Source organism: Populus nigra, chromosome 8 (genome assembly GCF_951802175.1).
Source record: "Populus nigra chromosome 8, ddPopNigr1.1, whole genome shotgun sequence".
NCBI lineage: Eukaryota > Viridiplantae > Streptophyta > Magnoliopsida > Malpighiales > Salicaceae > Populus > Populus nigra.
The window spans coordinates 15,319,370-15,443,445 of NC_084859.1; the positions used below are offsets into that span (position 1 = coordinate 15,319,370).

Genomic DNA, 124,076 nt, shown 5'->3' on the forward strand with positions numbered 1-124,076 from the left:
ATATATATATATTACCTTCAACTGTAAGGATTCGTGGGATGAATCGGTTCTACAAAGACCCCGCATAATCTTACAAGATTGTCATCTTAGCAATGCTATTAGCTAGCCTGCCGAAGTGAGTGTTGCTTCTACAATTTATGAACTTCATTGCTAGATGATTGAATTGAGAGCGTTTCAAGCATGCATGGACCGAACCCAACTGTTCCCAGCCCTTATGGTTTCTTGTAATCACGTATTTACTTAACAATCATATTTTTTATTTATTATTGGAATGGGGTTTTTACCGTAGAAAATAAAAGAAAAGTCACATAAAATGGGAAAAATGAATTAATTATTTTCTTAATATCGGCTGTCAATACTATGGCATCTCATTAAGAAGTCGCGATAAAACTCCAACTCAATATATCTTAATGTGAATGAATTATTACTTATGTAATCACATAAGAACTTAACCCGCCTTCTTTGAAGCAGGAGGAGTAGAAACTTGAGCAACACCTACTCCGCTAATCATGCCTGTGCCCCCCTTATTCCTCCCCTACACTCCGACTCTCGGGGGACAATATGGATCCATCCACACGTGGTTCCACATATATCTTCACATGCACTTTCAAATTTCTGGCCCCCGTTTTATAAATGCTCACGAACGAGACACACGCCAGAAACTCGTGCTAGCGGTTTATGTCTGTTTTTTTCTAGTCTCGGATCACATAGGCAGGCAAAAAGTTTGACCATAGTCTTTTCTTTTCTATGTTTCATATTTTTTTGCTGGCTTGAAATGAAATATTGCGGTGTGAAGCTTTTTGTGTTCCACTTGGGAGTTTCTACAAACATGTGTGATTTATCCGCGCATAAATATATCCAATTAATTATGCAATAAAAAATAATATAATGGGATACGTACGTCCTCCAGTGCTCTTTAAATAAATAGAATCAAATTTAGCTCGCAATTAAAGTAATTTGAAATGATATCGAGTACTGTAAAAAAAATATACATACATTAATATTCTATAAATTAAGAAAATAAATAAATACTTGGTTATGAAGAAATTTCTAGTAGTTTTTGGATATATAGAATGAAACGTTATTGACAACTATCCGATCGGATGGTTAATGCACAACAAGTACTGCGGTATATTGGCAAAGCCACTACACTACATTAATCGAAGATACCTTTCATGTACATAATTACAGATAAACCCAAAAAAAAAAAACACGACTTAATTTTGAATACAAAAGCTAGATAATCACCAAACAGCAATCAAACAATATACAACTTGACAAGCCCTTGATTTGGTAATGGAAAATATTTCTGTTTGGAAGCATAGAGGTGGTAAGAGAATATATTTAGAAGTTGTTTGGAAGTGTGACTGTGATTATTTTTTAAAAATTATTTTTGATATTAGCACATTAAAATGATGTGAAAATATCAAAAAAATATTAATTTAAAATAAAAAAATTAATTTTTTTAAAATATTTTTAAAATATAAAAACAAATTGGTATAATAGATGCACGGCTTTGATATACAGAGGATGCGTCAACAATTTGCATAGCACGAGGGTGGCTACTAATACGGGTCTTCCAGTGAGATTCTCATGCATGGTCCAAATATACGAATGTGACCACTTGGATCGTAGTTGTTTTTCTTTCTTACACTTTCAGTTGAATTTCACTTTTGTTCCCGTCAAAGCTCATAGAATAGAATTCGCACGTGGAGGGTTGAAACTTTCACATTTGTTATCTGCACACGCCAATGAAGGAAGATCTTAAACTTGGGAGAGTGTGAATTACAAGGTTGTTTATGCCGATAATCACATGTTATCCCCCTGCACTTTATTCGGTCAAATCATACTTCTGTTTTTTTAATTTAATATGAATATTTGAGTCAGCTTTTATATTTTTTAACTAAAAAAATTAATTTAATGAAATATAAAGTAGAAGCTATATATACACTCTTGAAGTTTCTGTCAGATCAGTCTGTCATTATTATTTTTAGGGTCAAGATTGAACACCATAATTATTATTTGGCAGTGATTTGTTCAAACAAGAGTTAGGTTTTGAAAGTTTTGCATGTTTGGTCGGCGTCCTCTTAAGTTTCTTCCATTGAAAAAAAAAGTAAAGTAATTGATGGCACCAAATTGCGAACATGAGGAACGTGAAAAATTCAATTGACATTCAAATGGAGGCAAAACATGTAAAGCTGAAAAAACATGTTGTCCGCTCCTCCTACATACGACTCTAGAAGAAGCTTGTTGCTCATTGAATTCGAATTTTGCTCACTGTCAGTTTATCAATTAAAAATATTTTTTAACAAGGAATATATAACTTGAATTATTAAATTATAAGTAAAATATTTTAACTAATTATATATTCACAATTCTAATCAAGTAGTAAATATTTTTAATGATTTGCAATCTAATTACACAGAAATTATCATGTTTCAAACTTGTAAACAAATTATAAAGATCAAAGTAAAACTGGATAAATAGAAAATTCATAATTTTGAGAATTAGCTTTCACAAGTCATATAATTTTTTAGTCTATCAGACAAGTTCTTTATCCCCCACAAGTTTTTTCTTGTGAAGGAAAATAACTTAAAAATTCCAAATTAAATCTTATTTATCGTATGACCCCATCCATAAACATACACATATATGTCTGGAAGGATGAGAAAATGAAGTAAAATAAAAACTAATCTGTATGATTCTTGAAAAATAGTAGAAGAAAAGGAAAAAAAACTCTCAAACCCTAAAAAATACAATAATTTAATAAGCAAATCAAAACACAAACAATTTAACAGTAACATGACAGCATGAATCTTTGTAAATCCCAAGATAAAACAAATAATAACCAATCAAAATTGAGAATCTAAACCCAAAGACTAGTTTTAAATCTAGTAAGCAACTAACTTTCTCCATCTTTTACATCTAAAAAACTACAACAGTTAAAATAATTCAATGCGAGTACCATGTTAAATATGCATAACCCTATGATAAAAGCTGCAATTAACCCATCCTTAAAAAGACATATATCGCTTCGCAAGCAACATCATCCTGAAAAAATTCTAACAAGTGATTTATTGTTTTTAAAATAGCAATTCATCTACACCCATTAACTTACACACACAATCTAAACTCTATAACTAAATGCTTCAACAACTAATTGAAGATAGACATTGCTAGAAGAATGAAGTTACGACCAAGGCAAAAAATAAAAGGCAATGACAAAAATACAAACCTAGCAAAGAAAAGCTTCCAAAGATGAAACAACCAAGAGGAAGAAATAATAACAGCAAGATAACATCAAAGAACCGACATCAAATTAAAAGAAAACAAAACTTAGCAAATGAAAAGCAAAATGAAAAGCAAGGAAGAAAGGTTTGTCAAAACCAAGAGGAAGAATAATGACAAGAAACTAAATGGATTTTTTAGTTTTTTCAAACTTGTAAAATCAATCCGAGTTTGACCTAATTTTATAAGTTTGACTTGATTTTACTGGTTTTTAATTTTTTAACTTGATTTTACATGTTATATATATATATATATATATATATATATATATTAACTTATAAAATTATATGATTTTACTAATCAATTTTAATAAGAATATTTACTGTCATTATTGACTTTTGGCATCTTCAGAAAAAATGTTAATGATAACTTGTCATGAGCCTCATGTCTGATCCGTATGTTAAATATGGGCTTTTAAATAGTATTAGGCAAGAAAAATCCCACACTGTACACACAAAGACATCTTGGTGGCAACAAAGGCCAATAAACATTATGTATAACACTAGCAATATGAGCCCATCCATCGGATGACCATTCCGACTAGCGGAAGACCCTTTTTTTACCCAAACCAACAAGGGGGTGAGCTGGGCCCGGTTTACATGCCTCCACCCTCTAAAGTCTAACCACACCCGTCCCCTCTCTAACCTGATTACAATATATTTCTATAAAAAATAAAAAAAAAATTAATTTAATATCAGTATATTAAAATCATTTCTAAACAAGTTGAACGGTAAGAACAAATACAACTTTAATATTGTTTATTTTATTTTTTATGCACATTATAAAATTGTAAAGTTTATTATACATGAACATATTAAAAATAAAAACCTGACTCCGTCCCGCACTCGCCAGCGACTCCAACCAAGGTGATTTATATAATACGAGACCCGAATCCCATGCAATCTGAATGGGTGCTCGGGAAGGCAAAACACTAATAAGCTGACCAATTGCTACCATATCCAGCATAAAAAAACAATCTTCAGATAAACTTGCACCAAAGGGAAATATTTGTACGAGACACCGATGATATCAGCTGAGAGGACACAGTGGTTTATTTGTGTAGCAGTATATAACAATGCCAATGAAGTACAATTTCCCTATCCAAAACAGTATACATTTCAAGACATTCACTTCACTTCTTCATGAGAAGAACCACTGTGTGTGCCGCTATACTTCTATTCTCACCAAGGCTATCGACTTTTTCATGAGTTTTTGCTTTCAAATTTACAACAGAGGGGTCTGCTCCTAGCAGCTCAGACAAATTGGCCCTGATAGACTCCTTGTGTGGGCTCAGTTTTGGCCTTTGAAGAATCAAGGTAGCATCCAAGTTTCCAATCTCGTAACCTGCCTCGTGCATAAGTCTCACCTGAAAGCATAGGATAAGATTTGGTTATTACAGACAAACTGCTTAGAGGACCTCACATTACGATTTCCCAGGTTTCAGAAAGGTAGATGAAATCATTTTCAGATATAAACGTAATGGACGATGGTTTCCAGGATAGATTATCCTGCCAGGTTGTCATCCAGATATGTATATAAAAAGATTCCTTGATGTCAGTACTCACAAGTCATAATCTCACATCTAAATGTAAACGCCAGTACACCACTCCAGTCGAGAACATCCCACCCAACGATTTCAGTTGTTTATCACAGTAGTTAATGTTCAAGAATACCACAAGAGAGTAACTATAAGAAGTTTGATCGTCAAAAGCTTGTTCCAAAACCTCTTTAGGCTACATTTAACTGTCACGGATGCGAATGGGGAAGTGATAGATGGCACAAAGATTGAAGGAAAGAATAGCTTACCTACCAAAGAGATTGAAGGGGCAGCATATTAGAGACTTGGATAGTGAAACTGTTATAGTTTTAACTAGCTTTGGTAAGAAAGGTGGTTATGCAGTTGAGTCAAAACAGCTAGAAGGTCACAATTTTAACAACTCTACAAGGATCAACTCCCATCACTGACATAATTCATTGAGGAACAACATTGATATTCTCATCTTTCCTCTCCAAAATTTCTCTTTGTATCCTAAATTCGCAAATTTGTTTCTGCAAGTCCTAGGAATATGCATCACCAAGACATTATGCATGTTTGAAGGTAGGATTGCCAAGAAAACACATGGGACAATGGATACATCGCACAAATAGATGAGTTAAAAAACACATGCCAATGCATAATTTTTGCAGGAATAATACAAGTAAAACCTTTTCTGCAGTGACAAACATTTTATATGGAGAATTTAACGGTGACAGGCTACTGTGGGGTGGTGCCATTAGCACGACACCAAGTTTTAATATCACTCTACTTCTCTCTAGATCTATCTTTCTCTCTTAATAATAGTGGAGTGCTATCAACACTTTCCTGCAGTGCTAAAGGCCCCACCCGCTTCTTTAGGGGTGTATACATCATATAGACAGCGTCACTTTTATCTTTTTCAGGACATACATATCATGCAAAGGTAATTTCCTATGACGAATCCTTGCCCGCCCTCCCCTGAACTCCCAAGTCAAACCAGAAACAGCTGAAGTTGTTCCAGGCACGGGTTTCATTTCATCGGCATCAATCAGGAAGCATAGAGATTTTAGAGCACCATTAGAATAACTTCTTTGTAGATTATATACTATACCTTTAAATGCCAATTCATGCAAGGGAAGTAAAGCAGTTAGAAAATCACGTTGCTTAATTTAGGGTAACTCCAATTCAACTCGAACATGTGTCTGCTATTGCCTATGAAAGTGTAGATATTCTTTGTTTCTTTCATAGCAATAGAATCTTTCTTACCCTCAACTTGAAGTAAGCAAATCTGATTTATTTATTGTGTTCATAGCAGAACAAATTCCTCAAAGCATCTTGACTAGCACATCTGAACCTGTGAGTGATTTGCTACTCCTAAATGAGCGAACACAGTTGAATCTATACTAAGTATTGACAATGAATACACGTAAACATTAAGAATACACAAACGAATTTAAGAAACAACCAAGAACCCATAAAATTCTTACTAATAGTCATGACTAGTATATAAAAACTCACAGCTTCTTTGATAAAAACAGATGAAGGTGCTCCTTTCCATTTAGGATCAGAATCAGGGAATATCTGCCCAATATCAGGGAGGCCCAGTGCACCCAATATTGCATCCACAACACAATGAAGTAACACATCCCCTGCAAGCAATTCAATGAAACTACTTAAACAAAATCATATCCCAATTGGTTCCCATAAAAAAAATAACCCCAAAAGGATGATCAGAGCCCGAATCTTTTTAAATCCCAAAACTCTAAGTTCGAACTCAAGTATTCAATTGATATGGAATCAATAGAAAAAAAATAAAAAACATCGAGAATCAATCAAAATGTTACCATCAGAGTGAGCTTCACATCCTCTATCATGTGGCACATCAATCCCACCTATAATCAAAGGGTACCCAGGTTCCAGCCTATGGAGATCAAACCCATGACCCACCCTAAAAGGCAAAGTCCTGGATGCTTTGCTAGAAGTTGCAGATCCCTCTACTTGTGTCGCAGTAGTACTCGCAGCTGAAATTGAAAGTCCGGTTCTTTTTTGAATTGGTAGAGTGAACTTGACATGGCTAGTGGTGTAAGTACCAGGTTGTAACGAAAGAGAGACACTTTTGTTGTTGTGGGCTTTGGTCGCTATTATAGAATATGAAGTATACAGGTTTGTGGCCATGGCCATTGTGATTTTGTTTTGCAGAAGAAAAACGGGTTCTTTTTGTGACTGTTGTTCTGTGTGAAGAGTGTTTTGTGGTGTTCAAGCCGGTAGGTTTGTTTTGTTTGGTAATGGAGATTTGGCAGAGTACAATGTTTTATAAGCTGATGGTACAAGCTCGTGAAAGATGGTGGACGAACCAAACTGAATTTATGGGGGCCTTGTAGATGCTTGGGGGTAAACAGGATCAAAATTTTGACTTGTGTAGGAAACACCTTTTGTAACCAAACTAAATTTGTGGCCCGCGCTGCAGCAAGCAAATATTTTCATTTATTAGGTTAAAAAAAACATTCAGACGAGGCAATCTTGTCTCAAAAAAGTAAACAAACATAACTCATGGTATGGATTCAACTGGGAAAAAAATGGTATAATTTAATTAAAAAAAACGTGTCAAAACAATAAATGGATCAATTTGGTTAAAAATTTATGGAACCTAAAACAAATAGTTATCAAAATAAAAAAGATGAGGAAGCAATGATTTCAGCCAGTCAAATAAAAAAACTAAAACTAAAAATAAAAATGGTTGAAGTCAACCTTAATAAGCATGTTAAATATTCAACTCATGTAATAAAATTAAGATAAGCCAAAAAAAAAAACTTAAATTCCAACTCAAAACAAATATAGCTTAGAGTAATAAATTTGAAAAAAAATCAATTTTAAAAAATAAAAAAAAAATAACAAGTCAAGAAAACCAACTAAACTCTACGACCTAAATCATATGGATGAAACAACTTCATAGAAAACAAATAAAAAAAAAGATAGAACTTAAAAAATATTAAATTAAAAAACAATCCTAAAAATAAATTGAATTGACTTATGCTAACTCATCAAATCCACAATTTAAGTGATGAGATTGTGATAAATAAATACAAAGGAAACTAAAGAAGATCATGAAGTCTAATATCAAAAAACTTTAACCTTGAATGATAGAACTGAAAAATAAAATTAATTCTCAATCAATATAATATTGGAAGATGAAATAAAAAAAATATCAATTTAAAAAATATGTCAAACTAGATTCAACAAAAAATAATAAATAAAAAGAACTCGGATAACACAAGTTATTTTTAAAATTATAATTTTTTTTATAGAAATTAAACAAATAAAAATAACAAAATCTAGTTTTTAATTAAATAAATAATGACAAATGAAATTGACACGAGTTTAAAAAAATAAAAATATTTGTTCAAACCTTATAAACCTAGAAATAGGTGATGTATACCATCACCAAGGAATATGGTAGATGATTGAATATAAAAATAAATATAAATATAAATATAAATTTTTTTTGTTAAATGATTTTAATTTTAAGGACATAATTTTGGTCAGGTAAAATTATGAAGATCATTTTGAGAATATGGACTTCAAAAAAAACGAAATTCTTGTCCCCATGAAAATTTTACAACCAGTCCGATTCAACATTCTTTTTTATTTTTTAAGCTTAAAGAATAAATAAACAACAAATCGCCCCTTTTTTTAGCTCAAAAAATATGTGGCGGAAAATTATTTGCAAATAAAAGAAAAAAAAATCCCCAACACAATTTATCCAAGAAAAAGAGGGGAAAATAAAAAGAAAAAGAAAACGTCGACGTTTCCTCGACGGCCAAATGAAATAAACGCTTACGTGTACTGAATACAACCGCCAAGACAAAAGAAAATCACACACGTAAGATCAGTAGAGCCTAAATCCGCTAACACATCATCGAAATCCTAACCACTAAATCCCTCGCATCCCCACCGAACACAACACTCTCTAAATCCACCAGATAATTCCCCTACCCCTTCTCTAGGGTTTTTGACCTGCCTATCCCTCTCCAAATTTATCCTTCTTCCACTCCTCGAAACGACTGCACCTCCAAATCGACGAGAAAACAAAGAAGAAGGAGAAGAAAAGGCGGCAAAGATGGCCGCACCTGAAGCCCCTCTCCGTTACGTCGGTATCGTTAGGGAATCCCCTGCTTTCCGCCTCATGAAACAAATGGTAGATTCCCCCCATCTCCCTGATATATTTATTCGTTTCACTTCTTAATGGCGTGTTTGTTGATTTTTTTTCAGGGATGGGAAGAAGGAGAGGGGTTAGGGAAAGATAAACAGGGGATCAAGGGTTATGTTAGAGTAAAAAACAAACAGGACACTACAGGTGTTGGAGTAGAGAAGCCTAATAACTGGGCATTTGATACCACCCAATTTGATAGCATCCTTAAAAGACTGAAAGTGGTCTGTTTTTGCCTTAATTGTTCAACCGTGTTTGCATAATATTTGCCATCATGGATTTTGATTCTCTTTTTCTTTTTTTGTGTTTGTTTGACAGCAAGCTGTGCAAAGTAATGATGAAGGTATGATCGTACTATAATGAAATTTGATTCGACTAGTATTGGAATTACTATTTAATTGTCTTTAGTTTTTCTGCGTCCAACAGAGGTTGTGAAGGAGAACAGCAGTGAAGAAAAAACTGAGACTGATGCAACTAATGATGCTAAGGAACAAGTTGTCAAGGCTACTCGAGCACGGGGAAGGTTAGTGGTGGTGTGTGGTGCCATAGTTATCTTTGAAGAAGTTCAATTTTATTGCATATTGGTTTGGGTTAATGTAAAGAAGAATTAGTTTACGGAATACTAATCAGCATCAGCATTGTTTATCAGATATCATAAAAGAGAGAGGGGGAAGCTTGTCAATGCATATTCTTCAAAGGATCTCTCAGGAATTCTTGTAAGTCTTAAAACTTGGAAACTCAATGTTTGTCCAATGGTTAAAGCATGAACTTTGAGTTTGCATCATCGCTATATGTGGGATTTGTTGCAGAATCTAGACTTATAATTGATATGCTGAAGACTACACATGTTATTGGGTATTTAAAATACAATATACCAATGGAGGAAAGCTCATTTTGAAATATTCAATTTCTGATAGATTCTTGTTCCATTGGTCCCCATGCTTTTGTTTGATCTATGTTGTGAGTTTAGTATTCAAATAGAATTTTATCTTTCATCATTAGTAATCTAGTAATATTTGTCCCAGGTAAAAAAATCAGAAGAGTTACCTCAGACAGATTCAAATCCAGACAATGAGTTGGAGTCTGAATCTGCACTTGAGAGTCAAATATGGTATCTTGGAGGTAAAATACAAGTATATGGAGACAACAGGTGTCTTTTCTGATAAATGGCATGTCTTGGGATTTTTTTCTATGAACTTTTACTTATTCATTCATGTGTTTTGTGCATTTATGCAGTCTTTCAGGAATTGATGATTTTATAGTCTGTGTTATTTCCCCTTAACTCTTAGCTTTTAGTGCCCTGGGCTTTTGACAAGGCAGTTCAATGTGATTTTATACCAAGGATTCAGGTCTGCATGATAAGCTTCTCTATGTGCTTGTCGAGATAATGATGATGACAATTTGAATCATGTTTCATATAGCTGGGAAACATATGCTGATTACATTCTGTTGAACTTATCCAAAAAGAGTAGTTACTGCAACAAATTTATCATTCAACACCATTGGCAGGTGTTTTAACTTTTTTAATTTTAGCTCATTTATTTCAGATAATCTGGGGGAGTGAAATCATTTGAATCCAAGGGTCTTCTCGGCCATTCTTTGTCATGTTCCTCATAAACCTTATTTGATCATCTCCGGCACAGATTTCTCTACATAAATATGCAATTTGTGCTGTATCTGTAGATCCTTGTGCTTTTTATGAGATGCTATATTTCACATTGGTTTTCCTTCAGCTGCTGATTGGAAAACATTGATTGCTTAGAATAACTTTAGCTCACTGTGACAGGAAGCAAGGTTGAAGATCTTCCTCCAGATTGGTGGGGTTTTAAACATGGGTTTGTATCTGGTGGTTTACTTGGAGCAAAGCCTGCCAAAAAGAAATCAACCAGAACTGCTGATACTCACAATCGTAATGAAAGGGCCATGTTCTTTGAAGAAGATCAAGAGAATCTCTACAAACTTGTCCAAGTATGTGTCCTTTTTTGGAACTTTTTTTCCTTGAATACTATTCTTTGGGCTATGTTTTCTTTGAATTTTTGTAATCCCTTGAGTTATGAAATTATTAATATGGAATATCTGGTCCAGTCTCTTAACCTATGCCGATTACATATCTCATGGAAATTCCTGAATGGAGCAGGATAAAAGTTGTACAGGAACATGACTGATAAACTGAATGTGCCTTTTGAATTATCTTTTTTCAAGGGCTGTGTTTGGAGTGTCGGGTATTTACATGACAGGGGAGTCATTGATTGCATTTTCCTACTGTTTTAGGACAAAGCTACATCTGGAAAGCAAGGGTTGGGTATTAAGGATCGGCCAAAGAAAATAGCTGGTGTTCGCTTTCAGGGGAAAAAGACCACCTTTGACAACAGTGATGATGAGGATTCTGCAGCTGATGATGATGACTCTGATGCTGACGACAAATGTTCTGCTGATTTTCCCTCAGCAAAACAAAATTGTGATGGCATTCTGGAAATGGAAAATGTTGAAGCAAAAATTGTTGACAAGGATTCTGTTGATTTCTGTTCATCAGGAAAACGTAAACGTGAGGACACTCCCAAAATGCAGGAACTTAATGAACAAAAAGTGAAGTTGAAAAGCCTGTGTAAAAGGCTCCTGCACCAGGTGCGGCACCTAACATTGCTAGCTGTTGTAAGCAAATGATAGTTTATGTCCCTAATTAATTAAACTATCCAGGTGCCGGGAGAGTCATTAAAGCTTAAAAAGCTGAAAAGTCTGGTTGAAGAACACTCACCTGCTGTTTTTTCAAACTTCACTTCCAGGAGAGATGCTGTTGCTTACTTGAAGCAAAAGGTATGTGCATCTAGCTACCATTCAACAATTTGCAGCCAACAATTTTGTAGTAATAATTATCAGAAAGATATGGCAGCTTTTTCTCTCCTTTTATCCCTGCTTTTTGATCTTCAGCCAGCACCTTTCATGCTCCTTAGTGACCTTGCACGTACTATTCTGATCTGACACTTTTTCCTGTGGTGGTTGCAGCTGGAAGGTTGCAAGAAGTTCTCCGTTGAGGGAAAGAGAGTGAGTCTAACATCCAGGAGAAGCTGAAATTGTTTGTTAGGAAATTGAGATGCCTGTAGTTCTGTATATTGCGGCTGAGACTGGTTTTGAATCTGATTCACACACCATGATTGTTGGATTCATTTTAGTAAAGCTGGAATTTTGCTGGTATCTACGCTCAATTTTATCCTCGATTAAGAGTGTAAAATTCATTAAAATAGTGTTGACGTTTGGATGAGAGTTGTATCACAGAATAATTTCTTAGAACAATTTTGTTATTAAAAAGTCATGGAAGTTGTTTTGAAGTAATCTATCATTTTAACCTGCTATTTACTTACATTTGTTATTCTTGTGTTTTTTTGGCCAATATGACTATTGCCATGGTTATCACCACCATGTTTTATCCTTTGAAAAGATAAATGCTTGGATTTGGGATCAGTAACTGGCAGTTGACTATCCTTCCAATGTCGGCAGTGAACAGTGCTTTTTTTAGAACTAGTTGGACGCCGGGTTTCTGCTTTATTGTCCACTTATTGACGGGCATTTAATGGGCTTTCTTGATGGGCAGGGAGTAGAAGTCAATGGGCTTGCTTTTGAATTCCCGGGTGGCCCAAACTTTAACTATTTACTCGTGGGTCCTGCGCAAGGATCACGGCTGCAAAATGGTTGTCCGAGAATCACCCGCAGACCGCAAAAGTGCCATGCTTACGTGAAGGAAAAATTCTAGCACAATTTTTAAATTAGAACAATCAATTTGGAGAATCATGGCACTTCTAATTTACAAAGAGATTCTTGCATGATCAGCTTAGATAGCCACTCCCAAAATATTTTTATAGTATTCGTTATTTATTATTTATCTTCCAATTATTCAGAATAAAAATAAAAAGAATAATAATTGATAATTAAGTGCTACTACTGTTTAAGAGAGTATATAGGTATGTAGGTAGCTAATAGCTAATAGCTATTTGGTCTTTGGTCAAATGTCGGTTGTGAATCATGCATGAATTTTAATTTTGTTCCCTGCTGGTCTAACCTACCATTTGATTGAAAGATTTTCCCCCGTCAATTTTTTGTTCCAACTTTGAATCTCCATTCATGATTTACTCTGGAGTTATTCTTTTCAACTAGCACATGCCAATTTATTTATTTATTTATTTTAGAAACAAGCACATTCAAAAAATTAGAAAGGAGACAATGAAATAAGAAAGAAAGAGGGGAATGGCTGCAAATAGTAGTAATGTTAGGGGAGTGGAAGATTAGGTGGGTGAGGGAAAAGAGGATGAAGTAGAAGAGAAATGGAAAAAAAACACAGAAGACTTTTAAATGTAAGGTTTGCACTGTTCAAAACAACACAAACAAACCACATAGATTATGTTGTTAGGAACAGCACAATCTATAAATTGCTTTGTTTATATATATATATATATATATATATATATATATATATATGTTAGTTTAAAAAAAACCCTATTTACTCTTGACATGCTATAATAATTCAAACTATTAATTCAAGAGATTAGCCTTAATGATAAACGGATTGTACCATCTATTGGAATCATACCTTAAATTGGGTTAGAAAAAAAGTTTTATAATTATTTTTGAATGTTAATAAACTATCATTTCTATTGTATCAAAAGTGATGTAATTTGTTCAGATATGTGAAAATTGACATGATAAAAGTGTAAAACCAAAAACTCATGTCCAATTATTTTTGTAAAAAAATAAATGGTTTTTTTATAATAAGAAGTAATTTTCATGATATCGAATGACTTTTCTCGGTTTGTAGTTTTAGAATGTGAAATTAAATAATTCTACCAAGCAAGTTATAATTGAAATAAGAAAAAGAAGGGAGAAGAAAAAATAATGTAACATCATGCTAAAATAATGATCACAATGGAATTATCATTGAAGTAATAATCTTTTCTCAAATAGCCTTCCTAAAATCAATTTCACCCACTCTTGCTCCAATTTCTTTCCTTTGTTTTTTTTTCATGGGTACATGACATTTGTCAAATTACAACTAACATAAGGAGTTCGTAGCCATGCACATGTGAATGAACTTATTTTTAGAAAGTTCCTTGACATGTTTCTTAAGCGCATATATCATTTAAATCTGGGTACGAAAAACCTTAACTCAAGAGAATTTACAAAATTCCAGCCAATAAGAAACAGGGCCTCAGCTCATTTTCAAATCATATACTAAATGCATTATATTAGGAAAAATAAACGCTCTTTTCCCAGCGTTTATGTTTGAATGCAAACCTAACTACTGAGACATCAAATTCTGACGTTAGCGCATTTAGTCATTTTCAATTTCATTAGTTACTTCCCGAGCTTGGAAGTCACAACCTATCCGCGTGGGACAGCTCCCAATTGCCACAACCGGCAAGAGCTTTCAATCTTTTCAATTCCTGCTACTTGCTAGTTGCCTGCCTACACACGTACAGCCACACTCTATAGTCTATTCTTTATAGGTAAAAGAAGCTAGGGGAAAAGAAAAAACAAGAAGGGCAAACTACAATTATGTCCCTCCCCTATTGATTGCACCAATGTTGCACTCAACCTAGGAAAACTGTGCCCATCCTTTCTCTCCATCGATGGGATGATATCTGCCTTGTCAAATTACACGTCGTTTTCTTCTTTTCTAATTGCCAATTTTAGTTGCGCTAGCTCCTTTTAGTGCCACCTTCGTTATCTTTATAATGCAACTACATTATTATAGAAACAATCTCCTTGAAACTTTCATTTCTCTTCAACACACATCCACTGGGAATAGTCTTTAGCATGCAAGATACCACCAAGTACTCGAAAGTGAAAAGTTTGTGACATAGAAATGGGAGAGAGTGAAGTGTTTGGGAGAACGCGGTGCAAACTGTATTTTAAAAAAATTTTATTTTTTTTTATTAAAATTTAATATGGTTTGTATGTTTTGGATCGTTTTGATGTGCTGATATAAAAAATAATTTTTAAAAAATAAAAAAAATCATTAGCATGCATTTCAGCACGAAAAATTATTTAAAAAACAACTGCTACCATACTGCCAAACATAATTTGTTGTGTGATCTAAAAGGAAAAACCAACGTCTAATTAATAAAGAGGAGATCGGCACATACAATCTTGATAGGTTGAATCCAGATTCCAAGAGGTAATGTTAGTGTAGTTAGTGTGGGAGGGACCTAATTGAGACCTACCTAATAGGTGGAGGTCGTATTAGTAGTTCTCCCAAAACAAAAGCTAATTGATGAACAGGGACAAGAAGCATATTCTTATGTGTTGAGATGAGATCACTGTAGTGGCCTTTGTGGACCTGATATCTTATTTTTTTAGTTTCCCTAGAATCTACGCAATGCATGTAAAGATCCATCCCTTGCTTGTTTTTCCATTGCCGTATTGCTTCCCGTTGGATGGAAACTACCTATTTGTTGTAGGTGCTACAAATTTCTTGCAAGTTGCTTGCTGGCGACCACCGACTCCTTTCTCTCTTTGACCACCGATTGAACTTTTTTCCTCTTACAAAATATTTGGCAAAAACTGGGTACTTAATTTGGAGGAACGAGCTAGCGACTCAGTACTGAGACCGCGCAGGTCCCCCTTTGTGTTTCTATACTCGTTTTCTGCCTGGTTGAATGGGCGGAGCACATGCATTAGACTAGGCCGGAAGTATCAAAGTCAAAATTCTGAATCTTACAGATAATAAAAGATTAGGAGATAAAATGAAGGCTGACCAATATACAGAAAATAGATAAAGAACAAGCTCTATCGCACGAAAGTAAGAAAACTATGGAAAGCTAAATATATACATGAAAATTGAAATTATCGGGAGTTTTACACAGAAGAGACAACCCCCTCCTTTTTGGGTTACACAACCGGATTAATGAATGCATGCTAGCTAGGGTACTGGATATACGATTGAGAATTTATAGGATGAGTAAATTAAACACTAGCACTATGTATATTTCAAGATAGATCTGTCCCAATTAATGAAATCCTTAATAAATAAAATAAATTAAACAAGTGGCCGGAGTGGCAGTTCGGAGAGTTTGGCTATACCCTATATATATTGGCTATACCCTATATATATAAGTAGAGAGGTCTAATAATATAGAGGTGACCCCTAATTCCTTAAGGCGTGCAGGAAGGGAAGGGGACCGTTTATGGCTCTCATGGCTCACCAACATCCCAGTAGCTCGAACTATAACAATCACTAGAGGATTTCCACCCCTGCCAGACGATCGCGACGCCTAGGTTTATCATTTCTGAACTTCTCTTGTAATAATAACAAGAGACACAGTTGCAAATAATTAATATGTAGTACAATTTAGCATATATACAATATATTAATTAAAAAAAAACCCCACAACCATGTGGTTGTGTTCTTTGTTTCGATTATATTTAATTTCATATATTTTTTATATATTAAAAGGAATAAAGAATTTGAATTCTAGATTCTAGCTACTTCTGTGATTCTTATATAATGAAAGAGATTAATGCTGCTACCATGTATAAAATATGAAACCTTGAGCTTTATTTTACTAAGAAAACTAATAATCAAAACACTAGACTAACATGTGTTTATGCAATTCTAAACTCAATAAAAAGAAAAAGCTGAAAAAAGGTTCCTAATTACACCAACTAAGAGAATATATACTGTGGAGGCCAAATTAAACTCACTGGAAAGCCTACAAAAAATCGAGCTCTCCAAACAACAAGCAATACTCATTAAGTAAGTTCTGTACCTTAAGAGATATATTCAGGGGCAGGACTCAGACTTGAGTTTTACCTTCGCTTATCCATCCAATTTAAAGCAGAAATTAACTCCCATTAAAATTAATACACCCAATAATGCAGTCCGGTATAAGATGACATGGCCGACGAACGAGTCTCAGCAAGTCGGCTTTATCCAAGGGAACGTATAAAATCCAAATTATTGGTCCATAATTTATCGTATACGTTTTTGACTTTGTAAAAAAGTCAACTCAATGGAAATGCAGTAATAGCAGCAAAAAAAAAAATCCAGTCTAGCTAAATGGAGAAGCCTGAGACTTTCTAAGTAGGCGCCACTCTCCTTTAATATATATACAGCCTGCCTGGAATATATCCTTTCACAGGTTTCCATCTCTCAAATTTTATATCTACTCCAACCACAAAGTCAGCTCCTCTCCTTCTTCTTCTGTTTTAGCCGATAAATGATGAGTGAATTTGTTTGCATGGAGGACAGCTGGGATCTGCACGCTGTGGTAAGGTCAGGAAGCAGTACCAATTATGAAGATTTTGCCAACATCACGAACAAACCACCTTCCTTTTTTGCTCCCTTGAGTTTTTATCAAGATGAGCTCTTAAATTTCCAAGAAACCCCAACAGATTTTGATGGACTAGATGGCCTTTACAAGCCCCTTTACCCTTTGTTGCACCAGACCTTTAATTCCCCACAAAGCAATATCCTTAGTACCAGTATCAGCACCACATCCATATCTGTTCCAAAAGAAGTTAAAGAGAGACAAAAGGTGCAGGAAAAGAAGCCTGTTTCTCCTGAATCTGCTACTTTTGCAAATACTGTTGATGCTACAAGTGCGACCAAATCAAAAAGGAGGTCAGTAAATTTATTCATAATTTCAATTAATACAGTTTCTTTTAATTTAGATTTCCTCGACTGGTATTGATGCAGCTGAGATTAATTGATGTTAATCTTCAGGAAGAATCAGCACAAAAAAGTGGTTCAACACGTGAAAGAAGATGGTCTCTCATCTGATATGTGGGCTTGGCGCAAATATGGGCAGAAACCCATCAAGGGATCCCCATATCCAAGGTAAAAGAAAACTCTATTTGTTTGTCTATTCTGAGTTTTCTATTTGTCTGTGGTCAAGCAAGGCTATAGAATCTAAAAAATTCTACCCCTTTCGTACAAGCTACAGCGTGGGTAGCCTGGAAATGGTGCAAATAGTTGCTGCACCACATTTATTGAAGATTTATTTTTAATTATTTAATGGCACTCTAACATTTGCTTTCACGAACAACAAACAGGAGCTACTACAGATGCAGCAGTCTAAAGGGATGTTTGGCAAGAAAGCAAATGGAAAGAAGCCGTACAGATCCATCAACATTTATCATAACCTACACAGCTGAGCACAGCCATGCCCATCCTACTCGAAGAAGCTCCCTCGCCGGTAGCACCCGAATCAAGCCATCTATGCCTAAAGAAGCCACTAAGAATATTGAGCCCAATATGCCAACAATAAAAGACGAACTTTCGCCGAATTTTGATGGGGTTCTCTCCCCAACAACCCCTTCAGTGACTTCCATTGAAGATGAATTGGTGCAAAATGTGTGTATTAAAAATGAAGAATTATTAGATCAAGGACAGGTTTTGGACGAAATTGCCATGCCAGATATATTATTCAGTGACGAATTATTTCCGAGTATAGAGGATTTGGAAGGGCTTCTTCTGGATGAATTTGCAGATCGTCGATCATCCAATATACCCACAACTAGCTCTTAATTAATTGTGGCCGCGCACTATACTAGTTAACTCAAGGAGAAGCTGCGCCAGAAATTAATGAGCTTATATAGGATTAAATTTTCTTTTTCTCCTTGTTTTTTGTTGTAATTTAAGTTTTGTATATTCGAATCTATCTTGAAATAGAAGATTTCAAGATATATCAGGAATGAGTATGTTAGGGTTTTAGAGAACAATGTTTCTGTATCTGAAACAATAATGGGCTCAACGTTCACCTGTTCTTGATCAACTGCTGCAAACATGATATTCTGTCATTATCTTTTGCTCTTCTTCTTTTGTTTTTTTCCTTTACCAGGAAAGAGAAGGACTGAGATCACAGCATCTCCTATCTTCAACGAGTTATTTTGTTATGAGCAACTTGGATTTTCCGAGAATTTTCTAATGCAAGTGTGCCACTATATCACTTACCGTCCATCATCTATCTAACTGTGATGGAAAATGACATTAATTAATCACTTTGCTGGATAAGCTTAACTGTATATGGACCCAGCACCATGTTAATTTCGCCGTATTTAGCATATAATAGTTGTTTTTTAAAATTATTTTTTAAATCAATATATTAAAATTATTCAAAAAAAATTAAATTATATATATATATATGGTAAGTAATGGAAGAGGAGAGAGGAAGTTTTAATTGATTGCTTACAAAAATGTCTAAAAAATCAACTCTCATGCTTTTAATATTTGGACCGTACACGACGTTGTATACTTGGTAGACAATCTTTGAGTTGGATCAAAGGGCTGGTACGTAACTTGAAAATCTAAAAAGCTGGAGGACTTGGTCAGTGAGGTGGAAGTAGATCGAACCACATGGTAGTTCTTACATGTTCTCCTCCAGATGGTCCTAGATTAATTAGATGCAATGTACCTAGTTTGAAATAGGACTAGTAGACCTTCCATGTTCTTAAATATTCTCAGTTTTTTTTTTCTTGGAAAAATGCCCTTATTTTTTAAATCCAAGCTAGAAATATGTTATTTATATGTTTCAATGAACCACTCGTTCAGTACACACGTAATTATTTGCTTCTAATTTCATTTAGGTTTATACTAGTTACATGACCCGCGCGATGTCACGGGTCAATTTATTTACATAAAAAATATCAAAAAAAACTAAAATTTAAAAGTATTAGGTTTTTTTGTAAAATTATACTCAAGAGTCTTAAGTTTAGTTCCAACGCCTGACCCAGGAATAATATTTATAATATTAATAATAACATTAAACTTGCATGACCCAAGTTTAAGTGGATCTGACTGCAATACCAGACCCAATAGTTTTGGATGTGGGTCTAGCTGCAAGATCATGCCATAAAAGTGTGATAATTAAATAGATTAATTAAAAAAAACCAACATAAAGAAAAAAAACTAAAGAAAAAAAAGAAAAAAATCTGAATTAACTGGGTTAACCCTTCAAACCAGGTTAACCCGTCAAACTTTGGATTCGTGTTGTGAAAGTTTGATAACTAAATAGAAAAAAATATTTGACGGGTTAACATGGAATTAACCGGGCTAATCCGTCAAACCAGGTTAACCCATTAAACTCGGGGTCCGTGTCATGAAAGTTTGATAACTAAATAGAAAAAAAAAATTGAACATTAATAAACTAAATTAAACAAAAAAATTAATTAAAAAGGAAAAAAAAACAAACAAAAAAGCATAAGTCTTTTCACTGTGGACTGTACTGTGCAGTCCACAATCAAAGGTATAAAAACGGCAAAAAAGCAAAAAGAAAAAAAAAAGAAAAACTAAAAGCATCGGTCGATAACTAAATAGAAAAAAAATTTAATATTGATGAACTAAATTAAAAAAATTAAATAAAAAGAAAAAAAACTTATAAGATGAAAAAAACTAATGAAGAAAAAGAAAAAAAAATCTAAATTAACTGGCTAACCCGTCAAACCTGAGAACCGTGTTATGAAAGTCTGATAACTAAATAGAAAAACATTTAATATCAACAAACTAAATAATAAAAAAATTAATTAAAAAAAGAGAGAAGGCATCAGCCTTTTCATCGTGAACTGCACTGTGCAGCCCACCATGAAAGGCATAAAAAAAAAAGAAAAAAAGAAAAAGCTAAAGGCATACAATATTAAAAGATGAAATCGGAAAAAAAAAAATCTGAATCAACTGGGTTAGCCAGCCAAATCAGGTTAACCCGTCAAACCTGAGATTCGTGTCATGAAAGTGTGATAACTAAATAGAAAAAAGATTTAACATCAATGAAATAAATTTTAAAAAAGGATTAATTAAAAATAAAAAAAACAAACAAAAAACCAACAGGAAGAAAAAAATTAATGAAGAAAAATAAAAAAATCTGAATTAACTGAGTTAACATTTCAAACCAGGTTAACCCGTCAAACCTGAGATTCGCGTCATGAAAGTTTGATAACTAAATAGAAAAAAAAATTGACAGGTTAACCCAGAATTAACTGAGTTAACCCGTTAAGCCCGAGATACGTGTCATGAAAATTTGATAATTAAATAGAAAGAAATTTAACATTAACAAACTAAACTAAATTAAAAAATTAATTAAAAAAAAGTAAAAAAAAATCCGGTTAACTCATCAAACCAGTTTAACCCGTCAAGCCCGGGATTCGTATCATGAAAGTCTGATAACTAAATAAAAAAAAAACATTAACAAACTAAATTAAACAAAAAAAATTCATTAAAAGAAAAAAACACAAAAAAAGCAAAAAAAAAAACTATAAAAGCATAAAAAAATACAATTTTTTTTTTAAAAAATAGTACAGCGTTTCACTGTGGACTGTGTGGACTGCACCGTGAAACACTGAACAATTTTAATATATGTTATAATAATATAATAATATAATTATAATTATAATTATTCGTCCACCAAGTGTTTCCCTCACTTACATTCTCTGATGTAGAAGGGCCAAGGCTTGATGTATTTGTTCATTCACCATGAGTTTTTGCTCTTCAAGAACCAAAACACAGAGGGCAGAAGAGACAGGAGACAAAGTTGAAAAAATAAACGTGGTGGACATCCATCAACTCTTTTGAAGAAACCAAAGTTAAGAAAAATAGAAGAGATGAGAGTTAAAACAACACGTGAAAAAACCTACAAAAAAAAAATTTTAAACGAAAAACACTATTAGAATTCACAGTAAAAATAGAGTAAATATACAGTGTTTTCTTGAACTATTTTAGTTTTTTTAATTAACATCTTCGGGTCCCTTAGGTAAACAAAAATGTATTCATTCAAGGGCTTAATTTACGCCATTTTCATATATTTTTTACATTTTTCATTTTTATTTTCTTTTCTTTACATTACTCTGTGACTTAATTGGTATTATAGAATATTTTTCTATGAAAAAAAAAATTGCAGGAACAACTGCGATAAAATCTGCATTTAAATCCAGACACTTCAGATCAAGATGTAGCCAACAAAAGTCCAATTCAATGCTGAAGTTCTTACGAATTCTTCAGCAAGAAAATTGTTTTAATTATTTTTTAATGAACTTGAGAAGACTTTCAAGTGTTTATACGCGGTTTTCAATTTTTTGCTTCTCTCTCCTTCTATGTAGCCTTAGATTTTGCTAGCTTCTTTGACTATTTATAGCCATGCCAAATGCAAGTAATAATTACAAAAGAGTCGTTTCAATCTGAACAAAACCACTCCTCGGAATCAATGCACTTACAAATGACTCCACATCACTCTTAAAACTTGTCCAAATCCTTCTTCCCACCATAGAATTCAATTAACAGTGCCTCTTTTATTTTTTTTTATTTTAGTCACTTAACTTTATTGGTTTTTTTATTTAATCCATCCATTTAATGTGATGTTTTTTATATTTTCTTTTATCTTTTCATGTTCTAGGTGTTTGATAAATTTTTAAATTCAAATTAGAGGTTCATTTGATGACATAAAATTTAAATTTTTAGTACTAAAAATAATTAAGAAATGAAGGACAAAAAAAAAATTATCAGGGCATTATCCCTTTTTATGTTAAAAACATCATTTTCATCCCAATAGTCTTCATTTAGATTTTTTTAGTCCCTTCAATTTTAGACTTTCACTCTTAGGTTTGAAACTTCATTTGTTTTATATTGTAGCCCTTGAGTTCTGAAAAAAGAGAAAGAAAATCGTTGAAAAAATAGAAGAGGAGGGAGAAAGTGATCAATTGATCACATTTCAATAATAAAAAAATCAATTTTGATATCAATAAGTTACTCCTGACAAGAGTAACACTATTTAGGTATTTATAAACTTTTATTTTTTTTTTAAAAAGTAGATTAGAGCAAAAGAAGAATTTTTTATTCAATTTAATTTCATTTCGTATGTTTTGACATGTTTAGAGGTGTTTAGGTGTTTTGAGATTGAAAATTAGTTTATTAAGATTTTTAGGATGTTTATTAGGTATTTTTAAATAAAAATAAATTGAAAATAAGTTTTTTAATAAAACAAAAACAAAAACATGACTATTAGGCCACCTTGGTCAAAATCTAAACCAACAAGCAAAAATTTTTTTGAATTAAAAATGAAAATGTTAAAAACATATCATCCACCCTAAGACAAAAATAAAAATAAAATAAAAATAAAGAGGGTATACACATGTCCATGACTTTGAAGTCACCCTGCTTGATCTCCTAGATACATGTGCTTGACCTTAGTTTGTATTTTTTTTCAAATTTTTTTTAAAAAAAGTTTAATTGAAACATGTTATAAATTAATTACTTAACATGGTATTTTAATTATTTTTCAATCTTTCTATCATTTTTCAATACTATTATAGGTTCTTATGTTACTGTTAACAATTGCCTTTCTAATTATAATATACCTAATATGTAAAAATAAAAAAATAATGTGCTCGTGATTATTCAATAAGAATAATTTTTTATTATTTTTAGTATATTATTGTCATAATTTTATCAGTTTTTTTCTTTACTTTCACATACAAAATATTAAGATATTATTTTAATATTATTTTTATTAAAACTTGCTTTATAAATCATGATAACAGTGCTTCCAATTAAAAAAAATATGATTTCATTAAATAAATAAATAAATTTATTAATAAAAAAATAAAGTTTAGATTAAGAAAATATTTTTTTTAATTTTGAATGATTGAAATTTTTAACAATTACCTTTTATTAAAAAAAGTTCCATGAATAAAAAAAATATGTTATATTCAAATAAAAACCATGAATAAAAAAAGAATAATTATTTTAATAAAATTTAATTTTTACGAGAGACAATGTGTCATTTGTCACACAGTAGGCAATATACCATATATTTATTTTTGTAAGAATTAGACAAGCAACATGTTGTTTGTCCTATTAAAAAGAAGCATGAAGTTTTGGCTTTCTTTATTTTTAATTTTTTTTTATGTCTAAGGGTAAATGAAACATCATTGGCCCTTTTATTTAAAAATAAAAATAAATTAGACCATACATTATCTGTCTTTTATTTTTTAAAAATAAAATATACGGTGCCCCATTTGCTAATTCGGACTTCATTCATGGGAGAGGTGGCTGAAAAAAAAAAAACCATTTTGCCTTACTGATCGTGATTGATAAGATGATCTATACTTGTCTGCCAAATCAAACAGCTGTATGACATTCTTAACGAGTCAGCCAAAAAGTTTAATTTCAGAAAGAAAACATTTTAGCCCCTTTAAAATAATGGCAAGTGTGTTTGCCATACATTAGCAGGTTTGTCATGAGAGAGAGCAGAGCAGAGCTTCCCCTCCATTTTACTCTCTGGTTGGAAGGCAATTTCCCAGAACGTTGCCCTTCAAAAATAGGATTGATCTGCTAAGGGAATCTCCATAGTTAGTAGCCGCGAAGCATTCTTCTTCATTTTCCATGGCAACTGGCAAGCACATCTTGACTAGCCAAGACAAGACCCCAGACAACTCCAATATGCCTCATAACTTTGTGACTATCTAATTTAGATCACTCCATGGTGTTTGTAGAGCCATTTTACTAGAAATATGTCATATGAATGGTTATTAAATGTTCTTGCAAGTTATTTTGTTAGGTAATTGTCAAAATGGTGTGGGTTCGTCAATGGCATAAAAGAGCTTGAGAGGCTATACAGGTTTTTGTGAAGGGAGGAGTTGAATCACAAAGATCATACGATTATGATGCTTAAATGTTCATGAAAAAAAGAGGTCTTTTTGTTTTTGATTTACTGGGCTCAATGCTTCTGGGGCTATACAATAAGGATAGTCCTTATCTAGCTCTAAAGGCACCCAAATTCATCCCAGGATTTGAACTCGGAAGTTGAACTTGAAACCCCTAATTGGAGATTCTCTGTATTAATAACGAGTCTGCCTCCGAGGGGACGATAAATCTTTTGTTGAGATTCATCTAGATTATACCATTTCTCTGCATTCAAACTTGATAAATTTGAAAGAAGCTTTGCCCACTTAAATCCATTGGATACCGGAAAAAAGAAGAAATAAACTTGTTCTGTTCTTATTCTCCGCTGACTCTTGCAAGCATTAAGAGCAAATTGATGCAAACCGCACTTGGTATCTGTAGCGATCCTAGTTAGATTAGAATTTTTCAATTTACTACTCAGTAAGATTTATTCTTTGAAGTCACATATTTTAAATTTAAATTTGAACATGGTAAATTTTTTTTCTATCTAAATAGAATTCTACGCTGTAAAAAAATCATGAAAAAACTTAGTTATGATTTCCATGAAGTCATTAAAACCCCGAGCTACCTCGAATTTGCCAAGAAATTTTCTTCTATTTTTTTCAATTAGATATTGTGAGTCAATTCCTTTTTATTCAATAAAATTTGCTATTATTATCACCAGGATAATTCATGTTTGTTATAATTTGTATCAGAGTCTGGCAAGCCATGTATCTTGAAAGCCGAATGGTGCAATTAATGGAGACGGTCGCTAGTATGAAACAGCATCAAATTTTGAAAGAAATAGCTAAACAATTACATAACATGTCAGGGAGGTTAGATCAGTTTGTTAAAATTCAAGGGAAAAAGGCAGCGAAGTTAGACTTTCACAAGTTTAACTGGGAGGATCCAGAAGGTCTAGACTTGTTGCATACACAGGGACAAAGAGGGCTAGTAATGATTGGTGGATTGATGATGGTGAGTCGCAAGCAGGTGCCCCAGCTTATGAAATTGCACAAGTAATAGAGGAACAATTCCTATTGCAGCTGTGCAGTGTAGCTACAACCAGTGCTTCCATTGAAAGGCGGTTCCAAAATTCAAGAGTCTAGGAGAATAAACCATTTGATAATCCTCTATCCAATGATGGCCAAGTAGTGGTGGATGGTGATTACACCAGCTGTAACCAAACTGAACTTCAACAAGGAAATGACAATGAAGTCACCCATTATCAGCCTAATCCAACAGCTAAAAACATCCCTGTCAATAAGCAGGTTGATTCTTGGTCTTCATTCAGTGATGCAGGTGAAGATTAACATGTGGATGAGCTGATGTTAGCTCAACTAATTTATCTGAGTAGTACAATAAATGGTCTTGACAACATGGGAATTGGAGATGGTGATGACATTACAATTCCACAACCATTGATTTCCTCGCCAGATGACTCGCCTACGGGAAATGCTGGAAAATCAACCTTTGCACGTGCTACTAGTGGGTTTGGACTGCGCTTGTCTCCTAAATCCCCTGCGGCAGATGATATTCTTGAAGGAACTTCATCAACTTCACAATCTGGTATATTTGGAAAACTTACTAAGAGGTTAGTTAATACTTCTAAAAATACAGTGAAGGCATTATAGGTCAAAACTCGGCATGCTGTCTCTCAAAACAAGCGAAGATATCAGGAAGGAGGTTTTGATTTGGATATAACATATACCAGTGAGAATATAATTTCAATGGGATTTCCTGCTGATGATATGAGCTCTGGTTTTATTGGATATGTGGAGGGGTTCTATCACAACCACGTGGAAGAAGTGACCAAGTTTTTTCTAGACCCATCACAAGGACAAGTATAAAGTGTACAATCTTTTTTCTGAAAGGTTGTATGATGCATCATTGTTTGAAGGAAAGGTAGCTAGTTTTCCATTTGATGACCATATTTGCCCCTAACGCAACTAATATATCCTTTTGTCGAAGTGCTTATTTATGGTTAAAGGAGGATATGAAGAACGTTGTGGTTATGCACTGTAAGGCTGGAATGGCAAGGACAGGGCTGATGATTTCTAGCCTTATTATGCACTTAAAGTTATTCCCTACTGCGGAGGAGTCTATTGACTACTATAACCAGAACAAATGTTATATCAAATGTGTTAAAAGAAGCAGATACTCTGAATGTCAATCGATATAGGTATGAGGATACGTATGGTGGTATAACTTCTCAGTTTTGTGACTAGGAATCTGGTGAAGATAGTAATTGGAGAACCGAAGACCAAATGCATCAAGTGGAAACTTCCATAGAAATTGCCCGAAACATGCAGTTTGTTAATGGAATGTAGAGGTTGGAACTCAAGCTCGAGTCAGTTTCTGTCCTTGATTATCGATCAATCTTGCAAACTCAAGTGAAGTCATACATGAGGGCACACTTGGAGGACCTACATGAAAAGGATGCCACAGGGATGTTCGAAGCTGCGAATAGAGTCTTGAATCAACTTTTGATAGAAATGGATGGCATGGCAGCAAAGAAAACTGTTTTTATCATTGGAACAACAAATATGCCAGACATTATTAACCCAGAATTGCCTAGTCTTAGGTGTCTAGACCAGTTGATTTATATACCTTTTCCTGACAAGGCTTCCCATCTTCAAATATTTAAAGCATGTTGGCCGAAGCCACGTGCTCCTAAGAATGTTGACTTGATAGTTCGTGCACAATATACTCGAGTTTTTATTGGTGCTAATATCACTGAAATTTGTCTACGTGCCCGCAAATATACCACTTACTAGGAGAAAATATAGAAGAACAGCTAAAGAGAACCTACCCTGACTTTGAGGGCAAGGTTTTTTTAATTGGGGTGAAATTATAGGGATCCTAGTCAAATTATAGGGGCAAGATTTAGATTTAGTCCTTTTAAATTTTAAATTATCATACTATAATATTTTAAATTTAAATTTAAATATATTTAAATTTCTTTACTTAAAAAAATAGAATTTTAAGTTAAAGAAAAAATCATAAAAATACTTGGTTAAGACTTTCATTAAATCATATAACAGACTTTCATGCTCGAGCTACCTCAAATTAGATAAAAAAATTTCATCAGTTGTTCGAATCTCAAAAATGGATCTTAAATTCTAATCCCAACAAAAACATGTCAAACTCGGATTCTTCAAGCTATGTCCAGCAAAATTCCTGGCAAAGTAAATCCTGAAAATGAATTCTTTTAGTTATAGTGATACAGGAGTGTTTCTCTTTGTCCAAGTTTTCTATTTTCAAGATCCCTATACAAAAGCCCTAAAGCAAAATTGAATTTGTAAATGACTGCAAAATTAATCCCCGTTGCTACTCTCTGACCCCACCATAACTACATAACAGTTATGAATTTTGCCTGGATATGTACCTACTTTTAGGAAACAGTGAAACAAGTGTCTATTTGGGTGTAGATTCAACCCACAATTAAACTGTTGATATTCTGGGAAGCGAGAACTGCGCATGAAAGGCTTGAAACATTATAAGAAGCCCTGGAAAATCATTTTCCTTCTTGAGAAAGAAGTCCTAAATTGTTCTGTCCATCTACAGAAGCACTTTCCTTCTTGACTCTTGAGACTAACTGACGCGGGACTGTGGCACAGAGCAGATTTTATAGCAAATCCTTCTCAAAGCTTTGTCCATAAGAACGTGCATCATTCAATAACTCTCCTTTCAAGTGAATAAGATGTTTGCGAAGATATGACAGTAATGCTTACAGTGGGAAAGTTCCCAACTCCTGGCCATGCCTTGAAAGAAGCACCTTACGTTCACTGACCCATTGTAGTCGGTAAGAGAGGTCCAGATTATGAATCAACATTTTTAAACTATCAGCATAAGTTGAATCCCGAGCTTTCTCCTGCAGGAAACAAAAAAAGGACATCACAAAAGTGTAGAAGCCTCAGTTATATAACGTCTTTCTTAGTTGTGCTAATAGAGGAATCCTTTTGGTTTACACTAATCTATCTTACAAAAGATAAAGTCGTCCACCAAAGCAAGTTAAGGCGATTCAACAAAAATATAATTTTAACCACCCGAGGTTGCACGTATTGACTAGCTATAAGGAAAATCACCTGCATATTGACCTGGCTATCATGCCCCAATATGTTTGCCATTATGCTAGACCTAGAAGAATTGGGTGAAAATCCTTCCCATGGAGGAACAAATATGACTTTGGTGCACTGGACAGGAGCCAAGTTTCGACTAAGTTTCTCCCACCACACAGATCCCAGGGACCACCATCTTATCATCAAACCATGCTCAGAAAATGCAACCAGCCCCTGCATGTAAAATGACAAATTCAGATAATGGCAGGAAAACACTCAAACAACCAACAAATTGTTATTTTCATCTTTCATTAACCAATCGGACCAATAATTTAAGAGGGTGCACACCTCCAAACTACTCAGGATCTTGCCAAATAGGTAACATTGATAAGTTTTGTAACCAACAAGATTGCAGCCTATACTTTTACCATTACCCCATGGATAACTGAAGGTGTTAATTTTTTTCTGAAGATGTTCTGTATGTCCATTAGATCTGTGCATACTAAGCCTGACTTGAAAATAAAATGACTCTTTTACATAAAGTGGAAGAAAAATATATATACTTAAGTTCTTCATTCAAAATATATACTTTCTGAACTCACATGGAGTCATTATTTATATACTATGTTCATGATTCAAACCAAATCTTTTAATCCGTGCTGATTGCGGAGTCTAAGCCAGAATTAGCTGGCTAGTACAAGATTAAAAATTCTCTTTGAGGCCTATGAACAAAATACAATTACCTCTCCATCAGGGGCAAAGCTCAAAGCTGAAATTACAGTGGTCACTGCCATTTCTGATGTTCTTGACAGCAAATTTGGAAGGCCAGGAGGTCCACTTGCATCCAAGACTTTTATTTTTGTCACACTAACATTAGAAAACAAAGATAGACTAAGTATCCCCACAAATAAAAGTATGTATCAAGCTAGAGGTGTCAAAGAAAAGTACAAAGACAACTCCAGCAGCACATTCCAAAAAAAATACATAAAGCAGGAATGGCAAAAGTTTACAACTCTCTCCAATACTCATATTCTCCGAATGACAGTATAATTAATCATTCAAATGTAAGCAATTAGTACTGTAAGCACTGAGTGATTTCTCTATGTAATCTGGTCAGCCATTTATGTTGATGGACATCTTTGAAACTAAATGGAAGCTCCAAATTTTCATGGAGTTATGAACACTCTGCATTTCGTCGGGATCTCAATAGCTAAAAGGATAGGTAGGATCAGTGTAGAACTTAGTTTACAATCTTTCCAAAAAGAGAAAATAGGAAAAAGAATGCTAGTATGCTGGTTTTGTGGAATAGTTATACAGAGAAGGACAAGCAAACACTAGGGCTGTAGACTTTAGTTCAGAAGAGCAAGGGTTCCTATGCCAATGGGCACTTTGGACCAAGGTAATCAATCATGGAGGCAGATTGAATGGTACACACAGCTATTTGAAAATCGCCATGGTCATTCACCTTGTATTGTGACTATTATATGAGCCATCTAGCTGACCACGTAAACCCAACTAAGAAAAGGATATCATATAACCACTGAGGCCAAAAGAGCTGCGACCTTAAGTCAAGTGATGGCCATCATGGCCTCCCTTGGGTCATATGATCTGTGAAAAGGAGAAATCTTAGATCCAGACTTAGCAAACTTCACTCCTAGGATGAACATGATTCAGTAAACCAAACATGGATAAGCATGAGAATTGTTCAGCAGACCCCACCCCCAAAGTCCCAAAAATATAATACATTAAGAGTTAATTACCTCAACCACTCTTTGTTTTGGATAGTATTACAGTTTGCACCTTGGATTTTGAAAATTTATTGTTTCCGCCCTAAGACCACCTAATTTCTTGGCAGAGATTTTTAAAAATCCAAAAAAAAATATCATGTTTTTTTTTTAAAAGCTAAAATATGTACCATATAGTTTCAATTATTGGCAATTCTCTCTTTCTCAAATACCAAACACTGAAAACTCTTAATCAAACATTTTTTAGCAAGTGCTCGAAGAAATCAAGGCGGGTATGTCTATAAATTCCCTTTTTTGGAAGAAAAGATTGTGTTTTTTCGAAACACATATAGTGGTAGTTGGATAAGTATTGTCTATTCCAGGTATTTACCATCTTCCCAGGGGTTATTTCAATGATGGGCATACTAATCAAAAGCCAACTAAATTTCTAACTAACAGATTTTTAATGGAAGGTAGAAAGTGAAATTGCTAGAAAAATAGAGGATGGAAAGTGTAAGGTTTTGAAAAACCACGATGCAAAGCGTAATGTTGCTCAAAACATAGGATGGTGGGGGTACTTACTCATAATAAAGAAATTCTTTTGAATCTAAAACCCATACCGCCCATACCTTTGCATGTCATAAACTGAAATGGTAGCAGTATTAATCTCTCCAATTGCATCCCCAACAGCCAATCTGGTAGATGTGTCATTCAGGGCTACCATAGGAAATGCCCGTACCATTTCCTTTAATGCTGTCATTGAACTTCGAAGACAAGTTTTACGCATGATTGAGTTGCCAGGATCTATAGTGTGTAAAATGAAGCTAACCACCTGCAGATCTGTCCAAACGTTACATGAAGATCCATAATATGAAGCATATAGTCTGAATTATTGTACATGATTGTCTTCTCGAAATGTAATTGACCCTACTAACCTTATTGAGATACTGAGACAACTGCCGTGGCGAACCACGCATAACCCTTATAAGAGTTGTGAGGGATACCAGATGAACAGGTGAATCAGATGCAGTGGACCAAATTTGGCTCTCAATGACATTTAAAAACCCCGGTATATCAGCCATAGCTAAATTTGGAAGAAGAATCCCAACCAAAGTCTCTCGAATGGAAGATGGTACAGGAGGATGATGCCCAGCTGTGTTGGCAGATTGACCGCTTACACACTCTATCTGGAAGAATGTGTCCCCAATGAGGTGAGATATTTCAGAATTAATGCATGCCTTCCATGTACTCTCCATACCTTCTGATAGAAGCTCTGCTGCAGTGGAACTGTATGTTTCATTCATGGCCATGACCAACTTTACTAAAGGATGAGCAACCAATGTGGCAAGGCTTGGTTTGACAAGGCTAGGGTACCACATAGCCAATGCAGCTGCAACAATGATGTGAGATGTCATTGCATCTTGACTTGTCCCCCCAACACACGATATCCAGTCTTGCATTTCGTATGATTCTAGCCAATCAAGTATTTTGAATCTTTCTGCTTCGGTATTTCCTTGTTTTTCCAGTGACTTGTCAGGAGATTCTGCAGCTAGAGAGATTGCTTGTGGTTCAGGTGACATATCAGATGACAAACCATTTGTAGATGTCCCAACTACTTTTGAAACCTGACCTTCATTTTCTCCAATTTCACTCAAAGATCTCACAAGTTCTCTGTTAGCATTTGCTTTTTTATCACATAGAGGGATTGGGATAGCCCGTGAAGCAGCACAGTGGAATAAAGTGCGCGCAGCCATGCGTACATGTTCACTTTCATCTTGCCAAAAACTCACCAGAAGCTGTTTTCAAAAAACAGAGACTTCATCTAAAAAAAACGATCAGACGATAAAAGAAGGAATTTTTCAAGCACAATTCCAGCAGTGCAAGTTTCAGGACTGATATAATTGTCAAGATGCTTCAGGGGAAAAAAGATGACCTGGAGTAAAGGTGGCTTTATATCTGGAATCTTGTCGGCAAGGCTTCGAGTGTAAAATGCTGCCAAGGCACTGAAAATAATATCTATTAGATCAAAACTACCAAGCATTGACAGCAAAATGTGCATGGGTTTTTTGAAAATTAAGAAACAAGAAAGCTAATTTGATCTGTAAAACTAGGAATTTGCAGATCATGGTACTATTCCTGCAAAGTAGATATTAGTGTCTGCAGGAAAACAAACATGCAGTGTCATAGAATGCCACATGCAAGAATGAACACCTACCATGCAATATAGGTTTTCTCTGAAGGTCCCCCACGCCAGACCAACATAGAAAAGTATATAATCTTATATTTAAAATATTATGTCAAGGAAAATAAAACCAAGAAGCTAAATATTATCCCAATGTCATTTATTGGCAGCCTAATATTATAAACGCATAGCTATAACAAGAAGAACAATCTCAGACCAACTTCAGAATTTATGAAGATAAAGGCGGTTCACACACCTTGGCATAAACCATTCAAATTTACGTATCTCATTAACAGCTATTTCCATATCCACATTTTGATTCGTTGCACAATCCTATACATAATCCTTATAAAATAACGGATATTAGCTTTAACTCAGAAAACCACAACAACTGTAATCCTCGACAGCTTACAAGTTTTGTAGCATAAACTTAGAATTGGGTGACAGAATTAGACTAGTATCATACAGTGCTTCTGTGGGGGAACCATCACAATACCTGCTGGCTGGTGAACTGCAGTGAGAGAAGCTAATCATTCGTTGGGCAATGGACAGCATCGTAAGCGACCTCATTGCACAGAACTCCGATGATGATTTCCAGAGCTAAAAGGTTATTATCAAGGTCTCAATGAAAGTTGAAATAAGCCAAATAAGAAAACAGATCCCAATATTTAACAGGTTCATCCAAAAGTACCTCAAGAATAGAACTCAAACCAGGAAACGTCAGTGTCAAAGACCCCTTGTCACCTTGCAAACCAGAAGCTATAATCAAATTCTCTGGCCGATTTAGCTTCATTTCTGTTACTAGCAATTTATCAAGCTCGATATCCAGATCCCACAGATGCAAAAATGACAAGCTAAATCGAAGAAAATATTCTTCTTGTGACCTAATGCACTCATGCTCTTCAACTGTATCAGTTGAGGTCCCATTCTTATCAGAACCATCATCAAAGTTCATATCATGGGTTCTTGGGTTGCTAGTTCCCCGTTCCTTAAGCTTAACACCACCATTAGCTGCAGGCTCATGTTTCTGACAAGAAAACATCAAGGATGCAAGGTCAAAACTCAGGGCTGCAATTCCAGGGAACGGGCAAGTGCACCCAATGGCATGCTTGTTCATTTGTAGAAAAGATGGCGTGGATGGAAATATTCCTTTCTTGACCTGTCCTTGGGAAGTAGTGGGTTCCATTGTGATTTTCATGCTTGACGTCATTCTTGGTGAGCTGACCTTCTCTGATAGCTTTGAGTGAGATTGAGAGAAGTTTCCATCTTCAAGTATTGGAAGAAGCAACGAGGACACTGAAGTGTTTCCATTCAATATTGAACCAGATAAAGAATTCACACTGATTCCTTTACAAAAATGATCCAGCATTGAGTGAGAGGCTGTTCCACAAAGGACCCGCTCTCGGGCACCTGTTTTTACATCCCAAATGTATAAAGTATCAGAGGTGTCAGATAATCCTGAATGGCTCCAGCAAAGACATGCAATGTAACCTCTTGCACCATCCCACACAACCTTTTCAGGATAGCTTGGGTGTCCTGGAAACATTCTCTCTACACGCAAAGTTTCAAGAGAAGCAAGAGCAACACATGAATCCTCACCAACAGAGAGAAAGCAATCACCCCAAGGACGTTCTGTCCATGCTGAGGGAAAGATTATTTGGCGCACTGAAGCTACATGTTGTCGCATCACTGTAATGAGGTTTCCAGTGTCGAGATCCCAGATGCGAATTGTGCAGTCCATGCTTCCAGAAACTAAAACATGACTGAAACTCCATCCTTTGGCAGCACCCATCATCCGATGTGCTGCCAAACAAAGCACAGCACCTGTGTGCCCTGAAAAGCATTGCCTGGAAACAGGTGGTTCTACATCATGACTTGGACTTTCACCATGACAATCTGGTCCAAGAAGCATATCAAATCGGACAACTTCTATTTCACCACTAAAGAAGCCATACACAACAGCATAAGGAACAAAATGGTTTTCAGAAATAACCATGGAAGAGGATACAGCTAGTCCATTGCGCACAAAACTAAAACTTTCATCATCTGCATGTTTATTATTTCCAGTTCTTGCTTTTCGAAAAGAGCTTTGCAAAGAAGTAGTCCTCATTTTCCTGCCACCCTGGCTATTGATTTCATGGAGGCTAGAGCTTGAGATCCATTCAGCCAAAAAATCACTTTCACCAAGCATTTTGCATTGTCGGGATGACTTTCCATGGATATTATTCTTTTGACATAGAGACCAGATTGTGACATGGGGTTTCCACCGTAAAGGCTCTTCATCATCATAGCAAACAGATTCGATTCGAAGAAGATAATTTTTCAACTGAATGAAAGAAAATAACAATCTCACATCAGCAGGACAAGAAGAAGGAATCTCGCAGAGCGTTTCAGATTTAAATACATTATTCAAATACGATACAATATATACAATAGCAGAACCTCTTCTATTCCACACAGCAAAATGTCCCAAGAAATTATCATACTGTGCATTCTGCATTTCACCAGTATCACCAATTTCAAGAAACATGCCCCCCAAAACATGTGAATGATTAGAATGTTCCTCAACGCAAAGGATATCCTCGGCAAAAGAAATCTCTCCAATTGAGGCGTCGCTGGACAATATCCTAAATATGCAACGAGTTTTCAACACTAGAGCGATAAGGTCCCCGCGGGTTGCAATTGACACAACCTGTCCTCCTTCACTCAACTTATTTCCCCAATTAACCACTTCCAACTGAGAACTCTTACTCGAGCCACTCCCATCATCACCACCTGCATTCGACTCTTTCAAAATCGGAACCAATTCCACCCTACCAGACGAATCAGCCATAAAAACAGATTGCTTCTCTCCATCCTCACCCAACAAGACTATATCCATAAAATCCAATCGCCCAATTGATAAATTTCCATGAAAAACAGTCTGTACAATAGTAAGACCATGCGTATCAACAATCACAACGGTAGTCTTTGAATGTTTCCCATGCTTACGATCTTTATCCACCGAAGCCTCGCCCCCTTCAAAAGAATCAATTGAACGAGGATCTGAAAAATGAGCATGCGCATCAATAAAACAACACCCTATACACACATATCGCGGACTCGTAGGCAATGTCCGAACAATACACGGGCTTCCAACCCAAGGGGGAAGTTTCCTTCTAAGCCGGCAATGTCCACTTCCTCTACTCCAAACACACAACACACCATCGGTACACGCACTAATTAACGCACCATAACTTCCATCACCATCACTCGAACATTCCGTTTTCGTATCATCTCCCGGAACCACCATGGGACAACAGATGCTAAGACCAGCTATCGGTGCAGCATGGCCACAAAGCATCGCAACCGGTTTAATTTCCTATCAAATCAATGATAACCTCGATTAGTAACAATTGCAGTGATAATCATGAAAAATGATTAAAACAATCATTAAGCTAAGTTAGCTTGGAAGAAGGAAGGACAAGTCAATTAGGATAATTGGAGAGGGAGAGAGGGAGAGCTAGCTGATGTGAGTTACCGAGTTGGTATCGGAAGAGGAGAGGTTCCACCAGAGAATGGAGCCATCGGATCCACCAGTGTAGAGAGTTGGTGGGTGGTTAAGTGCGGCGGAGGCGGTGACTTTGTGAGATGGAGGTGTGTCTGGCCATATACACGCCACGGATCGGCACTTCATGGACTGTTTAGTTCAGGCGTGCATATGAGTGAGTCAGTAACCGAGTTTCTTTGGCAGTGGGAGAGACGTGGAAGGGGAAGTTGTTTGCGTTTCGTTTGGAGTTGGAAAGCGGAGAGGTGTTTAGGCTTTGAATTAAAGGGCTTGTTTTTAGTATTTAAAATCCCAAAACGGGCCCATCATTATGTTGAGATGCATACAGTAACAGTGTAGTGCTAAGCCACGCCGCGGCCTGAATAATTATTTTTCTAATATAAAATATTCAGTTAATAATAACTCCTTCGACACCTAAACTTGCAATAGTTTTTCCCTCTCTCATCCACGATATAAATATAAAATTAAAATAATCTCATATAAAAAATAAAAAAAAATACAAAATAATAGCCTATAATTTAAATAATAATTTTTATATTTTTTAAATTTTATTTTTAACATAGCATATTAAAACGGTCAAAAATATATATAAAAAATTAATTTTCTTTAAAACTATTGCTCCATTGCATTCCACATGTGCGGGCCTAGGTGCGTCTAGATCTTTCAATGGGTTTGATTTTAATTATTCACGGGCCATTTGGGGGGGGGGGGGGGGGGGGGGGGGGTTGGGTTTGGGGATCAAATAAGCATAAGAAATGTCACCCATGTACCTGGATTATGATGGCAAAAAAAAAAAAAAAAGTCGAGTTTTATTTTTCCTCCCTAAAACAATTATTTTTAACTCATTTTATTATAAATACTTTCAGAACATCTTGAAACCAATATATCAAAAAAAAATTCTTCCTTTAATTTCTATTTATTTTTTAGATAATATTGAGACTTTAAACAATCATTATAAAATTCTTTTCATCGAATAAAATTCATTGACATAAAAATCAAATATTTTGATGGTTAGAATTAATATCAACGACGAGTCTCTCTTGACATTGAAATTGAAAACCCCCCCAACTCAATTAATAAAAAATAAAAGAAATAAAGTTGTGTATAAGAATTGAATTGACAATAATTAAAGAGATAAATTTCCTATTAAACAAAAAGAAAAGGGGCTAAATTAGACTTTTCATATAAAATTCAAAGTTTCCACTTATTTTTCCTGGTTTTATTTTAATTTGGTCATTTATCTTTCAATTTTACCCTAATTGAAAGGGGGGGGAAAGAGCAATTAGATATAATTTGGGTTTAGAATGGTGCAATTGAGTAAAAAAAATAGTTTCATGACCAAAATAAAATTTTAAAAAAATATACTACTTCAACTCCCAATAATTTATAAAAAAAAAATACATAGTAAAACCACCTCGTGTCTTAGTTTTCTTTATAACAAAACTAGTTTGTATTCACTGGAGAGTGGAGACCCTAATTTTTTAAAAAGTATAAAAAACTTCCATATCTAAGAAAATGTTTTAAATGTTTTGGCATTATTATTAAAGCCAAATATATAATTATTAAGAATTTTCTTTTTTTCGCATCTCTTGTTTATCACAATTTAGAAATAGATGCACCTCCAATACTTATCCTCACGACCTGCACCCACCCCAAGCGCTGAGCCATGACATGGAATCATTATTAAAAGAGTAAAAAAATACATTAATATACTTTCCCTATTCATATAAACATTCCATAAAAAATTCCCAAATTCTTTTGGAGTGTTAAGGTAATATCATTAAACATGGTCTTACAATCCTAGGAGGATCCTAAATTAGTTATGTTTGACTTAACAATATAAAACCCCACTAGAAACTAAGTTCAATCCTGAATCCACGCACGTGGAGTTCAGATTTCTACGAGGCCCTAATACAGAACAACTGTGTGAAGCAAAACTCAGCCATACGCTTCATATACATCTTAAGTTAGCAAATCAGTGGATAATATTATGGTAGAATACTGGAGCTTCCATTTGAAATGGCAGATCCAGTCACAGGACTACTCTGTGCCTGTGGAACTTGGGCATTTCTTGCAAAGAGGAACTGCAGGTGAGGTGGCATACTAGATTGAGATGGGGGTAAGTTAGGTGGTGGTCTTGGGGTTTGAGTTTGTTGGGTAGGCTGAACCATGAACTCTTTAAGAGCAGCAGAATAAGCTCGACCTGAGAGACTTCCACGCATTCGACCTGTTGGTCGCCAATTCTGTTCTGATGCCAAATCCACCAGACCCTCAGTGCCAGAAACCGCTGGCAATGCTCCTCCAGCATTCCCTCTCTGCTCAGTTGCTGGCGCTCTAATCCCATCAGCACTAGTAAGATATGATGCCCCTGCTCCAGATGTTTGAATTTGAACTGGCACAGAAGGTGGCTGTCTAGCCCTCTGGGCAGCAAGCTGAGCAGCAACCATCAACCTACTTTGTTGGCTATTTGTAGCACCTGCTGAGTTGCCAGCCCCAACTTGTGCAGCCCCTTGCTGGGTTTGAGCTGGTGCCAGAGGCAAAGATGATCGGACTACATTTGGGGAGTGGCTCCTTGATTGGGGCACTCGAAGAGGTTGCTGATATAGTAAGTTGGGTGAAGATGCTCTGTGAGCACCAGACAATTGACTCGAACTAGGGAGGGTAGCAGCCTGTTGTTGAGCTGATTGACCATGCATAAATGGATGGTCTTGCAGATTCCAGTTCTGTGAGAGAATTAGACAAACAATAAAGCTGAAAAGGTTATGAAAGAAATCAGAACAAAATGCTCTCAAGCACACAAACATACAGAAGATAAAATCCAAAGCCTCAATTAGCAGACACGGAAGAGGAAACTCAATGGCACATATAAACAATGCAATTTGTCAACCTGTTTGGTCAAGCAGACAACAAATTAAATGAACTTGTGGTCTGATAATGCCAGCTCAGTTCTATTGTGGCAGGCACATGCTTTGCCATATATAAACATGTAATGAAGTATGGAAGGCAACAGAAGCATATCTGACCTGCGCAGAAGAGTTATGCTGCGAAGAAGATGAATTCGTGTTAAGGGATCTTGCAAATTGCTGCTGCCTGTCCATATTACCAGAGACTGAGCTAAGACCATTTGCAGCTTCTGGTAGAGTACCATGAGAAGAAAGGGAGGCCCCACTGGAAATTGCAGGATTTGGAGTTCTTGTTCTTTGTTGTGGAGCTGGTGTTTGAGGTCGAGCTGGGAGGGCCTGAACTGCTATTGGAGACCTGTTGGCATGATATATTGGTGGCAATGTACCATACTCGCCATTGGCAACTGAAGGCAATGTACCATACTCACCATTGGCAACTGAATTCACAAAGTTTTGCTGCAGCGACTGTAAATAACTTGAAGCAGATAGCTGATTATGCATCACTGAGGAGGTGGTGGTATTCCCGTAACCCCCAACATCACAGTTAAGTGCAGGAGAAACCGAATCAGTTATCACAGGAGATGTCATAAAAGTGGTAGTAGAGGGCTCAGAGAAGCCATTCACCATTTGTGCATCTGATGCAGAACTGGACCAGTAAGGACTGGACCAAAATTCATCCGCTAGAGTAGAAAAGTTTCGACTAGGTGCATTTGCATTAATCAATTGTGATGGCATGGTTGGAATTGGATTAGTGTCAACAGGATGGTTTTGAAGAGTAGCCAGAAAAGGTTTCCTGTCTTCAGCATCAATATTGTCCTCGCCATTTATCTCATCATCATCATCTACTGTGAGATCCATAACCATGGGAAGGGCTCTCGTGGAAGTCATAGATTCTACCTGCTCCGGCATGCCCTTCTCACAATGCAAAGTCCTTTCTTGTGTCTGATCTACTTTATTGTCACTTTCTGAGATGGCCTTCAATGATCCATCAGCGGAGATAATAACATCACTGCAATGGTCTCCCACTTCTCTCAGAACCTACAGAACAAACCAAAATAATAATAATAATAATAATAATAATAATCATAAGAGAGAAAAACGTGTGAGGTTTATTAATGAAGGATAAGCATATAGCAGTTCCAACCCCACAACTTGCCTTAACCATGTTTTGATCAACTCGAATATCTGTGTAGCAGACATGCTGATTACAATGTGGACAGCGCCAAGATGGTCTTCTTGTATTTATATCGATGAAGTTACTAAAATCAAAACACTAAGGCACATAGAAAGCAGTGAGCAAGGAAAATATTCAAAAAACAAGGAAAACATGAAATAGCAACAATTGAAAATGACAAGTCAGTGGACATTAAAAGCAACCATGTCTTAAATTCTATAACAATTCTGAAGACCACATATCATGCAAATTGGAGTATTGTGGAGATGATCTATATTAATTTTTCCATAATATTGCGTAGTTACTTAGTCCTCTATAAAATTACTAGAATAATCTAAAATATTCTGCCTAGTTTCGAAATTATGCTCCAACTTCCCAGAAACAGTTTTGTAGCAAAGTAAGCATTTTTACACCTTAAACAAGGTTTTCCAAGCAAATAAAAACAGTACATTTTAGCTTGTACAGTTTAGCCAAATGCTATAACGCAGACGACTAGGGATTTGCATAACCTTGTATCACAGTGCTCCAGGGTCCCATAATGATACAAGTTGGGGATGCTGAGAAATCACAGCCTTACTTGAAACAATACCAAGTGTTCCAAACACTAATACCCATCATGCTGTTATGTTGACAATGCAAATGAGACAACTATTTGCAACAAGCATCAGCGATCAACAGTTGATAATAGATAGTTTGCTCACCTGAAGATGTCTGCATGAATGCCCTTTGACGGGAGTTCTGATTCGTGTGTAGCTGTATGAGATGAAAAATCAGTCGATCAGGACACGGGTAATTTTTGGCCACTAAAGACAAACAGAAACATGCTGCCATAATGACTTGTACCTGATTTGTCATTCATAAAAAAACAAGACATAATAACAAACCCAAAATCTATTTAGCAGTAACTTACACTTTACTTTAATTAAGATTCACACAAGTTAAACCATCACTTCTCTCAATAACTTAAATCAATCTTAATACTAGCAAGTTACAACAAATCGCTTCAAATTCTCCCAGTGAGAGAAAACATCTAAAGTAACCACAAACTTTTATTCAGAGAAGCAGAAAAAGAAATTATCACTGCATTTATCACAAGCAAAAGTACCATAGCATACCTTATGGGACAATTAAGAGAGATACGTGATGGTCCCTCAATTATGTCAGAATCTAAGACAGAATAAGAAGAGACAACAAATGAAAGATCAAATAACACCACAAAAACAAACAATTGTAAAACCATTCTAGACCAAAAAGAAAAATTAATATCTTCTGTTTTCTTTTTTCCACTATCAGCATACCTGGATCTAGTTCAGCTGCACAAGGGTGAACGTAATCTTGTAGGACAGGAGTTTCAGGTTTTGGTTCCACACTCATGAAAGCGACAGCTATAACATAATGGCCTAGAAAGCTACAATGTCAGACAAAGGTCACTCTAATAAACCATGAACTTTCAAGAAATAGGACTTGTGCTCGAGCATACCCTTAAACTGGCCAACAGCTTGAAGAAGATTTGTTCCATATTTAAGCATTCCAGTAACGTTGGTTGGCATCTGTGGTCCGGTATCCTGATTTGAAAAGAAAAATCATCATAAAGCTATCAAATCCAGCTACTGCATATGTCAAAATCCAAAATGTTTAAGAGGAATTACACTAACCATTATAACATTAGTTCTCCTCTCTACTCCCTTTCCGTTTAAAAGAAAGCTAAAAGGGTTTAATAGAAAAGGTTATCAGAATTTAATAAAGCAACAGAAACTAACAAAGAAGCAAAAAAATGATGCATACTTCACTTCTTGCGGAGTTACAATACAGGTAGATGTCTCTGTATTATCTGTCTGTGCTACAAATAACCACTGCAAGCCACAGGATACAACAAAATAGGAGTGAGAAGTTGAATGAATTTGACGATCAAACATTCCATTCTGAGAGTGAAAGTACTAAAGCAACAGTAACAGTGCAAATAAATAATAATAACAGCATGTAATTAACTCAGTCAGGATCAGTTGCCATTTACTTAATATGGTTTTGACTTTTGACATTCCCCAGCTGGGGTTAACTTGCAGCATGCTAATACTGAGGGTAGACATTTACCAATTTATGGCTGAAATCTATTTTGCATGGTCCTGGTGACCCTGGACAAAGCAGAGATACAAATGTCTACATTGCCTAAAGCTCAATTGTTAAGTCACGTGATATTTGGGAACCTTCTTCCCTCAATTCAACTTGCCTGAGGTTCCCCGAGTTGGGTATTCCAACAAGACAAAGTATCACCCATGGAACAGAGGATTGAAACTATAGAGCACCAAGAACAAAGGCCAAATTGCACATAGAAGGTGAGATGCTTTGACTAATTTAGATAAGCCAACAAAATAAGAGTCGGCATCAATCAGACCACAAATCAAAATGGCAATTAAGTCAAACAGAAAAGAGGTTTCCAGCAGACAAGCCAGTAGTCACGTAATAAGCCATTCATTAAGCAGAAACATTCACAACTTGAGCAAATAGGGCACTAATGCAGAGACAGAGCAAATTCTAAATAGAATATATGTAAATTAAGAAGATCAGATGCATATTCAATTTAAATCCCACTCATCCCCAATATTACAATGCAAACTCACCTTAGACCAGTAAAAAGTTTTAAACAAAGTAAAGAATGCTTACTATTTTGTCCTCGGTCGAATTTCTTGTCGTCTTTGAAATATGAAAATCAATCACGTGTGCACCAAATCCAGGCTACAACACACATAACAAAAAGAAAGAAAACATCAACAAAAGCATTTTTCAGCTGCTGAAGATATAAAAGAAAACGGGAAAGAAACTACCTTGACTTCTAGAGAAACAATTATCTGACCCATCTTCATTAGTGGATAGAACCTGCGAGAGAAAGGGGGGGGGGGGGATTTCAAATATTATCTCAAGACATTCAAAGCTGAAAAATTCAAAGCAAAGGCCATCTTGATAGATTTCATATGATTCCCCCTCAACCATCCTAACAATTCAATCGGCACAGCAACTATAGAGCCCATTTGGTGGCTAAAACCAGGGGCACATCTTGACAAATGTTGTGAAATGCAAGCCAAAATTCCATCTCTACCACTTTTATACTAGATTTTCTATAAAGGATGCCAAAATTTCTAGCTATGATTCCTTTATAATCATTCTACTTCACATTTTATTTTTGCACATGAAATTCTCATTTATTGAAGTTACCAAGCAGGCCAAAGTTGGCAAGAAAAAAATAATATAGGATCAACCATCAATAGTGAGAGCTCATAAAATGTTAAATGCCTTCATAAAGATCATGGGAAAGTCATTTCATGTGGTGTGTTGATCTCATAAAAAAATGTCAAACACGAAAGTCAAAAATCATTAAGCAGAAATTACTTGTAAAACTGGAATTGGAAAACTCATTATGAAAAGGTTGTAAAACAGAAAAGGAAAAGGAAAAGAAGAGGAATTACAAAACCTTTTACCTGGACATGATTGTTGGGATAATGGAAAGAGAATCAGTTGTCCCAGCATTAATATCTCCAGGAGTGCAAAAGACTTTCCCTATCTGAAACAGGCAGTGGAAGATGATAATTAGCAACATCTAAGCAAATCACATCACATATGGCACAAAAACTCAGAGGAAGAAAATTATAGCACCTCAGTGGCAAGAGTAACGAGTTCTTGAGTTTCTTTCTCTTGAAACCATCCAACCATGCAAGCATTCTACCACATGAAGACAGAGAAAGTGAGAATGATCACATGAACCTCAGTATAATTTTATATTGGATGACTACAACTGCACAATGTACGGGCCTCAGAGAGAAAAATAAAAACCTTTCAAAACAGAAGGGAGAGGAAAAGAGGAAAAGAAATGATCAAACATAAGAATTTATTAGCTGTAATAAAATACTCTTAGCATGAGCATTCATTTGAAGAATGCAGGAAGATGGCACTAAAATGAGCAAGCAATGCACCAGAAGACAAAAAGGGAATCAATGGGGAAACCTTTATGTAACATTAGATAAGAAAAGGCATTCATGCCACAGTCAAGTGTTCCACAAGAATTCTCCTCTGACACCCCAAACAATAGATTCAGTAATGATTAACTGAACCCAGCCATCCATTTTTCTGATGTAATGAAGGAAACCACATACAATAAAAGTCCAGCTATATAGCCCAAAACAACATGCAACAGAAGATGAGGAACGTTTGTGAAAATGCTTTAAACAAGCTACAGAAGTATTGCTGAGATACCTTAACGGAAGCCATCAGAACCATAATAGCTGCTTGCAAGAAAACATCATTTTTACGTTGGCAAACCTGCATAGCAGATGAGAATAAATATAAGATGATACTTTTCTCCATAGCAGATTTTTAAAAGCTGAAAATAGAATAGTTTATTGATAAAGAGGGGAGTGGATATAACATGACAAGTTATCCTCCCAGACAATGAAAAAGAAATAAGATAACAGGTTTTGTCAGTCCAGCTGAATATTGTCTATGGAAACTCCATAAGGATGCCAAAAAGCTATTCTATACCATGGCATTTCGTACGAGGAACGATAACAGCATTCCACTCCATCCAGTTGCCCCAAATAACCACAAACAATACACAATTTCAAAAACTTTTGCATTTTTTTACCTCTCCCCAAACACGAGAAATTCACCATCAATAACTCTGTCATGTTAGGGACTAACAAAGACACCCAAAACAGAAAAAGAACTAATCCAACATGTCCCAAGCTAATGGGAAAATGCGAGTTACTGCATCTCCTATTATCATAAAGATTTAAATATAAAGAAGTATGAATGAAGATTGCTTTAGCTCAAAAGTAGCACAGATAATGGAACAAATTACCCACATTCTGACCATCCTAACTGCAATTGTCAATTAAGCCAACATAGATGATGTTGAGAACAAAATCAACATAACATCTGTCGTATGAAAAATCCAAGAAGCTTGACATAAATACGGGTGGTCCATTTGAAAATAGCAGGGTGTTGCATTATTACCCAAAATATAAAATTATGCAATTGATAACAGAATACATAAAAAGGGAACAATAATAAGAGTACGAAACAACTCACTTGTTTCAATAAAAAAGGTAATTCTTGAGCTTTCAGCAGAGTCTCATTGTTCGCAACTGCAAAATCAATCCCTCTGTATTCCCCAAAATAATAATAATAATCTAATCAACACCAGCAAGTGTCAAAAAAATACACACAAAAAGAAAAAAGCAGAATTAATCAAAATTTAATTCCGAAACGCTCGCTGCTTCGCCAGACCGAGAAACACTTAAAATGTTAAATTATAAACCCTAGCTAACTAAACAAGCAAAACTTAACACTGAAATTAAAACAGAGGATCGAATAAAAACCTAGATAAATAAAATTTTCGTGTGGCTGATAATGAGAAGATGAATTTACCGAGCAAGAGAGAGGCAGAGGCCAAAGAACTCCGTAGGGTTACTGTCAAAGCCAGGTTGTATATGCAAAGATAATCGTTCCGCTACAGCATGAACTCTAAACGAGTTTGCTAGCGACGCCGACATCTGCTGCCCTGCCGCTCTGATCGCCACCCCCTCCGCTGCTTGAGGTGGCGGCATCATCGTTCCGGCCATCATTCCGACCATTATAATTCACGCGCGCCCCTTATCTCTCTCCGTGCGAAGGTACGGACGGTTATGCTGTTGTTGAGGGATTTTTTATATAGAGCAGTAGAAGCAATTTTTTTTGTGAATAATTACGGTTTTTGGGAGTTAGTTTTACTTTGAATATTGTTTTATTTAAATTATTTTTTTTATATTTATGTATCAAAATAAAAAATATAATTTTTTAAGTGAAAAAATATTAAACATATTTTTAAAAATATTTAAAGTAAATTTTAAAAAACAAAAAATATATATTTTTAAATTTTGCACCAGCTATTTTAACAACACCAGCTATTTTTTTGTGTTTTTTACACCTTGATCCTTTTTTTAATTTTGCCCATAGCCAATGCAATTGGCCATCAATTTTGCAATTGAAGGACTCAATTGATGAAAAAACAGTTTGGGGACTAGAACAAAACAAATTAAAAAACCACTTCTCCAGTTCATAGTGTATTGTGAGTGCGCATAATGTTTTACATTGTTGAACTTTACCCTTTTATTTTAGTTTTTTTTTTATTAATATACGACACTTCGGATAAAATTTTATACTAAAAAAATCATCGGCTTTTAGGATGCTGTCTCTTCATCCATTTTTAATTTTTCAAGTGGATCTTTTTCTTTTTGCATGTGGGTTTGTCTTTTATGATTTGCGTGTTGAGAGTTTAAATGTTCATGTGTATTTTTTTTAGACATTTTTATAGTGTAATAGTAGTTTTCTGACCGGGGTTAGATCAAAATTTTATGGAACTTAAAAAAAAAATATAGGCGTCGTTGAAATTTTTAGCATGGTTATTAAACTGAATTTAAAAATTAATTACTGACTTTTTATCTAGTTATAATTTTAAATTAAATTATATAAGAGTTATTTTGATGTGACTCATTCGACTGAATAAAGTTCAAAAATAACTTAAAAAATTAGTAAAAAAATATGGTTTAGCTTTAAATTTTCTTTAAGAATAACAATTTTTTATATTGAAATGATGACATATTAGATTGACTCGATTTTATAGCTTAACCCGTATAATCTAGAATATGAACTCTACTAGGTTTACCAACTTTTTTTAACTACTTTTTACTTGATACCGAGATACTTGTTTACAACTATGATAACTTCATAAAAATCAAATAAAAAAAAAATTATAAACATTAATTTAAAATCAACCAAATGTTGAAGGATAAAATTAATAATAAAAAAATAATTCAATTGAAAGAAAAAAATGGAAGATGGAATTTTAAAAAAATATATTTAGCATTATTATTAAACCTTACCAAATGGGTCAATTTTAAAAACTTTCGACTTGGCTTCTTTTCTAATACGAGTTTAAAATTAAAGTGTATGGTAGTTGATTTTAGATGATCGAGTTAACTTAATAAGTCCAAATACAACTTGAACAATCGATAAAAGCATGATTTGTCTTTTAAAATTTTTAAGATGACTTTTTTTTTCACATGTGAAATATTTTGAATAATGATGATGGAAGAGAAGGTTGTTGTGGTGATAACATGATAATAGTAGTGGAAGAGGTAGTAGGGAGACAATGATGATAGTGAAGGTGGTCATAAAGGAAGAGGGGGGTGGTGGTAGTGATTGTAAGATGAGGATAATGATTAAAATAAATGGATGATATTGTAAGTAAATTATTATTCATATTTTTTTTTACAAAAAATCATAACCTAAAATTCTTTCCAGCAAAGAAACTAAGTTTGAAAATTAATGGTAAAATATTATTTATTGATCAATTTTATTGTAAAATATTTTACAAAAAAAACACAAGAAAATATTTTTTAAAAAAATAAACATAGAAAAATCTATAAATTATTTTTTTGTAAAGTATTTAATGTAAAACAAATGACCCTAAGTGATCATTTTAAGTAAAAAAAAAAAAAACAGTTGATGAAATGATGGAGCATCAACAGCAATGGATGCAATAACAAAGATGATAATAATGGTGAAAATATTAAAGAATAGATAATAGTATTGATAGTTGAATATTTGTGGTGATAATGATAAGATGGTGGTGGTGAAATAATAATAGTGATGAAAAATGAGTGACGGTGGCGGTAATAATGGGATGCTATTAATAAAATATAGTTAAAATAGTTGAATAATATTGAGTAAAAAAATTATAAATTGAACCTCTGTCTAAAAATAAAGTGTTTTAAAAAATTATTATTTTAATATATTTTTAATTAAAAAACATAATATTACCAAATACACTTAATACAGTACGAGGAACTAAAATAAATCTTATTCACCGATTGAGCAAATAATTACAAAAATTATAATTATAAAAAAACTAAAAAGATTGCTTTTCACAGTGAAAACACTGTAAATACTATGCAGTGATATTGTAGCAACCTTTTTTTACTTCTATTTTTTTCCTCTTCCTGGAAATAGCTACATGACCTTTAAGAAATTAGCCTTTATTTCTCTTCAAAATCAATTACAGTGCAAGTATCCATCAACTCCATAAACCTTATCACCGACCTTCTCTCTTCTCTCTTTCGTGTCATCTTCTTCTTTACTCTTTTCTTTGTTTTATCAAAGGAAGAAAAAAATGGGTTGCTCTATCTCATGATCCTGGCTCTCTCATGGCCCAATGTCACTGTACCTCTGTTGGCAACGAGGTGGAGAATTTGTTATGGAACAAGGGACGGTTGTAAGTGAAAGCATAATCGGGAGATGAGAGAGGAGGTGCTCAGTTTATACAGTTAGCATGACTTGAAGCTCGCAGTTTGACTGAAAAAAAACGGAAATTGTTTCTTCTTCTCTTTGATTTTTATTTCTCTTGGGTCGATTAGCATAAATTTATCTTGGCTATATTAACAATGGCATGTTAATTTTAAATTCTCTCTTTTTTAGTGTTACATTAATGAAATTAATGAAGTTAGAGGATAATCTGGGAAATCCATTGGATAAAAAAAGTTTCTACTAGTCAACAGCCTGAAAATTCCATAATTAGACTCATCGAATCCGCGTGAAAAAAAAGCATAAAGACTAAATTACTTTCCCACAACAAATTCAGGCGTAATGGATTAAGTTGGCTAAGGTTACAATTACAATACCGGAATATACCCAAAACGACGGGGAATAATTCAAACTCACACGCCTCTCCTCACCAAATCCCGAAAACTATAAATACTTCTCATTCTCATCCAATTTTCTTGCCCTAACAAGAGCCTCGCATCCAAACAAACCCTCTCTCTTTCCCTCTGCCGCAACCATGCTTTCCCTATCCAAACAATTCCTTTCCCTTCATCTTCCCTGCAATTTCTCAATTGTCTTCATTTACACTTCAACACGACATCGTTTTCTCTAATTACATGTTAATTATGCGACCGTGATGGATGCGTCGGTGGAGCTGAATTATCCGGTGGATGTTGTTGTTTCGGCGGCGGCGAAGAAGAAGAATAAGAGTTTTGTTATGGGATCTGATGAGGTGTTTGGTAGAGATAATAACAATGACAATAATGATAATATTAGGGTCTCGACGCTTGTTGGTAAAGAAGTTGTTGAGGTCGAGGAGTCGATTTTAGTTAACCCTAGAGCAGCAGCTGCTTCGATTCAGCATTGCAGCTCTTTGTTCGCTCAAAAAGGTTTGTCTTTTACCTTGTTTTTTGAATTTTTGACCTTATACAAGAATTTTTTTTATATATATATATACTTTCTTGAATTCGTTGTTTTTTATCTTATACAAGAATTCGTTGTTTTTTGACCTTATATTTTGGCTGCTTGTGGTTTGGGTGTGTGGTCTTTTGCGTTGATGTAAGCTAATGTTCTATTAACATTGTTTGGCAGATGAAACGAGCTCACTCGCTGCTTTGGAGTCAATTTCATGGGAGAAAGTTTTACCTCTGGAACACCGTGAGGATGTTATTAAGAAACCTAGCTCACCTATTGGAGACATTTCTAAACAACTCAATTGCAGTGGCTCAAATGGTCCTTCATGGATTCCTAGGTCTGAAGAAGTGCAAGTACAAAGAAGAGGAGGAAAAGTGACAAGAAGTAGCAGTGGTTGCTCTAAGAGACCACGGTTATCTCCATTAGAAGATTCTACTGGACCAGCTGGAGTTGCTGACTCAAAGGATTCTTCTGATAAGCCAGGTTCGCATCCAACCGAGATTGACTGTAATGGTAAACCCTTTTCTCTGGTATTAAATAACCAGTTGAACTAAAGTGTTTTTCTGTCTACTTCAGATGCCAGTGATGGAAGTTCGCTCCCTAAAATGATTTTTTTAGTTGTGGTCGTTTTACTGACAACAATATCGTTCTCCTGCACATACATGTTTTTAATTATATATTCATGTATATGGAAGCTCTCCACATAATGTGGTGGCTGTCTGTTTCTGCAAGCTGCTGTGAATACCTAGCAGGATTTGTGTAAGCGTGCACTTATTTCCTCCGCGTATTGCTTGCTAAACATTCCACAGAGAAAGCAGTTTTGGAACTGCAGCATACCTTTTCTCTTCCACTTCTCTCAAGCAAAATTCTTTCACTGCTGTTTCTGTTCTACTTCATGTACTAGTTATGTCAAAATCTGAATTGTGCTAGGATTAATTCTTATAATGATCTGGGAGACTTAATTTTTCCATGTCACTCACAACTGTTGGCATCTCTGAAATTTGATTGTAGCAACTAACAATGACCCATCATATATTCTTCTATTATACGTGATTTAGTTATGTGCGCACAAGAATATATAGTACTATTGATATGAAAGCTATTAGCCACCTCAATCCTCGTACTGATGCATGATTTATCTATCTAATGTACGTTTTAGAAAAAACTCAATCAGCGAAAAAAAAGAACAACTTTGGCCGCACGCGAGGTGATAGGAGACACTCTAAAGTTACATTGAAGACTAAATTTGATTCCTTCTCTGTGAAGGCAGGTTTGGCGAGCTTTGGTTCAGCTGGTGGTGGGAACAGCTATTTTGGTACAATACAGTCAAATAAATACTTCTTTTTTGTTTTATTATCAGTTTTCTTTGACAATATGTGTAAGAATTGTTAATCATTGCCTCAGCTTACTCTGTATTACATCCATGCATTCAAATTTAGTTTCCATACATTAGAGGCATGCCAAATCAACCTTCTATTATTAATGAAATTAATATAATACTGATATTCTTGATGTTTGGTATATAATTTAAATTAATGAGATGTTCTTGAGACTTATTTGGCAAGTTTTTGAAAGAAACCCATCAATTCAGGGAGGGGGAGTGTGTGCATCAGCATATTTTGAAGCCACAAGTTGAGTCAATTGCCTCTCTCTTTGATAGTTTAGAACTGCTGTAATTTCCCAATTGAGGTCTGGTCCATTGAAGTTGTGTTTCTGATGATGAATGGATATTTGAGTTTCAGTTGCCAATATCAATCTATATGAGATTTAGCGATATCATGTATAATTTCACTGATATTGCTTTTTTCAGCACCTTTTAAGATTATGTGTCTTATCTTGCTGCAATACCTTTTTTTTTCTTCTCTTTTTTATGGTGCTTATAACTTATTGTGCTATTTATCTTCTCTTTAGGCTGGGTTGCTAAAAGCTGATGTGTTTATATTTGGATATTATTCTCAGGACTATGTGGTTTGAAGATGGATGATCATGACATCACAAAGCTGGTAGACCATATATCATTGAATGATGTTCTTGATGGCACTTACGAGTGTCCTAGCTTAGGCAAAGACAAGGGGAAGAAAGCCATAAATGCAACTGAAAATATTCTGCATTCAGTTGTAAAAGCTTGCTTTATTCTTCATTTCTCCAGGCCTGCTCAGCTCCAGAATTTTGCTGAGACAGATGTCTATTCCAACGAGAAAATGCCTCCATGCCCATCTTACTCTGTTTCTATTGTTGAAAATGGAGATTCTTCAGCAACTGATATTTCTTCATCTACCAAGGTTAGTTCAATGAAATTGTTGAATGCAAGAGAATGTAGACAAGCATGAATTAGATGAGAATTTAACTACTCACTTAATTAGTCACCGTGAACTTCTTCGCTTTATTTCCTAACACACAAATAACTATTCACATTTCCTTCTAAAATCTTACTATTAAATTTCAAAAAACTCAAGTTGCCTTGACAGTCATCTGACTCCCTATACTATCAATTTGTAGAGCTGACTGAAATTTGGGACAACTGGTATGCAATTCTGTGTGATTGAACTTAATAATCTTAAGGCTCCAATGATAGAATTGTTTTGGTTGTCATCTAACATGCTAGCGCTACTTATCCTTCAAAGATAATGATGCTCATTGTAAATGAATGTGTGCTCTATCTTCTCCTCTTTCAAACGTACAGGATTCTTGCAACAAGCCTGAAACTCCTGCTAATTTGCTTGATTTTTCGTTTGACCAACCTAAAGATACTCTGGATCGGTTGGCACTTCCTCCACCCAAGGATCTGGAGTCTCTGCTTCTGGATGCAACCAAGCTTGCTGCATCATCAAGGCATGCCCCTGATCCACGACCTGGGAAGCAAACATCTCGCCAGGCTAGCTTGCCAGCTTTTCCCTGGTCACACACTTTCAGTGGGCAGCACTCCAGAACTAATTCTGATGCGGTTAAGTGTTCACCAAGTAGGAGTACATGCCAAGGTAGATGGGTAAGAATAGGGGACAGTTTCAATTCACCTGGGTGTGCCTCTGATACTTTAACAAATTTGGAGTCATGTGCTTATGATGAGACCTTAGTTCCTTCACAAGTAACAAAGTTGGCTGTTCTAGGAAATAATGTTGACTCATTGAAACCTTGGTGTGGGTGGGGTTTGTCATCCTCACAAGCTTCTATGACATCCCATGTTCTGCTAGGTAATAACTCTTGAAGGGCTACCTTTTCCGCTGGTCTTTTGAGGCTTGTATTTAACAAAGATACATGTAGATGTATTGTAAATACCATTAATAGGGTCATTTGTCTTCCATTTGCAGAATCTGGAGATGACCTGAAGTCTCAAGGAAGAGGTAAAATTTGAAGTTACTCGTAACTTTGTTTTCATTTGATTTGAAATACTCAGCTGCCCTTTTCAACCTTGTGTGTACACTGTGATGAGTTACTAGTTTATGAGTTCAATGGTCTGGATGTATCTGTGCTTGCCATTACAGGCCCTGGTTTGACTGGATAATCATTGCATTTAATTGTGTTTTTGTTTTTTGTGTTATTTTTCTGCCTGACAGTTGAACGTTGTCCAAGACTGTTGGAGGCTGCTCAAACCTTGTATGACATTGCCACTCACGTGGCAAGGCTAAACCAAGATGGAATATTAAGGCGGCCCAAGGAGCTCTTACAAAAGGCTATGAAAGCTCGCAGGACAAAATCAATCGAGAAACCTGAAGATGTATCTGCAGCATCAACTTCATCAATGGGGTCTGGCCATATGTCGAGAAGTGGCATGGACCAGATAAAGCCCACAAAGAGGCCTCAACCCTCAACCATTAGGGACAAAAAAGATCTTGATCATATCGACAGTGTTAGGAAAGGGCCAATAAATTGGTCTGCTCCAAAATCAAGAAGAGCATCTCCCATCAAATTAATTAGGGACTCCATTGCAGAAAGTAGACATTCCGCTGCTTACATCTTAAAGGAAGCACGTATGATGCCTCCTCCACCTGCAAAAGTTCTGAAGAGAACTTGCAACGTTCAACAAAAGGTTCGTAAATTGATGCAGATGGACTGAAACAGGGAGTGTTGACAGGCATGGCTGATCAATGTTTTTTCCGATTCAGAAAACTCTTCGTTTTAATCAATTCTTGTAATCCATCAACACCGCCATTGTGGTGCCAGTCAAACTGTGCTGGACCGATGTGTACATAATATGGGATTGTTGTACGGATGTAGACTGTAGACGGACGGGATTTGCTGTAAGGGTTCATCTTGAGGGATGAAAAGCAATGTTGTACCATTAAGAGCAGGCAGTTCTTTGCCTTGTATATAAAGCACTTCACCGAGGCAATAGAAATTTCAGTTCTTTTCCCTCGTCTTCTTAGTTGAAACTGAGTACTGCAAAACTATCTATTTCTTAAAAAAACAAAACGAATCGTCACCGAGTGGCTTGTGATGCAAAGAAACACATGTGGACGTACTAGTGGAGATCTGGTTAACGACCCATATAGAACGGTATTTTAGATTCAAATTCGGTTACGTAACACAGCACCAACACATTGTTCTAAAGTTGAGAATCGTTGCAGCTCAGATGGCTGCTTGTGTGCTCATAGTTTGTTTATATTATGTAAGTTTCCACACCGATCCCAGTCTCTGGGGATGTAGCTCAGATGGTAGAGCGCTCGCTTAGCATGCGAGAGGTACGGGGATCGATACCCCGCATCTCCATGCTTTTTGGCTGGTGTTGCAGCTTTGAAAAGGTTACAGCGTTTCCTTTTCCCTTTCTCTTTTTTGACTGTAAAAGAAAAGGAAAGCCATTCTTTGAACAGAAAAATTCCGGGAATTTAAATTAGCAGTTTCAACTTTATATTTCATCAACTTAACATAAGGAAATTAAATGTGTTTTTCTCTTATTCTTTGGAGCCAAGATTACCTGTCACCTCAATACCCACTGGCATTTCTCTATTCTGAACCGATCAGTGCTCACTGGTATTTCTATTTCCTTAATATTGTGGCCAAAACATATGGACATGTATATTTTACTTTCTCATTACAAAATCCAAAAAAAAAAAAAAAAGAGTAAAAATCAGGGGAACATTTGATCCAATATCAAAAGCAAACCCATGGCAAATCCAGGATCAAATCCTGGTTCTACATTCAAAACAAAAACCTCTACCCCATAAGAAATTCCTTCGACCATAGCTTCTTTCCTCTTGATCTCTGCCAAAACCTTTCTTGATCCACCTATCACTTTGCATGATCTACGCGTATAAGAACCTTCGATCACAAACGAATGTCTTTTATCAGTGGATCCTCGAAAAACATACGCGAGCACATTGTGATTGGTTTGTAAGATGTTAATATTCTTCCTCACACACCAAATTGGCTTCTTTGATAATTTGTTTGTTGCACAGTAGTTACCCACTTCACCTTCGTAGACAAACCAGTTATGTACTAGCACTCCAAGCTTCTGCAAAAGAATTTAACCAAGATTTAAGACGAGACCAGTCTTAATTCGATTCGTCTTAATAGGGTCTTGAGTTCTAATCTGCTTCTTATTCACCTAAAGAACTCAAAAACGTATAGAATGAGAAAATAAAAAGGGGCGGATTAATTACCTTGCGTCGACGCATTGTGAGGATGGATTTTCCCGAGCCATCCATAAGAACGAGTTCGTCAGGACGATCAATGTAATTATCAACGCGATAGACTAAATCTCCACAGGAATTAATCACTGTAAATCCATTGCAACTAATTAAAAGTGACTTTCTCCACACTGTTAATGACGTGCACGTGCCATCGTTAATCCTGGTCTCCACCTCAGCCTCAGCAACTGGCTCGTGATGATGTTCTTGATCATGGACTGATCTTGACGAAGATTTTAAGAAAAATATCATCTTCAATAGAGCGGTGGTAGTCTTTGCTTTTGAAACCTAAGAAGACATTTATGCAAGTTAGCTGTAGAATGATAGTCTGTCTTATGATTTTGCTTGTTAGGAGGAGACATGCGCGTGTAGGGCGCGTTGCTATTGTGGGGTTTCCTTGTAAGAGAGTTTAACAGGGTCTGCCATCTTAAAATTCTAAATCCCAATCCGACAAGACTTTACCTAACTAGAAATGCCTCTTCCCTTAGAGTCTCCATTGTGAGATTAAGAAAGTAATTTCATTTTAATCTTTAATTAGTGTTAGGAGTTTTGATTGTATTGCATATGTTGGGGTTTGAAGATGTGACACGTGTGTGTTTCCATTGTTGGTCTCAAAGATTCCAAAGTTTTTCTGGTTTCGATGAAGAGTTCGGCATTTATATTTTCTTGAACAGATGAAGGAAATTAATTATATATGTATCCACGTGGGAGTTTGAGGGTAAAACCCAAGGGAGTTGATGTGTTTCTTTCGAGGCCAAGGACGAAACTAAGAATAATCGATGCGTAGTGATTTCCGTCCCATTAAAGAAATTCGCAATCCTATTGTTACAAATTATTATTCATTGCAATGCTATAATTATTGTCTTGTCCCATTAAAAATAATCACAATGAAGGTCCATGACATTTTTTTTCTTTGCATTTTCCTCTTTATTTTTCATTCTTATTTTTATTTTTCAATATTTATTTAATTTTAAATTTATTTTTATAAATTATTTAAATTTAAAAATTATAATTTCAAACAAACATCCTAATATTTTCTTTATGTTTGGTTTGTACTTAGTTTTAGGAGCGTTTACTTTTGTGATCTCATAGTTAAAAAAAAAACAGTTTTTTTAAAGGAAAAAAAGGTTTTTAAAATAAGTAGAATTCATTACCCGGATAATGAATTTGACGAGATAAAGCCACAAAACTCAAATTGATTCAATATATTATTGTTTCAATAAAAAAAAAGTCTTTTTAATTTTAACATCAAATCATGCCGGTGATCATTCGAGTTATCTTTAGACCCTCTAAGTTGACTGGTTTATATCAGGATAACTTTCACATGATTTAATTTTAAATTTTAGTTAGATAAAATATTATATTAAAATATTTTAAGGTTAATATATCGGGTTGGATTTAATAATAATATTAAATAATTTCCCGTGGACAGGACAATTTTTTATTCGATACACGATGCATCGTGACTGTGTAAACTATTTCCTTTCCAATAAAAATGTTATTGTAATGGTTCGATAAGATCCAGCAAATGATCAAGATGACACTCACACACTAGTGGCTCAAGTTTTCTGTGAAAGGATGTAACTTGCAAGTATGTTTTATTGTTTGAACTATAATTATAGATAAAAATCATAAAATTAAGAAAATGATTCAGGGAAATTTCGTCAGGGAAAAACCGTATGTTTAAAGAACACGCAAGTTGGGATTTTAGTCTCAATTCTCATAAAATTCATCGACTAAGACTTTTTTCATCACCAAATGTCAAGAATTGGACCCTTTTTTTAATAACGAAACGGATCCCTTCTCAATCGGAGCAGTGCATCCCTAACCATATCACTATGATTGAATGTTCTTAGGAGGAGAATCTCTTTTTTTCTTTTTTGGCGAGTCTTAGGAGGAGAATCTAGCACATAGTGTCTTAGCATATCATCGATCATAGGCATGATTATTAAAAAGAAGCCATTGATCAGTAGACAATGAGCTAGCTCGTTTTGAATCCAAGCAATACAAGAAATTAAATATATATATATATATATATATATATATATATATATAGACGAAGAATCAATATTTCAAGTGCTTGCTCTTAAAAGCTGTTGACCCACCTGGTATTTCTCGTGAAATATGTGGTGGTTAAAAGATGCATGATCTCCATTCAATTTTCACCAAAGTAGTGTTTCTTGTAGACTTTTAAACGACAGATGTAGGACCTTGACATCTACCTTAGCCACAGCCACATTTTTGTTAATCTTCTCTTCAAACACGTCTTTCCTCCAGTATACAAGGCAGCACGTCACCGACTATTACCGCAGTGTCTTTTCCAATGTATGGTCCTCAACTGTGAGAGAAAGTTATGTTTTGTAACACGTGTAGCACGCAATTACGATGGGCACGTCTGATTTTTTGTAAGGATTATGCTTCAATATATGTTAATTAACAATCAACTTAATTTTTTAGGAGAATATAGATGTTAGGAAAATTAAGGATATTTGAAAGAATTAGGCAATTAAATGAAACCAAGATTATTGTTTTTATTTTTTAATATTAATTAAATTAATAATTAAGATCAATAATAAAAATAACAAGTAAAAGTAAATACGGAAAGAATAAGGGTTTAGAACAAACATGAGATTGTAGCCCACAATAATGCTATTCTTAAAAAGAAAAGGCTCTCTCGGCATGAGGATAATTTTCATATAATTTGTTTCTTTTCCAAGATTCAACCATCCATTAGAGTTTTTGAATTCAACAAAAACCTCTCGAGTCTTTAAATTACCCTCTTGCTTGCTTAAGTAATTAATACAATATGAGAAAGAAAACACAGTAAAATTTAAGAGGAATATAGAAAAAAAAAGTTTTAAATTATGTGCAGAGATATACGAGAAACTAAAATTTAAAAAAAGTATTTTTAGGAGTTTTTATAATAAAAATATTATATATGATCATCCTACCCCCCCACTATAAATGTCGACCATATTAACTATTTAAATTTATACACCGTAATTAAAATCTAATTAACTAAGTTAATAACATTTATTAATAATAAAATATAATTATCATTAATTATAATTTTAAATCAACTGCTAACATATAATATCATCGTTTTCAAATTATTATGGATAAAAGAGCCAATTATTGTTTTAAAATTATCATCACACAATCAATACAAAATAATATTGATGTTCATCAATTTGACACCTTCAAGTTATTTCAATATTAATATCATTGTAATTCCACCCAAACTCATGCTCATGACAAATAATTGTTTTTATTTCTACATAAAACATGTCTAAATTATCATTTAACAATAAATTACTTTCATTATTGTATGTAATACTACTGTTCATAAAATTATAATACCACCATAATAACATAACATAAATATATTACACAAGTGTTTGATGGGTTTCTAAAGAGATATGAGCTAATTAAGGCATCGGTTTGTTGAGAGAGGGAGTTGCTTTTGCTTTCATGTTTCGTGTTTTTTTATACATGTTTAAATTTCATGATAAGTCATGCTTTTAAAGTGTCAGATGTTGCTTTTGCATGTTCCGTGTTTTTCAATCCATGTTTAATTTCATGATAAGCCGTGCTTTCAAAGTGCGAGATGTTGTTTTTGCTTTCATGTTTTGTGTTTTTCGACTTATGTTTAAATTTTAAATTGTGCTTTTAAAATGGGAGATGTTAAGTTGTTTTTTACATAGACATGACAATGTAAGAATATATTATTTTATTAATTTTTAAAAAAAGTTATATTATCCTGTTAAAATCTTTAATTTACTGTGATATATATTTTTTTTTGAAAAAAAAAACCCTTTATTATTATCTCTCAAGATCAGCAATATGGGATTTCCTGAAACGAGCTTTTTGACTAGTGGAAATGCCATCGCTAGAGTAGGTCTGCCCATTCCAAACATCTCAGCGTGGGATTTCCTGTACTGTTGTCTCCTTCATTACCTCATTAGTCAAAATCTACATGTGCCCTTTGAAAATAATTGGGCATGTGTTTAAATACCATTGGCTATTATGAGATCAGTCACCTCGAAGCAGGGGCGGAGGCAAGGGGGCAAGCAGGGGCCCGGGTCCCCCTTTCCCCATACATTTTAAATTGTTTTATAGGTAATTAGATAATTAATTGTGAGCTAGGTAATTAATTGTGAGTTGGAGGTATGATATTTTTTTATTTTAAAAAGATGGCTTTATTATCAGTAATTAAATGTAACTGTACTTTTAATTTTTTATTTACTCTTGACTAATGTGGAAAGAAAAAAAATATAAGGTTATTATCCTGTGTAGCTCTAATATAAATATTATAGCTGATAAAATTACAAATCACAAGTAAAATGTTTTTATAAAAAGATTGAAGCAGAGCCACCAATTAATTTATCTTTCATCAAATAAAACAAGATAACTTAAATTTAAAATATATTGTTTTTTTGTTTTGCGATGTTTGTTAATAATTTGATGAGATTTTTTTATAATTCTATCATTTTTGCTTATTTTTTCTCTCAAATCTGATAGTTCTATTAATTGTTTTTTGAATTCTTGTTATAAAGATTTTTTTAATTAATTAGATATATTTTATTGGTTTATTTTAATTATACTTATATTTTTTTCATATTTTGTTTTAAACAGAGCCACCAAAATTATCAATTTTTTCTCATGATATATGTTTTGATTTTAGAACATGTCATCCAATCATGTACTCAATCATCCAAAATTAAAGAACATGTCATCCATTGTTGATTTATATCAAGGATTGGTTGAAACAGAAAAATCAATAATTTATCCACTAGTTGACAGGCTGATTCAACTTATTTTAACTCTTCATGTTTCGAGAATAATTACTGAACAAATATTATATCTTGTTATATTAATTTTGACCCCCCTAATAAATAATCCTAACTCCTTCCCTGCCTCGAAGAGATTTTTTATTGCTACAACCAGCCGACCACGACCACAGCTGAAACCCCTTTCCTCTGCTAGACTGCTACCGTGTTGCTTATATTAATTAATCTGTTCCTTTTCCATCGATCTTTCTGGTGTGAGGTTATTTTCAATCATGTTGCTAGTCCTGTTGAATTTGATAAACAAGCAAAAATAGCTGAGTATGCACACCCAATGTAATGCTTACGTACACGATTATATATAGGACTTTATTCAAGTTAATACTAGGAGTTTTTTCTTTAATTTCAAATCTTAATTAAAAAGAATACAATGAAGATTTAGAAATAGAAGAGTTTTATCAATTCCATGCTTCAAGAAAGAGAAAAAAAGGAAATGAAAGGAATTATCCATTCATCAACAACAGCTAGCCAGCATGAAATTATGAAAGAGCTTGTTTTCAATAATTATCTTATATCTTAACAAAAAGAAAAGGCTAGCTTGATCCGGTTTGAAATTCAAGATTTAATTTGACTAGGTCAAACTTGATTCATATTAACTGATTCTCATCCAGAATTCGTGGAGGTTGAGAGTAACTGCTAGATTTATCAGGAAAATCAGAAATAGGGAATGTTGTAACCAGGAAAACTGGACAACAGTCTCTATTATTTACCTCACGTCACAGCTCATGTCAGCATTTCAAGAAGCCCACCTAGATATATCTTCCCTGCTCTATATACCAATTTTGAAGAGATCTTCCCATGTTGGAAGATCAAGACACCCAGAAAGGGACAAATACATTTCATCAAAGATACAGCTAGGGTTTGTGTTGTTGGATTATGAATTTTATAAATGGAAACAGTGAATACCTAGTATGTAGCCTTGCACCATGCATGTGCACGTGGCAACCAAACCAAATCCGGCAGGGCGGGTCCGATTGTGATTTTATTCCCTGCCATTTTAAGAAAAATATTGCATCGACATTGAAGTTTGAACTAGTTGTCGAACAACGTGCACATTTGCAGGTTGAAGCGTCGATGGAGATTTTTTTCTTTCTTTCTTAATTTCTTGATCGTCGTCGGTGGAGATTTTCTTGGTGCAAATCATCCCACCAAATACCTTGTTGATTTGTTTTACTTAAAAAGAGAGAGGTGGAAATATAAAGATATAATTAGGGGTGGGAATATGAAAAGATAAAGTATTGTCAAAGCAATTCATATATTTTAATGGCTTCCAAGAAAACTATGCATTGTTTTACAGGACACTTAATCCAAACTAAACTAAGAGTGAATGAGAGAATATTTAAGAAATAGCAAAAGCAAAACACCGTCAAACATTATTTGAATGCATTGATTAAACTTTATTTATTGTTGAATTGTGTTTAGAAATAATGAAAATCAAATATTCAAATAAAAATCAATGACATTAAGTATATACATTAAATAATTGTTATTTATATAATAATTCTTCAAGTGCTCACAATAAATTTTAAATAAAAAGAAAACACATAAATTAATTACAAACATTAAGTGATTCTTAACAAGTGCTTCAAGATCGCTCATTAGTCGAATTAATTCTTAAAAAATTTACAAGGGAATTGATAAATTCACAATAATTGTTAACTTCTCACATTAATTTAGGTAAAGTTAGTTTAACTTTTCAAGATTATCTGAAGAGAGGATTTCATTTTGATCAATGTGTAAACTGATATGAGAATAAAGAGAAAAGAAAAATGAGAGAGAGAGAGAAGGTAGGAAGATCTATCTTTCGGGCTTGAGACTTTCTGGGCTCCCCGTAAACATAATAGATCGCCGCCTGCTTGTAAAAACTAACTAGCAACTAAGCTTTCTTCCAAATGGACTTTTCTCTGCTAAGCTCATTGCACAACGAAGGCTACAAAAAGCTTTGAACTCGCATAAGGAAAATGGACCACCACATTCCAAGTAAATTAGGTTAGGTATATCTACTGGGCTTTTATTCCAAAGGGATTTTCAACGTACTTCTATGTCTCTCCTGTATGTCTGTGTATGTAGGGGGATCTGTCTCTTTCAGTACTCTGCCCACTTCCGCAAGTCTAATTAATGAGAAATTTCCCTGTCATTTCTGTGTTCATTCTGACAACAATAATCAATTCAAGGATAAGTTGATAATTTAATTATTCTAAACCGCATTCCTATTTATGGACTTACTGGAATCGGCCCCTAGGACTTGATTTTGAGTTTTAACCACCGGGCTACCTAGCTGCAGGCTACAAGTCTAGAACCATAGCACCCTAACTTACGTTCTAGCTTCTAGAGTAATTGAACTAGCTAACCAACATTCCGGCTTTTGATTATTATTATTTTTTTGCGTACAAAGAAGAAGAAGAAAAAAAACTGAAACCAAGGTCTGATGAATTAGGTGCCAGCAGCATTAGCTGCTGACCAACACAGAAGACTAGGAGCAGGAGGAGACCGGAAGATGCAGGGAATCCACTTGAGGAGACCCCAGCTTTTCTATGAAACCAGCTCATGAGTGAATATTTTGCTTTAACAAGAACAGAGACAAACACTTAAAACTCGTTAAGAAGATTTCGGAGGGATAAAAGAGAACGAAGTTTCCTTTTCAGGGATCAAACCTTTGTATTTATTACAAAAAAAAAAATTCAACCGTTTCATCTTTTTTTTAGAGGCGGGTGAAAATTCTCCATCCCTGGAAACGTTAAATATGTTAGGAATGTTTTCTGGACAAAAGGGAATATATTTTTTCGATAATTTTAGGGATCAACAAGATATTTTTTTTTAAAAAAAACACATCAAATGCTCATATTTTAATTAAAAAAGAGGAAATTTTCTGGTCCTTGAAGGATATAAGGCTATATAATTAATATTAATTTATTTTAAATTTTTATAAACACTATCAATTTCAAAAATAATATTCGCACTAATAATTAATGTATTGATAAATAAAATACAATACATAAAGAGTATACATTACTATTATATTTCATTCATTTAAATCAAACCATATAAAATTATATATTAAGATTGATAAAAAATTTATTTTATGTAGATAAACTGTTTCCATCCCTCTAAAATAAAATATAAAAATACTCGACAGCCCCAAAAATCTAACATCTTAGAATGTGTTTGGGAGTGTAGTTGTTTTACAAAGTATTTTTCACTCGGAAATATATTAAAATAATATTTTTTTATTTTTAAAAAATTATTTTTGATATTAGTACATTAAAATAATTTAAAAAACAAAAAATAAATTAATTTCAAGTAAAAAAATAAAAAAAATTAATTTTTTTAAAACATAAAAAAAACAAAAAAAAAAAGAATTTCTACTCCCATTCTTGAACTGCCCTGGATAACAAAAGTACCCTCCGACCATCACCTTGGTACACAAATCCTGAAGGGATAACCAAAGATCAGTCTGCAGCCTACACGAAATACGTCAGCTCAGCAGTGGTGCTTTCTTTCTTGTAAATTTTATCACCCGTCTGCCAAGACACATTTTAAGTGGCACAGGATAAGCCACTTGTCCGAGGCTAATAGGATTGTAAATTTTGGCATAAATGCACGATCTCTCATAGATTCCTTAAATTAGTGTAATGTGGGTCATTAGCCTTAATTCGGCGCTTAAAATCTTAAACTGCATTCCCATTCACAAAGAAACCTTTTAAAAATGCGAGAGTGACAAAGTGGTGGCGCTTCTTCTTTTTGCATCAGATAATTACATGTGACTGTGATTATTATCCATCATTTACCCTAACTTGTGTACAATTCTTTTCTCTTTCTTTCAATAATCGAAACCGAATAGTGATATTTTATTAATAACTTGTACCGTGTAATTATTAACCAATTGCTAGTTCAGGAGCAGCACTGCTTTGATATTTGATAATTAAATTAAGTTTGTTTGTTACTTTGTTAATAGTTTTTTTTTAAAGTGTTTTTTTATTTAAAAATATATCTAAATAATATTATTTTTTATTTTTAAAAATTTATTTTTTATATCAACACGTTAAAAAATATTAAAAAATTAATTTTAAATAAAAAATAAAATTTTCTGAGAACAAGTGCATTCCCAAACAAAGCTATGAGAACATTCATAAATGCGTTGAGAAATGCCCGCCTGAAAATGATAGATCAGATTGTTTATGCATGTATCAGAAGTGGAAAAGGAGGAAACATTGCCCACAAAACAGGATGGCTCTATTTTATTATATTTGTATACCAATTGGTCGTCCTGGATTTTAAAAACAATATAGCAAAAGTATGCTTGTAGTTGCGGTTGCCTTTTTATTCATGAGCACAGACCTCATTTTCAGTTTTTTTTTTTCTTTTTGCTAGGATGGCTTGGAGAACAATTTTTATTTATTTATTATTTTGTCAATTCAGTGGCGGAGCCATAATCTTTTAAATAAGAGATCAAATTACCAGTAAAAATTTAATATTTTATGTTATAAATATATGTGTTATATATAGAAATTAATTTGAAATATATATACCGACTCAAGTCTGGCAAAATTAATTTAAAAATACTTTTAAAATGAAAAAATTTACATTATAATTATTCTCTTCAAGATTTTCTATTTTAAAACTGCTTCATAATGATTTTATTTTTAATCTCATTAAAAATATATTTCTCAATATATATAACAAACTTTCATTTATTTATTTCTAAATCTTCTACGGATTAGAAAAGTTCTTGGCAACAATTCTATGCTGACATATGGTACCTAATATCTAAAATTATAGCTTAAAAGGATTGCCACAAATTGATGTTGTTCTTGCTAGCTTGTTGCTTTGTATAGGTGGATTAAACATAAATATTAAATATTTTCTTTTTAATTTATTTATTATGTCCCTAATTTTTTTTGTTGTCCTGTCCTTGATTTTTAATCATTAGTAAATTCATTATCATCATTTTTCATATGAAATTCATAATAAAGTACTTATCAATTCATCAAAACTCATTTCAATTCATATCCATTAGCATATAATATTATACATACACATATTAATTCAACAAATCCATAAATTATTATAAACCCTAACATATTCAATAACTAATTACAAAGAAATAAAACTAAAATTAGATAATGAAACAAATAGAAAAGATAAAGGAAATTTTCATAAAGCATAAAACATAAGAGGTTACTTGCTTGACTAATTAATAATTTAAAGTTTGAAGAGAAATTTTATAGAAGGAAGAGAGTTAGGATTAATAGTGGAAAAAAAAAACAAAGAGCTTTGATCAATTAATTACTAATAAAAAAAATTAACCCTATAAAACTATTTTATTAATATTTTAATATAACAAACTGGTTACAAATAACTACCTTCTAATTTATAGTTTATTATAAACAAAAAGAGTTATATTTTTATCCGGCTAGGATTTATGCGATATTAACTGTTATTTTAAAGTTTTATTTTATTTAATGGAAGTTTTTTGTTTAAAAAACCTTTACTAAAAGGTGAACATCAAATATAGAATAAAAATTATCATTAAATGAAATATAAAATAGCAGCTACGAGCAAGATGAGCTTCACATCTAACCTGTACTAAAGCCTACAAAATTGAATTTGAATATGCTGCAAAAGTTGTACAAAGAAAAGCTGAGAAATCTCTCCAAATAATTATTAGGGGCGGTTGCCCCCTTTTTTCCCATGCGGCTTTGCCACTGTGTCAATTGGATCAATCCAATCACAAATTGTTTTGAGTCTTTTTTACTGACAAATTATGACTTTTTCGTTCATATGGATCCAATCTACCAAGAATTTCTCAATTTGTGGCCGTTAATAGCTTGATCAAAAAGCAAATCACCTAGTTTTGCATCTCATTTCATTTGCCCGAGTCCCTTATTTTTCTGTAAAAGACGAGAATATTCTAGTAAGAGATTACACCAAAAGTACACAAATTTGGCACTTCTTCCCTCCCTGCATTCTAATTTCATATGATCAATTATTAATGTTTTACACAGACTTCACCATAAGTCAATACCTACTCTAGATATTATCTACTATTGCACAGATGGTTTCACAAGCTGGGACTGATAGCCTGAAGGGTCTTCTGCACTTGGTATGGTTGACGAAGTAAGCGTCGCAAGAAGACCACTTTTGGGTTCAACTACATGCTTACAGCTAATTCTACCTACTCTCTGTAAGAAAAAAACAATGGAATGACGTGGACCGACCAGTCACCACTTATGAATCCCATTATAAAACTTGATTCCTCGTTGAGAGGGATGTATGAAAAGTACTGGTCCTTCATTCCACTTTTCATGGTATCCATTATTCAACGAGGCTCCTGATTTTCTAACGTGGAGCAACCCCAAATTTCCAGTCAGTATAATAATAGTATAAGGATAGGGTATGTATTTGCCTTTATAGATTCAACAATACCCAACTTCAGTTCCTCTAGTTGAAAATTTCTCTGTACTTATCTTTTAGTTTCCAAAAAAAATTAATATGATTTCTGATTGAAGGATCGTTTTAAATATATAGCTAATCGGTTTTAAAGGTTTCAAGAATTCCTTAGTTATCACACATGTAAAAACTTGGAAGGAGAAAATGAGATATATATATATATATATATATATATATATATAGGTGAATGATGATGTTTGGAAAAAATCCCATTGTCGTAGGAGTAAGATTCATATATTGGATGATCAGTTAATCTCTTGATTATAGTAATTTGATTTATTTTTTTTATCAAAATGACAGGTAACTGATATATGATGTATGATATGTCAGAGTGGTTGGTACATGTAAAATGTTTTTTTTGGTAGATTTAAGTGTTTTTTAATGTTTAAGTAAGTATCTTTTTAATAAGAAAAGATAATTATATTTTAGAGAGATATTTTAAAAATATATATGCAATAAATAACGAAGATTATAAAGCTTAAGCTTAAAGGATTCATGAAATATTTAAAACTTATAAGTTTTGTTTTTTTTGTTGAGAGGATGGGTTAAATTATAATTTTATTGTGATAGTATTAATGAAGGATAAATATTTTTTATATAAGTATTAATACGAGAAAATATATATGACACATGTATTAATGAGAAATAAATATCTTTTATAGAAATATTAATATAATGAAAATATAGAAGATTTTTATAAGATGTTTTATACAACTAAAAATGTAGAAAAAAGAATGAACCAAAATGTAGCCAAACCCGTGAGAGTTGAGCTCTTCTACCAGGTTAAGCTTATGGTATTATGTTTTTTCTCCCCGCTTAGTCTATGAGTGCTAAGCTCTTCATCTAAGTTGAGTCTATTGACAGTTTTGTCCAAACATGTTATCAAAGATAATAGGTTTTGAGTTTTAAGAATTATTAGAGCTATTAAATTTGGGTTTATTAGAGAAGAACCGGAAGGATAAATGAATAATCTTATAGGTTCAGTTAACTACTTAAACGGTGAGAGGCCATATTTGGAACCTTTTGAATTAAACCATATGATTAACATTACAAAATTTAAAACTGCAAGAGCCAGAGTAGAACATTATTGAACGTTTGGGGGCTAAAATATGGTTTCTCAATATAATATAATATAATTGAAGGTGTATTGTAATAATATTAGCTGCAGGTTTTGGCAGTTTCTTTGGAGCAAAAAAGTCAATAATTGCCACCACTGGGAGGCTGCCACGTGATGGAGGGTGACAATTCCGTCTTAGAATCTGTGTTTTCGTCAAATCTTCTGGAAGAATATTCAAGTAACCACGCGTGGATATACTTCCTCGCAATATTTTTTGTTCTAAAGCAAAATTTGGCTGGCGAGGCCATTTTCATCAGGAGAGTACTTATATATACTCAAATTAAACAAGTACCAGGCATTATTTTGGCCGAGTAGAAATACTAAAGTATGTCAGGCGCAAGAGAACTAGCAGCTAAACTAGTAATAATAAAGTGATAAGAATTAATTAACCAAAGAAAAAAAAATATTTCTAGTTCAAGTCCCAATATTTATATTTATCAATTTATATATAAATATGCTATCAATTAAACATCTCAGTTGATAATTTTTCTCCCGTGATTTGAATCTTCTCTCTACCTTTGTATGTATCTAACGACGATATGAGACACAATCCCAGTACTGTTTATGAAATTGATAAATGTGGGACCTTTTTTATTTTTTTACAATAATTAACTTCTGCTTCTTTGTTCTTGCTATATATATATATATATATATATATATATATACAGGGGCTATGGCACAAGACCCCAGGCGAATGACACTGTTGAATCTTTTTGTGCTAGAGGAAAAGCTACGGTTTAAAAAGTGCGACAGATATTGTTTTAAAAAATATTTTTGATATTAATAAATTAAAATAATTCAAGAATATAAAAAAAAATTAAAATTTTCCAGAATCATTGAAATGTAATTTGAAATACACCTTCAAATCCTATTTTGGAGCAGGATGAGAGGTGACTCTGACAAGGATCTACGCAAGCAATTAATTCACACAAGAATTGCTATATTTTCTTACGGTACCTAATATGCTTGAATTAGAATAGAAAACAATAAAATGGAGAAAATAAATTCAACATGCCATCTGGACTAAACCTTAACACCGAGACCACTGAAATTAAACCAAACCTAGAAAAAATGAATCTCCACCGAAGGTAAACATGAGAAAAGAGGACTTTTTTGTACATTATATTTTGTTTTATTAAAGTAAAATTACTACTTTATATGCTTCGATCATTACGGATATTTTATATAGCTTCAACATGTCCTTCAAATATTAATTACTTTTGGATGCATTCGCTGATTTAGTTGCATTTATACTCCTTTTCTTTCGTAAATATGAGGAGTTGGGCCACAATTATTCTGTAGTCAAGAAATTAAATTATAATTTTAGACTTCATGTTGCAGAAACGACAGGATTCGTTACCGTGTCCCTGTTAAAATTAGTATCAAGAAAATTGCCCAGTGCCCACTATTCAGTTTCATAGATATCATCAACATCATTGTCATCTGTCACCAACCTCCCCAGCATGTTAAACTTTACTAAGATTGTTTTTTCTTTTGAGAATTATCTTAATAAGATTACATGGTCTAGAATCAAAGAACTCAAGTACACAAGTGTTCTAACACGAGGACGAGGAGGCTGGCTTGATTATGATTAAAGTGACGTCATCATTAACAAACATTACTCAAATCCCATCACACACAGCAATAAAAATGCTATACATCTTTTCTCTTACATAATTAGATGAAATGCTAAAAAACAAGCAACAAACATGGTTCAAAGAGCTCCTTTTTTTTTTTTGCCTTGTAAATTATGGTATAGTAGTTAGGAGAGAGCAATTGATGAACAGAAGAGGCCGCATCACACCAGTCTTTATACAGGAGTTGCTGGCCAATTGACCTTTCTTGTGTGGTTCCCGTGGCCATCGTATATCCGTGGGCTTTATACGTAATGATCTTCTAGAAGCCCACAAATTCAAGACCACCTTTTCCCATTCAAATGTGGATACAAGCAAATTAAGTTCCTGAGGGCTTTAAAAAAAAAACATTAAAAAAAGAAAAGAAAATACTAACAATAAAAAGAGAGCGTTTACCAAGCTCTTCGTTTTCCCTGATATGGGGAAAAAATCCATTTTCCCCCGGTTTCCTAACAAACGATTTGTTTTTACCCTAAATTGTAAGACACGGTCATAAATAATTCAAAAGAACCAGTCTCCTGTTTTTTGCCCCGTTAGAACAATAAAGAATTTTCTTTTCATTGATTTTTTGCCCCGTTAGAACAATAAAAAATGACAAAAATAATTAAAAAAAACATGTAAAAAAACAATTTTAGAAAAAAAAACATGTAAAACAAAAAAAACATGAAAAAAACAAAAAAAATGCGAGGAAAAAAAATGACAAAACAAAAAAAATAAAAAACAAATACAAATGAAAAAACAAAAAGAAATATATGGGAAAAGCTATAGTATTTTTTCCATGTGTTTTAGAGTATTAGTTAACCGTTAGAATTTATTTGTTTTCATAGTGAAAAAATATTTTTTTAACAGATATTTTAATGTATTAATATTAAAAATAAAGTTTTAAAATTAATTTTTTTTATTATAATATTTTTAAATAAAAAATAATTGCTGATATAACGAGGAAATGGTTCAAAAGAGGTGGACAGAAACTGTCATTTTCCGCAAGAAATCTGTGTGTCACAACGACAGAAACTGTCATCATTCATTGCATCACATTTTACTTGTCCAAGACTTTGCGTAAAAATAGCTTAATAACAACTCAATTAAAATTCTAATTTTATGACATCAAGAGCAGATTTCTGGTACGAAAATGGTTCGAACTAATATTTTTTCCCCCTCTCCATGTATTAGCTTACGGATGATGTATTTCAAGTACAATTAACTGAGAAGTGCAACTTTAGTACAAATCTAGTAAACTTGGTACATGCTGTGAGTCGATCAGAGTGTTCTTTCTAGTTACCATCTCTAACTGTGGCTTCTGGTCAAAGGAGCTTAGAAATGCACAAATGGCGGCACAACTTGCAGGCCAAGCCTCCATGTCTCATGCTTTCTAGATCATATTGCTCAATGTATTAATCTCCAGTGCAGGCATGCCACGACAAAACCAGCAGCGTTGGGTGGCTGCTGAGATTTTGGAGAGATTTCAAATTATTTTCTTCTGGTGGGTGAGCTCCTCGTGGCTTATCATGAGGTGGACAATCTCCCAATCATGTGTAGCAATTAGCATTAATTTGATGCTCAAAGAAAAATCTGCCTCGAAGAACTTTCCATTTAAAATATATTAATTAATTTAGCTGTTGTTTGGTTCATTTTGTGTCAAGCAGCTATGGATATGGTGAACTTCTCTGGAGGTTGGTGGATGCTGTGTTGGGCAAGCGGACATTTTTTTTTTTTTTGATTTTGCTTAGGGATATCTTACGGTACAAGTTACTTGATTTGGCCAGGGGAGGATTTTCTTGTTCTGATTTCAAGAAAAACGAGGGGAAAATGACTCGAGGTTCTTCCTAACTTGCCTTTATTTATTAAAAATGACCAAAACCGTGTGTGACCTTATTAAAATACAGGCCAGTACTTGGGCTTTAATAGACTTTTCATCTCTTAATTGGTTTACTTTTTTTTTCCCCCCATGTGTCTTCAATTCTTCATTCGTTTGAGCTCGTTTACATTTCCCTTATCTTTGTAAATAGCTTTTGTTTTTTTAGCATTTGACACTGTTAATAAGGATTTCAAATTTTAGTTTCGTCAAAGTTAAAATAATATATTTTTTATTTATAAAAAATATATTTTTCATTTGTTTTGCATGTAAATATTTATTCCACAACAATTTTAACCAAACACATATTTTTTTAAAATATATTTTTTAAAATCGCAACTAAAAATGTTTTTCTTATACCTATTTTTTAAAATCGTAATCATAAAAATTACCACAATACCAAGTACACACTAAACAACGTAGCTATCCTTTTGTTTGAGTAGTTTATGTTTGTACATGGTATTGTCATTAGCTAATTCAACGCTCGTATTTAATTAAATAAATATTAAATTATATACATAAATATATATTAAAAAAGACGAAAAGTTAGGAGATAGATATAGATCAAAATATCTGATTTTGTATTGCAAGGATTTATTTAATTTTTTATATTTAATTACATGATAATAATTTTCTTATAAGAAAAATAATATTTTAAATTATATAAAAATAAAATATTTTTCTAGTATAAATTTGTTTTTCTTATTATTCTATTTTTCTCAAAAAAAAAAAAACAAAATAGAGTTTTCTTAGCAAAGAACGACTTTATTTAATAAAAACTAAATACAATTAGAATAAATATCTAAAAGACTCTAGACAATCTAAAATAATGATAAAAATGATATATATTTAATTAAAACTTATTTATCCTATTAATACAATTTCTTTTTTTAACAATTTGTTTGCAAGAATGTTTATTTTATTAATAAAAAATTATCAGAATCATAAAAGTAATTCCAATAAAAAAATATTGTTCTCATTATTATGATGTAGAAGTTTTAAAAAATATAAGAATAATACACTAGAATCTTTTGGAGTCTAATTTTTATGCAGTCATGTCATAAAAAAAACATTGTGCAAGAAGATGAAAAAACAAAATTTAAGGAAAAAAACAAAGTCAAGTCATAAAAGAATGTATAAAGAAACAGTTGATAATTTTATAAAAAAATCTTATTGAAAAACTAAATATAAATTGGATATTACTTAAAATATATATGTGCATCTCACGCATTAGCATATAATAACTTTTTGAAATTTAATATTATTTAATTTTGGTTAAAATACAATAATACCCTCAATAAAATAAAATAAAAAAATAATTTGAAAAGACATAAATATTTCTTGACACAGTTTTTATCCTACTCACTCGAAAGGAATTTAAGTATAGTAGTCCTACTATACATTCAAATATAAAAAAGTGAAAATATCCCTAGATTAAAGGCATATATTTTTTGGTTTCTAAAGACATTTGAGTATTTTTATTGTTTATATAAAACCAAGGGATCCTATTAACCTCCTAAGGTAGGCAGGACAAATGATATTTGATTGAGGTGCAAAATAGTAATTTCATGGTGAAATATATCTTATGCTACAGTAAATTAAAATTGTCCCAATATCCTCCCGTTTTAATTAATTAATTGTTTTTACTACAGACGATAGGTTTAACTTTAGAATGTCAACTGACGCCCCTCAATTTGAAGAAAAATAGAGATGTAAAAATGGGGGCTGATGATTTTATTTATTTATTATGACTAAAATGATCCTCTTGAAATTATTACAAAAGCTATAATCCTCGGTATCAGTGCAGGTTCTTCATATTGAAGCAATTTAATTTTAAATATTCTATATTTTATTTATTATTGAACAGTATTTTTTTATTTATTGTTTTTAATGTTATTTTTATGTTAATTATACTCTGACTGTTATTTTTTTTTTATATTACAACTACAAAGGATTATTTGAATACATTAAATATGAATTGATTTATGATTTTATATTATATCAATTAGATAATGGACAAAATTGTGATAGAAAAATCAACCTAACCTCATCACGGGGTTTATTTTGCTGGTTGCCATATGAAGCTGACAGCAAATCGACGCCTCCTAACCATAGCAAGATCACAAGACATTGATTTTTCAAGCGGTCCATTTGGAAAACTAAATGTAGCTTTCGAATCTAACAGCATATCATCAGGTGTAGACTGAACATGTGGAGAGGTACAGAGTTGAGACTTCATAAGCACTCTATATCCCTTGCTAATTTGACTGATTGTTGCCTTAACAAACCTATCACCTTCTAGCATTCTACATTTATAGATCCTTCAAGATTCTAGCTAGGCACAAACCTTTCTAAAATATCAAATGCCCTTTAAACGATCTAGTGATAGGGGTATTTTAGTTTTTTTATACGGTTTATTAATTATTAAAGAATTGATGGGAGGGAGGTATACGTGTGTTTTCTAATTAGAAGTATATTAAAACAATTTAATTACCCCCCAAGTTAAAATTTGTTAAACTTCCAGACAAGAGGTATTTTTATATTTTTATTTTTTAAAATACAGTAAAATAATAGTTTTACCCTTCAAAATTTAAACATGCATCTGGGAGCTTTTTCATCTTTTCACTTAGTTTTTTTTTATTACTGTTTCATGAAGAACAATTTGATTTTCTTACATTTACTAAATACTATTTAAATGGAAAAGGCTACTTGCACGTGAAAGGAGCCCGTGCACTTCAGGCGGCGTCTCCCGATGACCAAAAATATCATTTCACCGTGTCATTGGAAGTGCCGCCGCTTCCTCTTCTTTTCCACATTAACGTTTTCTTTTCTTTTCTCTCCTCTCCTTATAAAATTATAGTTTGGTCCTTTTTGTTATTGATATTTCAACTTCAGTTATTATTCTTTTGATTTTTAATTTTTGTTCTTAACTCTTTTGTAAAAGTTTTATTTGTTTTCAATTTCATCTTTCAATGCTAATTTATCATGTTTTTTTTTTTAATTTGGTTCTTATTCTTTTTATTTCTATTTTTTTCTGTCCCTTTTTAAAAGGTTTTATTGGTTTTCAATTTCATTATTCAATCCAAATTTATGGTATATAAATTTTTTTCAATTTATTCCTCATTCTTTCGGTTTTTTATCCTTATGTTAAAGTTATTTTTCTTTTCAATTTTACCTTCCAATAAAAAATTTGCAGATGCCCTTTAATTTTTTAATTTTGATTTTTATCTTTATTTTTTTAATTTTTAATTTTTGTTTTGGATCATTTTAAATAATTGATTTTTTTTGTTTTTGTTTTATCCCCTAGTATTTTAATTTGCTAGGGATTGAGCTCCAAGGTTTTTTCATATATGGTGTTTCTAGTCTAACAACTTAGATCATGAGTTTGAAAAGTTAATGGAGTTAACATTTTTTTTGGCTTTTTTTTTTTGATTTCATCATTTGATGTTATTTTTTTTAAAATAACTATGTGGTTTATTTGATTTCTTTTCTATCGGGTTATCTTAACCTCACGATTTTAGATATGAGTTAGGTAAGTTAACCCAAACTAACGTAACTCCTATTTTCTAGGTTACATGTCTATTGTGCTAACTTAGGTTGACTCGGACTAAGTTTTTATGTTTTTTTTACCAAAGTTTATCCTTCCATATTTAATTGGTTGAAAATTGAACTATATTAATTTTCTTCTCTTGAAAAAGGGTTTTTTCCCTAAGTTATTATTATGCAACAAAAATATAAAAATAAGATTAAAGTTAAATAAATAAATAAACAACTAAAAAAAACCCCCTGAATCTACTCCGTTAACTTGACCAACCCGAACTCCCGGCAGCCATGCAATATTTTTTATTTTAAAGGTAAATTAATCATATTATTATGCAACAAAAATATAAAAGAAATTAATTTATCTAATTTAATTTAAAAATATAAATTAAATCATGTGAAAAAATTATTTTATCTTTAAATTGCTTTTCTTTGACTGTCAATATATATATATATATATATATATATATATATATATATATATATATATATATATATATATATAAACATCATTGTAGTATAGCGATACACAGTATAATGATTATTGTTCCACGATGAAACACCGAGTACTTTAGTTTTTTTTAATAATTGATCAATTGCATACACACTTGCATGAGCTAGTCTATTAATTATTGTGGTGTGGCTGGATCATTTTTTTTTCCCGCTTAAGAGTGGATGGTAAACCATCTCCATCTTCACGGCGGATTCGCGATAATAAACTATAAATGAATCTAATAGCACACCTTCTTCTTCTTCTTTTTAATTTTTAATTTTTTTTTATCTAAACGGAGAGATATATTAATTATTATTCATTTGAAATACCATATTTATCCTTCCAGTTGTTAATTAGGTATGCCTCACGTCAAATTTACGAACTAACTAAGATTAATTTTCATGTGAGTGAAACTGTGTGACACTGTAAGATTAATTAAGAGATAATTGTGAGTCGGTAGGCTCGAAATTCAAGCATTATATTGGTTAAAGGTCATGATCACATATAAGAAGATGTTCTACTGTGTACAGAAGAAAGAAAAATTGTGGCCCAGTAGGGTTTTTCACCACTTAGAGGCCATCACACGAATTGTTGCCAACATTTGCCAATCATGTTGAGAATTTTCAAGCTGGCAAAATCTGAAGTTTTGGAGAGGCGAACGGATGGAGGTAATTCCATGCAATTAAATATTTTGCAGAAATTAGAGAGTTATGGTGGGATTGCCGTTCTTACTATCAGCAACATCACAAAAATATATGCTATGGAAAAGACAGGCTACAATTTCCTAAACAATCGAAGACTGGTCTCGTTGTTTGTTTGTTGGATTTTACAGAAAAGCAATATCTTTCCTTCACTTTAGTACGAAGTTGAGTGGAATTTTAAGGGAATGCTTGGGGTATGTAGCTGCGGTTGTGTTTTTAAAATAATTTATTTTTTTTTATTAAAATTTAATATGGTTTATATGTTTTGAATTATTTTGATGTGCTGATGTCAAAAATAATTTTTAAAAAATAAAAAAATATTATTGACATGTATTTTAGCACGAAAAGTTATTTGAAAAATATCTGCAATCACATGAGCAAACACGCTCTAAACCTATTTCACTTGAATCAAGACAGATAACTGCCCTATCAAACTATTATTACCATCAACAAATGAAGAGGATTAAATAGTATTTTCCCAAATTTTAATATATTTTCTCTCAATTATCTTTTATCTTTGACGAACATTCTCAACTAGTACTGTAAGAAAACAAAATTCCCCGGGCTGAGGTGAAGTTGACTCCAAAACGATCCCCGAGATTGAAAGCCTAAAAAACCCACAAACATGGAATATTTATTATTATTATAGCTCCACGGCATCTTTCCTTTTCCTCTTTAATTTCTCCGAGTATAAACGCGTTATGCGAAAAACTAACTCATCACAAAAGCGGAAAAGAAGACTACTACTGCTAGTCTGCTACTAGCTAAGCCACTGCTCGAAGGAGAATGACAGAACCATTGCTAGCTAAGTGGTCACAGAGCACTAAACAAAAAACAATCCTATCTCTGTATATAGATACTCCTTCCCTCCTGCCCCCCTGCATCTCTAGCTAGTCCTTTTTTTACACGCACCCACAAGATTATTAAACCTTTGTCTTTTTCTTGCCTTTTTTGTTCTTCAAAGTTTCTTTGTCCAGAGAGATCTTTTTTTTCCTCCTTAATCTTCTCTCTCTAGAATAGCAGCAGAAAACAAAATAAAACTCCGCGTGTTTATGTCTTTTCCATTAGATCCCCAACGCGTTCTTCGACGACGACTAGAAATACCAACATTTCTTCTTCTCCTCCACTTCCTTAAGACTTCATCACTGATCCTTCCGCATTCTCACCGAAATTCCATTTCACCAAATCAATGAGAGGTTCATTGCCTAAACACGAGCGGCGATGGGCCTCAGACACGGTTCCCGGCAATGCAACGATGAGCGCCGGGACATCACCGGGAACTGAGTCTGGCGAGGAGTTTGTTGAGGTAACACTTGATTTACAAGATGATAACACTATCGTCCTTCGCAGAGTTGAGCCAGCAACATCTACGGTTATCAACATCGATGATGTTTCTTTTACTCCCGGTGGTTCGGTGTCTGCCGGAGCTGTAACTCCGGTCTCAAGATCGCCGACGATCAGGCGGAGTTCATCGAATAAGATTTTGCAATTTTCTCAAGAGTTAAAAGCTGAAGCTGTAGCCAAAGCTAAGCAGTTTTCGCAAGAGTTGAAAGCTGAGTTAAGGAGGTTTTCTTGGACTCATGGACAGGCTGCTCGGGTGTTATCAGCTTCGGGAAATAGCGGCGGCGGTTTTGAGTCAGCTTTAGCTGCTCGTGCTTTGAGAAAGCAGCGAGCGCAGCTGGACCGGAGTCGGTCTGGTGCGCATAAAGCTTTGCGTGGATTGAGATTTATAAGTAATAACAGTACAAAAACAAATGGGGTTGATGCATGGAGTGAAGTTCAAAGCAATTTCGAAAAACTTGCTAAAGATGGTTATCTTTACAGGGCCGATTTTGCACAATGCATTGGTTTGATTCTACTCTTACTCCTATTTTCCTACTGGTTTTAGTAGTTAGCTGTCTCCGCACCACCTTTCATGTTACCGAGTTTAAATTATTATTACTGCTACATTTAGACATTTATAGATAAAAAGAAGAAGAAAAAAAGTAAGCGCAGCCAGAATATTGAAGATTCAGTTGTTAAGTAGTCATTATGTCTTGTAAATTAATTATTGAAATAAATGCTGTTGTGCTTTGAAAGGAATGGAAAATTCGAAGGAATTTGCTGTGGAGCTTTTTGATGCCTTGGGGAGGAGGAGGAGATTGAAGGTGGACAAGATTAGTCGAGATGAGCTTCACGAGTTTTGGTCACAAATTACCGATCAAAGCTTTGATTCTCGACTCCAGATCTTCTTTGATATGTACGCATCGTCGTTACATTTGTTATGGGCTACTATAACTAAACTAAATTAACGACTTCTTTAATTCCCTAATTAATCCGTCACTTTTCTTCTTCTTCTTTTTTGTTCAAAAAAAGAAAAAAAGCTTAACTGCGATCAGGCAAAGCAAGGAAATTGAGTTTATATATACTCCACCGAACAGAGACGATCAGAGGACAAGAGCGTCTTTTCATCTGAGCCCCAATTATTGAAAATGTGATTAAACAACATTGAATTATTTTCTTGGCCCCCTCTGAGATGGCATCTATGAACGAGTCGGCCTAATTTTAAATAGATGAGCAAACCTAATCAAATTAAAGTAGTAGGTTCACTGATTTAGTATTTAAGTTGTTTTAAGTAAACTCTTTTTTGTTGTTATATGTGTTTACAGGGTGGACAAGAACGAAGATGGTAGGATCACCGAAGAAGAAGTGAAAGAGGTATCCAGATTAATTAATAAATCATTAGCTTATCTCTTTCAAAAATCCATTTTATTTTTCTCTCTTGAAGTGTTTAGTTTTAATTTAACGTGCATGAATTAGCCAGCACTCTGTCAGGTCCTCCTTGCAGACATAAAATAAGAGCTGCCCTTTCCAGGGCTAGAGAAATTAAATCCAAAATGACCCCTTGATTATATCAGAACTGTTGCCCTAGCTCTTTAATTGTAAATTAAAATGAGATTCAGCCCTCTATCAATAATCGCTGAGGATTCGGTGACCATAAATTCTTGGAGGATCTAAAACTAACTCCTCCGAACACGAACCCATTTTTTTCTTAATCTCTGACGCAATTCCCATGTCAACAAGCATCTTTAACTTGAAGGGGAAAATGTTTAATACAGGGGGGAGGGGCTTTTGGAGCAAAAGTCTTTACTTTGCGCGATAAATCTGTTTATTAATTTGCATTTTCTTTACATAAATTGGTAGATTATCATGCTAAGTGCTTCTGCAAATAAGTTATCGAGATTAAAAGAACAGGCAGAGGAATATGCAGCTTTAATCATGGAAGAGTTGGACCCTGAAAGACTTGGCTACATCGAGGTGGGTCCTCTTGAGTTTTAATTTCATATATATATATATAACATGCATGCTGGAAACTTTACAGTGATTCTAGAAGGAGTTAGGTGGGCCTAATATAATATTCATCTTTAATATTGTTTCATTTTCATTTCATTAGCTAAATAAATTTGTTTAATCAGAGTCAAATTGATCACTTATCTAGTTTCGGGTCATAATTACAATCTTAATAGGAAAATAATAAAATTAAAGACAGGCACAGCATTTGCATTAGACTTCTTCTTCTTCCAAAGTCCATTGTTAGGCAACAAAGCCTAACAGATTAACTTACCAAATCTTGATGGTTCACAGCGTCGTTGTTGTTGAAACGCGCACGAAGAAAGAATGAGACAAGAAGAGGAGAAAAAAAGTTTATTTATTTTTATTTTTTATTTTTATAGATGGCGTAACTAATTTGGTTAAGTAAGATTATTTATGTTTTCAATGTGTTGTCATTCCTCTAATCTTCAAAATCCAGCAAACCTTGTAGATTTTTGCAAGCCCAATTTCTATCCCTGAACCTTTATCATTTCAAATTATCACCTCTGGTTTGAAGTCAAAGAAATACCTAAAAAAATATTATTCCCTAATTTAAAGTGTCTTGGTGACCAATACTCTTATTCCCAGTAAAACATCATTTTTCATAGAGCATGTTTAAGATATGAAGTAAATATTATTTTTTAAAATATTTTTTACTTGTAAACATATTAAAATAATATTTTTTATCTTTTCAAATTTATTTTTGACATTAACACATTAAAAAAATAAAAATACATTAAAAAAATTATTTTTAATTTTTTTTCAAAATTTAATAGAAAATAGGTTCACCTCGAGCCCCAAACAAGGTTTAATTCCATAATGGATAATTTGAAAATCATTCCTGCCACAGTTGACCTGAGAAACATAGATGGATACCCGAGTGGACTCACGGTGTTTGCCTCGAATAATGCTTGGCCTTCACTCATACATTATGCATTACGCGTGTGGCATTGCGCATCAGTTGACATGATCCATCTTCTCTTGTCCCCTAGTAATGCCATTGCTGATGATTTTGTTGCAATCTTGTTTTTCTTTTTGTTGCTGAAAATGATATAAAGCTATGGCAACTAGAGACACTTCTTCTACAAAAAGACACGTATCTGAACTACAGTCAAGCTCTAAGCTACACAAGCCAAGCCTTGAGCCAAAATCTACAGGGGCTAAGAAAGAGAAGCCCGATAAGGAGAGCGAGCAAGCGATGTGTATACTTTTTTCAGGAGAATTGGAGGAGAATTTGGGTTTTGGCATTATGGGTTATGATAATGATTGGATTATTCACATGGAAATTCTTGCAATACAAGCAGAAAAATGCTTTTCACGTCATGGGTTATTGCCTCCTAACAGCTAAAGGCGCGGCAGAGACATTGAAGTTCAATATGGCTCTAATTCTCTTGCCAGTGTGTAGAAATACTATCACTTGGCTTAGGTCCACAAAGTTGGGTCACTTGGTGCCCTTTGACGACAACATCAACTTTCACAAGGTATACACAAGGTTACCTACCACCTCCTCTTCTTGCCAGTATTGCGTTTTTATTACGTTTACATGCTTTGGGGTCCCCCACGGGAGACTTTTGCTAGAAAGTCAATACATTGGTTGATCTTTAGCCATGAAAATAGAATAATTTGCGAGCACCCAAACAGTGGTCATGAGGGATATTTATTAGATGCGATACGTCAACAGGCAGCAATAGTTGACAACTAATAGGCTTTCATACTCTTCTTTTTTCCCATTAGATAACGTTAATTGTTAACCACAAAAACAAAAGGTGAAGTAAAAAAAAAAACGCATGTTGGACCAAAACAAAAAACAAAACTATTTTAGATGTTTTAGTGGTGGTTTTGAAAAAACAAGACAAGAGCTTTACGAAGGTGAAGTACTCATCTATACATTTATTTCTGGTAAAAATATCATCCTTTAATTTCAAATCCAATAAAAACTAAGTCAGTGAACAATTAAGTGTTTTTTCTTTTATCTAAATCATCATTTAAAAGCCATCCTTACGCTAGCTAAGACCCAAATGCCTGTGTCATATAAAACTGAAGAGCAAATTTATAAGAAGCTCATAACTAGCTAGTCCAAAGCTATTTTACCATTGATGAAAGATATATATAACAATAAATAAATTCAAAGAAGCTTAAATGAGTTTATTGCTGTACAAATTGACACCATCTAATTGCAATGGATTGTCTTAGAAGACATTCATTCATTTACTTACGGTAAATTACTTTGATTTAATATGTCTTACATACATGCAGACCATAGCAGCAGCAATTGTAATCGGGGTGATTCTCCATGCTGGAAACCATCTAGCTTGTGATTTTCCAAGGCTTATAAATTCATCTGATGATTCCTACGAACAGTATCTGATAAATGACTTTGGTGGAAAGAAACCTTCATATGCAAAATTGGTTAGAGGGGCTGAAGGTGTGACTGGAATTCTTATGGTGATCAGCATGGCAATTGCATTTACACTTGCTACGAGATGGTTCAGGAGGAGCCTCATTAAGTTTCCAAAACCCTTTGACAGGCTTACTGGATTCAATGCATTCTGGTATTCACACCACTTGTTCGTCATTGTCTACATCTTGCTTATCATCCATGGTGTATTCTTGTATCTCGTGCATAAATGGTACAAAAAGACGGTATGAATCAGAAATCTTTTCCTTATTAGTTTTAACAGCAGCGAGTGTTTGCGAGAGTAAACTGATGGTGATTTCTTGCTTGCAGACATGGATGTATCTTTCTGTTCCAGTTTTACTATATGCAGGAGAAAGGGCCCTCAGGTTTTTTCGTTCTGGCTTCAATACTGTCAGGCTCCTCAAGGTATAAAATCTTGAAGACCTCGGTTTGATCTTTTTGAAAGAGCCCTATAAAGTACTGGAATACTTCTGTAAAGTTGAAGACCAACTGTACTAGATTTTTGTCTATAATAATATCTTTTTTCTTCCTTACATTCAGGTTGCGATTTATCCTGGAAATGTTCTCACATTGCAAATGTCTAAGCCTCCCCAATTCCGATACAAGAGTGGACAGTATATGTTTGTCCAGTGCCCTGCTGTTTCTCCATTTGAGTGGTAAGTCACTATTAATTTATCAACTCACGTGAAAATACATGTCATTTTCGGTAGTTTACAACACTTTCAGCTGTAGTTCAAAAGATTTTCGGTCGTCAAATACATCCAGGGAAACTGCTAACAAGAAACTTGCTCATCATATGCTTTAAGCTAATGTTATGCTTATTCTCTTTATGAATGCTCGTTTTTCGGAGTGATTAATTTCATTAGCTGATGAAAGGTAGTGAGTTTTTTTTGGCAGGAATCAGTGATTGCTTTCTTAAATTCCGTGATTGTTGATCAATTGATACCACCAATGTGAATTAGTTTCTATGTTCTGATACCTGATTTGCATTGTAACTTAATATGAGCAAGCTTTTATTTTTCCACCCAGGCATCCATTTTCAATCACCTCCGCGCCTGGTGATGACTACCTTAGTGTTCACATTCGGCAGCTAGGTGACTGGACTCAAGAACTAAGAAGGGTATTTTCTGAAGCCTGTGAATGTCCCGTGGCCGGTAAGAGTGGACTTCTCAGGGCTGATGAAACAACAAAGAAAATGTACGGAATATGTCTATACTAATTTCCTTCCCTTTTCTCATTCTATTTTCGCCTTTGGATAGCGTTTTCTGATTATATTGTTTATGTAACATTCTTCTCTAATGACAGTTTGCCGAAGCTCTTAATAGATGGGCCTTATGGTGCACCGGCACAAGATTACCGCAAGTATGATGTGCTGCTGCTTGTTGGTTTGGGAATTGGTGCAACACCTTTCATCAGCATTCTAAAAGATTTGCTTAATAACATTGTCAAAATGGAGGAGCAGGCAGTAAGTGACAAGAAAACTGACTTTAACTTTCCAATCTACAATAAGATGTCTCTTCATCCACGGTAATCTCTTAAATGCGTAGTCACAAGTCTGATTCTTATTCTCAGGATTTGGTCTCGGATATCAGTAGGACATCAGACCTGAGCATTGGAAGTAATGATACTTCATCCTCTAACAAAGTTTCAACGAAACGTAAAAAGGCTGTAAGGACCACCAATGCTTATTTCTATTGGGTAACAAGGGAGCAGGGCTCTTTTGATTGGTTCAAAGGAGTCATGAATGAAGTTGCAGAGCTTGATCAAAGGGTAATTAATGTCCATTTAAGTAAATTAGAAAGATTTCTCCATTTTGCTTCGTTTCCTTGATTGTTGACTTGTCATTGGACTACTCCAGGGTGTGATTGAGATGCATAATTACTTGACCAGTGTGTATGAGGAAGGAGATGCCCGATCAACCCTCATTACCATGGTCCAAGCCCTAAACCATGCGAAAAACGGTGTGGACATTGTCTCTGGCACCAGGGTAAGACCAATCTTTTTGTTTCAGGCTCCTCGTATGTTCATCTTGTGGGTCCTAGGTTATATCAGCAGGAATTTTCCAAAATTTCTGGCACCTTCAAAGAGATATAAGTTACATTCTCAGCAGGCAAGTGACACCATGCAGTTCTACTAACAAATCCCAAACTCTTTCTTTAGGTGCGAACGCATTTTGCAAGGCCTAATTGGAAAAAGGTTCTTTCTAAATTATGTTCCAAGCACTGTAATGCAAGGATAGGTGAGTATTCCTTCCAGCCAACATATTTCTTTTCAATAAAGAAACCCATCATTTTGTTCTAAATATATCACTGTGGTTCTGGAGCAGGCGTGTTTTACTGCGGGGCACCTGTCTTGGCCAAGGAATTAAGCAGGCTCTGCTATGAATTCAATCAAAAAGGTTCCACAAAGTTTGAGTTCCACAAGGAGCATTTCTAAGTGATCAGGGGGGTGGTATACATAGCGTTTACACCTTTTTTTTCTCAGCAAAACTTCCTCTAACACCCCCGATGCAAAATAAGAAGTTCTGCGATAAGACAATGAAGCTTTTGTACAGTGTTGGGCAGAAAAAGGAAAATGGGGGAGTTAAAAAAAAGAAGATAAATAGATATACTGAAATACGTGGTAACATATTAGTAACACCAAGCAGGGCCATAAAAATAATCCTGGCTGGTGAGATTGCTTGAGGTTTCAACGATAAACCTGTGCTAGTTTGGAGGTGGCAAGTGGACGGCATTGCTGAGAGCAAGAGTGGGTTACAGATGCAATGGAGAGGTTGAGATTATTGAGAAATGATATACATAGTTTCATTTTGTCTTTTTTCTTTTATATATATATATATATATATATACACACACATATATAGTTTCATCGAGTGTTAGGACTGCCATTGTAAAAGTAAATGGGGTCCTAACCTTGCTATTAGAAATAGATTTTCTGTTCGTTGAAACCGTAACACTTGATGGTTGAGTTGATAGCATTTGGATTAAGTATCAGTTCTTGTATTCTACTCATTGCTTTTAGTTCTTTGATGTACTTTTCACTACTTTTCTGGAATTGCATCTCCTAACAAAAAGAATGGATGGAGATTAAAATTAAAATAAAAAATAAATTTTATTTTTTATTAAAGGATAAAATTAAAAAAAAGATTAAAAAAATAAGTATCAAAATTAAAATAAAAAATAAAAAATAAAATTTTGAGTGAAAGGGTGAAATTAAAAAGAAGAATCAATTTAACAATTAAAAAAATAAGTATTAAACTGAAAAAATAATATATCATAAATTGATATTAAATAATAAAATTATAAAAAACAAAAAACAAAAAACAAAAAAACAAAAGAAATACCGAAGTTGACATAATAAATAAGAAGATAATTTTAAAATTTTAAATGAGAACGGGGTGTTATAGTACTTAATTAATTTTGTAGCAAAACTATTAAAATGACCTCATACATCTAATTTTATAATACTTTCAACAGTACCAACATATGACTCGCAAAAATCTTAATTTTTTTTTGTAATATATTTCGAAGAATTCTTCGTAATTACACCCCTATTATAAATGGTCTCGCACTGTCTACACATCAGCTTTCAAACCATCCAAATCTAAGTTGTTTCAGGCAGGCTCATTTCTCCTCCTGGGGTAGCAGTTGGGCCCATCTGCGTGTGTAGTCTCCACGATTTTCATATATTCTGGGTTGGATTGGGCTGTAGGCTGTTCTAATCTTGGGCTTTCACCTCGCTCGATCAAAATATTGTCAAGTCTTGGTCCTTTCTTCAAGTAATCTGGGTTTCAAGCGCATAATGAGCTCCGGGCTCTATCAGGCTTTAGAAAGGATCAATATATGATTCTCCCTGGCTACAGGTGTTTTAGAGTTTTAGCAGTATTGTTTTTCATAATGTTTTTTTTGTTTATAAATATATAAAAATAATATTTTTTATTTTTTAAAATTTATTTTTAATACCATCATGTCAAAAATATGTAGAAATAAATATATAATAATTTTGAAAAAAATTGAATTTTAAGCCACAATCCTTTGACTCGACTGCTTGACATAAAGGGTTTTTCTCCTGCATTATTATCATCAAATTTCAATACAAATAAAAAAAATGCGAGAAAGTTTTGTAAAAATTTAGGTATGGGTGGCTTGTTTAAATTTAGTACAGATTTAAGCATAAACTGCTGATAAAAAGAAAGGGTAAAATCTTTGTAAACAAGTTTTTCCTACATTTACATAATGGCGCCTCCACGTCCTAGGACTGCTCCATCGAGGTTGCTAAAAATTCAATACAGCGGACGGCTCCTCTTTTTCATGCTGCTACTGTATAAAAAGGTGATTCAGCACATACGCATAAGATTATAAACCTAAAACAAGAGGTCTAGTTTCCTAAAAACCCGAAGAAAAAATTAACCCTACTACTTCACCCTCTACAAGCTCAGGAAAAATGTCCCAAGGCAACCAAATTGTTCCTTTTAGCACCAGCTAAATCTCATCGGAAAAGCGACGAAGAGTATGCCACGGTACAACCCAAAGCGTTACGGTAAAAAACAAGTGGCAAATGTTTTGCATATTTTCTTGCTTTAATTGTCATCCTGAGTGCAATCAACTTAGTTTTTGCACTAATTGTGATGCCAAGAACTCCTGATGTTATATTATGCTTGGTCGCCGTCGAAAATCCAAGTAATGGTAACAGTAAAGTCCTTCCATCCAACATGACACTAGCTGCTGAGTTTAATAACAAGAACAAAAAGTTCGATCTCTTCAGATTTGAGAATACCAGGGCTAGTGTTCTGTACGAGGGCATGGTGGTTGGTGTCTTGGTGAAGCAAAATTAAGCAACGGAGGATTGAATCAGAGAAATTAACGGGGTGAATATTGTTGTGAATGATAAGTCATCAGATGGGTTAGATTGTCACTTCTATCATAGGTTACAAGCTTGCCTGCAAAACAAGTCATTGTTGATACATGGAACCGTGTGATGCTTAAGTTAATAAATGCATGACGAGTGAAATGTGTGAGGAGCAGGTAGAGTAATGTTGTGTATGAGCTTGAGTTACAGCTTATTTTTTTATGTGGTGACTTGTGATATTTATAAATATAGGAGGTCATATAAGCTTATACGGTGCAGAGAAAAAAATAATTGAAAATATTTGTTTTACCATAAAGTTGAGTAATTGGTTAATGTGTAACGTTTACCACTGGTTAATAGATTGATGCTGGAGAGTAATCCACTGAGGAAAAAATAGTCAGATTAGGAGAGCTGGTGTAGAATTAAGCTGGTTGACAGCGCAACCGAGTTCAATTCCTTTTTTTTTTTTTTTTTCTTTCCTAGTAATATCATATCAAGTTCAATTCAGGATTTAGGGTGCAGAAAGTGTACAAATTTACATATAAATCTTAGTTGTTTTTCCCCTAGTGTACTATTTGTACAATCGTTTTGTTGTTTATAAAAGGTTTGGAGAATATATATACATTTTGGAAGTAAATTAATTAATTAATTGTTTTTTGGTAATTCCATATACTAGGACTGCTTGGCTAAATCTTCAATTTCCTTTTCGCCATAATTCATTCATTCAAATTTCAATGTTTGAGTGAATTTGATATGCTGGCATATTCTCAGATACTAAGCTGGAATATAAATCAAAGGGGCACAAAATATTCATCCATAAAAGGATCAAAGGAGAGACGGCATTCTGAAATATATCTTGAACTTGTTTTCATTGAATACATGTTATAATATGATAAGATGTAACATGATGATTTGAAAGCAATTTTTTTCTTGCTTTGATTCTACCTTGAAAGTCAGTCAAAGTCTGTGACACTTTTCTATTCTACTGAATGAAATTTCTATCAATGAATTCTTTGATGTACAATATTATAATAAAAGCTAAATAATACGAGGAATGGTTATAGATTATAGATTAAGAGATTACTGTATATTATAATAGTGATTTCACTTTTAATTTTTTATTTTTTTCATGCAATGTTTCTTTGGTTTTCTTTTTCTTTCCCGGTAAATAGATGGCAGACGCATCATTAAGAAGGCGCGTGTGAAGCTTTCCAATGATCAAATCTGGTAATCTATTATCTCACTGGATGCGCAGTTGTACCTTCTTTCACATGGTGTGGCGCGTGTAGACAAATAATGATTGGATTGCCGTCGGTAATCGATTGTTTACGTTTTTTCTTTCTTTTCTCTCTCGTGACAACTGAAGTGCGCGATTATTCTTTTTGTTTGTTTTTTTTGTCAAATCAGGCATATTTGTCATACCCAAGCGTCTGTCAATCATGTCAGACCCGTGCGCCAGGTTCCAAGAACTTCATATTTTTTAAAAGCATGATTGAACTGCGAAAACAAACATTGTCTCATTCAAGCAGGATTTTTCATTTATATGAAGTAGAACTTAACTATTTTTCAAAAACAAATTCTTTTTTATTTGTGCACCATATTTTATAAATTTGTTATATTTGAAGAGAAAAGAATGAAAAGAAAAAAATTGAGCTCTAAATGATTTATTTCAAGTTTTCAAAAATAAACTTTTCTTTTTTATATGCATTGCGAATGAAAATATTAATTTTATGTTTCCATCCAAGTGTTTGACAGTTTTTTAAAGGGTTCGTGTTTTTTTAAATTTGAGATGTTGCATGATCTAATTGCCAAAGTTTGTTACAAGAAAAGTTTATTCTACATTATAACTATTAGTATATACGAAAATCTGAAATATATGATCATAAGAGAAAACTTTTGAATTTTTTAATTGATACATTATGTTGTAGGAAAAGAAAATATTGTATATTTAAAAGATTTATTGTCCTTTTGAATTTCTTAATTTGTGCAATTTTATAAATGATTTCTTCACTAAAATTAGGGATTAATAAAGAAAAAATGAGTGAGTGTGTGACAACAATGCCAGACCCACACTTGAGTCTGGCAACCATACCAGCACAAACACCTTGGCTTTGGTAGGCGTTTGGATTTGGCTAGGTTGCCAGACCCCAACGCTTTGGGTCTGGCATTCAAAAAAAGACGCATGGTTTCGGTATGGTTGCCAGACCTAGACACTTAGGTCAAAAATAAAATTAAAAATATTAAAAAATAACAGTACAAAAGCGAACCCAAATCTATATTTTGAAATTTTAAGGATTAATTAACTAGTTTTATTGAACTAGAGAAGAAGGAATAAGTTATAATTAACGTTCTCAAGCTTATTTTTTGTTGTTTAAGCATAGTTATTAGACCTAGTCAGCACATCAAGTCAACCCAAGACTTGAGTGACCCAACAAAACCCGGTAGAGATCTTTTTTTTTTAAATGTGTTTTTTCCCCTTTTTTTCATCTTTTTCAGTTGGTTACTAACTCATATCAAAGTTCATTATATAAATACTAGAATAATATTTTATTTTTTCATTGTGAAATTTAAAACCCATTAATATATATATAGTCTATGTTCACAAGAAAAAAAATTTGTGTTTTTTTAGTGAGATAAAAAATATTTTTGTTTAAATACTTCAATTTAGTGGACATTTGTTTACGCGGTTGCGGTTGCTTTTAAAGCAAACCGTAAATTTTAAATATTTGGTAACGAAGAACCACAATATACTATTCATGTGGGACCATTTTAAAGTTGGTTAAAACCGCAGGTTTGCGGAAAGCAGCTCTCTACTGCTTTCCGCAAACCTGTGGACGCATTGGAGAGTTTCACTCTCCACTATTCTGGCTACTATTCCGGCCAGACCGAGTCCGGTCCAAAGTTAAATGCATTGAACCGGGTTTGCCCGGTTAAAAAAATTCAATTTTTATTTTTTTTAATTGTGTTTTATTCAAAAATTAGAAAGAGATCGCTTGATGACATAGTATTTGTAGAATTTGATCGCAATCCCAATTTTGTTCTTACTAGGTCCGACCATTTGCAGAATTTGACCGCAATCCAAATTTTATTCTTGGTGATATTTTATCTGATGTTGTTGCGCGCTTAAGAAACTAAGAAAAATATAGTCCTTGTTGGATAGATTTTGTATGTGATAACATTGCATATAATTTAATGGAACAATAAAAATATTTGATATCAATATTATTTATTTCATGATATAATAACAGTAGTTAAATTTATAATATTTAAATTAAAAATCATCAATATATATATATATAACCTCAATTTGAAAAGTATTCTTTTAACTAAACACATTAAACTACAGTTTTAACCAAACATATATTTTTCCAAACCAACCTCAACTAAATGTATTTTTTATAAAAAAATATTTTTTTTCAAACCACAACCACAACAGCTACCGCAGTACCAAACATACTAACAGGATAAGATAAATCTTTTCAATGTGAGATAAAAAAACCCTTTTGAAATTATATTTTAGTTTATATCTATATGGATTGTTTCTTAATTTTTCATATGAAATATTAAAATCTCAAATATTTTTTTTAATTTATCCAGGTTGACCCATACCAGGCCAGGTCCAAAAAAATATTAGATCCGCGACTGGGTCTGGCAATCTTGTTTGAGTCTGACATGATTATCAGACTTAAGGCGCATAAGTCTAGTATAATTATCATACCCATGACACTTGAGTCTAGCAAAGAGTTGAGTGGAGGTTTAAAAATTAACTTAATTAATTTTAATAACACTATTAAAATATTTTTTATATTTTTTATATTTTTTTAAATATTATTGATCTGCTTATATTTAAAAAAAATTAATATTCAACAGCTGAAAAGCGAATGTCAATATATTAATAATTACTAAATTCTATGTTTTCAAAGTCAAGAGACGTGCATCCCTCGCAAACGCGCAGAGGACCAATTGTATGCTTGACTGTATACTCATTGACTAGTACTTGTCAAACAACATGGACAAAACAAAATATAAAAGATTGTAATAATAAAAAAAAAAATCGAACCATTCCCTTCTTGAGTTTGGTCATGGCTGAGACAGAGCAGGTCAAGCCCTTAGCCCCGGCAGCATTCCAGATCCGCAGTGATGAAGAAGCAACAATGCCTGTGCAATTGAAAACTCGCCGACGAAATTGCATCAACTGCTGTGGCTGCATCACTGCGATGTTATTAATTGTTGCCGTGACTATTTTAGTTTTAGTCCTTACAGTTTTTCATGTTAAGGACCCTGTGATCAAGATGAACAGGGTATTCGTGCAACGCCTTGAGCTTGCTAATGGGGCTCTTCGAACAGATGTGAACGTGACACTTCTTGCTGACGTCTCCGTGAAAAATCCTAACGCGGCCTCGTTCAAGTTCGAAAAAGGCACAACGACTATTTACTATGATGGCGCGGTGGTTGGCGAGGCTAATACTCCGCCAGGGATGGCCAAGGCGAGGCGGACTCTACATATGAATGTCACAGTGGATCTAATTCCTGCCAAATTATTGGCTGTTCCACGCTTCATCAGTGACATACGTTCAGCGGGAGCATTGAATATGACCAGCAGTACAATAATTAGTGGAAAGGTGAGGATACTCCATGCTTTCAAGAAATATATTGCGGTGGGAGTAAATTGCACTGTGACATATAATCTTGCAAGTCGGGAAATTCACGGTGGCAACTGCAAACCTCATCTTAGTATCTAAGCGGTAGTGGAAAGCAAACTATAATGTAGCTTTCACATTTTTCTGCTTAATTTTTTCTTGTCGTAGCTTTTCTGCTATACGTATATTGATGGATTGCTAATATACTCTTCATATGTACAAGATTTTAGCATTATAGATTGATGTATGATAAATCTCTACACGTGATTTTTTTCCCCTTAAGATTATATATGAATGTGTAGTTGAAAAGCAAGGATTGCTCCAGATAGATTACTTGCATGCACTAAATCAAGTCTTTGGTTAATCACAAGCCTAATAGAATGAGTTGTTCATCAGTCTACAAAAGGGACGAATTTTAGCCCTGACATGATGAAAATAGCCGTTGGTGTTTAGACCATGGTTTTTGGATCGGGAAAGTAGACATGGGAAGAAATCCATCTCCAATTCCCAGAATTTGCAATTACCAAAACAAATGTTCTGTAGAACAATGTAAATATAAATGCATTCTAAATTAAAAATGAAGTCCATCAGTACCAACATATTGAAAGTCCTAAGAGGAAACTTCGTGCTTGGAGACAACAACCAGAAGATGACTTCCAAGTGCAGTTCATCGGATGAGGCCATTGGTTTGGAAGTCATCAAGTCAACATCTATTATCAAAATTCAAGCTCTTTTTGAGTTTGAAACTTGGATTAGTAGTTGCTCAGTTGCTTTCGTGCGGTATGTGGAAATTTCTATGATTTTGCCTATTGGAATGTTGCCAAATTCCATCAGTGTTTGAATATTGGGCAGACTTCACTCGCAAACGACATGAAAGAATACTCAAGACTTAAGATTACGTTTGTTTTCCGCTAGCTTTCACATAAGCGGTGAAATAAACACATCAATATATTTAGTAATAAAGAAAATTATATTTAATGTAATGAAATCCACTAAAAATTTAAGTTTGCAAAACAGTTTTTATATACAGTAATTTTTACATACTTTTTTAACTAAATTTTATAAATATTCTCTCATTTCATTCAAATATTTTATACATGTTTTTTTGCTATATATAAATTTTAACCACAGTTTTTACTAAATATTTATCTAAATACAACTAATTATAATTTAAAATTTATTTTTAAAATTTATTTTTTTCAAATTACAATCATAAAAACTATCTCAAAAACAAACACACATAAAATCTGCGTGGAATTTTGGTGTAATCAACGTAAAAAGAGGAAGTTCTGTTTTATTTTACTGAAGTCAAGATATATGCACATTCATTTACGAAGAGTTGTGGTAAATCATCGGTACTTTAAACTATCTCCAGAGAAGATAATGTTGATGATGAGATTATTGCACGCTTTTGATTTATCAAAAATACCCGCTCTAAATTTGTCTCGGTAAAAAAATACGTAATTTGAATTGGTTAAAAGATTTTACTAGTCCCTCTATTATTATTTTTTATTTATTTATTTATTTATTACTAATGGGAACCTTCTACTTTTGAAATTATTGTTTGATCGGAAATTCGGGTTTTATTTAAATCACCTTTGCATCCCCCACCATATGACACTTGGCTAAAAAAAAAAACTGGAATGGATGTCATGATATGGTAGGATGCAACATGATGATTTAAGGATAATCTGCATTTTCAATCAGATATATATATAACAGGTTTGGTAAGGTTTAGGAACGAATCAGAAACAGGTTTAAACTTTGATTCGGTTTTTCCTTTATTTCAAACTAGTCTATATATTATTTTAATTAGGGTTTTTTGGGCTTTTTCTTTTTAATTTTATAATGTACTTGTGTTATTTTTACAATTTTTATAGCTTTTCAAGGATTCTTTTGAACTTTTTTAAAACGGGCCTGGTTGTTCTTACCAAGGCCAGGCTTTTTAAAGCCATAAATGTTTCTATTTAAAGGCATATAAATAATTCTTTGCAAGTTGGTAGTATACAAAGGAGATGATACAACTCAATCTCATTATAATTTCAGAGCCCAGCACAGAGGGTATTTAGAGGAGATGCAAATTTACCACAAATATATATAGCGTGGGCCGTGGGGGTATTCAAAGGAGATGCACGGAGAGAATTTGCGGTGGATTATAATAGTAAAATAAATGTTGTTTTTTTTCTTCATCAAATCAGATGCGCTCAGGGTATTTTTGTATTTTTATTATTCTTAGCACAGTAAATTCATGAAATTAACCTATATCCCTTAATTGATTTTTGCTTGATTTAGGAGCAATTTTGTATTTTCACGTGGATTTAATGTAATTAAAATATATATAAAAAAGAATATAATAGGTGGATGGGAGATGCTATTGTGTTCTGACAACGAGCGCGACTTCATAAGATGGTGAAGAAATTTTTTCTATCATGTTATTGGATTCATCACGGTGTCTTCTTTCACCCTAGACGGCCCGTATTAAATTTAGATTGGTGGGATCCATATTTTTTTTTTTATTATCTTTTCTCTCTCATGCTTCGAGATTCGCACATGTCATTTAAAATTTCAAGGCCGTCCTATCGGCTAGGTATATTTGGGTATCGATCCTTATTTTTTTTATTTGTTAATTTTTATCCTTTTTTTTGTAAGTTTTTTTTTCAATTGCATCCTTCAATCTAGATTTTTTATTTTTTAAAATTCAATGCTACTCTTTTTTTCTTTATTTTTTCTTATCTTTTTTTGTAAAGTTTCAATTGTTTTTAATTTTATCTTTTAATAAAAAGAAATTAATTTGTTGAGTTTTTTAGATTTCATGCTCGTATTTTTGGATTTTTTTCTTTTAATTATTTGGTGAAATTAATTTTTCTTTTTAATTTAGCCTTTTAATCCAAAATTATCCACCCTCTATTTTTTTCGTTCAAATTTTATCCTCATTCTTTTAGTTGCTATTTTTTCTTTTAAATTCTTTTTTATGATTGATTTTTTTAAAAAAAATAATCTTTTAATATTTGATTTTTTAAAATTTAGGATTCGTGGTTTTTTTAGATTTGATGTTTCCAATCAAATAGTTCATGTCACAAGTTTTATAAGCAGACATAGGTTTCCATATTTCTTTTAGACTTTTTTTTTCGATCTTATTACTCGACGTTGGTTAAAAAAAAAAACAAACCTCATGGTTTTCTTTGTTTTTCTTTTTAAATGGTTATCTTAATCTCATAACATGGTACGTGGGTATTGCGAGTTAACCTAGGTGGTTCACGTTTTTTTTTAGATGTTGTTGTTCAACTTTGTATAATTGCATTAGAACCGTTTTAATGAGCTCTTTTTGGTGATAGAGCAGTGTCCACAGTGGAGGGACATTAAGTCTACAACGAGCTTTTTTTTTTTTCTTCTCTCAAGTTTGATATTAAAAACTTATTTTTTATAGTTAATTATTATTATTTTTTTATTTGCTCTATTTATTAATTATCGATGCCTTTAATTTTGAACCCATGTGTCACTGGACTTTTCGTTAGTTATCCCTTTAATTTTCTTTCAAATTTTATTTGTGATTAAAATTCTCTAATTTCCTTATGACTCCTTATGTATTAACCTAGCACCGAACGGCAATCGGTATTAACTAAAGGTTGGGATGATAACTAGTGTAGATGTGGTGGGATCATTAATTAAGCGACTTTGTCTACCCCTAATAATTCCACAATGAATTTGCTCTGACATGCAACCGCGTAAAAATCAGTAGAACTTATGGCAGTCCACAGATCAAGGCACAAATTATTAGTATTGAAAGGCAAATACAAGATTGCCCATGAACGCGATTTATGAAGTCAAAGTTACGAGGTAAAGAGCTGAAATTGAAGAGCAAAGAAGAGGCATATCAACCACTGAACAAGAGCCAATCCCTTGGTTTAAAGGATTAACAATAGGGATGTTGGGACTTTTTGAGATTAAAAAAAAATGTCTGGGGTGCATGCATTGAGCTAGTTTATTTCTCTATAAAGAAGTATGGAAAACCATCCAGGCTTTTGACAGGGGATTTGTCCCTCGCAGCTCATGATTAGGTTCAATAAGCCTGATTAATTTAACAATATAATAATAAACCAAAAAAAAAAACAAGACTTCCATACCATACTCGGAAGGAGATAAAAAAAATAAAATTGTTTGAAACTAACCATTGTTTCGTCATGGACACTGTCTCATCATCAAAAGCAGCTCACCATTGTAACCCTGATTAAATTTATAATGACAAATGAATTTCATCGAAAAATATCTTTTTACCTTCGAAGAGAGTTAATTTGGTTTTTCCTTTAAAGGGCAAAAACATTATTGTATTGTTAAAATCCTCAGTGCAATGAATCTATACCTATAGTCAATGCCTCCTTTTTTTAAAATCTTGACAGAATAATGAGTGTTATTGGTGTAGATAGTGACTTGGGTTTCCATTGACTTGAGCTCACATGTAGTCGAGGCCTGCAACCAGGGTAAGATAGGATTGGGTTGAGGTCTTTATTAACTCTTTCATTGGCTAAGTTATTCTCCAATAGTAAAACTAGATTAGAAGGAAAATAAAAACAAAAACTTAGACGTATAGGCTTTGCCTAGGTGACCCAACACACATGCAGGCCTTCTTAGCCTATACCCATACTCTTAGACCTTATTTATTCTCTTTTAAAAGAATAAATAACATGTTATTCATTCCTTTTTTTTATATATAAAAACACAAAAATAGATGGCATGTTATTTGCTTTTACCCAGAATTCAGCCACCATTGCACCATTGTAGCGGCCAAAAAATTGAGCCTATTATTTTTTTCCTAGAAAAATCAAAAATTTTCATTTATTTTGACCATAAAGTACATATTAAATACCCTTTGAACCTAAAAATCTACTTAAACAAAAAAAAAAATCAAAAACAGTTCAAAAATACAAAATTATATTGGAAAAGGTTTTGCTCTCCACCCCGATCTATTTTTCTAAGCTAGATAAAGGCTTAAAATAACCACCATCAAACTCTCATTATCAAATGATACCCGTTAACACTAAAAATAATTAGTTTCATTGTTGAAAATAAAAAAACTAACATATTTCTCTCTCTTAGCTATTTTATAACAAGTTTTTCTCAAATCTTTCTAATTAAAAAATAAATTTTAGAATCAAAATGAAAGTTATTGTAAATTTGGTGTGATCTGTATTTTTTCCTTAGTGTTTTACTTTCCAGACCTCTAACTTTTAATATGGTATTACCTCCATAATTCAAGCCAAATTCCATCCATGTAGACGATGCAAAGGTTAAATTGAAAGGGGGAAAAAGTTCAAAAATGAAAAAAAATAAAAACGAAAATAAAATCGAAAACATAGGTAGGTGATTCAGTATTCATATGAACCGTAAACCAACCCCATGTCGTTTAGTTGTGTTGTTAATTGTTTCGGTATAATTAAAACTGTAACCATCTATGGTTCTTATGGATTCGTGAAATTGTTGGGTGAGAAATTTTGAGAGAAACACAGAACACCGTGATTTTCTCTCTCTCCCACCTTTCAAATTCAATGCAGAAGCTGGTTAATGGGCAGTAACCACCAACCAATGCTAAAAAAAGGTAAAAACCCAAAACATGTTCGGAGGAAGAATGGGATTTGCCCCTATGAACAACAACTTTGTTAACAACATTATTCGGCCTTGGATTATGCTAGATAGCCTAGACTCGAAAGAAAAAGGGAGAGCGCACAGAATCTGATTACAAGCCAAAACGACAAAAGGCTTGCCACAAGACAGTATAGCAGAGTAGTAAATGGAGCAGCGGTTTTGTTGGACCCAACAAGGAGACAGATTGATTCTGCAAAATATTAGTTCACACCACACATAAATCGGGGCTGCATCAACATCATCAGTAACCTTCTCTAATTCCAAGATTAGACCATAAAGAGAGTGTTTTTGTGTTAAACTAGGATAAAACGAGGGCAGGAGAGATTGTATATATCTTGGCAAGCGAAAGAAGGATGGCATCTTCACTCTTTTGAGTTTTGAACTTTTGATACCTCAACTCTCTCGCTCTCTCTCTCTTCCTTTAAGAAAAGAAAATCTTTTTACTGTTCAGGTTTCCACTTTCCCCACTTCTCTGACCACTAAAGACACCTCTTATATCCTGACTTGAGGACCCATAAGGGATGAATCCAAAAACACCCATGATTTTAATGACATCTATAGACACAGTACCCTTTCTCTGTTTCTTTTCTAATCAATTCATGGGGAGAAGACAAGCATGCAAGGCCGCTGCTAATTCTGCTATTGATTTCAAGAGATTACTAGTAACCCTTCTACATTCAGAGTAGTAGTAACCAGCAATTGCTAATAAACTAGTCATTAAGCTTAATCACTAGGCAAACGTTCCTCTTAAACAAGGCATATTTACACGGGATAAAATTAAAAACAAATGGGCTGATAACTGGTTTCCTAGTCACACCTGTGCTCGTTTCAGAAATCATCATTTTCTTTACTGAAACCTCAAAAGATCATCGTCAATCTCTGATCCATCGATCTCATTTTCCCGCCCTTTTTGGGTCCACAGAAGAACCTTTCCCATCATGGTCTGATGGCTTCCTCGCCATTATTTCCATTGATTTCTCATGGGATGGATCACTCGCTGACCTTGATAGCACAGAGGAATCGGAATCTGCAGAAAACCCAGCAAAACAAGACCAAAAACAAAATCAGTCAACTGCAGGGCAGAGTATTGGGTAAAAGTAATTAGAATAATTAATCAAATTAATGACTGTATTACCTCGAGATGCATTAAATGATCTCTTGCAATGAAGAATAGCACTCTGGATCCCATCCTGTTGCTGCAACAGCGAATCATCTCTCCTATTTGACAAAACAGGAACCGGCGGAGCCGCCGCCACCGCCGCCGATGAAGCTGATCTGCTTTTCCCTAAATGCTTACACACAACTCTCAACCCAGCAGGCAAATTCCCCTGTTTAGGACCCTTCATACTACTCACCGCCACCGTCGGAGCTTCCGCGCTTTCCTTCTCCTTCCCCCCATTATCAGCCGTTATTGGTTTCTGGGCCACCGTCGATGGTGACGGAGGAGCGGATGTTTTTGGTCCGGAGCCGAAACTTAATTGCCCGGAGAATTTCAGCTTCTCGCCATACCGTTTAGACACACGGATATAAAGAGGCTTAACTTTCTTTAAATACTTCTGCATTACATCCTTTGAAAACTTCAGCTTATCATCTGAAAAAGCAGCACCGGCAGCAGAAGCAGTTGATTCCTCTGCAGAACTCTGCTTCTGCTGTGATGACTTGATGCTTTTGCTATTCTCCCTGGTGAACAAAGACATTATAGGAACTTCCTCGACCTTAAATTTCACGGTTAAAAACTTACTTTGCTTGCCATTTTCCTCATCTTTCTCGCCTTGTTGTTTAGGAGCAGCAGAAGCCAGTGTCGGCACGTTAGCTTCTATCTTTTCATTTGTTGTTGTAGTGTTTGGTTTTCTCTTTAATCCCGACATGAAGACGCGAAATTTTGTAGCAGATTTTAGCAATGACACCGAAAACTGAGAGGATTTGGAGTTCAGCTCAAGCGAAGATGACTCAATCGGCACAAGCCTTCCTTTGAAAAACAAATCATCGGAAGGAGAAAGAGCAAGATTTTGATCCCTCCTGTCATTGCTAGACGCCGAAGAGAGAGTGAAATTGAACTCCCTCTCTTCGTCCATCCCATCATCATCATCATCATCATCAGAAGTGTCAGCAGCATCGTTTTCCTCATCAGAACCAACCCCATTGTTTTCTTTTATCTCATCTTTGCTTTCTGCTCCTTCCTCTTCTTCTTCGTCAGGAACTGCAAACTCCAAGTCAAAAAAAGGCCCATCATCGTCATCATTCTCATCATCAGTTTCCACTCTGTCTGGAGACACAGCCGAGACAATTGTGGTGGCGCGTGAGTTGTAATTACCATCTCCACCGCGCGCTCCACCATTAACAGCAATACCACCACCTCTCCAGTACTTGAGCAAGCTGAAAGCTTCCATTGTTGGGAGAGCCAGAATAGTAAAATGAAAAAATAAAGGGACTACAGGGAAATAAAAGAGGGGGCGAGTCTTGTTTTAAAAGAGGGAGAAAGGGGAGACGAGGGGAAATAATAGAGAGAGAGAGAGAGAGAACAGGGGTTTTTTTTTTTTTTTTGAGTAAATGTACGAGGGGGTAGCTTAGGTGAATGGGAGTTGCAGAATAGTACCTGAAAATGGGGTGGCAGAGTGACAGAGAGGGCCAAGCTTTTTCACCGGTACAGAAAGAGAGAGGGAAAGGGAAAGAGGGGATGGCTTTTATTTTGTCTTGATTTGTTAGGGTGCTGCAGGTTAGTCATGTGAGACCAGTCCGCGAGTCAGGAGCTGGAGAGAGTAGAAGATAGGGTTGTTCAGTGATGTAGAGATGAAGGTACAGTACAGTAGTGTAGAGTATACGCATACTGCATACTCAATCGTCGCGAGCAGTACTGTTAATTGGCTCCAAATCATTCTTTATCAGTTTATTGTAAATTACTTCCGATGAACTGTGACGTGAGATCTCTATGCTGTTGTGTGTACTTTTGGGTGACCATTACCATTTGTTCAACTAAATTCAGTGAAGGCAGCGTGTTTTTTTTTTTTTAATTAATGTAGGTGTTTGATCATTTTATATGTATTTTAATTAATTTTACATATTTTAAAATTAATAACAAATATAATTCTTTAATGATGTGAATATATTTTTTATTATCTTTGTTGGTGACATGCAATTATCCAAGGATAGATAAGTAAGAATTTACGCAATGTGCTTTGGCAGTTTGTGGCATTATAATTCGGTGTAATTTTTAAAAGTACAGTTATTTTTAAAGTGTTTTCTATTTAAAAATGTATTAAAATAATATATATTTTTAATTTTTTAAAATTATTTTTAATATTAATACATCAATATAATTTAAAAGTATTAATTTGAAATAAAAAATAAAAAATGAAATATTTTTAAAAATATTTTTAAAACATAAAAAGAAATAAAAGAATTAATAAATAGAGATGACAATAAAAAATAGCTATAATTAAAAAAAGAAAAGGAAAAAAAAAACATCATGGGAATAGTTCGAAGCGAGGAAGGGTACGTGCAACGGTGAAATTTTCAATGATTTTACTATCATAAAGAAGAGCCAGCGGTTCTATAATTGTGATGGATGCTAGTAAATGAGCTTCAAACTTCTCAGACAATAACGGATAAGAATCGGTCATTTTATCAACCAGAGGCGAAATCATTTCTATATTCATCATGAAGAGATTGACCAGTTTTGGTGATCATTAAGTAAAAATCGGCTGTTTACTGTTGAATAGAAACTGTTCACGTATTTACAAAACATTATGGGTGCACGATGTATTTTTTCGTAATTTATTTTATTTCTCGAACATAATTACCCGACCTAGTGGAATAGCCGAGTTGTATGTATTGACTAAAATCTTTAAATGTAGAGTAATAAAAAATCTTTTTTAAAATTATATCTACTTTTTTTATATATCATAAAATAGCTAAAACCATGATAGATAACTCGTAAACTCGGGCTTCTTAATTGATAACTTACTTATTTAATTATTTAAGTTTTTAGATTGAATTTTTATAAAACAATATAAAATTATAATTGAAATTTTGTTTAACGGCCTGGGTTTAAAAAGTTTTATAACCAGATCCTAATGAGTTCAAAAGGTTTTTTTATGGAACCTAGATTTTTTAGATTAAAATCGTTCTTTTACAATACCCACATGAAAAAACAAGGAAAACAAAATGTTAATTTAACTATCAATACTCTGATAATAGTTAAAGACAAGCTAATATAAAAAAACAACAAACATATTAATTATATCAGAACTCGTTAAATTATTAGTTAGTTCTTTTACAAGTAATGTTTGTTATTGTCTTACGTTGTTTTTTACTTTCTTGGATGAAATGATGGATAAAGTATTTACTCTTCTTTTGGACAAAAAAATCAATGATGTTGTAGAAATTGTTCGTGGCTCGCTCTTTTTCACACCTACATAGTTAATTTATATTCATAATAGTTAAAACAAACTCTTTAAAATAAAACAATTCTAAATAATGTGCAACGCTAATGCTACTAGTTAATATCTACTAAAACCCTGAATTAAACTTTTATTCATGACACATGTTTTGTTGACTTATGCTATGTAAATCAGATCTTATTCAAACAAGGGACTGTAATTGCTGTTCAGTGCATGCAAGTAATTATAATTTTGTGTTCTTGATCGTAGCTGAAGCAGAGGTGATTATTGTTTATTCGGTTTAGTTTTTATTTAGAAAAAGTTATTAAATTAATTTAAAAAAAGAACAAAAATCAAAACCGGTTTAAACTGACCGGTTTCGGTTCGGTTCGGTTTTTTACGACAAAAACCTGTTCAGATCGGTTTGCCTTGATTTTTTTGTTTGGCTTGGTTTTTTTGGTTGGGCTCGGGTTTGGCTCAGTTTGGCTCCGGTTTTTCCAGTTTGGTTCTGTTTTTTCAGGTTTGGGTTCGGTTTGGTTTTTTTGTTTCAGACTTATAAAACTGAAACCGAACCGATCAGTTTTTTCAAAATTTTAATCGGTTTTTATCACGGTTTGATTTTTTTGATTTTTTTCCCAGTTTAATCAATTTTTCAGTTTTTTTAATCACCTCTACACTGTAGTATTTAATTCGGTAACGAACACAAGAAAAGGCTTAATTTATTGGGCAACAGTGCTCAATTATTTTTATTAAAAGAACGGGTTCAATTATTTTTATTATAAGAATTTTTTTTTAATGTTGATCTAATATTCATATTTGATTGAGTTAACTAAGTTATTAAAAGCACAATTAATTTAATTGAATTTCATCCTATCAATTTCTTATCTAATTTGCTTTATAGAATTTTTTTTTTATTATTTACGTGGGGTATCCGGGCCAGCTTGTGCGCACCACGACCATTCCCCACGGCCCAGTGGATATCCTGCAAGTCCAGGAGCAGGTAAGGCACCGCGGGGGTGACAGGTGTGCACATAGAGGGTCGAACCCGGGACGGGGACGGAACAAGTTACACGATTGACCACAGCAACTAGACCCTCAAGGCTTTATAGAAATTTTAATTCTACTCGTAGTATCCAATTAACTTTATTTAAATTGTAGTTTCTAAAACATCCAGGAGAATTAATACATGTGCATGAAAAGAAACTGTGCTAAAGGATGCTATAATATTTGTTGGTGTTACATTCATATCAGTTTTATATATTTTTTATTCATCGTACAATAAAACTAACCTAAACTCTAAAACGAAAACGGATTTTTTATTATTATTATTATTAAAACAACTACTTGCATATATTATAAGAATTCTATTCGTTCTATTTCTTTTATTTTTGAAGAAAAGAACGGAACTTTCTTTTAACAAAAGGTACGAAAAAAATATTAACTCAATTTCTAAAGATTTTGTAAACTATCAGTGTAAATCCTCTAATGATTATTATTTTTAAAAGTTTCGTGCGTATATTTTAAAACTATTAGATAAATACTGAATATGCACTTAATGTTTTGCTTCAGTTTAGTTAAACTTTATTTTATATATATGTTTTAAAGCTCAAATAAACGAGTTTAATTATAAATGATCAAACGTGATGTAAAGTCATTAGATTTAAGAGCTCTAACCAGGATCAGTCGAAGAGTATGAAAAATAGAAAAGAAAAAGGGGGTTATGAGCTGCGCCTTTTTGTCACCAAATCTAATGACTTGCTTGTGTCGCGTGACATCCATATATATATAATATTAATTTTATGTTACCAATAGCCGATAGGTAACAGATATGTTGAATAGTGTGATAATAATGACTGTTTAAATTGTTTTTTATTTAAAAATAAATTAAAATAATATTTTTTTATCTTTTTAAAATTATTTTTAACAACACGTTAAAATAATTTTAAATAAAATAATTTAAATATTTAAAAGACATGGTTCCAACCGCAATTTCGGTCACCGCATGAAAGAAGACCCGACATACTTACCAATTAATTCACTGGCCGGACAGATATGATGATACTGCTTGCAAGTTTCGGATCAAGGCACTGAGCTTGAAGTCTTGAAAAGTTAAACCGTCCTCAGCAAAAAAAAAAAAACAATTCTTTTTTGCCTGATCTCCGGATCCTCCCTGTAATTGAACTAGAGTTGGGTGTCAGTAGAGATAAGCACAGGTAAAAATGGTTGTTCTTTAAAGTTTAGAGCAGTGAGAGACTCCCGTTACATAATTCAGATCCAGTGGAAATACCAAGGAATTGGGAAGAAAAGTGAGAGGTTAAAAAAGTGCCCAGTGAAAAAGAAACATAAAGGAAAGCAAGTTTGTGAGAACACTCAACCTTCTCTGCCTCTTAGCGAGGGACCGTGGTCTAGGACTGGCTACGTTAACCCAGACTAACAGCAACATTTAATGCTACGACAAGGACTAGCCAGCTACGGCTACGTTAACCTCACGTGGCACTCATGCAAGCAGGGGATGCACCTTACTGGGCTTCTTTTTCGGAGCAAGTTTCAACATTTTCATTCCCATTAAAAAAAAAAAAGGTTTAACCACACTCCAAGATATTATCCAAGTTCTCAATACAAAGATAAGAAATAAATATTTAAACACTCTTGGAGTTTTGACATGGCATGTTGAAATTTACTTGTCATATTCTTATTTTATATTTAAATTCAAGAAAAATTACTCGCCGGAACATGCCGTGTACACACCAAATATTTAACTTTTATGAAAACACAACAATGCCCTTGAACTAACATAATATCACAGAGAAAAAACCCCAGTAAAAAAACCACACAGGACATGCATTGATAGAGGAGCTGGCCGGTTTAGTAAATTTGTATAGCGTAAAAAAGAGAGGAAAAGAAGCATTGACCTCTACTATTTCGCGCAAATTCCAACGTGAGTTGATGTAGTGATGCGTGGGTCCATACGGACCATGATCCATCCTCTTGACTGTTACTGATATTATAAATCAACAGATAAAGAATCAGTATCTGATGGGCAGTGAGAAAAAGGCCTTTTTCTTCAAATAGTGGGATGAGTTTGATAGCAACCGTCCGATATCTTAACAACCCCCTACCTGTTCATAGATACGATACGGGGAACTGTTTTCATGGACCCCCCAGAACTGACGAACAACCTTCCAAATCCTTCAATGGGTTGAGTTAGGACTCGAGTTTTAAGACTCGTTTATAAATAAAACTGTTTTGTTCACAGATACATTACAATTACAGTTATAATTATAATTATTATATATATAAAAAATCTCTTACCAAAAACAATGCATGAGAGTCGCTCATCACCAAAAATCTTTTTTTTACTGTTCACGGAGCACTTTTTAAAATTTAATCTCCCATAGTTTTTTATCTTTCATTTTTATCCAAGTTAGTTAATGCTTTTATGTTTTTGTTAAAAATTTTATTTTGCCTGCATTTTGATTTTTAAATTTAAAAAATAAGAGATAAAATCATCAAAATAGATATAGATTCAATTGATTATATTTTAGAGATAAAAGAAGTTATTCTTAATGTTAAAAAATATTTTCAACATTAAAAAAGTATTAAAGTGTTGCTGATGTGTTTTCTAATAATATTTTTTAATTATAAACTCAAAATATGATGCGTGTTGAAAAATATCATTTCTAAATATCAATATGGTGATATATCGGATAATTTTTTAAAAACAATATTGAGATGACGATACATTAGATCGATCGAGATTTACCTGTTAATTTTATGAGTCGTGTCATGGGATTATGACCAGTATAAAAAAAAATCAAAATAAATTATTTTCGAGTGGGTAAGATGATCTAACCAATCCTTTTAGTGTTTTGTTAATTATAAGAAAAAATTATTAATAATTTTTCTTTTCAATGAATTGGATAAAGAGATAGTATTACAAAATCTCGATGTTTAACAATACATGGATATTTAGGAAATGATCAGGATTTTCTGAAATCTCGGTGTTTAACAATATGAAACCCAAATGTACTTAACATAATGAATTATTTATATAACTAGAGAAGAGAAGGATTTTGGATTGGATAAGTCTTGATCACCAAAATCCCAGGTCATTTATAGACGCTCATTGTATGCCTTTTATAGAAAGGGAGAGGGAGAGGGAGAGGGAGAGGCTCTTCGGCTCCGTTTGTCTAAGCGGTAGTGTTTGCGTTTTTTAAAAATGCACTGATGCATATATTTGGTTACGGCATGTTACAAAAATTTAAAACGCGGGTCCCACCAGTAAAATGAGGCAGGACCGTGATTTTGGAGAAGCAGTAAAATACTGTTTTTTTGCAAGTTTAACCACGGGTTCAGCTTTTCTGATATAACAGAGATGAGAAATTACCAGCTTATCCTCGTCCTAGCTGGCCCCCCCTCCAATCCCTCGACTGAACCTTATAAGGCCGTGACGATTTTCTGCGAGTCTCTTGTCAAAATGAAAAGCTAGCAAAACAGCAGTTGGTGTGCAGTCCACTAACAACGCCTCATTTTGTCCCTTGTAGTGAAACGTAGATGTAGAAAGTGATGTTTATTGCAGGGACCAATCTTTAGACAAACGGATCTTTGTATTTTTTTTGATAAATCAACTGTTTTTACTCTCGAAAGTTTAAATTGCAATTGTTTCATTCATTTCTCTTTATCAACATAAACGGAAGAAGAAGAGCAAACTGTCTGTAATTATTAATATTATGAATGAAGTTCTTTTAGGTAATTGTACCATAATATCAAATTCAACCATAATTTTTAACCAAATACAATAAACTACTTTTTATTCAACCTCAATTTCAACCACAGTTTTAACCAAACATATATTTTTCCAAACCAACCACAATTAAAAACACTTTTTATAAAACTACTTTTTTCAAATCATAACCACAACAACCACCGCAATACCAAAAACACACTTCATCTCAAGCTTTCAAACTTTACTGCAAGGGAAATGCTCTTTCACAAAGCAAGTCAAAGACCCTTTATGACGGTAGGTTGCCAGGGTGCGAGCTTCGGAGCAGAATTCTGCAAACACCATTTAAGCCTCTGTTAATTTTTTATTTAATTGCATTCCAAACGCGGTTTGACAATTTGTTTCAAGAAAATCTTGTTTAAAATTAATTTTTTTTATATTTTTTATATTATTTATTAAAAATAATTTTTAAAAAAATAAAAAAATATTATTTTAATATATTAAAAAAAAAACACTTTAAAGATCATTAAACAGCTTACCTTTCTTTTCCTTTACATGTATCATGTGCGCCCCGATATTTATTTAGTTATGTTTTAAAGAGTTTATATTTGCACAAAAATCAATCCAACGTACGGTTCATATCGGGAACGGCATCTAAAATCACGTTATTAGATTAAAAGAGAGAGCATGTTTTAACCATTAAATTAGGATTTTAAAGTTATATGTATAAAAAAAGATGACATTTTTCAACATAATCAACGATTAAAATACGCGTTTTTACATAAGAATGTGCTTATATTAGCTATTCCTATTCATGTTTATTAGATCTTAGATTAAGATGGCTTGGAGGTGGATATATAGACCTCGGCCTAGAGGGAAAGGCTTTTTCGCAGCTCCCTCGATTTATGAATCTTCAATCGGCACGAAAGTAATTTTTTTTTATTAATATATGTATTTCTATCAACTTGTATCTATTTCAATTAATTTTTTAAATTATAAAATTAATAATTATATAAAATTTTAATTATCCTGAAATTTATAAAACCTAATTAATAATTTTTAAATAATAAATCTAAATCTTAAATAATTAAATTATATTTTTTAAAATTAACAACTATATATTTTCATCCCAGGCTCAATATGTAATCGGATGAAAGTGATATATGATAAAAATATCAAGAACACTGAATCTATCCGGATGATCGATCACTTGTCTACTTTTCCACTGAACTGATTGAGGGCCATTTTTTTGCTTGAAACTAAATTATGAGGTGTCACGTCCATGGGTGGAGGAAGGAGTTTTAGTTTGGGAGGGTAAAATTTAAAATTTTCTGCCGTTAAAATTAAAAAACTAATTTATTAAAGGAGAAGGGCTGGAAAAAAAAAACTTTTTCCTTGAAGGGGCTCTCGCCCCTGCCAGCCCCCCTTTGATCCTGCCCTTGGTCACACCTCAAAACAATAATTTAAATGATAATCATATCTCATAAATTATTGTAAGAACTAAACCAACTAGGATCGGTTTCACTGTTTATATAAACAGTGAACCTCATCTTCATTTCCTCTCATGCTTCACTTGTTTAAGTTAATTGGGTGGCATCTCCCTGTCGATTTGCTTCTTTTTTTTAAATAATATTTTGATAAAATAAAAATCTTATAATTATAATAATTTTATAATTTTTTATGTAAAACCTTTTTATTTCATGTACTTTATTTTTATTCTAGATTCATTAGTCAAATATTAGATTTATTAATTAAATATTAAAGATAAAAATGTTTTTATTAATAATAAATATATTTTATATAAATAAAATCAGTGACTACATAGTATATTATTAATAATACTTGATACTTCCCTAATAATCATGAGTTCGAGTTTTCTCATGATGATTTGAGATTTATATGATCATTAATTTTAGAATTAGTCGAGATACATGCAAGTTAACCCAACCATCCATTTCAATAAAAAAAAATAAGAATGACTCTGGAGTAGAACTACTAGAACTTTTTCACTACCTAATACATCGTGTTTGAAGCCTGCACCGGAGTAGAGAAAGGTAAATTAACTGTCATCGGTGAATTGATTAGGATATACATAATCTCCATCATAAGATATGTATTTGCCAGTAGGTTTTCCAGCTACTCTATAACAACTTTTATTCGTTAGATATAACTATATATTAGATATACATAATCTCCATCATAAGAATGCAATCCTAAGTTATTGATTGTCGGAATTCTATTTGATCGGTGGTTTTGATTCTTGATGTCTGAAGTCAGCAGCTGGACTTGAAAGTTTAGATTTTTTTTGGCTACATATGCAACGAATTAGAGATTACATTTGGAGTAGAATTGTTATCGGCTTAATTAAGGTTCTGCACTTTCGGAGCAGTAAGAGCTTGGGGAGTTGGAGAATCTTTTACTGTAGATGGCGGTGCTGGGGAATCATCTGAATTGAGGTTTATCGTACCTCAATCCATTGATAACAAATGGGAGTTTTATATAGTTAAGCCACGTGGCTGGATTGTTACAGGGTAGGTTGAATGTGGTGATGAGAACTACAAATATAATAAAGTTGCTTGCAGTGCTAAACATATTAATACAATGATAGAAAAACCAAGCTATTTGGCACGATCACGAGACAAATTTTCCATGTAAGAAAAGTTAAATTACAAATTACTTTCTTTAATATAAAAAAATTCATTTGTCGTGGATATTTAGAGGCATCTAGGATAAAATCCGCCCCACGTTCAAGGTTTCGAGTAATGTAAATTGTACAATTCTTTTAGGAAGAACTATCTTAACGTTATGCTGCAGGTGGAATAAAAAAAAATAGATTATAGAAAATTATTTGGTGTAATTATTAAATCTAATTTAATAAATTAATCTTGAAACATTTCATTTTGATTTTTTATCTAATTAATATGAAAGTTATCCAAACATGATTTATTTAACTTGACCGGTCGAAAGACAAATCGATTAACTTGTAAAAAAAACCAAGGATAGAATCAAGGAAAAAATAAAAAAATTAACAAAAAAAAAAACCTTCCGACCTAGCTCTTTACTTAACCTAAGTTTGAAATTAAACTATGTAAGAGCTATTCTAACGTGATTTAGTCGACTTAATCGATCTAAAAACAATTCAAACAATTGTTAAAAAAATTAAAGATGAAATGAAAAAATTAAATAAAAAAAAGTTGTTTCGTGAAATTTCCCAAAAAATAATATTATTTCTTTAGTAGAGAAGGTAATATTATTTTTCTCTTCGAGCGTGCTAACTGTTAATTTTTAAAGTGTTTTTTCACTTATAAATAGATTAAAATAATATTATTTTATTTTTTAAAATTTATTTTTGATATAAATAAATCAAAATAATCTAAAAATAAAAAAAATTATTTTCATACAAAAAATTTAATTTTTTTCAACAATATTTTTAAAAAACTAAAATAAACAAATTCTAATTATATATAAACACTTCCATGAGAATCATGATGGTAATCACAACGTCGACATTTTTCTGTGCCGCAATTACATTTCTTTTTGACGATAAAGGTCGTGCCATTATTGTCTTCTTCCCTCTTTTTTTTCTCACTTTAGTTTTTCTTTGACACCTCTCAACTTTGGTCTTTCAGTCTTGGGACCCGAGGACAATTTCGGCTCCATAATTGTTTCCTTGTACTTCTCCCTAGGTGCGTGCTTTCCTGCCTCCTTTATGGCACTACGTTGCCCATTTTGGGATTAAAAAAACATGGAAAAGGAAATGGCAAATGATCTCAATACAAGTTGCGTATGAGATTTTAACAATACCAACAAAATGATGCATTCTCAATCAACACCAACGAGCTAAAAAGATTGCTCATGTTTTCTCTCCATAACAACAAAACCTAACACTAGAAAGCAAGAGAGCAAGAAGACAATAGATAGATAGAGCATGAAATTTTCTATCTCAAATTGATCTTGACGTTTAAGAATTAAAGACAAAACCCTAGTCCAAATCCGATCTAAGCCGACTGTGTGCATGTGATTTCTACACAAAATCCACATTATTCAGGCCATCTCTTCTATGTAAACTTTTGTGCCTTTCTGGCTTATTTCTTTTACCTTTATTATAAAATAATATAAATTATATCTTGAGAACCTCATCTAATACTTTAAATTATTGAGTTGAGATGGTTCTTTAACATGATATCAGAGTTTTGATGACCAAGCGATCACGAATTCGAATCTCATCATTCCTATTTATTTAATAAAAAAAAATTAAGCACAAGGTAATGTAAATTTATACAAGTTTCAAGTTTAAAAAGTTTTAATAGTGTGTTAGAGAATAATATAAATCATATTCTGAAAACCTCACCTAATAACTTAAGTTATTAAGTTGAGATGATTCTTTCACACTTTTCAAGATACCACTGTATAAACTGATAAAAAAAAATGATCTTTCAATGCGAGAAATCATTTTTTTTATTGTTTTATAATTTATTTAAGACATTAATATTTATTTTATAAAATAGATTCTATTTTATACTTGACATAAATATACTCATTAAAAATATCATAACCAATTTTTCCAAGACCTTTATATATCTCAAACCGTGTATATATATATATATATATATATATATATATATATATATATATATATATATTGCAGTGGTTTGATCTTTTATTGAGATGTTATTTTTCGCATGCTAAAATCAAATCCAAAAAGTTCTCCATAAAGGATATTGGGTCTTTTAAACGAGCTTGAGATTGTCCCAATTCTATCTCAGCGACGGGCACAAAATGTAGAAATAGATTGTGCCTTTTTTAGAAATACGAAAAGAACTATTTATTTTTAAAAATATATTAAAATAATATTTTTTAATTTTTAAAATTTATTTTTAACATCATCAGTACATAAAATATTAAAAAAACACAAGATATTAATTTAAAATTAAAAAATTATTTTTTAAAAAATATAATATTAAATCACAATTACAAACACCTCCTCAAAAAAAGCATGGAACGGTGTGTATGTCTTATAAAAAAAAAAAAACCATTTGCTAGTTCTAGACAGCTTGATAAGAAAAAGAAAAGAAAAGAAAACTAGTTTTAGTTATAGACAGTTCAAAATTTATCAAAAGCTTTGCAAATTGATTAAAAATATTGGAGATGAATGGTTCGTCATCCACTGAGAAAACTTTTATTAGTGAAATTAGCACGTCAATAACCTAAAAAGAAAACCCATGGCCACGGCCTAGACTTCTAATGGAAAAAAAAGTGCCAAACAAATAGAAAATCTAGTCTATTGGTCAATCTTTGTTTTAACAAGCTTGAACCACTGCCTTGTTGGATTCTCCTCTTGCTTGTAGAATCATCTCCACCGCAGATGCACTTCTTGGCTACGATATTTTCAGCAAACGAAGGCTCCAAGTGTAAGCACAGATATTTTCCCTTGTGATCTTTGGCAGCTCAGTGAAGATTACTGGTAGGAATTGGTTCCCAAGTGCTCTCTGCTCGAGAGCAGTCTGGGGCCAGGAGTGGTGGCAGACAACCAGCAATGTCTTGGGAGGCACAGCCCAGTTTCCTTCAGCTTGAGTGGACCTTCATTTCCATCGTGAAGCCACCGAGACAGGGCCTTGCAAATGCCTGGACGAATCTGCTCTCCCTTCCCTTCAGCTACACAAGGACCACTTTGTGCCTTTGATTTTGGGTCGGCATGACAGAGGTTTTTTTTCTTTTAATTAAGAACATGAGGCACACCTCTAGTAAACAGAAAAATAGATAAATAAATAAAGTTAATAATAACTAGGGTTTCAGCAAATAAGATAGTTTCTGCGAGCGAAGTGCTTGCTTAAGAAGGCCCAGCCTCTTTTCGACTTGTCGATTTTTAAATTGATATTCAAGACTCCAAAATATTCCTCCATGTTGATTGGATTTTGTCTAAAACAATAACTTCCTTGAAAAGCCCACAAGGCCCAATCCAAGTCTTTATCATCAGCCCAAGTAGAAAACCAACTCAAGAATCTATCAGCAGCAGCAAGAATTAGATTTGAAGGAATGATTCCTGAAGTACGTCAAAGTCTTGCAAGAATTTAATCCTGAAGAAGCAACTATGAGACTATGAGTACATGAGGATTGGCATTGAGCGCCTGTGCTGCTGCTTTCATGATGTAATAATCAAAAAACAGAGTTGCATCGTGATTATTGCCGCGTGGCTCATTGTGCAGTTAACAAAACCTAAAGGGTGTTCAAGATTAGTACAAGAAGACTCAATTTGTATTGTGGATTAGAACAATGCATTTATAATTTTATCTTACTAAAAAAATCTCATTAGCTATGGTCATAGAGGTAATTTTGTTTTTATATAGAGTTTATCGGTTATTATTAAATTGATAGGAAATAATTCATTTTTTTTTATATTTATAGAACACAATGGAATTTAAAACTAGTGTTCAAGAGTTTTTCGGTATTTTTATAATTCCAAAGCATAGTAGAATGATTCATCTAACCTTCAAAGCAAAAACAAATTAAAACTAGAATTTAAGGGCTTTTTCATATTTTATTGTTTTCTTGTTTTTTTTATTATTATTACAATGGCTTAGGAAATATATGGTATTTAAATAAATATATATGTATAAAAGAAAAGTTAGTGTGTGTAACGTGTGAGAGCCACTCGTGCAATGCCTCCTAACAACTAAAAACTTCATTTTATCATATTGTTGGAAGCACCATGTTATCCTTTTCTTGTTGGGGTGGTTCATGATGCCTTTAGTGATATGGTTCGATTTCGACCATGTTTTTTTTTCTTTTTTCATTTTATTTCTTTGAAACTCATGTTAGTCATATATAATTTCAGAGTTACCTTTTTATTTATTGTAATATTAATTTGTATCCTTATTTTTTTAGTTTTTAATATTTGTTTTTGGTCTTTTTATAAAATTTTAATTTATTTTTTATTGATAAATTTATTCTTCAAGGTCCAATCCTCCTGCTCCTCTTTGTTCAATTTGAATTGGGTAACCATTTTGTTTTGTCTGAGCTTAATCAAGGTTAGTTCATTTCGAAACATAGCTGGAACTGAATAAAACAAAGTAAAAGTCTAAGATTGAATTCATAAATAGGTGATGTTTGTTGTATTTGGTATCCTCCTGGCTCCTGGGCATGAAATAGTTGTTTTCTGCTTTTTTTTCTCTCCCCGTACGATATCCATTGCTTGTTTCTTTATAAGAATTATAATAACAGTTATTTTTTAAGGTATATTTTACTTGAAAATATGTTAAAATAATATTTTTTTATTTTTAAAAATTTATTTTTTACATTAACACATTAGAACGATCCAAAAATACTAAAATAAAATTAATTTAAAGCAAAAAAATAAATATATTTTGACAAAAAAACAGATTAAAACTCAATACCAAATATCTAAAACGCAGAGAAAAGATATTTTTCTGAACAAACTGGACTTGAATAACTGCATGGCTTCTTTTTGCATGAATGAAGGGCAGCTGAATGGTAGATGAGGGAATATAGTTCGTTAAACGCAATTGCTTTTTTGACGAATGCGTCGGCTGCCTAGAAGCTGGGTGGAGGGTCATGCCACGCTGCCTGATTTTTTTAAATAGCTAATCCATCCACACAGTTTTGATTCTTCTTACATCCTCGTGCTACTGTCCGTCCTTCATCATTTTATTGCCTTCGAATCTATATTGTTAGACCTCTTAACAAAACTGGTCTTAACGTGGACTGCATGTTTCTTGTCCCTGTTTTTCTGCTCGTTGCAGTTACTTCACATTTACATTAAAAATTAAAATTAAATTAAAAACTAAATTCCCTGGCGAAAACACTGTAATGCTGTCTTTTTTCTTACTTTTCACTGTTCATGAGGCGCCTCTTTTAAAATTTTCATCCTCCAAGTTTTTAGTTTTTTACCACTGATACCTGCTTGTTGAGTTTTTATATTTTGATCCCAAACTCCATTTTATTTTCGTTATATTCTTCAAATCTGAAAGAGGATAGAAAAAAATATCTGGAAAACAAAGAATTCACAAAGTAGATGGTTGAACACATTCAACAATTAAAAAATTTATTGCTGGTGTTAATGAATTTCAACGAGAGAAATTTTATTCATATGCTTTTTTTTGTTTGATTTTGTGTTTTTAAATTGATTTAAGAATGTTTTGAGTTGATAAATTAATTTATTGATATTATAAGAGTGTTTATTATATGAAAATTAATTTGTTTGGTCCAAAAAACCTAAACCTGATTTTTCAGTTAACTCTCCAGTAGTCGGGATCTAGGCATATAAACATTGTGTCATGTAATTTATTTTTTAAATAAAAAATAAATAAAAGAGGAACATATAATCCATCATCTACTTTATTTTCTACAAATAAAATAAAAATGACATTCATCTTAAAGAAAAAAAAACAATAAGAAGAAGGTTAGGTTGTTGGCACCAACCTTTTTTCTCTGTCGGGCAAAGTGCGTAGGCCAATTTTTTTAGCCAGTCGCCTCACTCTTTTTTATTTTGATTAAAATGTACTATAAAATAATCTTAACATGATATTTCTTTTTGAAACGCAAAAATAAATATATACGGATCATGGCCTTGCTTTTCAATTTTCTGGCCTCTTGACCCTGTAGATAACGTGGACTGCATGTTTCTCGTCCCTGTTTTTTTCTGCTCGTTGCAGTTACTTTACAATTACAATTACAATTACATTAAAAATTAAAATTAAATTAAAAACTAAATTCCCTGGCGAAAACACTTGTTTTTTTTGGAGCAGCTCGTATTGCACTGTTCAAACTTGATACTTAAACAAAAATGCTGCCTTTTTTTTCTCACTTTTCACTGTTCATGAGGCGCATCTTTTAAAATTTTCATCCTCAAAGTTTTTAGGTTTTTACTTTTGATACCTGCTTCTTGAGTTTTTTATATTTTGGTCCGAAACCCCATTTTATTCACATTATATTCCCTGAATTTAAAAGAACAGAAAAAAAAAAATGAAAAACAGAGGAGAACAGACATAGTAGATGGTTGACCACACTTCAGCAGTAAAAAAAATTGATATTAGTGTACAAAAGAAATTTTATTCATGTGCTTTTACCCCTTGTTGTCCTTGAAAAAGCATATGGAGTTGGGAAATATATTTTTTTGTTTGATTTTGTATTTTAAAATTGATTTAAAAATGTTTTGAGTTGATAAATTAATTTAATAGCATTATAATAGTATTTACTAGGTGAAAATAAATTTAAAATTAATTTATTAGGTCCAAAAAATCTAAGCCTGATTTTTCAGTCACCTCTCTTATAATTGGGATCTAGGCAAATAGACATCGTGTTGTGTGCTGTAGCATTTTTAAAAAATTAAAAGAGTGACAGACAATACATTATTTATTTTATTTAAAAAAATAAAAAATAAAAGTAATATTCACCTCGAGAAAAAAAAAACAACAATAAAAAAGTTAGGTTATTGCAACAACTTTTTTTTGATCTGGCGAAGTGCATAGACTAATCTTTGTAGAGCCTGTTTGGCTTTGTGGTTGAACCTGTGTTTGACTAAATTTTAATTTTTTTTGGCTAAAATTGAGTGCGGTTTGTACTTTTTGGATCGTTTTGATGTGCTGATGTCAAAAATAATTTTTAAAAAATAAAAAAACATCATTGACATGTATTTCAGCACGAAAAGTTATTTGAAAAGCAACCACTACCACACTGCCAAACACGCTCTTAACTAGTCGCATCACCTTTTTTTGTTTTTTAATTTTAATTAAAATGTACTATAAAAATATCTTAACACGGTATTTATATTACTATTTCTTTTTGTCATTATTTTTAAATAATATTATATGTTTTATGGGAACGATAATAATTTTTTCTTGAATTATTATATACTTAATATACAAAAATAAAAAATAATAATTTTCACATTAATATTCAATAAGAATAAAATTTATGTTCTTTTAATTTCTTGATGTATTTTTTACATGATTTTATCATATTCATTATCTTTTCCTTCAATCAAATATAAAATATTAAGATATTATTTTAATGTATTTTCTAAACTTGCTTATAAGATTATGATAGGTTTTTATATAAAAACAATACCTCCAATATAAGAATTGTTTTCGTTGAAACAATAAAGTGATGTATTAATAATAAAATAGAATTTCAATTGAAGAAAATACATTTTTCTCTTATAATTTTATTCATTATCTTTTTTGTAAATGTTTGTTTTTATAATTATTTAATTAAATAAAAAATTAATTTAGAAAATAAAGTTATGGTTGATGAGTTGATCCAATTTAATACAGGTCAATTTAAAACATTCATTGTTCCAGTAGTTCTTTTAAATCAAATTAGGTTTCGGCCGACAAAGTCAATAGTGTATTTATGAGGTCGATTGGGCTATACCGTGCCAACCCCTGCCCAATATACTTTACACCAAACTCAGTTTAGAAGTTGAATTGATAAGTCTCCATGTGGATCCAACAAGCACGTAATAATGCGCGGACAATATGATAGTTAACATAAAAAAAAAAAAGAAGAGGGTTTTATCCTGTCCCTCATCACATATCACCATTCACTGAAATATTGTTTTTTTTTCCTCCCTTCTTTTTTTTTTTTAATTTATATATATATTTTTAATTTTAATTTCATCATTCAACAACAATAAATTTATAAATAATTAAGTTTTATAATTTTTTTTCAATTTACTTCCTATAACATCATCCTAAATTCATAATTAGAACTGCGAGTTTAATATGTTAACTCAATTAACTCGAGCTTTTTTTTCTTATTTTTTAATTAATATTTTTTTATTTTATCATTTGATATTAATTTGAATTTTATAATTTATTTTTGTTTGTTTTTTTTGTAAATTTATCCTCATTTTATGATTTTAGTTATCGATTTGGTATATTAATCTAGCTAACTTGAGTTGTATTTTATATTTTTTTAATTTATTTTTTTGAATATTAGATTGGTTAAGAATTAAATGTAATAATTTATTATTTCTAGATCTTTGATAAAATTTTCAGGTTGCTTCTAGATCTATGAAGATCATTGAATCATTTCAAATTAATATCTATATGATTTAAATTTTTTAAGTTATTTTTTTAATCTTACAACGTGCTAGTAATCTAGTTATTACTAATCCTCCTATGAGTGACCAATCCTTAAATGCTGCCGTCAACTGTTCTATTTGTTTGCTTAACAGCTAAGGTTTTGCATTCTCGGAAAAGACAAGTTTATATTGAAAGACGAATTAAAAGTGTTTGGTAAATTTATTATATAACCATCCATTTCTAGTTCTGGTTCAAGTTGCAAATAATTTTACTTGGTCACTGTATTAAGAAATTAAATTGATAATAGAAATCAGACGGTGCTTTTTGACTCCACGTGTCAACAAACAAGGAGTCCGGTTATGTCACCCGGTACACTCCAGCAACCCCCATGACTCTCCTTGCCGTACTCTGATTTTCAAAACAACCAAACATCCAGTTGTCCACACGTGTACAAAACTTAACGTTTCCTTACCGTCAAATTTAACACCCGTTTAGTCCTCGGACCTATAAAAAACGTCCTCATCCTGTCATTCATTTACCTCTCTTCACCAGTCCCCTCCCAAACAACTAACTTCGGTTTCCAGATCTGCCAACGGCCAAGATCAATCTAAGTATTTCAGCGGCTCAGATTAAATCTAAAAAAGCCACTCCATAAAGACACTCTCGTTCGTTTTCTAGTGTTACGAAAGGTATTAAAAACGCTAAAAAGCTTCATTTCCTGCTTTCAAAACGGTAGCGTATTAGGGTTTTGGTCAGGGTTTGAGAGATGGCAGAGCATGATAAGGAGGATTCAGTGATCGAGTCTGTGATGGAGAAGATCCACAACCACGATACGTCTTCGGATTCTGATTCCGATCACGGGAAACCGAAATCGGAATCCGATTCCCTCAAATCGAAGATTTATCGCATTTTTGGCCGTGAAAAGCCCGTCCACAAGGTTTTAGGTGGTGGAAAACGTATGTTTTCTTTATTCATAACTTTCAATAGGTTTCTAGTTTATTGTGGTTCTTGTGTGCGAAATGTTTGGTTCCGAGGATAGGGAAACTTTTTCAGTGCATTTTTTAAAATTTTTAATTAATACTCTCTTGACGCTCAGTGTCTTGTTATTGTGATTTTATCGTATGGTGTGTTTGGTTGTGAAGATAGCAAATCTTGATTGAAAACTTCTGCCACGTCTGTGTCTGTCAGTAACCAAACACGTACCTAAAATTTGTGCTCCCCGTGGCATTTTTTTCCTAAAGTTTTTAAGTTTGATTTACTGATTTTTAACTTTATTGATGATTTTTTTTGCGGCTCACTGTTTTTCTCAAGTGTGATTTTGTTGCAAGGTTAACAAATTTTGATTTTGATAACAGAGTTAAAAGTGGGTATTCTTCTGCTGCATGGTATGAAGTTGTGGTTTCCTTTTATGATAGTTATTTGCTTTGAAGATCTAGATCTAGTTCTATGTGTGTAGCAATGTATCTGGCTTTGTCTTTTGACTATTTGGTGCACGCTAGAGGATGATAAGATAGAGAATCTATTATTGTGGTGGTTAAAGAATGTTGATGTGATTGGTTCTATCGAAGTTGTTTGAGCTCTAGAAAGTTAACTTTATGGCTTGATGCGCAAGCCCACCACAAATAAGCTAAATAAATTGTATTAGAAGTTCAAATTAATTTTCTTTCCTTTGTGGGCTTAAATAAGTTGTTGTTAAAGTAACAGTTCAAATATATAAGCGCTTCCTACTGGCTCAATTTATTAGCTTCTAGCCCTGTAAGTTTTCTTATTACATAGTGAATCAAGCTTTGTAGTTGAATTGTGATTTGTTGTCCTGCTGCAATGAAACTAACAGCTGATTTCTCTCGAATGAATTAGATTTCCTTTGGGATGAAACCTGACAAGTCTTTCTTCTGTGTGTCTAACGTGTGCAAATTGGTATTTGTATAATAGCTGCTGACATTTTCCTATGGAGGAACAAGAAGATATCAGCAGGAGTGCTTGGTGGTGCTACTGCTATATGGGTTCTGTTTGAACTGCTTGAATGCCATCTTCTCACTTTGGTTTGCTACTTCTTGATCCTCGCTCTTGCGTTACTGTTCTTGTGGTCCAATGCCTCAACCTTCATCAACAAGTAAGCTTGTAGTCCTGGCTTATTCACATCGTTCAAGTTTTTAAATTTGTATTTTCTAATAGCTCTTTTTTTTGGGTCTTAGGTCCCCACCACACATTCCAGAAGTTCGCATTCCTGAGGAACCAGTTCTACAGATAGCTGCTGCACTTAGGATTGAGATCAATTGGGCTTTTTCTGTCCTTCGGGATATTGCATCAGGAAGGGATCTGAAGAAGTTCCTTACTGTAAGTTGATTTGTTACATGCAATAACAGTCTTGGTGTTTCAGTACCAGAGTGTTGCCAAACTGTAGGCATATTCAATTTGGATTGCATGTTTCTACCCAAAAAGAGACTTTATTTTTTGTTGTGTCGCACAATGGAGTCGAGATTGCTTTAGTCAATCTCATAGGCATAGAAAATCTGTTTTGAGTGGAAATTCATGACACGTTACATATATTCTGAAACATGATAGCAATCCCGTGCGAGCTATTATATTGGGGCATGATTGTTGAAAATACATGGCACTGCACTTCTAACTGCACATCTTATAGTTCTTGTTCCTCTGATGTTTATATGACCTCAAGTTGTAAGGATACCATGTTAAACTTGGATGGCAATGGCATTCTGTTTCATCAGGGTATTGCAGGTCTATGGGTCTTGTCTATTGTGGGGAGCTGGTGCAACTTCTTGACCTTGTTCTATATTGGTAATGAACTTGCTATTACTGGTTATATTTTCTTATGAATGTTTATGTGTTCTTGATGTGGATTTTTATTGTTTTCCGAACAGCTTTTGTATTGCTGCACACAGTACCTGTTTTCTATGAGAAGTATGAGGATCAGGTGGATGCATTTGCGGAAAAAGCAATGATTGAGATTAAGAAGCAATATGCAGTCTTCGATGCTAAAGTTCTAAGTAAGATTCCCATGGGGCCATTGAAGGGCAAGAAAAAGGATTAGAAGGTTTTCCTGTGGCTGCTAGGTTCTGACGCAAATTTGCTAGCTGGTGTTTGTTAAGTTGAACCTTGTCCAGTGTTCTTAGAATCCTTCTTCCCCCCCTCCTCCCTTTAGATCTCTGGGTTCAAATGTTAATGGATGTGGGATTCTTAATAGTTGTTTTTACACACATGGCAGCATTTCCATGGATCTATCATCTGTGAGTGGTCTTGTGACTATGTTGTTATATTACATATTTAATTAGATGCTTGTACATTGGGGTTTTGTTATCCTTTCGCAAATTGGTTTTGTTCACGTTGAGGTATCTATGGCTGTTGTTGATGTTTGTGGAGGAACAGCGGTTGTGTCAGAATGTTTGGAGAGGATTGCTATGTTAAGAATTCTTCTCTGGTCATCTATACAGCTTAACTCATTATATGTGGTCTGTCTTGCCGCCGAAGAATCTCTTCACTTGTGATGAAACTTGTGAATCCTTGAAAGTTTGCCTGGCAGGGTTCTAGGGATGGGTATTTAGAGCATCTCCAATGGCAAAATCCATTTAGAAGATCTAAATTATTAATATGGCATTTTGAGGGCATCTTCAACACTATAGCCAAAACAAAAAGGAAAAAAAAACCTGTCAATTTAGCATATCATCATCCCTTATTTTAGTAGCGGAGTCAAAACAATAGCTAAAGAAATGCCTACATATCTTTGAAAAAAACCCAAAGTATGGAGGAGGTAGATGCAGCAGCTGTAGGCCAACAGACTAATATCATCTCTTGTTTCTTCAAAAATCGAACAAGAACAAGAAGCCTTTACTTCTCACAGTCGTCCTAGCGATCTTTCCCTAGGAAGAACAAGAAGCCTTCACTTTGATTGTCATCGGCCTTGCTTGCTTGTCAATTAATTATCTCGAAGTCATGCCCTAACTTCTCTCTCTCATAATCCAGGTAGTTATTGCTTTACCCTTTCAGTTTTTTTGTTTCTACCTAGAATTGGTCCTGTTTCTATTTCTGTTATGGTTCTGTTTCTATTATGCTTGCTTCAGTTATTTTGCTTCTACTAACACACTGATTTTAGTCATTGATATGCAAAATTGACAATTCTCAAACTGTTTTTTTTTTTTTTAATTATGATCTACAACTTTGATTTTTCTTACTGCCAAACCAAAAGGAACTCTAGAATGTCGTTATTTGTATATGATTTGATGCTTTACCATGATTCTTTTGCCAAAGTTGTTTAGTTGATATTATCAAGTGCATTCGGTAGTTGTTCTTGAGATTTTATCTAGTTTCCTCGGTTCTAAACAGATTGTAATGGAATGTCTTGTGTTGTTAAGATGCAAGAGAAACCAAATATTGATGAGAACGAGGATTTAATAATTGGGACTGATATTAGAAATAAAACCGTGATTCTGTTGAAGTATTTTACTTTATGAATTGTGGTTCCTTATCTATTATTCTGTTTATAACTTTACTTTGTGCTTTATTTTAAGGCAATAGTTTCTATGACCTATTTTATAGATTTTCTATATATAATAGCTTCCAGCTATTCTACACCTTGTTTTTTTTTAAATGGATTAAGTTTTTTTTACCGAATTTCTTATGAACGAGTAAAAAAATATTATATATAAATCAAATGATCCTAGTCAAATAATTTGATGATTCCAAATACTCTAATTTAATTGTCCAACAGGTAAAAATAGCACAAAGAAGTAATTTTTTTTATTGGAGAAAGATTGTTTATTTTTATTTGCATTGTTAAATACAAGCAAAGATATAATTGTATGATTGAACAATAAACAAAACAATTGTTTGTGCTTGGATGCATGCTTACTTCATAGAAAATAGATGAAATTTGAATAATAATTTCTAAGTAAGCATTTTAACAAGAAACAAATAGAGAATTTGATAAATTTATTGAATTTATTACTCAAATTAAAAACCTTGAAATGATTAAAGAATTAAGAATAATTTTAATATTTATTTTTCATGTTAAATTGTTTAATATATTTTTTATTATATTGAATTTCTCTAGTCTTTTATCATATTAATTATGCTTGATAAATATATGTTTTTTGCATTGGCAAATCATTTTAATTTGAATATTGTTTGAGTTATCTTGAAAAAAAAGACCCAAAAGACAATACAACTGTGCAAGTCAACCATAACCACAATGTCGAACAAAAAACAGAAAGTTCATGCCAGTTGGAGCTGCTAGTTATCTACCTCCTCCATGCTTTTGGCTTTTGTCAGAGATCCTTGGGAATAACATTTCAATGAGAGAGAAGGAGTTTCTGCTATTGTTTTGGCTACCCAGTTGGAGCTGCTAAAACAGGAAATGATCTGCTAAATTGACAGTTTTTCCTGACTGCTAAATGAGCAGCACGTGTTGTCTGCTCAGCAGCATACTGACTGCTTTTGTAACACGTGACCTTAATTTTCACGTCTTTTTTTGGGGAACGTGCCGTTGGTTCTATAACAAAGTAATTATTGGTATGGCGGGAGCGTTATGCCCTTGCTAGAGTTAAATTAAATGCGACTTCTTGTCAATTCCACGATCTAATATATGATTGGAATCGCCCTATTAAAAATAAAAGAATTAGTAGTTTTTTTTAAAAAAATATGTTAATTTTTTTTAACACATAATCCAAGTCATTAAACTTAAAGCATTTAATCTAGATTAAAAATCATGAAGTTCAATTTTAAAAATTAAATAAATATTAAAAGAAAAAAAATTCTAATCATACAATTTTTTTTTAAAAATAGCAATTTTAAAAAATAAAAATCAAGATTACTATAACTATCATTAATAAGTAACAATTATGACAACTATTATTATTATTATTATTGAAAAAAATAAAAACTATGAATTTGATTTGAATGATAAAATTAAAAACTACAAAAAATTTGATAGAATAGCCAAGAAAAAAATAAGAAATCAAAAGAAAAAAGACTAAATTGAAATCACTATTATCATTGAAAAAAAATCATAAATTTGATTTGAAGGATCAAATTGCAAGCCATAAAAACTTTGATAAATGAGCAAAGAAAAAATTTTTAAAAATTAAAAGTAAAAAGACCAAATTCAAAATATCTTATAATTACATTTTACAAGCTAAGGGTTAAATTGAAAACCAATAAAACTTCAACAAAAGAAAAAATAACAAAAAAAAAAACAGTAATCAAAACTCAAAGGTATGAATTTGAAAAAAAAAAAAATGAGGACCATGGTGTATTTACGAGGGTAAGAAAGAGATATGAAGGAAGCAAAAAAGAAAGCGTTGTCGGCGATACTCTAGCCAAATTTGAAGCACACACGCTGCTTATAACAAAAAAGAAGACGACAAGAAATAATCTTAGATGGCGGGCGACCATTTTTGACAATCGAAAACAGCCGCACGCACCGTCCAAAGCATGCGGTAGCTCCAACGTACTAGCAGTTTTTTAAATAAAAAATTATTAGTTTAATGGTAAATTACATAACTACCCTTAACCAAACTTACTATTAACAAAAAACCCAAGGTTAAGAAACCAAAATACCCCTAACAAAAATGAATAAAATATCTTGCATCCAAGGGTACATGTATAATTCTATTGTGTATAAAATAGAAAAAATACCTAAATACCCCTACTCAATACCCTTCATTATTTTTGCTTCAACAAATATTTTAGTTATTTTACTGTTTATAAAACATTAAGTGAACAAAAATACCCCCAAACAAATTAGTAATGACTTATAAACCATGTGAAAATACTGAAATACACTTAATCCAAAGTGATGAGGATACAAAAATCACAGGGAATATCCTGAAATGAATTATTCCTAGAGATCCTTGTACATCATTCACAATGTGTTCTATGACTTTCACTTCAATACTGCATTGACTTTTTCTTTAATGAATTTCTTCAGGGGGTGTGAATCTCTTCTTGAATAAATACCTGCACAAAGTCTCTTAGAGACCCCTGAGGGTGTTGATGGGGAACCCTTCAAAGATCAAGTCAGTACGAGGTATTTTTATGTGGCAAAAGACATTAATGAAGTTATTAATGAGTTTTTACAAGATAAAGAGGAATAAGGAGGAAAAAATGTAGAAGTTGGAGGAGAAGAAGAAAGATTGTGTTTATGTCTTAAAGTATAAGGTTTCAAACCCTTTTCCTGCATACTCACGCTTTCTTTTATATTACTTGGCTTGACCTGCTTTATACAATGTAGGAGGGGTAAAGATGTAATCTC

The 124,076-nt window shown here is 33.2% G+C and overlaps 11 protein-coding genes, 1 non-coding gene and 1 pseudogene across 15 annotated transcripts; 8 read left to right on the forward strand and 5 right to left on the reverse strand.

Moving 5' to 3' along the window:
* Positions 1 to 4,253: 4,253 nt before the first annotated feature.
* Positions 4,254 to 7,161, reverse strand: LOC133702381 (2-C-methyl-D-erythritol 2,4-cyclodiphosphate synthase, chloroplastic-like). Its single transcript, XM_062126717.1, has 3 exons — positions 6,649 to 7,161; positions 6,323 to 6,453; positions 4,254 to 4,654 (listed from the first exon to the last, which is right to left on the reverse strand). The coding sequence occupies exons 1-3, from the start codon at positions 6,983 to 6,985 to the stop codon at positions 4,421 to 4,423; spliced, it is 702 nt and encodes a 233-aa protein (XP_061982701.1). The 5' UTR covers positions 6,986 to 7,161; the 3' UTR covers positions 4,254 to 4,420.
* Positions 7,162 to 8,775: 1,614 nt separating this feature from the next.
* Positions 8,776 to 12,341, forward strand: LOC133702207 (G-patch domain-containing protein 1). Of its 2 annotated transcripts, none has more exons than XM_062126477.1 (10): positions 8,776 to 8,999; positions 9,074 to 9,235; positions 9,330 to 9,354; positions 9,420 to 9,534; positions 9,661 to 9,727; positions 10,037 to 10,133; positions 10,798 to 10,979; positions 11,283 to 11,636; positions 11,709 to 11,825; positions 12,015 to 12,341. In XM_062126477.1, exons 1-10 carry the CDS (start codon positions 8,922 to 8,924, stop codon positions 12,078 to 12,080), a joined length of 1,263 nt encoding a protein of 420 aa, XP_061982461.1. In that variant the 5' UTR covers positions 8,776 to 8,921; the 3' UTR covers positions 12,081 to 12,341. The 2 variants fall into 2 exon arrangements, with proteins under 2 accessions (XP_061982461.1, XP_061982462.1); XM_062126478.1 differs by having other exon boundaries at positions 8,778 to 8,999; positions 9,438 to 9,534.
* A 4,753-nt stretch (positions 12,342 to 17,094) lies between these two features.
* Positions 17,095 to 18,800, forward strand: LOC133702265 (WRKY transcription factor 22-like). Its single transcript, XM_062126576.1, has 3 exons — positions 17,095 to 17,622; positions 17,725 to 17,838; positions 18,054 to 18,800. The coding sequence occupies exons 1-3, from the start codon at positions 17,219 to 17,221 to the stop codon at positions 18,526 to 18,528; spliced, it is 993 nt and encodes a 330-aa protein (XP_061982560.1). The 5' UTR covers positions 17,095 to 17,218; the 3' UTR covers positions 18,529 to 18,800.
* A 6,577-nt stretch (positions 18,801 to 25,377) lies between these two features.
* LOC133701967 (uncharacterized) lies at positions 25,378 to 27,425 on the forward strand (annotated as a pseudogene).
* Positions 27,426 to 27,801: 376 nt separating this feature from the next.
* LOC133700910 (uncharacterized) lies at positions 27,802 to 36,423 on the reverse strand. 2 transcript variants are annotated; one of them, XM_062124638.1, is made up of 9 exons: positions 36,136 to 36,423; positions 33,307 to 35,976; positions 33,112 to 33,215; positions 32,367 to 32,436; positions 31,369 to 32,229; positions 31,063 to 31,265; positions 29,453 to 29,576; positions 28,737 to 28,943; positions 27,802 to 28,522 (listed from the first exon to the last, which is right to left on the reverse strand). In XM_062124638.1, exons 1-9 carry the CDS (start codon positions 36,289 to 36,291, stop codon positions 28,379 to 28,381), a joined length of 4,539 nt encoding a protein of 1,512 aa, XP_061980622.1. In that variant the 5' UTR covers positions 36,292 to 36,423; the 3' UTR covers positions 27,802 to 28,378. The 2 variants fall into 2 exon arrangements, with proteins under 2 accessions (XP_061980622.1, XP_061980623.1); XM_062124639.1 differs by lacking the exons at positions 27,802 to 28,522; positions 28,737 to 28,943; positions 29,453 to 29,576 and having other exon boundaries at positions 31,099 to 31,273.
* Positions 36,424 to 37,862: 1,439 nt separating this feature from the next.
* LOC133701697 (E4 SUMO-protein ligase PIAL1-like) lies at positions 37,863 to 45,969 on the reverse strand. The gene is made up of 16 exons (XM_062125722.1): positions 45,658 to 45,969; positions 45,319 to 45,391; positions 44,485 to 44,550; positions 43,888 to 43,953; positions 43,713 to 43,795; positions 43,062 to 43,113; positions 42,901 to 42,972; positions 42,025 to 42,092; positions 41,895 to 41,943; positions 41,720 to 41,804; positions 41,538 to 41,639; positions 41,355 to 41,406; positions 40,941 to 40,992; positions 40,222 to 40,338; positions 39,186 to 40,103; positions 37,863 to 38,885 (listed from the first exon to the last, which is right to left on the reverse strand). Exons 1-16 carry the CDS (start codon positions 45,861 to 45,863, stop codon positions 38,151 to 38,153), a joined length of 2,796 nt encoding a protein of 931 aa, XP_061981706.1. The 5' UTR covers positions 45,864 to 45,969; the 3' UTR covers positions 37,863 to 38,150.
* Positions 45,970 to 48,345: 2,376 nt separating this feature from the next.
* Positions 48,346 to 53,853, forward strand: LOC133702051 (uncharacterized). Of its 2 annotated transcripts, none has more exons than XM_062126226.1 (7): positions 48,346 to 49,478; positions 49,681 to 50,016; positions 50,663 to 50,818; positions 51,463 to 51,785; positions 52,187 to 52,694; positions 52,812 to 52,844; positions 53,058 to 53,853. In XM_062126226.1, exons 1-7 carry the CDS (start codon positions 49,226 to 49,228, stop codon positions 53,555 to 53,557), a joined length of 2,109 nt encoding a protein of 702 aa, XP_061982210.1. In that variant the 5' UTR covers positions 48,346 to 49,225; the 3' UTR covers positions 53,558 to 53,853. The 2 variants fall into 2 exon arrangements, with proteins under 2 accessions (XP_061982210.1, XP_061982211.1); XM_062126227.1 differs by having other exon boundaries at positions 48,347 to 49,478; positions 49,681 to 49,986.
* Positions 53,854 to 54,137: 284 nt separating this feature from the next.
* On the forward strand, positions 54,138 to 54,210 carry TRNAA-AGC (transfer RNA alanine (anticodon AGC)). Its single transcript has one exon. It is a non-coding gene; the product is annotated as a tRNA-Ala (tRNA).
* Positions 54,211 to 54,462: 252 nt separating this feature from the next.
* Positions 54,463 to 55,558, reverse strand: LOC133702363 (protein LURP-one-related 17-like). Its single transcript, XM_062126700.1, has 2 exons — positions 55,101 to 55,558; positions 54,463 to 54,952 (listed from the first exon to the last, which is right to left on the reverse strand). The coding sequence occupies exons 1-2, from the start codon at positions 55,377 to 55,379 to the stop codon at positions 54,569 to 54,571; spliced, it is 663 nt and encodes a 220-aa protein (XP_061982684.1). The 5' UTR covers positions 55,380 to 55,558; the 3' UTR covers positions 54,463 to 54,568.
* Positions 55,559 to 76,470: 20,912 nt separating this feature from the next.
* Positions 76,471 to 84,541, forward strand: LOC133700494 (respiratory burst oxidase homolog protein A-like). The gene is made up of 14 exons (XM_062124036.1): positions 76,471 to 77,611; positions 77,844 to 78,003; positions 78,413 to 78,461; positions 78,948 to 79,061; positions 80,174 to 80,596; positions 81,372 to 81,758; positions 81,844 to 81,939; positions 82,075 to 82,190; positions 82,564 to 82,731; positions 82,840 to 82,999; positions 83,107 to 83,304; positions 83,393 to 83,521; positions 83,695 to 83,773; positions 83,861 to 84,541. Exons 1-14 carry the CDS (start codon positions 76,954 to 76,956, stop codon positions 83,968 to 83,970), a joined length of 2,847 nt encoding a protein of 948 aa, XP_061980020.1. The 5' UTR covers positions 76,471 to 76,953; the 3' UTR covers positions 83,971 to 84,541.
* A 5,877-nt stretch (positions 84,542 to 90,418) lies between these two features.
* Positions 90,419 to 91,335, forward strand: LOC133701381 (uncharacterized). Its single transcript, XM_062125282.1, has one exon. The coding sequence runs from the start codon at positions 90,465 to 90,467 to the stop codon at positions 91,122 to 91,124; it is 660 nt and encodes a 219-aa protein (XP_061981266.1). The 5' UTR covers positions 90,419 to 90,464; the 3' UTR covers positions 91,125 to 91,335.
* Positions 91,336 to 97,262: 5,927 nt separating this feature from the next.
* LOC133701312 (probable membrane-associated kinase regulator 2) lies at positions 97,263 to 99,397 on the reverse strand. Its single transcript, XM_062125182.1, has 2 exons — positions 97,798 to 99,397; positions 97,263 to 97,689 (listed from the first exon to the last, which is right to left on the reverse strand). Exons 1-2 carry the CDS (start codon positions 99,050 to 99,052, stop codon positions 97,556 to 97,558), a joined length of 1,389 nt encoding a protein of 462 aa, XP_061981166.1. The 5' UTR covers positions 99,053 to 99,397; the 3' UTR covers positions 97,263 to 97,555.
* Positions 99,398 to 117,334: 17,937 nt separating this feature from the next.
* On the forward strand, positions 117,335 to 120,127 carry LOC133701881 (reticulon-like protein B1). Its single transcript, XM_062126044.1, has 5 exons — positions 117,335 to 117,765; positions 118,742 to 118,922; positions 119,005 to 119,146; positions 119,539 to 119,608; positions 119,692 to 120,127. Exons 1-5 carry the CDS (start codon positions 117,576 to 117,578, stop codon positions 119,859 to 119,861), a joined length of 753 nt encoding a protein of 250 aa, XP_061982028.1. The 5' UTR covers positions 117,335 to 117,575; the 3' UTR covers positions 119,862 to 120,127.
* The last annotated feature ends 3,949 nt before the right edge of the window (positions 120,128 to 124,076 follow it).

What these genes read in the sequence shown, in the direction of transcription:
- LOC133702381 (XM_062126717.1), bottom strand. Translation starts at nt 6,985, where the DNA reads ATGGCCATGGCCACAAACCTGTATACTTCATATTCTATAATAGCGACC. An exon ending in ATGTGAAGCTCACTCTGATG is followed by an intron (nt 6,454 to 6,648) that starts GTAACATTTTGA and finishes AATTGCTTGCAG; the next exon opens with GGGATGTGTTACTTCATTGT. An exon ending in CTGTTTTTATCAAAGAAGCT is followed by an intron (nt 4,655 to 6,322) that starts GTGAGTTTTTAT and finishes CTATGCTTTCAG; the next exon opens with GTGAGACTTATGCACGAGGC.
- LOC133702207 (XM_062126477.1), top strand. Translation starts at nt 8,922, where the DNA reads ATGGCCGCACCTGAAGCCCCTCTCCGTTACGTCGGTATCGTTAGGGAA. An exon ending in TCCTTAAAAGACTGAAAGTG is followed by an intron (nt 9,236 to 9,329) that starts GTCTGTTTTTGC and finishes TTTGTTTGACAG; the next exon opens with CAAGCTGTGCAAAGTAATGA. An exon ending in ATCTCTACAAACTTGTCCAA is followed by an intron (nt 10,980 to 11,282) that starts GTATGTGTCCTT and finishes CTACTGTTTTAG; the next exon opens with GACAAAGCTACATCTGGAAA.
- LOC133702265 (XM_062126576.1), top strand. Translation starts at nt 17,219, where the DNA reads ATGATGAGTGAATTTGTTTGCATGGAGGACAGCTGGGATCTGCACGCT. An exon ending in GCGACCAAATCAAAAAGGAG is followed by an intron (nt 17,623 to 17,724) that starts GTCAGTAAATTT and finishes GTTAATCTTCAG; the next exon opens with GAAGAATCAGCACAAAAAAG. An exon ending in AAGGGATCCCCATATCCAAG is followed by an intron (nt 17,839 to 18,053) that starts GTAAAAGAAAAC and finishes AACAACAAACAG; the next exon opens with GAGCTACTACAGATGCAGCA.
- LOC133700910 (XM_062124638.1), bottom strand. Translation starts at nt 36,291, where the DNA reads ATGAAGTGCCGATCCGTGGCGTGTATATGGCCAGACACACCTCCATCT. An exon ending in TGTCTCAGTATCTCAATAAG is followed by an intron (nt 31,266 to 31,368) that starts GTTAGTAGGGTC and finishes ACAGATCTGCAG; the next exon opens with GTGGTTAGCTTCATTTTACA. An exon ending in ATAGCCAGGTCAATATGCAG is followed by an intron (nt 28,523 to 28,736) that starts GTGATTTTCCTT and finishes TGTTTCCTGCAG; the next exon opens with GAGAAAGCTCGGGATTCAAC.
- LOC133701697 (XM_062125722.1), bottom strand. Translation starts at nt 45,863, where the DNA reads ATGGTCGGAATGATGGCCGGAACGATGATGCCGCCACCTCAAGCAGCG. An exon ending in TTGTTTCTCTAGAAGTCAAG is followed by an intron (nt 42,973 to 43,061) that starts GTAGTTTCTTTC and finishes TGTGTGTTGTAG; the next exon opens with CCTGGATTTGGTGCACACGT. An exon ending in ATTCATGCAGACATCTTCAG is followed by an intron (nt 40,339 to 40,940) that starts GTGAGCAAACTA and finishes TATGTGCCTTAG; the next exon opens with TGTTTTGATTTTAGTAACTT.
- LOC133702051 (XM_062126226.1), top strand. Translation starts at nt 49,226, where the DNA reads ATGGATGCGTCGGTGGAGCTGAATTATCCGGTGGATGTTGTTGTTTCG. An exon ending in CTCTTTGTTCGCTCAAAAAG is followed by an intron (nt 49,479 to 49,680) that starts GTTTGTCTTTTA and finishes ATTGTTTGGCAG; the next exon opens with ATGAAACGAGCTCACTCGCT. An exon ending in GACATCCCATGTTCTGCTAG is followed by an intron (nt 52,695 to 52,811) that starts GTAATAACTCTT and finishes TTCCATTTGCAG; the next exon opens with AATCTGGAGATGACCTGAAG.
- LOC133702363 (XM_062126700.1), bottom strand. Translation starts at nt 55,379, where the DNA reads ATGATATTTTTCTTAAAATCTTCGTCAAGATCAGTCCATGATCAAGAA. An exon ending in TCACAATGCGTCGACGCAAG is followed by an intron (nt 54,953 to 55,100) that starts GTAATTAATCCG and finishes ATTCTTTTGCAG; the next exon opens with AAGCTTGGAGTGCTAGTACA.
- LOC133700494 (XM_062124036.1), top strand. Translation starts at nt 76,954, where the DNA reads ATGAGAGGTTCATTGCCTAAACACGAGCGGCGATGGGCCTCAGACACG. An exon ending in CCGAAGAAGAAGTGAAAGAG is followed by an intron (nt 78,462 to 78,947) that starts GTATCCAGATTA and finishes ATAAATTGGTAG; the next exon opens with ATTATCATGCTAAGTGCTTC. An exon ending in GCTGTTTCTCCATTTGAGTG is followed by an intron (nt 82,191 to 82,563) that starts GTAAGTCACTAT and finishes TTTTCCACCCAG; the next exon opens with GCATCCATTTTCAATCACCT.
- LOC133701381 (XM_062125282.1), top strand. Translation starts at nt 90,465, where the DNA reads ATGGCTGAGACAGAGCAGGTCAAGCCCTTAGCCCCGGCAGCATTCCAG.
- LOC133701312 (XM_062125182.1), bottom strand. Translation starts at nt 99,052, where the DNA reads ATGGAAGCTTTCAGCTTGCTCAAGTACTGGAGAGGTGGTGGTATTGCT. An exon ending in ATCATTTAATGCATCTCGAG is followed by an intron (nt 97,690 to 97,797) that starts GTAATACAGTCA and finishes GGTTTTCTGCAG; the next exon opens with ATTCCGATTCCTCTGTGCTA.
- LOC133701881 (XM_062126044.1), top strand. Translation starts at nt 117,576, where the DNA reads ATGGCAGAGCATGATAAGGAGGATTCAGTGATCGAGTCTGTGATGGAG. An exon ending in ATCTGAAGAAGTTCCTTACT is followed by an intron (nt 119,147 to 119,538) that starts GTAAGTTGATTT and finishes CTGTTTCATCAG; the next exon opens with GGTATTGCAGGTCTATGGGT. An exon ending in CTTGACCTTGTTCTATATTG is followed by an intron (nt 119,609 to 119,691) that starts GTAATGAACTTG and finishes TTTTCCGAACAG; the next exon opens with CTTTTGTATTGCTGCACACA.